This window comes from Mchenga conophoros, linkage group LG6, assembly GCF_057382185.1.
Source record: "Mchenga conophoros isolate Kocher_MC1m ecotype Shallow Benthic linkage group LG6, M_conophoros_male_GT1.1, whole genome shotgun sequence".
NCBI lineage: Eukaryota > Metazoa > Chordata > Actinopteri > Cichliformes > Cichlidae > Mchenga > Mchenga conophoros.
In genome coordinates this window covers 34055669-34197890 of record NC_140531.1, presented here as the reverse complement: position 1 = coordinate 34197890, position 142222 = coordinate 34055669, and the positions used below count along the sequence as shown (strand labels likewise).

The 142222-nt window shown below is 40.8% G+C and overlaps 8 protein-coding genes across 11 annotated transcripts; 6 read left to right on the top strand and 2 right to left on the bottom strand.

Annotated features, from left to right (window-relative positions):
- The first annotated feature begins 114 nt into the window (after positions 1-114).
- mafgb (MAF bZIP transcription factor Gb) lies at positions 115-26512 on the top strand. Of its 2 annotated transcripts, none has more exons than XM_085277657.1 (3): positions 115-386; positions 15587-15652; positions 18061-26512. In XM_085277657.1, exons 2-3 carry the CDS (start codon positions 15617-15619, stop codon positions 18538-18540), a joined length of 516 nt encoding a protein of 171 aa, XP_085133783.1. In that variant the 5' UTR covers positions 115-386; positions 15587-15616; the 3' UTR covers positions 18541-26512. The 2 variants fall into 2 exon arrangements, with proteins under 2 accessions (XP_085133783.1, XP_085133782.1); XM_085277656.1 differs by lacking the exon at positions 115-386 and adding an exon at positions 13109-15454.
- A 1191-nt stretch (positions 26513-27703) lies between these two features.
- Positions 27704-44619, top strand: cp110 (centriolar coiled-coil protein 110). 2 transcript variants are annotated; one of them, XM_085277653.1, is made up of 10 exons: positions 27706-28375; positions 28634-28753; positions 30076-32623; positions 33276-33403; positions 36433-36534; positions 37046-37156; positions 37984-38076; positions 38233-38349; positions 42095-42177; positions 42395-44619. In XM_085277653.1, exons 1-10 carry the CDS (start codon positions 28238-28240, stop codon positions 42552-42554), a joined length of 3600 nt encoding a protein of 1199 aa, XP_085133779.1. In that variant the 5' UTR covers positions 27706-28237; the 3' UTR covers positions 42555-44619. The 2 variants fall into 2 exon arrangements, with proteins under 2 accessions (XP_085133780.1, XP_085133779.1); XM_085277654.1 differs by lacking the exon at positions 36433-36534 and having other exon boundaries at positions 27704-28375.
- Positions 44620-44656: 37 nt separating this feature from the next.
- Positions 44657-52458, top strand: sirt7 (sirtuin 7). Its single transcript, XM_085277655.1, has 10 exons — positions 44657-44892; positions 44998-45135; positions 46412-46516; positions 46599-46669; positions 46765-46837; positions 47381-47479; positions 48368-48604; positions 50236-50316; positions 50428-50534; positions 50690-52458. The coding sequence occupies exons 1-10, from the start codon at positions 44788-44790 to the stop codon at positions 50889-50891; spliced, it is 1218 nt and encodes a 405-aa protein (XP_085133781.1). The 5' UTR covers positions 44657-44787; the 3' UTR covers positions 50892-52458.
- A 2959-nt stretch (positions 52459-55417) lies between these two features.
- Positions 55418-66828, top strand: pcyt2 (phosphate cytidylyltransferase 2, ethanolamine). Its single transcript, XM_085277652.1, has 12 exons — positions 55418-55717; positions 60028-60116; positions 61758-61919; positions 62597-62748; positions 62828-62869; positions 62987-63125; positions 63234-63316; positions 63908-63985; positions 64376-64441; positions 64680-64745; positions 65986-66074; positions 66171-66828. The coding sequence occupies exons 1-12, from the start codon at positions 55593-55595 to the stop codon at positions 66286-66288; spliced, it is 1209 nt and encodes a 402-aa protein (XP_085133778.1). The 5' UTR covers positions 55418-55592; the 3' UTR covers positions 66289-66828.
- A 4332-nt stretch (positions 66829-71160) lies between these two features.
- gnav1 (guanine nucleotide binding protein (G protein) alpha v1) lies at positions 71161-106497 on the top strand. Its single transcript, XM_085277649.1, has 9 exons — positions 71161-71954; positions 72173-72264; positions 82614-82706; positions 83204-83364; positions 85370-85498; positions 98536-98665; positions 98862-98933; positions 102082-102169; positions 105055-106497. Exons 1-9 carry the CDS (start codon positions 71825-71827, stop codon positions 105243-105245), a joined length of 1086 nt encoding a protein of 361 aa, XP_085133775.1. The 5' UTR covers positions 71161-71824; the 3' UTR covers positions 105246-106497.
- Positions 106452-107917, bottom strand: npb (neuropeptide B). Its single transcript, XM_085277650.1, has 2 exons — positions 107506-107917; positions 106452-107005 (listed from the first exon to the last, which is right to left on the bottom strand). The coding sequence occupies exons 1-2, from the start codon at positions 107767-107769 to the stop codon at positions 106877-106879; spliced, it is 393 nt and encodes a 130-aa protein (XP_085133776.1). The 5' UTR covers positions 107770-107917; the 3' UTR covers positions 106452-106876.
- A 4614-nt stretch (positions 107918-112531) lies between these two features.
- On the bottom strand, positions 112532-120999 carry sgsh (N-sulfoglucosamine sulfohydrolase (sulfamidase)). Its single transcript, XM_085277648.1, has 9 exons — positions 120769-120999; positions 118897-119057; positions 118713-118818; positions 118262-118638; positions 116382-116463; positions 116102-116305; positions 115354-115520; positions 114633-114850; positions 112532-112863 (listed from the first exon to the last, which is right to left on the bottom strand). The coding sequence occupies exons 1-9, from the start codon at positions 120851-120853 to the stop codon at positions 112680-112682; spliced, it is 1584 nt and encodes a 527-aa protein (XP_085133774.1). The 5' UTR covers positions 120854-120999; the 3' UTR covers positions 112532-112679.
- A 12-nt stretch (positions 121000-121011) lies between these two features.
- On the top strand, positions 121012-132176 carry slc26a11 (solute carrier family 26 member 11). Of its 2 annotated transcripts, XR_014892782.1 has the most exons (16): positions 121012-121150; positions 121699-121821; positions 121952-122204; positions 122348-122540; positions 123329-123414; positions 125222-125438; positions 125532-125710; positions 125853-125925; positions 126506-126617; positions 126697-126752; positions 127118-127258; positions 127588-127715; positions 128671-128770; positions 128845-128978; positions 129080-131970; positions 132049-132165. XR_014892782.1 is itself a non-coding variant. In XM_085277647.1 (15 exons), the coding sequence occupies exons 3-15, from the start codon at positions 122001-122003 to the stop codon at positions 129185-129187; spliced, it is 1731 nt and encodes a 576-aa protein (XP_085133773.1). In that variant the 5' UTR covers positions 121012-121150; positions 121699-121821; positions 121952-122000; the 3' UTR covers positions 129188-132176. The 2 variants fall into 2 exon arrangements, 1 of the variants encoding a protein (XP_085133773.1); XM_085277647.1 differs by having other exon boundaries at positions 129080-132176.
- Positions 132177-142222: the final 10046 nt, after the last annotated feature.

Genomic DNA, 142222 nt, shown 5'->3' with positions numbered 1-142222 from the left:
TCGCCGCTCTTTGTCCTATTGTTGGATCAGAGGTTCAAATGTTAGCTCTAAGTATAGAGATGTGCACAGCTGTCGTGTCACGCTTTCCACCCTGCCTGTTGTTAAAGCACACAGTAGTAGTGTCTCGTGTCTCTTTAAAAGCGGGTTGCGTAGATCCTTCATGAATGAAGCCACGTGATCCAAACATCATTTGACGTCTGGCGCCTCCGACCATAGACTAAAACAAGCGGGGAAGGAGTGGATATATCTGGAGACCTGCGAGAGAAGGCGTGAGCGGAAAAACATTTCTCCAACTGTCTGTCTTCTCCACACCGGGTCGACGAACCGTCGGCGGACGTCAACCTTTCGAAGCTGCGGGTGGGCGAAAGGCGCCGGTTTGACTTCTGGTGAGTCAGCTTTGTCGAAATCAAAACTGAAATGTCTTCAGAAAGTGCTGAATGTAGAGGTGTTTTGCTGAGTGTGCACGGCCGCCGTCGCTGCCGCTCAGTGCGGGCGCACTGCCGCCTGTCCCGGTGTGCGCTGCCGCCGCCGTCGCCGCCGCTGCTGCTGTTGTTTAAAGGGCATTAGTCTGGCAGTGCTGAATCATCATCATCATCATCATCATCATCGAGGTCTTTGGTACATGCGCTACTGAAACGCGGTCGGTCGCTCTAGCTGCCACGCACTACCGACCAACCGGTGATTTCATAATAAGACAGACAAAGGGGGCAGGATGAGTGTGGCTGTCAGGCTGAAAAAGAAGTGTCGGAATTAGATGACCGCGCGGAGACGCGGCGGTGCCCGGGGATTCCCTTGTTTTGTGCCTGTTAAATTTCTAAATGTATAGTGTTTACTTAAAGCACCGAAACCCCCCTCGGTAACGGCACATAACCTCAGCTTTTTCTCTGGCTGTGCCTCGCATTTGGAGCGGCGGCAGCGGCGCTCACACAGACCGGACATATCCAGCTGCTGGTTCAGATGTGATATGACCGTTAGTCAGCTGTTTGTTAGCTATGTTGGGATTTAGGGCTCTCATATATGAGCGTCTCGTTTGCTCTCTGGTTGTTTAGCTGTAGGTGGAAATATAAAAATATGTAAAAAAAAATTCTTTCTGTTTTTTTTTTTTTTTAAACAAGGCAAAACACGGCTGGCTGTCATGCTGGAGCGTCGATAGCTGTCAGACGCCCAGCGGCTAGCTACAGAGAGAGAGAGAGTATTGTGGCCGAACTGCCCGAGTGACTGTTTTGACATTTGCTTTGTGTCAGCCGCTTCACACAGACAGCCGCTCGCTTCGCGTATCACTCAGCAACAGTGAGTATTTTTTGGCGTTTTAAGGACTTGTACTACCGGGTTTACTCTCATAGAGTCTACTCGGTTTTCCGGCCGCGGTGCTGCTGCTGCTGGTTCACCGGCTTGAGCTCGCGGCAGAGATGCTGATTCATCACAACGTTCGTATTTCTCAACGTTTGCGCGAGCAGAGCGGAGGCACGAGGGAGCCATGGCAACATGGCACCGGCGGCAGGCGGGCGGGCGGACAAAGGTCTGGCGTAGAGGGAAGGAAGGAGGTCTGTTCACGGCGGTGAAATTAGACCTGGTCACGGAGTCGGGGTCAAGGATAGGTGTTTTTAAAATGGTCCTAAATGTGTACATTTTTGTAGTATTCAGCAAACACTAGTTAATTTATGTGCACTGGAGCACGATGTTTGTTATCTAGTGGCTTAACCCCATGATGTTTGAATCCCCCAAGCCTTTGTTTAGGGTTTTTTTCTGATTGCCTAGACTTCGGATGTTTTAAAGCCAAAGTAATTTTAATTAAAATCACATTCTGATAAATTAGGCCACGATACTGACGGCCAGAAGCCATGTGAAGTCAGTGACATTCACCGTTTACGAGCGAAGAGGGGCGAAATAACGGTTAGCGACGTGAAATGGGCGGGTCTACCGTCGAACTTTTCTCAACTTCAACGGTATTTAACGAAGAAGCCACCAATGAGAGCGGAACATGCGGCTGATTGACATTAGAGAGTTACCTAGGTAACCGGAGCTTGGGTCCACTGCATACCAGGGTCAGATACAAAACGAGCGAATGGAGGCGGCTTCAGACCTTATAGAGTTAACCCCTCAACCTTTAGTTCACTTTTTAATAAAATAAATAAATACAGTCTGATTTTGCCAGATTAAAAACAAGAACCTCCTGTGTAAATATCATTAAAAATACAGACACAAATGAAGGCTGAGGGGAAGGACTGATTCCCATGGCGGTTAATGAACCCACACTGAGACGTGTGCTAAAAAAGGAAGCTATAATGCTGTGCAACAGAATTTCCTCTGATTGATCTCTTGCGGATGGGCCATTATCTTCTGCCTATGAGTGCTGCAACTCTTAAACACTGAAGAGTAATAGGGAAGCTCTGTGGGCACAAGAAAAACAGAAACTTCACCCCCCTAATGACTCCATATCAGCAGCTTTAGTTGGAGTCAGCACTCTGCAGAGTGTATCAAAAGTATGTAGTAAGCAAGTTGGCAAGTACTGTAATAGAGGGTCATAATGATGAAACAGTTGTATCAGTATTGGAGAGAAGAGCACCACCACCAACCCTCCCTCTTCACTGTCTTTCTTTCTCTCACACACACACACACACACACACACACACACACACACACACACACACACACACACACACACACAGATTTTTCCCATTTCCTTTTCTCATTGCATGTACGCACGCACACACACAACCTAGGGGCTAAGCTTTTTATACTTGGTATCAGTATTTAATCAGTGCTTGAAGTGCATTTCTCTGTCAAGTACTTTCCCATCCTTCCCTGGTGTTCGCGGTAATTGAACGCTGACCAATGCTTATGTGTGCAACTTTGCTGATGGTGGCAGAGCGGCGAGGCGCGCAGAGCAAAAGGGGGGGATGAAGGAAGAGGGAGGAAGAATGAGAGATGGGATTTGTGGAGAGATTGAGAACAAGGACCTTTTTGTCTTCAAGGCATTCCCCTGAAAATGCTGAGGCGAAGCAAATGCGCTCTCGCTTGACAGATGGCGTTTTCACTTGTTACTTACCACAGCTAGTTTCTTTGCCTTGTCGTGCGTGTGTGTGAGTGTGTGTATATACATGTGAGAGGTTGCAAAGAAAGCAGGAGATATAAAACACCTACAAGAAGCTAAGATCTTCCTGCTGTAGGGCTGTGTGTGTGTCTGTGCGTATGCCAAGCACCAAGGTTAAAAGCTGTGTGTGAGTTCCTGCCTGCACTGTTGAGGCGTAGAAAGGAGATGTAACAAAGGGAAGTGATTTTACTATCAGTTGGCCATTACAACATTTGGTGCATGGTGGTTGATTGCGTTCTATCTCTTCTTGTCTGTCTTGAAGCCTCGACGAGGAAGGAAGTATATGTGTGTTCATATACACTGTTTGATGCCCTACGTGTATGGTGGTCAAGGTGTTGAAGCATCATGCAGAGCAGTGATAGTCATAGTAAACAAAGGGCCTCACATGGAACATCTGAATGAAAATATCACGCACACATATTGCTGATGAATGTTAAAATCCATTAATTTGGGTAGATATAACAGATTGCCTGAATGTTTTAAATAATCCCAAAACAAGCCTGAGACAACTAGTTCACAACCCCCATGCTTTTATTTTGAAAGCCCAGTCACTACTAAGGTCATTCTGCAGTCCAGTTCAGAACAAGATCTAATGCAGCTGGGGACAGTAGCTCTTGTTCTACTCTGGAGATCCGCTGTTAGCTTGAGGGTCACTCATACTGAACCTGCAGCAGGTGGAGAACGGGTGCTGCTGTGCTCTAACTCACAGAGGCTGCAGAGCAGAACGAGGAGCACCAGCAGCAGTTGAAGTCAGGGTTCCCGTGTGCCTCCTTTCACGCAGTGTTTATTGATTTTTGGGTGGTTGTTTAGTTTTCTTTTAAGGTTGTAGGGAATCGAATTGAGGTGGCCGTTAGGCTCTGCTCATGTGTGATGTAGAGCCTCCTTTGGCTGTGTTTATAAGGAAGGATGATTTACTGAGCTACAACAGGAGTTGGGTATATTCAAGATGGTCAGCACAATCTATAGACAGAGGTTAAAGTGGAATTTGGCAGATGAAAAAGACTGCTTGAATTGCCCAGCACTATCAGCAACACATCGTATGTGGATCCAGTGAAAAAAATTCTAGAGAGACTCTGTGTATTTTCATATATATATTTATATATGTCCTTTAAATTTCCTTTCTGAGCATTTCTTAGCTTCGAAAAATAATCCCTCATCTTCACTGCCTGTCCTTTTTTTTTTTTTTTTTTTTTTTCCATCTGTGAGAGTGATGTTATCAAACTTTTGTGGAACTGATATTTTTTCCTAACTGATCAAATGTTCTGAGGCTGTTGCCAACAGCATGCCTCGGTTTTGTTACTAATGCTTAGAACACATATTTTATTTATTGGCTTAGAACTGTAAATCTAGTTTTTCCCTCTAAAATACATCAGCACCTATTAATTTGGTCTTAAACTGAATGTGGACACATTGATGTCAGTACCAAAAGGTTATTTTAGATCCATACCCAGTAACTGTGAACAAAGTCTGAGGACATGATGTTTAATGATGTTTTTGTTCTAAAGTAAAGAATTTTATCTTAAGGTTTTTTTTCATGATTTTTGTATCCATTCTTGCTCTGAGATTGCATTGAAAAAAGAGACTGCACAAAGGCAGCGTTTATTGCAGGGCTACAGCTCTGGATTGCATTAGATTGCACAGGTGTTTCTGATATTGTGTCCACCTCCTCTGTATGTGTGTCTGCGAGGAAGAACGCGGTGTTTGTGAACATAATTTCTAAGTAGTGTTTGCATGTTTATGGTCTTGTTTACTACTGGGAACCATTTCAGAAGTCTTGTTTTGCTTGCAGATTTCTAAAAGAGTGAGAGGGAAGTAAAATGCGATAAGTAAACACGGGAATAAAAGATTGAATTGCAGTGAGAGAGAGGAAGAGAGAAAAGGAAGCAGTGGGGCAGATCAATAGTTGAGTGTTTTTTCTCCACAGTAATGATGAAATATGGTGTAAGCAGATCTGGTGCATAATCATTGCTGTGCTCCACTGTTTTTTTTTTTTTCTTCAGTTTTCTTTTTTGCTTCGATGTGAGTGCGCAGCTTGTCCTTGTGTTATTCTGTCTCCGAGTCTGTGTGTGTGCGTTTAATGTACCCGCCCTCCACAAGTGCTTCGACTGCTTATTTCATAACCTCCCTGAGAACCAGAAAGTGTATGAAAATGAGACAAATCTCATTTCAGCATGTCAAAGGGATTTTTTTATTTTATTTTTTTTAATGGAAAAAAGTTGAAGTTCAGTTTAAGTTGTTGATCTAGATTTCGGTCCTGAATCGATTGTGTCGTGCATTTCAGTGATCGGTGAAGTGATATTGTAGTCTTTGAGTAAAGTTATCAAGTTTTTCCTTTGTGGGCCTTTGGGCTTATTTTGGAGCTTTTAGAGATGCCGCCAGTTAAAAAAAATAACACTCACACATTCATTCCATACCTCACCAGTGATGCAGCCATGAGATATTGTGATTGGCTTGTAGCGGCGAAGATGCAAGGCCCTGGTAACAGAAGTATCCGCACCAGCGGTTGTCTACCAGTTGCATCATCTCTATGCCAACTTGCCGCATTTTTTAACTGCAGTGTGACGATCCCAGGATTGTGGTATGAATTTCTGAAGCTTTAAAACACACACAAACAGAGTGGATCAATGCCAAGGAGCAAAGAGAGGGAACAGAGATACGTGTGCGTTGAATGTGGCACCGGCTTTGCTATCACCTGTGGCATTAAATTATTTCCAAGCAACAATGGTCCTCCGGTGTCTCGACTGAGTTTTCATTTCCCCTCCTCATATTGAAGGCTGGCTTGCAAAGTAAACATCAGACCTATTCTCAAACAAAACAAGTGCATGTTTTAGATCTAATCACCTTCAGAGTGAGCAAATGTAGCTGATGAGGAATTAGCGTTTAGGGCCTGCTGAAGCTATGGAACCTTTGTTTCATTGTATTTTCTGCATCTTTTTTTCGTCTTATAGTCATGAAAAAAAGAAAAAAAATATTATATATATATATATATATATATATATATATATATATATATATATATATATATATATATATATATATATATATATATATATATATATATTTTGTTATTAATTCCTTCTCAATCTGTTTGACCTTTTTGTAGAAGCAGCTGACTGCACCTAATGATTATTTTCACCACCAAGTAATGTTACTGCAGTAATCTGTAATTTCTTGTCTGAGCTGTGGTAATGATTTTTCCACAGTCCAAGGTGACATCTTCAAATGCTTTGTTTGTTAGACAGTCCATAACAGATATTAAAGTTAGTTCCACTAATTGCCCTTTTGGAAATGGGCTTTTTGTCTGTGACTGTCAGATAAATACAAAATAAAAGAGTAGAAAAATCTACTTAAAACTCACTGTTTAGAGTAATCTGAAGTCTGAGCTTTTGGCTCACAGGCTCAAAGAGGCTGTTACTCAGTGCCTGTACAAATATTTTGTATTTATAATGTCATATATACACAAAGAAAAAGTATAATGGGTCCAGTTTTAGCCTGGGAAAAGCTGGAAGATCAGGCTTTTTAAATCAGGAAGTTGTTTCAGCACTATTCACTTCACAATTCTTGGCATTTAATCGTGTTTCTTTAAAGTAGTAGAATTGTTTATGGTTTTTACAAGTGAAGTTTTGTTAGTCATGTGTTGTTTTAAACTGCTGCGTTTAGCAGGAGGATAAATATCCGATTGAAGGGAAGCAGGCAGCACTGCTTCGGTAAAATGTCCACATACTCTGCCCCTCTGTGCGCATTTAAATATATCGTAATACCCATCATACCATCTTAAAGGAAAACCTTAAAATAGTCACGGAGAATGTCGCAGTGCAAAAGAGACCACTGCCCCCGAGTGCACCTCTGTAAACCACAAACATGTCTCCTCCTCCCTGTGGTAAAGGTTTTCTGATGATACTTTCCCATTAATGTGACTGATAATGATGAATGCCTCCCCACAGAGTCGCGCCGTGCTTACTTTGCTCTTGGACTCGAACTTTCTCTTTGTCTCGAGTTTGTATTGCTGACCTGGGATGCACGGCGTCTGGGTGAAATAAACTTATAGTGTCGTTTAACTTATCCCTGTCTCCCTCGCAGCTCTGTTTGTATGCACACACACACACACACACACACACACACACACACACACACACACACACACACACACACACACACACACACACACAGAAATGACTTAACCTGCGCTACATGCTTTCTCTCTTCAAAAAAAAAAAGCACTTATGAAAAAAAGGCGCCAGAGCTCAATTGCCTGACAGTGCAGGTTTTTTTTTGCTTGTGTTGGGAAATTTGTCATCACACTCCGACTTACTACCTGGAATGGGAAAAACGTGTCGACGCCAGGACTTTTTCTCGCCTTTAATAACACACTTGTCTCACAAACACAGACACACACGCACACGCACGCTGCCCCTTTTTAACTCTCAGTAAACTGTGAAAGTGATTCCATATATGTTTATGAGGGGCTAGAACATCAATGTCAAAGTGATTTTAATTACTAATAATGACTTAATTTGTATAACACTTTTTAATACACACAGTGCTTTAAAAAGAGAAATGCGTAAAAAGTGTGCATATGCCAACAAACAGTACATACAAACACACATTCACTGGCAGGGTCCACATCCTCAATTAGATTTGAAAACATGTTTTGTAAGAGAATTGCAGGTTCAATAAGAATAGTTGTTTAGGCTGTGTTTTGAAGAGGACCTCAGTGGAAACTCAAGCTCCCAGGTGAGGCAGATCCACGTGTGCTAAGGAGGGGTATGTGAGATGAGAAAGTGGATGAGGGTGGGGCACGAACTACTCCTGGCATTCAGAAAATGATCTTGAATTCAAGAATGGTTACATACAGGCAATGGTGTGAACCACAGCAGAAAAGTAAGGGCAAAATTTAAACTAACCTATGGAAATTAGTTGTGTTAACAACTCTGCCTCCAGCACCAGCTTAAAAAAACCAGAGAGCTGAAGGAAACGTACATTTTTTTTTTGAACGCCAGCAGTTGTGACGTTACTTTCGATGTACGGTGTCATACGCTCATGTCACAATGCTTCTTTTTTTTTTTTTTTTTTCAAAAGTTGGAGTAACTACAATTTTTTTCTGACTCTGGTGGGCTGAGTTGAACCATTTTGCAGACCGGTTATGGCCCCCAGGCCACATGTTTGACACCCTTGGTCTAGACTCCTCTTCTCCATGACTTTTCCTGTGTTTTCTCCATCTCCTCATTCTGTCTGTGTTATCATGCTTATTTCACGCTCTGCATAACCTCCAGTTAATAGCTTCCTTTCCTAAAACACACACGCGCACACACACTCTCAAACACACATAGCCCATACTAGTGACTTCTCTCCTTGTCACTCCTCAGCTCCTCAGACCCAAGGTCCTGTATCGCTGCTCCTCCCTTTTCTCTACACACAGGTTGCCATTATCTCTGATCTGATTCCTAATTCTCAATCAGACTCCACACAGAGCTCATCGTTAATTATTTACCGACTCCCTCACCATCTTCGGCCCACACGGGATCAATGAGAGCTACTCGCTCTGTTTTTTAACAAACCCAAGGTGGACTGCTGCCAGGAGCTGAGTTTTGTAGCTGTCTGAGGTTTCAATTCACTCTCCCTACGTTTTGCTTCCTTTATGTCTTTCTGTCATGTCCTCTCTACGACCTACTGTGCGCGTCTACTGCTTCACTCAGCTGCCATCCTTTGTGTTTCCCCCCCGCTATTGCTTAGAGAAATGCCTGAAGGAGAAGACGCAGTTAAAGCAGTTGTTATTGTCGGATTATTCAATAAACGCAGCAATGCCACTGCATCACAAATGACTTGTGACTCTTACAATCTATTCTTGATCATTGGCTATATATGCTCACTTGTTTATGTGCGCAAACACCCACTTGTCGCAGCCCCCGGGTCATTTTTGGAGCGCCTAATCTGGCCATTTATTTTCCACTGTGTGTGTCTGCAGCAGGCCACCGGCTCTTAAATAGCAAGTCTCTTTCTAAGAAATTCCTCTCTGTGTGGCAGTAGAGGCCGGGGCAAAAGGTTCTCGCAAACAAGATTAATTAGAGCTCTGTCTGAAGCCAGCCGCACAAAGAGAGTTCATCATCCTGTTTGTCTGCGAGAGAAAGCAGTCTATGTCTCATCATGCTGTGTCCTTTGTTCTTTTTAATCTATCTTTATTAGCCCCATGATCACATCCTGCTGCACTATTACCCTGGTTTTCATCCTGGGTGCAAGACAGAATGATAAAAAATAAAAGTCAATGGCAAAACTAAAATTAGGAAGCTTGATTACCAGCAAGTAAGAAGATCTTACGTGTAATGTCATGGCATAAAAGAAAATCATTGCAAATGCATTGAGGTGATTTAAAGGTGACTACTGGGAGGCTGACCTCCTCAGGCAGGTTGTTCCAGTGCAGAGGGGTCCTGATGCCAAAAGCACAGTCACCTTTAAGCAGTGATTATATTCTGCTGCAGCGTGGGCAGCTGGAGACACTACGGTTGACTTGTAACTCATTTCATAGTTCTTTGAAGCCAACTACACATGCATAGTTGGTGCAATGTCAAGTCAAATCTCTGCAGACGAGTCTGCATAGTCATGCAAATCGGACAGACATGTGGAAGTACACTAAAAACCTTATCCTGACAAAATACACATCGCCTGGACCCTAATAGCCTAATGAATGTGAAAATTGTAAAACGCCTGTTCATGTGGTTAAGCGACCCTAGCCCCCTTGAAAAGGTAGGCCTGAGACAGCGCATGACTATCTCAATAAAAATCTCTTTAACTTACTAACAAATACTTTGACACTATGAAACTGTTTCCGCAATGAATCCACAAAATGCATAAAATTATTAAAAAATTATGAAGCTCTGCAAGACTGATGTCGGAAATGTGTGTCGAAGGAGAGCAAAAACGTGCCTCTTCCCAGTAGATCATGCAGTCATGAGTAAAGCCAGGAAAGTTGGACCCAGTAATCTAATAGTTCACATCGAATGTGAAGTGAAGTTTTGCCTAGCATCACGGCAGCAACCTGGTTGAGCTTTGGTCATACGCGGATCGTTCTCTAAATGTTATAACTGTGCGCTGTCACCAGGGGGCGCTGTCAAAAACGACCTGCCTGTAAGTTATTCTCGTTCTTTATTGTGATGTTGTTGGTTATTCAGCTTAGCTCCTTCTATTTAACAGAGAGAAGTTAAAAGAAACAAAGAACTTCTCTGTAGTGAAGTGAAACTGAGTGTTAAAAACAACAGTATTTTCTATGCTTCTATCTTTGTTTTGAACTCTGCTGCCACTTCCTTTTCTGTTCAAGTAAACTTTTCAACCAGTCCACAGTCTACCTTTGCATAGCATCATTGCCGTCAGATGTGCTGTTGAATACGTAGGTTGCTTGCATGCTTATAATACTTCACTATGCATAGCCAATGGAAACACAGTGTTATGAATACAGTCAACTGGAAAAATGATAAATATTTGCCTCTAGCAGGCAACCGGATAAGGAGGAATCAAGGCTCATACAGGGATCAACGTGTCTCTTATGCAGATTGGGGAACAAAAGAAAAAGGCCTGAATGAAGGAGGATATGTCAGGTTACTTTTCTCCCAATCAAGAATGTTTAATTTCATTTTGCTGTAATCAATAAAAAGGGTAGTATAAAATTATTCTTGAACCCACAAGGACATCCAGAGGGCGGTTAACTTCTATCATCGCCACTTTTGTTGTGGAAATTTTTTTGTTGAGAAAGACGGTCAGCCGACAGATAGTTGTCGCTGAAATGTTTGCCTGGGGAGTTGCAATATGAGCCTTGGGGAAAATAAATGCTTGAATTTTTTTTTTTTTTTTTCCCCAAGTCTGAGTGTGGATGTATTGGTTTTATTATTAATAGCTCTTATTTGCAAGACTATCCCCCTGTCCCTTCTGTGGGATTTGATTTGTCAACAGGAAGAGATGTGAAGTCTTTTCTTTATTTTGTGTGTTAAAGAAGGTTGAGGGGAGAGGGAGGTGGTCAGCAGTGGTTTCATTGCATTGGATCAGCTTCAGAACTTTTCTAATTGGAGGTTTTAGTTGTGGTCGTTGCTGAGTTCAGGGTTTTTGGGGGGGCTTTATCCCCCTACTCGTCCTCCTCCTCTCTCTCCCCCACTCTCTGTACTCCACAGCTAAGCTCTTACAAATGTGTTGAGGATGCATTTTCACCGAAATGCTTTCCCACCCCCCCTTCCTCCTCTGTCCTTCTCCTCCTCCTGCTCCTCCCTATTCGCTTGCTTCTCTTTTTCTTCTCTTCTTTCTCCCTTGTCATTTGCACCCCCCCCCCCCCCCCCCTCGTCTCCTCACACCCTGTCCTCTCTCCATACTCAGCATTTTTCTCGGCTGTGGGTGTGATGTCTCTGTGTAACGCTAATCAGCTCTGGAGACGTCAGCATTCTTTCAGTCCTCCTTCACCACCAGCGCCCCTCTCCTCTTCCTCCTCCTCTTCTTTTCTGTCTTCACCTTGCTATCTTTTTTCTCCCTCCTGACTTTCTCATCTTTTTTTTTTTTTGCCTTCCAACCATATTCTACTCATCTTCACCACTTCTCAGCTCTTCTGCCATCCCTGTCCTCACATCCCATCCTCCGTGTTTGTGTGTGTTGTCTCTCTGCTGTAACCGTAAGCAGCTCTGCTCTTGAGTCGTCAGCGTTCTTTCAGTTGCTCCATAAAAATACAGCCTGCCACAGCAAAAAAAAAAAAAAAAAAAGCTCTGTTGTAGCAACAGTGGCTGTGGCATTGACCACACCGCAGCGATCACCTAACAAGCATGATGGGAAGGACACCTCTGGCCCTTTGTGTTTGTGTGTCCACCCAAGATGAATGGCGATGCCTTTGCTCAGCAGATGATCCTCAACCTGGGTGACTTACAGATGCCCCAAAAAGACACAGTTTGTTGCAGTTTTATCCTCTGGTCTTAGTCAGTTTTTTGAAATTTGTTGTTGTTGTCTAACCATGATGGATTAGGACATACAGGTTTTTGTTTTGTGTTGCTTCTGTAAAGGTGACACAAGGTAACGCAGACTCTGATTTACCTGTTTGCAGATAAATTATGCTTATGTATGCAGTTACCCTCAAAGAGCCAATTAATTAATGCTGAGCGCTGCACCCAAAATTTTTATCACTGTTTTTTTCTAGTGGTTTTGCAGTTTTACACACTTTTTTTTCCAGGTGTAAACAGAATGTTAAAACAAACAAACAAACAAACAAACAAAAAAAACATTAAAAAAAGTAAAGTGATGAAGTTCTGGGGGTTTATACTGTGTCTTTTGACACTGCTTGTAATTCCTCAGTGTTTGGTTACGGTTTATAAATCTGATTACATTCGGTGGTGTTGTGATAGAGCAGAATGATTCAAGAATAGACCTGGCACCTTTTTGGAAATTAATTGGCATTTATAAAGTGGAAAACTGATTTATAAATGTCTATGAGCCACAAATTTATAGCCAACACAGGATCACCAGTTAACCTAACTGCTTTGAATTGTGGGAGGATGCCAGTACACTCCACACAGAAACACTCCAGCTGCCCTAAAGATTCAAACAAGGAACCTTCTTACTGTGACTTGATGGTGCTAACCACTGCACCACCATGCCAACCTTTTATGTTGCGTATATAAACATCTAAAGTGCCTTTTAAAGTGCTTTTAATTACGACGTTAAATGTGGTATCAAACCTCTGCAGTATGCGAGTACGACATTGTTTAAAACACTTGTGTACTCGCAGTCAACCATTTTGCATGTGTGTTTTATTGTGCCCCGCTGGCATAGCAGCAGGGTAGTGTGTGTGTGTGTGTGTGTGTGTGTGTGTGTGTGTGTGTGTGTGTGTGTGTGTGTGTGTGTGTGTGTGTTTGGCAGCATGCTTTTTGTTTCTATGTAGATGGAGGATGGGGGGGTTTGGGCACAAGGGAAATAAACCAGTGCCTGTCAGGGAAACAGCCCCCTTTATGCCCCCTCTGTTTGCATCAACCCAACCCCCAGCAGCTAACCTCAGTCTTCATGTCTTTGATTCATCTTTTGTGCGAGCGTGCAGCTCAGCTGTGGGAGGCTGCATCCTAAAAAAACAGAAGAGTGCAGCGGCACATTCAGCTCTCAAGAAGAAGCTCTTTAATAAAAGATTGTGTTTAACTGACTGATCGTAACTCATTAAGAAGAACCTTAAGTGCTGAAGTCAAATGCTTTAAATGAAGCTGTGCCATTTCTCCATCGGATTAAGCCTCGCATGTTATTGCGCGTTTTTTGTTGTTGTTGTTTTTCACTCTTCACCACTTCCTTGAGTTTTAAACTGTTTTTTTGTTTTTTTTTAACTTGCTGTGCATTTGACATGTTTTTTTGTGTGTGTGTGCATGCATAATTATTTGTATGTTTTTCTTTGATCTGCAGCTATTTATATCTGTAGGATTTGTGGCAGTGCATGCACAAACACTGAAGCCCCCTCACAAACAGACAGGCAGGCAGTGATGCGTTGTGAGGGAGGCTCACTAACACATTTGGTGTCTTTTGATAGAAAAAATGGAAAGAGTCGTGTTGCCCGGTATCATTTAAATGTCATCACACCTAAGAAAGGTGTGATAACGCCTTCGTAGAAATTAGTCCAGTGAGAAAAGTTTCCACCTGACCCCCTCAGAATAGCTTTATTATAATGAAATGATGCAAACCACCATACTGTGAAACTGTTACGTTTGAGTTACAGGCCCTCAGAGTGCATAGGGGTGGATCTAAAGCTGTTTTGTTTTCCAGCATATTTGAGCCCTCATAACTAAGAGTACATGAAATAACCACATAAGACAGGACTGAAAAACACATTTAAGCGTTGTTGAAAACTGCAACCAAATCCATTTTATAACCACTCCAAATGATTCTAGTCTAAATGAAAACATTTTTTTCTATAACTTTAAGCATCAATAGCAGGGGATATATCATAGACCCTGGATCTTTGATCTGTTTTCTGATAATTCACTGGAGAAAACCTCTTCAAAAAGTACATCTTAGGGTAAACTTTCAACTTATAACACCATATGATGGGATAGGTGGCTGGTCAAAATATGAAAGGTCTCCTTTGTTACAAGGCTAATCTTTTATCTTGGATTCTTTCTGAGTCATCCAGGGTACCAGTTCTTGTTTCTGTTATTCTACGTTGTCTTCTTCTTTCGGCTGCTCTCCTACATCATAGACCTAAAATTCCAACTTCTACAACAACGACTTCTGAGGTAAATGAAAGGCAGCATTCATCTGTGATATATCCCGTGACAATAATGCTCAACGTTAATAAAGAAACCTTTCTGGATTGTGACACTTTGAGGTTTGTTAGATTTTTTTTTTTTGTGTGTGTGTGTGTGTGTGTGTGTGTGTGTGTGTGCGTGTGTGTGATTTGGGGGCTTTAAGACTGATGTAAATTTTTACATCGTCCATTGCTTTGTAAGGTCCCCTTGTGAGGCTTTAATCTGAGAATTATTGCCATTGCTGTCTCTGTTTTTAAAATGGATATGATGACTTCGGGCTTGATTTGACTCTGAATCTGAGGGATGCTGCATGCTCATTGGCTAATGACTCGTGATTGACAACCATATCTTGTATTGTCCTCCCCTTAAAGGGAAGAAGGGAAGAACAAAAAGTCAAGAGAGGAGAGCAGAAATTTGTGTTGCAGGAGAGAAGGGAGGGAGTGAGATCCGGAATCTGCTGCGTCGTCATGACTGGTCTCATGATGATCGCTCAGCACCAGCTACAATAGCCGCCCTTTATGAACACACACAAACACACAGGTCACCAAACAAAGATTCTCATTGAGAGCTTGCGGAGATGCTCATCATGGAGCCGTGCGCTCTAAGGGCTGATCTCATCCTTTGCGTTTCCACGCTCGGTCTTTGTTGACTTCTGATTCACACATTTGTATCTCCATTCTTTTTTGTCTCGTTTCCACTTTGGTGCAAAGGCATCAATGATTTCATTTTTATCCCCAGTAGGTGTAGGTCTATATCTGTTTTCTGCTCATCTTTGGTACGGAGAATGTGTGTGTGCGTGCGTGTGTGTGTGTGTGTGCGTGTGTGTTTGTGTGGACGTTCTAACAGTTGGTTTTCCCCTGGAGTCCTTCCCACAGTTTTTACCACTTCCTCTTCACTCACACTCATTTCATTCCTATTGGCAGAAAGCCAGCCAATAAGAGCGCAACAACACAAAGGTAGTGGGCAATGTCAGTGTAACCACAAGGAAACAGGAAGTCAGGAAAATTCTAAGAAAAGTTTCTGTCACTTTCACTCATACAATCTCACCCCGATACAACAGTGGAACATGCTCCCACAACATAGTAGATATAGATTTACCATGTCTCCACTCCTCTTGGTAGGTATTGGTTTGCAATTTTTTTTTAATTGACTGTTAGAAGAGAGGGTGTCCTTAAACACAGTTTATTTTAATGTTTTTTTTCTGTGATGTTTCTCTGCTTATGTTTTGTGCTCTCCTGCATCTCCACAGGTTCATTCAGAAGAGCAAGGCTCTTGTGGCATGACGACGACTAACAAAGGAAATAAAGCCTTGAAGGTAAGCAGGTGCATGTTTCAATTTTATTTTAGTTATACAGGGTAAGCTGTTGGGTAAGTTAAAAACCCTACAATATTCTAGAGAAATGAAACAATCAGATGGTCCACTAACAGCAGGAACTTTGGGAAGAGAAAACTTTTAACGGGAGACCTCTAGCAGAACCAGGCCCAGAAAGGAGTAGACATCTGCCCTTAAAGGTCGGAGAATGAGCGGAAAGAGAAGAGAAAAAAGAAAAGGACACAGAGCCCATAACAACATACGGGAAAAACACAAAGTAGTAGATTAAAGATAATGATATGCAGCAGTGGCATATAAATGCATGGCAGTGGGAAGAAGTGCTCAGGTCACGGGAAGTCCCCAGCAGCCTGAACCTATGACGGCATAACTAAGGGATGCTGATACACCAGTAAATACTCATTTCATATTTATTCACAATGCCATTTATATTGTAAGGGAAAAACCCCAAGATATTAGAGAGACAATCCCATATGAGGTGGTGATGGCAGAGAGGAAGAACGACTTTTAACAGGAAGTTGACTGTGGCAGAACAAAGCTCAAGGAGGGGCCGTTATCTGCTGAGATTGGGTGAGGGGAAGCAGAGAAAAAAGGAAAGCATCAAAATCAATACCCCTATGCCTAATGGACAATTTTGTCTTCTTATGCTTCTCCTTTAGTGATTACCTACCCCAAACTCAGTACAGTTTGAGGTCAAAGATCAAATGAGAAAAGAAAACTTTCTCAGAGGACCGCAGAATTTAAAAAATGCCCATCTGAAGCCAAAATGATGCTAGAAGGAAGGCACACCTCTGGGCTTTTTGAAATGCCTCTGGGCAGTCATTTTAAAGGATTATGTAAATGAACTTGAATTTAAATAAGCAGATGGGAAGGTGAGGAGGGAAAAGAAGAGACAAAAAGAGAGCGCAGAGATATCACAGACAAGGAGAACAAAACACAAACTACAGAGTAGAGAAGAAAAACATCATTCACATGTTGTAGCGGGATAAACACACGAGGCATGAAAAACATGCTCAATGCTGGGAAGTCCCCCCAGCAGCCTGACTCTCACGGCATAACTAAGGGATGGTTCAGGATCACCTGATCCAGTCCTGGGATCTGGGAGCTGGTTACATGGGAGAGGGACCTCCTATACTACTTCTAAAAACTCTTCTTTGAATTTATCCAAAATAAAATGACTAAAACCATTAAACACAACCTGTGACAAAATAATTAAACATCTAAATGTAATTGAATAAGGAGCTTGAAAAGAAACACACACGTGTGGTATTCATATCTGGTGGGGACATCGAATTGACATAATGCTTTCCCTAGCCTCTCACCCTAACCCTAACCATCAAAAATGAGTCCCTAACCCTTACTAATCCTTACTAGCTCTCACTAAAAAACATTTTGAGTCTCAAAAATGCCTTCAAACTTATGGGGACCAGGATTCTGGTCCCCATAAGGGCTGCTGGTATAGTGAACTTCTCATTTTTGGTCCCCACAAAGATAGGAATACATAGTCTCTCTCACACACACACGAAGTTCTCTGCTGCTTGTCCAGGACGTGGTGCAGAGGGTGATCTGGGTCCATTTATGTCTGTTGCCATTCACCACAGTCATCTGCTGACCTTTGCATCAGCTGATGGAGGAATCCAAACTGTGATGATTAAATCAAAGTTTAACTCTGAATTCTTGCAGTAATGAAGGGGTTTTTGTTTTTTTGTTTATTAAATCTTTCCAGTGCTACATGTACTCATTTGTGTTTTTGTACTAGAAATATTTTCCCGTTTTAAAGCATGACAAAGTCTACATTTGCAGGCTTGAGGGTTTGGTGGTGGAGGGAATGACTTCGCCTCTTAACTGAGGCCTGAGTCATCATATGTGGTAACCCTAACCCAGTAGTTTGGAGAAAGCAAAACAGTGCATGGTAGGATGATTATTTTCTTTGTTCCCTGATTGTCAACACTTAGGATAACAATTTAATAAAAAACTCCAAGGGCCAGAGTTTGTTGGGGTTAAGCTTGGGTTCTTCAGGATTTAGAAATCGGTAAACCACAAACCACTGTTTGAAATGTGGATGGTTAAATCATGTCACAGATTTAACACGTGAATTATTTTCAATATGTTGTTAACCAAGCCACCTTTAATGGTAATTAAGTTTAGAGAAAGGTCATGGTTTGGCTTAAAGCACAACAGCTGCCACTTCTTCTAAATCTCGGTTTTCTGGGTTGGCAGGGTGACACGTGGCCACTGGAGAGTCTGATACAGGTCTGAATGTTCAGGCCACATAAACATTTCCTGGCAGTAACAGATAATATGAGGTCTTAAAGGTGTCAGGCGGGGCTTTTTACAGTCAACTCATTGCTGCTTTCTCTCTCTCACTTCTCTCTTTTTCCTGTGTCCTGCAGGTGAAGCGTGAGCCGGGCGAGAATGGCACCAGCCTCACAGACGAGGAGCTGGTGACCATGTCGGTGCGGGAGCTGAACCAGCACCTCCGAGGGCTCACCAAAGAAGAGATCCTGCAACTGAAACAGCGGCGGCGCACCCTGAAGAATCGTGGCTACGCCGCCAGCTGCCGGGTGAAGCGTGTCACCCAGAAGGAGGAGTTGGAGAAGCAGAAGGCTCAGCTGCAGCAGGAGGTGGACAAACTGGCCAATGAGAATGCTTCGATGCGCGTTGAGCTGGACGCTCTGAGGTCTAAGTACGAGGCGTTACAGACCTTCGCCAGGACTGTGGCACGAAGCCCCACTGTCGGGGTCGGGGTCAGGGCTGGAGGGGGAGGGGGAGGGGTGGCGTCATCGGTCATCGGTCCGCTCATCCCAGGGAAGGTGGCGACGGCGACGAGCGTGATTACAATAGTGAAGTCAAAAACAGACGCACGGTCTTGAGGGAAGGGAAGGGAGATGAAGGTGCATCAGGATGGAGCTTAGCTGCATCTGAGTCAATCTTCCCCTCTGCCGGACTCCTCCTCCATCTGCACTGACAGACAAACAGCCGGGCGGCCTCGCTTGCATCGTCACGGCACGCTCCTGTCACGTTATCACTTCTGATCAGTGCAGATGAAGGAAAGGATGGAAGCGGAGGAGAACTCTTGTACCAATGCAGGACAAATACACAGGGTTCCTATGGGCACTGAAGACCCGGAAATCCCAAATAATATGAAAACTGTCTTATTCCTGATCAAGAAAATAATCTGACATTTGTAAATACTCACAATGAGAAAATTCCAACAGTTTTTATTTGGTTTTCGGTGCTCAGTGCTGGTGAATCTCTTTTTAAGTACATAATAACCATGTCACGAATTTGCACACAGATTTGAAGAGGTGCCTGATCGAAATAAAATGTATAAAATTGAAATTTGGTACATCATCAAACAATCCTAAACACACATGAGAATCAGAGCATTTATTCTTGATTAGTTCTATGGAAATCATTGAATTTAATGTGACCTGCTGATTTGAGTGGCTGCAGAGAGGCCCCATCTTGTTCCACCTAGCCAAGAACTTTTTTCAGAAAAGTACTATAGAAGATATATATATTATACAATGGTGGTAACTGTATTTCTACTGTTTTGTACTGTGTTGTCATTCACATGAGGTCCAAGGTGTATTCTCTGTGTGTGAATTGTTATATATCAGGAATTCTGTGAAATTCTGTGGCGCGTGTTCGTTTTGGTATTGCTATATTTGGGTAGCTGTATTTTTACTTTGTTTTTCTTATGGTCTTTTTACTTTCAAGTCACACTCTCGCGTTCTCTTACCTACTCTTTTCTCTGTCCTTCGATTTTTCAACTCCAACTGGCTTCCATTATTACATGCAGTACTTCCTGAATTTTATGAAAGGAGGAGGGGAAAAGGAGGCAATTAATATTTACCAAAACATATTATAGGAAAAGGAGATGACGTTATTTAATTCGCTGACCTTATTTTAGTGTGGGAATTTTCAGGGAAATGGTCATATGAAGATAAAAGCCTCTTTGAGTTTTGCTTCAAAGTTGATTATTCAAGACATTTGGAAGGGCAAGTGCCTTTTCCTCCTAGTGATATGCATAGAGAAGAAGTCAAAAGGATAACTGATGAACAAATAATATGATAACTTGTGGAAGGATGGTGGAGATTCAGTGTAGATGTGTTGCGTATGCTTGTGCTTTATAGCATAAACTGACCAATCAGGAGTCAGCTAGTGACAGCATTGAACTCTTCCCGTACACTGTTATTTAAGCTGTGTAATAGCACGTAAGGACGATGATGATTATTAACAGTTATGTACCTTGGCAAGTCATTTGTTTAAAGTGGACCTATTCTGCTCGTTTGCATCTCTATATTTTTATTCTTGGACTCTAGAGAAGCTTTGCATAAGTCTCAGTGCAAAATGATCCCTATTTATTCAACACTAGTCTTTGATGCAGCCCTTCAGGTCATTTCTGTGTCTGACATGAGCTGCTTTAGCTCTTCACCCTTTTAAGGCAACCTTCTGGTAAGCAGAAGGATTGACAATGAGTTGAGAACATTCAAAACATGGTTTCATAGAGTGGCTTTGCATGATTCAGAGTTGAAATGATGCTTGTTTATCTGATACTGGTCCTTTATGCAGCCCTTCAGTTCAGTTATAGCTCCATTCCCTTTTCATTTAGGCTGTATTCTGATTGGCTGCTAATCCTAAATAGAAGATCTTTGTCTGTACTCACAGTCCAAACTATGTCCCTGAAATTACCAGGGGAATCTGCTCTCACTGACATCATACTGGGCCAGAAGTAGAAAAACAGTCTAAAGCTGAGCCTTCTCGTCTGTGCGTTTCACTCACAGGTTTTTTTTTTTTTCTATTTGTTATTTGTCCATGATAATGTATACATATGTAGAAAGAAAGGAAAAGCACAATAGGTCCTCTTTAAGTGAAAAGAAAAAGGGAGATTAGCAACAAAAAAAAAAAGAGCCTGAATTTTATTCTTGCTTTTTTTTTTTTTTTTTTTTTTTTTTTTTTGGTCTTGTTTTGGGTTTTTTTTTGCATAAAATACATTTGTCTGTTATAAACAAAGTCTGCTGTAGGTTACAACACCTGCAGGAAAACCTTTGCCTCATATCAGAGCAATTTGGGTTGCACTTTTCTTTTCTTGTTTTTACCCGCAAAACTTACAACTGCAAACTGCAACTGTGATTTCTGACAGTGCAGTCAGCGGGCATGGGTGACAAACATTTCTCTGAATTTCACATATTTCACGCGGGCTTTACCATAAAAAGTAGTCTTACGTGGTGTTCTATACTTAAAGAATCTTTGTCTATGTATGGTGGAGTCTGGATTTTTATAAAGACAATTATCTTTGCATCGTTTGTAATGACATGTATAAAAAAACAAAACAAAAAAAAGGTATAACAAAATCTGTTTGATATACAGTATCTCTCTATTTTGCAATTGTACCAAAAGTGGCTTAACTACTGAATAGCTTTGTTTTTTCTCTAGCTACTAGGCACGTGTGTGTAGCCGTGAACTAGTGTGTGGTGTGCTGTGTAGGTATGTGACGAGGTAATATAACGTTCCCTATTTCATGGATATGACTTTGATACGTGTTTGATTTCAGGCTGAAGCGGGTGATGACACAGTGAGTAACTGCACTCTTTCTCAAATCGTAAAGTCTTTGTCCTCCCCGGCCCTCATCGTTCAGCTCCAGCCCTGCAGACGTGTTAGATCATTTGCTAAACTGCACTTTGGCAGAGTTCACGTTTGTGACGTATTTCTGAGCAGGCCTCCATGTCTTTATTTTTGGTCTGTGCAGCCTGTTGCAGATAAAGTGACCAACGAGATGAGGAAGTTTTATGGTTAACCTCACACACTGCGTTGTGTTGTGTATTCAGGTCATCAGGCAAAGTAGCAAATATGTGAAACTCTGCTGAAGGCCTTTGTGGCTACATCACACCCACTCCTTCAATAACTTATTTTTATAGTGTGTGATTTAAAAAAAATGTTGTTTTTGTTTTTTTTGCTTCTGTATTTTACACGGTTATGTGTATTTAACATCGTTCCAGTTGTATTTGTTTTTTGTTTGTTTTTTTAACTGTTCTTGAAGTGTCAGGGAAGTGAAATAACAATTGTTATATGGTGTTTTATGAAGTGAAAAAAAAACTATTCTGCTATTTAATGGTTTGTCTGTCAAAGAGTGAGGTTTACCTTTGAGTACAATTGCCTCAAATATTTTTTAACCTGATTTTAAAGCTGAAAGAGAAGCAATTTACACAGATGAAAACATACATGCAGCCTTTTACCTGAACCGCTACTTCTCCACTGTGAAGAAAAATGGGTTAGCTCGCCTACTGCTGTGCAGTTACTATGATAAGTAAGGAGTGTCTTCATCTGTACAGAAATAGAAGTCAAACTGGTGAACAGTGAAAAAGGCGCAGGAGGATAAATGGGTTTGTGATTGAAAATATTTTTTCTCCGTAGTCTTTGAACGGATAAACGTTCACACGTTCAGTCAGGCGTGAAACCAGAGAGCTTCAGATGTCAAATGAAAATCACTTATCACACCTAATGGTATTGAGCAACAAGCAAATTTCAGTATCTCATACAGTGTATTAACGTGTTTTCTCCATATTAAAGAAAACGCCCTGTTTTGTACGTCCTGAATGCCGTTATCTGAGTTTTAAAAATGTATTCTGTCCCTCTCCATCAGTCTGCTGCTTCCTGCCTGTCTCACTGATGTTTTTCACTGGCCAGCTGTGCGTGCATGCGTGTGTGTGTTTCTGTCTAGCTATCTTTGTGAGGACCGAAATCTGCATTCTACTATACTTGTGAGAACCAACAGTCACTTGTGAGGACACACACCAAATTTGAAGGCCTTTTTGAGGCTCAAAATGTGGTTTTAGTGTCAGGGTTACAACTAGGTTATGGTTAGGTGTAGAGAAAGTTTGGGGCTGCTGGATCATCCAGACTCTCCTTTAAAGTTCCTGTTAAGCTTTTCTGCTCCTCTTCTCCTTCCTCCGACGGTCATCTTTGGCGTTGTACTGTAGTCGAGCCCTTCTGACTAATTGATCCATGTATTAAGCTATTGTGGAGATATTCAGCTTTTGAGCTAACAGAAAGAGTGGTATCTATTAAAATATCAGCTAAAAACATGATATTAAAATCAAAAAGGTAGACAGGTCCCACTAACCCTTCAACATTATGCACTCCACACTGTATATAAATGCCACTTGTTTTGCACATATTCAACTCTGTATATTTTATATATTTTATTATTATTATTATTATTATTATTATTTTATTTTATTTTTTTACTATTTAATTTGTAAAAATGTGTACACACACACACACACACACACACACACACACACACACACACACACACACACACACGTAGGAAAATATTTAGTATACACATCCAGAAATGCATACACTATTATATATTGTACATATATTTATTAGTTTCAGGTTGGCCATTCTTGTATTTTGCTCGTTTGTGTTGTTGTGTTTGCACATCTCTGTTGCTTGTGGGGCTCGCACACAAGAATTTCACTCGCATGTGCTGTGCCAGTGTGCCTGCACATGTGATGTGACAATAAAAAGTGATTTGATTTGATTTGGAGTGGATTTAGCCTCCACAGAACACTGAGTCTTTTAGTTTTTGTGCTTTATTTTGTGCTGTTAAATCAATTGTGAGGTCATTCACTTTTTAGTATTTATCAATATCCACACAATTTTCTGTTAGTTTTATAAGTAACACTTTATTTACACACTCTATAATATACATGCAGTCTCAGTGGAAGGGGAACCTGTCTAAACTATCCGATATCAATATAATATTTTTTTATATAATTATTTTAATATTTTGACTAAAAAAATAATTATAAACCTTATTTCTTACACTAATAGAACCTTGTTGTTTTTTTTTTGTTTGGTTTTTTTGTTTGGTTTTTTTAGGGTTAGGCATTTATTTTTAATGGTTAGGGTAAGGGGCTAAGGAGACCATTATGTCAATGAAGGTCCTCACTAAGATAGCTGAATGGGCTTGTGTGTGTTTGTGTGAGACATCATATAAAACAAGAGGAAACTCAACTTGTGTTGAGACTGTAAGTTATGTCAAATTGTACAATTACGTGTGCTGCTTCTCTGTGTTTTTATGCTCCTCTGGTTTCTAAAAAGAAAAACGAAAAAAAGAGAGAAGCATTCTGTGTAAACATTAATGTGTCAACATGTGGCTGCTGTTAAATAGACACATCTAATTATGCAAACTGGCAAAATCCAAACTCCTGCCTCACAGGAGCACTGACGCTATCGTAGTCGTTTGTCAAGTTGTCTGTTTTCCTGACTGTACAGTGTGATGTGACGAGGTTAAAGAGCTAATGTGCGGTGTTTAGCTTCTTCTTCTTCTTCTTCTTCTTTTTTTTAAATATACCTGATAAAGTAAAATGTCAGCTTGCCTCTGTTTAAATCTGGCATATGTGGTGTGGCTTACCCACTTTCACTTAGCAGTTAACTGTGAAAACACAAAGTCTTCAAATTTATTTATTTAGGATTTTTTTTTTTTTTTTTTTTTTTTTTTTTTTTTACAGGGATGCACCATTTTTATTGGCAGATATTGGCTTCAACTCCCATCAGTTTATTCAGCAAATAAGACGGCATTCAAAAACTGCAGCAACTGATGTTTGTTTGTTGTGCTCCATCAGTTTGGTGTCCATTTCTAGCTCAGAATGGGTCTCTCACATCCAGTCAGGTGCATGTGTCTGGACGACACTTAGAATACAATATTTTGTTTTCTGAAACTAATGATGGCTTCCTTCGCTTAGATTGACACGTCTGTTGACCCTCATATTTAGATTTCAAGAGAACAGCAACCAAATGCAAATGCAACAAAACCACTTCAGACCTCAATGAGGCTTCATTACGAAAGAACTGGCCTCACCTGGCCATAAAACTGTTCCTCGGTCGATAACAGTATTGGCCTGTTATTTTTGGCCATTTGATAAACAAAAGTATACTGTGTGTTTTAGTAACTCAAACCCCCACTTTAGATGAGTAACGGACTTGTAAGCAGTTTATCTCTTATGTCATATGAAAAAGGTTGAAGTCTTTTACATCTGATATTCAGATATTTGTATTTGTAGAGAATCCACGTCAACATTTGTTTTAAATTTTGTGTTGTTAATAAAAATATAAAGGACAGTAACTACAATGAGAGACAAACAAAAAAGAGAGTGAGAGGACTACAGAGTGTAGTAGCGATGCAGTAATACAGTCACTACAAAAAAAACAAAGCAAGATTTAATTAAATTCCACAAAGAACATCCAACTCCTCTCAGGCTTGTAGAACTGCAGCGACTTGTTCCTTTGATAAGTCCATAAAGTCCTCAAACCGCTTCACCTTACCGCAACAGGTTGTTGTTTCGAGTTTGTTAAAATGATTTCATTTGACTGTGCAATTATTTCAGAAGCAAAATTGTTTCAGAAACCTAATCTTAACCCTAGCTGAGTCACCAGTGAGGTTAAACATTGTTATCTGCTTAAAATTTCACAATTGGTGCATTCTTGTGTTTTTATTTATTTAATTTTTTTAATCCGTTTCTAACCGAGAATGATGCAGCCGTCATGCAAGGCCTCCTGCTGACCTGTAGAGTTCTTATTTTTGTCTTCCACATTTAAACTTCTTGTGGCATTTCCAGTGAGAAACCATGTGCCACATCTCTAAACAAACAAAAGGTTAAACATTACACAAGTTTAATCCAGACTATCACTCTGCAGACACGGTCAGCTGACACCTCAGACCTCCTGTGATTGTCAAGACATGCTGACCTTATTTTCTGCCACCCCTGCAGGGGTCGAACCCTCGTCATAATGAAGCTTTTCATCACAAACCCTAAAACAACCACTCAGACTACATCTATAAATATTTTACAGAGACAGAAAAGGAGTGGTGGAGATGCATCTGATAAAGCTCTTAACCATTTACCACTCTACTTATTCTCTCCTGCTTTAGTTAACTCAGCAGCCTACCAAGCCCTTCTTCAAAACCCACACTTCTTCCAGAAGATGCAAATCATTAACTCCTTATCTTGCTGCTTGGCCAATCGGTATGCAGGCATCCAGTGATTTTCCTGTGTAGTGAGTCACGCCACTGGACTCTAAAAGCCCTTTCACCCACCGCTGATCCTGATCGATAGGAGTAAATGAACCAAGGATTCCTTTGATCATTTTGTTTGGTGTTTGCATCAATAGTGATGTTTGTTTTTTGCATCCCAGGTTCATACCCAGCCTGCATCAAATGTACAAATAAAAAAAAAATCGTACAGAGTTCAGGTATCAGCACATTTAAATTAGTATTTATTTATTTTTTATTGTAGCAGTGTCCCCGTCAAATTTGACTCTTGATGCGAGCATTCAGCCAGGTTCACCATGGGATTTTTTTTTTTTTTTTTTGTGTGTGTTTCTAAATCTTACACATGGAAACGCAGTATAAATAATGGTCCGTTTAAAGCCTTTGAAAAGTAGTGAGTTTGTGTGAATATGGTGTAACCTAATCAGAAAAGCCCTTGTAATAGGAAATTCTGTGTTTTGTAATATTTCTGTAAGGGATGTAATAAATTATTCGATGGCAGTACTTTCTATGGGAAACTACTTAAAATGTGACAGTCTTTGTTAGTATTTATCTTCCAATTTAAATTATTGTCTTTTTTTTCTCTCTCGCTCCTTTTTTTTTTTTTTTTTTGGCAATTTGTAGATAGTGACGATGACAAGGTATGGGTAATCACGAAATTAACTGTTTCATCATCGGTCCGATGCATTGTTTAATTTATTGATGTATATAGTGTACGTTTGTTGATAAACAGCTTACTTTATTTTGTATATGACCAATAAACATGTTTTAAAATGGAACTGTCTACGTGTTAGTCATTCATGAATCTTTAGTATTATTAGCATTTTTAAGCAAATATAGTGCATTTATTATATAAAAACAGTGCGTACAATGTCATCAATTATGTTGAATATTGTTGCATTATTCTGTTGCAATAACTGCATTGATTAGTGAAGACAGTTATGTACAGGGTTTAATGAGATCAAGCAAGCTTCCTAGGCAAAGCCTTTTGTAGTACTGAAAAAATACAGTATAATCAATTAAATTAAAGTTTATACAAAAAATAGTCCATATATGGAAATGCATAAATATATAAAAGCATTTATGACATGTGTAACTATTTGCTGTACAGCAAATGAAGCAAAAAAAGGAAGCAAAAAGTTTCATTTTTCACACTGTCTGTCTGTGTAAATGGGTCATGGTCGGGAATGGAATAATGAAGGAACAGCCCACACCTGGTCATGAAACTGCGCAACATTCAACTGTCCCATTACTTTTGAGCCTCTGTAAATGGATCACTGTACAAAAAATGTAAACTTTAGTATCTAAAATAGAGAACCTGTTAACCTTCATACACCCAAGCTGTGTACTTGATTACTTTAAGATTATTTTACACTAGAACCATAACAAATATTTATTCTTTACTTGTTCTTAAACCATTGAGCACCACTGATATACAGGAAAACTATTACACACACAAAATAACACTCAGTTAGTTTAACAGAACACACAGCTTTAATTATAGTCCATCCTTACACACTTGTTAATGCGATACTGCTGCTGCAGGTGTTTTGCTTTCAGTCTGCTGCTCTGCTGCCAGTAAACCAGTACCTGTGTCTGTTTGGTCACATGCTGCTGACACTGCTCCCCCCCCCAGGTGAACACCTGGATTGATATGGGTGAATTGCGGGGTTGATAACCACCTTCATGTTACAACTTAGCCTTATAGGTGCTGTTGGCTTAAGTAAAGCCAGATAAGGAAAACATAAACTTGCTTTTTGGGACAGGGCCCTGGAAGAACAACAACAAGCAAATTTAGATTTTTAAATTCTTTGGATTCTAATTTTAATCGTAAAAATATTTAACCAGTAAATAAATAAATAAATGCGAGCGTTGTATTCCCTTAATTCTCTTCCGTCTGACACCAAAGTATCTCCATACTTTTCTGCATGTTTTTCTTTGGTCAGTCAGGCCTGTAGGGGGCAGTATCACGTTAGTCTGAGTTCAGTGAAAAGTAATTTCTTCTCATTATTTTTTAAGTATTAAATCCACTTCTTATACTTTGTCCGACGTAACGTTGTAGCGGTTTTCTTCCTTTCCCGTGAAATGCTTTTATGTTGTAAAGGGGGTGTTTGTTGAACCCTGGTGTGAATCCACTCCGGGTTTTCGGCGCTCTGTAACCGTCACTGTCGTTCTTTACCCGGTTGTTGCCCCGGAGGAGAGGCGGTAAAAATGTAAACATTGATTCCCCCCAGTGGACCTGACCAGACTGTCTTTTGTGTTGCTTATAAGAGGACCAACAGTATAGCTGTAGCGTCTACCTTTGCTGAGTTTAACCCAGTGTCTTCTTTTTTTTTTTTTAAGTTTATGCGTCTACTTTTAAACGGTAACAAAAAGCAGCCAAAGCTAGCGTTATGTTAGCTAAGCTAGCTAGCAAACTAGCGTTAGCAAACAATAACTTGGTAGTAATTTTTTAGCCGTTAAACTGCCCAAAGTTACTCTCTACTGTGTTCCGATGAAGAGTAATGGAGGAATACGAAGAGTTTGTGCAGCATCTTCTTCCTCAGCTCAGGAGAAGAGAAGAGAAAGAGGAGGAAAACCACAGACCCTCATCTGCATCCTCTGTCATCCGCTTCTATGGACGATCCATCCTCCCTCCTCTGGTGCTGGATAAGTTTACGGCTGTCATCATGGTTGATCATTTTAGCAAAAGGCTGAACTTATTTTTTTTTATAGATAGATGCACTCTTAGTTTGAAGGAAAATGACGCATATTAATTCAGTCACTGAGACATGCTGCCTATCTCCCTTTAATGTAAATTATAGGCATCCATTAATAATAATGATAAAACAGAAGCAGACTTGTTTGAAATGAAACAGTATTAATTCCAGATAACTCATGTCTGTTTTGTGATGACACAGCTCTCAGAGAAACAGAGAGAGGAGATGCGTCGACTCAGAGACGAAGCTGCTGCCCACACAGTTCAGTTCAGAGATGATCCCCGGATGGCCTACATCCAGACGATTCTGCACAGCGTTCAGGTAATTTAAGCTTTGTTTTGTTTGTAACCTATGCTGTTGGCTCCTTGTGTGAGAGCAGCTTCAGTTGAGAATGACAGAGTCCGGGCACAAAATACGGAAGGAATATTGTAATCTTTAGTTTTCTTTTATAGGGAGAGAGACGTCTAATGTATAATAGTACATCACCATCACAGTTTGCACATATGATTTGTGGACTCAAATGCAACAATACAGTTTAATATGACAGAAGTAAATCTATAGCGCTTTCAGGTGCTGTATGGCCAGCTGTGCCATTTAACGTGAGTAATTACATGAAATAATTAAAAAACAAATTCTGCTTGAATCTGGACTATCCACCTCCCAAGAGGGTGGTCACTTTATATAAATTTGTCCAATACAGATGGACTCAAATATTGCAATTAATCAAGTATTCTTTGGCTGATAGCCTGCGCCGATACAAATAAGGTTATGCATTTACCCAATGGACCATTGATGCAGTAAAACAGTTGCTTCAGCCATCATGAAATGTCACTATACTGGCTCACAGGGTGGGCAATTAATTGGAATTAATGTAAGTTTTGGCTTTGGCTCTTGGAAGTTGTGCAAAAACTATCATTTTTATATTCAAACACAAGACAAATCTCTTATTTGTTTTGTGTTTTAAATCAGTTGCACACCTTTCATTTAAATCTTTTTAAGCCCCTCCTTAAAAACCCAAATCACTCAAAGTTCAGCTTGAGTCAAGAACACAGAAAACATTTGAGAACCTTTTGGTAGCAAGGTCTGTCTGCTGCATTGCCCGTCTGTCACTGAGGGACTCCTACCTGGTTTGCTTTTAGTAGTGCATGACCGAGTTGAATATTAGGCTTTGCCTGTCCATCTCTCTTCCTGTTGATACTTTGCTGGTCTTCCAAGGAAGTCTGCTGCCACCTGGGCCGTTTTTAAGCTTCCATCTGCCAGTATGGACATTTTGCAGTGGAAGCTGTGGTATATATGTACATGGCCCTTGGCAGATGGACTTTATGGTCCAAAACACCCACTACTCTGGGCCTAGCTCTACCAGACAACACACTGTACTCCACGTTGTACACCCCGCTTTTTAATTATTTATTTATTTGTTTGTATGTTGAAATTATTTTTAAAGTTCCAGGGTAATCCCCTGTAAAAAGATGTATTGAAAGTTCATTATATGCATAAGTGTTGAAAATTAAAATTACCAACTAAAATAGCTGTAATTATGTTTTTTGGCATAATCAGCGTTTGGCATTGTTGTATTGAACAGGGAAAAGCACATTTTTTAAAATCTCATTGCATTATTTTTGTTTCTGCTCATGTTTTTCCAGCTGAGGAAGACACCAACACTCGAGGAGTTGCTTCAAGAGTCAGAAATTATCACACAATCTTCATATTTCCGTAAAACCACTGGTGGACTGGTGTGTCCGGATGATTTTTTTGCGGGAAGCAGTGATAATGTTTCGCTCCCAGCTGCAGCGAAAGGAAAAGTTGGTGTTTGTCTTCCTCCACTGACATCGACGACATATAGTCCCTTTTTCGCCTCTAACGTGACACCTCAGGAAAATTACCAGGAAGGATGCCTTACTGACCAAGTTAACAGCCAACAAGGATCACAGCCAAATTTTTTACATAGTGCAAGCTGCCAGTCGCTCTCCTCAGGTTATGTCACCAACGAGAATGTAGAAAACTGTACTGCTATCCCTGAAAGGATTAATGCAGAAAACGAGAGCAATGTCTCAGACTACTCAGAAGGATTTTATAACACAGTGGGCTTTTTTCTTCACAACACCTCAAATACAATCGCCAAGATGCCAGATATTATCAGCCACCCTCCCATAGATGGAGAGGAATTAGAGAGGAGTGGGCGGGAGTCATCTTTTTGTGATAACTTAACAGAGTTGAGAGAAATTTGTTGCATGTCATTTGAGGAGGATTCACTCTTGTGTAATCCTTTACCAACAGAAAAATCTAAAAATGGTCAACTGGACAGTGTGATGCGTGATGATAACGATCCCTTTAGTTCAGTGCATGACCCTGACAAAGATGCACATTTAGACAAAAATGAGGACTCAGTTGCTTTTTTGGAAAAAAGCAGCTTTTCAGATAATCCAACACACACACAAAGCACTCGTCACCGTCTTACAACAGAACTGTGTGTTCAGCGTAGTCCCAGAGAGACTGAACTAGAGGACAACCAGGTAGATGAAGCAGACTCAAAGCTGTCTGAGGAGCCTTATCGTCTGAGCCTCCAGGCCTTGCTGAAGAAATCTCAGGAGTATCGACGGCGCCAGCGGATGCTTAGGAACCAAGCCAAAAACACTAAAATCCAAGAGAGAACCCAAGAACAGCCAAGAGCAAAGGCAGAGGAGCAGAGCAGCTCTGATAAGGAGAATGATGAGATCCCTTACAAGGACACTGTGACTGCAGAGGGGAAGAAGACTAAAGACAAGAGAAGTACTTTTATCTCGTCAGTGGAAACTTCGTTAAAGAAATCCTATGAGAATGAGCGGATGATTGAAAGTGAACTCTCTGGGAAAAATATGACACATTTAACAGGAGATGGAGATAATAAGGAAATGACTAGTGTTGATGAAGAAACAATCATCATAAGTAATAGGCTGAACAGTTCACAGGAGGTCTTAATAAAGCCAAAACAATTCAGTGCCTTCATCCAGCAACAGCCATTAGAAACTTCCCTTGTTAAAGATCCTCCAGCTTTTTTTAAAGGAGCAGGGAAATATCGCACAGTCCCAGCCCCTAGCTTCTGCAGGAGCCCTGTTCACTACAAAAGAAAAAGTGGACAAAAGGTTGATGTGGAGGAGACCTCAAAGGGGAAACTTGAGGTTGGTACTGGTTTGAAAGACCATCACAATTCTGAAGAAGTTAATCCAGGTCATCAAAACAGTCCTATAGTGGGTCCTCCCGGAGTGAATCTCACAGTTGAAGGGGAAGTAACAAGCATTTTAACTGAGAGTTCACAGCACATGGATCAGTTGGAGTCAGACCTGTCCAGTCTTAAGGTTCTGATCACAGATCTTGAGTCAACGGTGAAAGAAAACTTGAAAGAAGACAGTCACAGCCAAGCTGAGAGCAGCCTGCAAAGTGAGTTAAGTTTTAAGGGTATGACAAATGAGCAAATAAAAAGTGATTATTGGGAGGACAAGCAGAGAGCTCATGGTGATAATAGCAGTGATGCAGAGTACAAGAAGTGGTCGAGCAGACAGTTATATAACAATTACAGAAACATGCATGGAGACTTAGTTCCGGAAGCGACTGTCAGTGACACAGATGATGTTCCCCTCACAGTTAAGGAGAACGGGGATGAGCTCTGTGATTTTAGCGAGCGCAAATTGATCAAAACCTTATCTGCAGAGAGAGAAAGTTGGAAAAAAGTGAGCAGAGAAGCACTAACCGGGAGTTCTGCACAGCCTGGAGATTGCGGAAAGCAGCAGCCACCTGGTAAATGCATCCTTTCTGTGGCTCAGCAGATGCGCATTCCCGATGTTTTCCGAAATGTTCCATCTGATCCTCCTTTTCGGAGTTACATCTCAGTGCCTTCAGATAACAGTAAACACCTTGTTGAAAGAAGGAAAGAATTGGCCCTAGAAGGTCACAACTCCACCCACTCACCATCTCTAAATCAGTCATATGATGTGGACACACCGTCTGGCCTGTGGTTCACTGAAAGATCAGGGTCACAAGGTCATCCTGAGCAAGAAAAGCATCTGACCCCACAGAGTGGCAGTGACGGTCAGGGAGGGGTGTCCAAGGTCAAACGGAGACTGCTAATGCACACGATGGAGGAGACACTGGAAGGGAGTGCCAATACCAGTGGGGGAGTGGACTCTGTCAGACCCAACTCCAGCACACCCAGAGGTAAGACGAGAAGAGGAAGTGTTGTTTAAATAACCATGTTAGTTATTAGATATTTATTCTCAGTGACATCATACAGAGCCAAGAGTAGAACAAACTGCCTGAAACACAGTGTTTAGAACAGTTTGAGGCCTGACAGTTTATACATGCACCAAAAATAGCCGACGTCTTTGTGTTGTTTTGTCTTGAGTTGGAGACTCTTGATGTTTAATACAGGAGGGGATAGTGCATCACGTGGAAATGATGAGGTGTTGTGTAAAAAAAACTCTTTGATCGAGTGGTGACACCTTTCTTTCCATCGTGCCTCGGGTGCCTCAACACTATAAATGGTTAGGTGTGCTGGTAATGTTACAGCTCACCCAGACACTGACAGACACCTCGCCCATAATGATGTCTTTAGATTTTGGTTTAAGTGTAATATATGACAGAAAATAAAGGTAAAGAAAAAAGATAGCAGCTCTTCTTTAATCTTTGTGCCACAAAAAGGGGAAAAGGAGAAAATATTTAGACTCAACCCCAGACTCTACATCATTAGAAAGCTAATTTTTCAAATCTTATAAAGTATAGTAACAGTTGTGCAAATGACCTGTAGGCAAATGTAGTGGGCCAACAGTGAATTTCATATGTGACCACATGTTGTGTTTCCTGTCTGTAGCTGCAGGGCAGTGGTGTGAAGGTCTCGGCAGTCAGAGGGATAAGCGAGAGCAGCTGAAAGAGATACACGCTGCTCAGGTCAGAGCGCTGCAAGAGGAGCACAGGAGACAGCAGGAGGAGCTACTACAGGTGAGACTTATTTTATTATTTATTGTATTGTACTATACATATTACTGCTATTTTGTTATTGGATTCATATATTTCCTTTAGATGATAGATCTGAAACATTTTTTTAAAAGTGTGGAAATAGACAAATGTGAAGCAAAGAAAAAGAGTGGCAGAAGGTTTATTTGAGAGTCCAGCTATGTACAAATTACTCTGTATATTTCAGGTATTTTCTTCCCAAACTCGTTTGTTTAATACTTGCTGCACCTCTGATGGTTTGTTGCCAATTTGGATCAAAATCTCCTGATAAAGTTTTAACTAATGGTACAGTGTAAGCACACATAACCCAAAGACTTTAGACTGATGTAAACACCCATTTTTCTGCTCTGTATGATGTCACTAAGAGTGGATATCCCTAATAGGGTAACCTCCTATTCAAACCTTTTGAGAATGAGGGGCAGCCAATCAGAAGAAAGTTGGCTTAAGTCATCTTGGTGGAGAGAGAGGATGCTCTGAGGGGCTACCCCATGGCCCAGTATAAAACAAATAAGGATTATTTTGAATTGTGACTCATACAAAAGTATTTTAGCAGAGTCCAAGAATAAATCTATAGAACTGACAATGAGAATAATCGGGCACTTTAATAACGATGATAATTATTTGCATATGTTTAGTTGGTAATACCAGCTCATCGTTATCGTCTTAGTGAGGAGTGTTTGATGTACAGAAAAAAAATATCAAATTAACCAATAGTGCTAAAAAAGTAATGTTTTTAGATCTCAGGAAGTGCTATGGTTAGAAAAAGTTTAGGGACCACTGCTGCAGCTAATGGATTTAATCAGAACAGCTTTAAAATATCATGCATACAGAGCTGACATCAAACATGTCGCCCAAGGTGTTTGCAGTTAAATAAAAAGAGTGTTTATACTTTATTTATTTTTTTATGGTAATTTCACTCTACATCTCACTGAGATTTATTTATTCACAAAAGATCTCAGAATATTAAGTGCTAGATGATATCGATGATAATTACTTACAGTAAGTCACACAATAACAAACCAAAAATGCTAATAAAAAATAAAGAATGATAACAAAGAATTGAATTAAATGGGAAAAAAATACAGGTGTAGGCTTATTACACCTGTCCTGTTTATTTATTAATTATTATTAATAATTTGTTCAATATGAGTTGTAAGTTGGATAGCTTGATGTAAAATAGATTGAAATAGATTGAAGACTTGAAATGTTATCCAGAAACTGCTGTATGCGCAGAAATATTGCATTTTATATGCTGAAAAACATTTTTATACTTTTCTTTAGTCTGTTGCTAAAAATATTCACATGCACAAAGAAAGTTGAGAAGAAATACAGCATTTACTCATATCTGAGTGGCATCTATTAATATTTTAGCAGTTCTTTTAGCTTCTTTTTTTTTACACAGAGTATTCAATCATGAGTTTAAATAAATAGGCCACAGATTAGAAAAGGAATTTAAACAGTTTGCTTCTGTTAATAGATTTCTTCAACAATGATAGAGAAGCGGTATAGAGCACTGTCAGGGTCATTCTGTCATTGTTTTATTTGATGCAATCTAAAGCTGTTTGTCAAGTTACATCAAGAAAATGGAAAAAATAATCTGAAATTATATATTCCTGAGACCCCCGAACAAGTGATCATTTATTCTAAGTCTAAATATGGTAAAAACGCAGTCAGTGATATTACCTCCCTCCCATTGGTCTGCTTCTTGCATTAGATTGCATCACGTATTGCTGTACAGATCTAGCACTGCGTAATTCCAGTACAGCAACCATAATTCACTCCGCCAAGGTTTCCGACTTCACCCAAAGTCACCTATGAGAAATAAAAACTGAGCTCCAGTTTTAATCTTTTAAAGACGAGGAAAACAGGCGTTGTGAGTTTCTAGCCAATTTACTGAGCGGTAATACAATACTGACCATAAATGTTTCTTTGAAACTAGAAGCAGGCATTTGAAAAAGACTTTGGCATTGTTCCACATGTGACCATGTGCACACAAACGCACACACACACACACACTGTCTCACCCTACCTGTTAGAGTGAGCTTTTGGAGACCCAGGTCGTGGGCTGACTACAGACGTTTGCTCATTACAAGAGACCTTCAGACTCTCCCCAGTAAAAAAAAAAAAAAAAAAAAGGGTTTCTACCATAAATGTTTCATTACATCCCTAAGAGGCGAGCTGGCACGGTCGCCTCTTTCTGTGTGTGTGTGTGTGTGTGTGTGTGTGTGTGTGTGTGTGTGTGTGTGTGTGTGTGTGTGTGTGTGTGTGTGTGTGTGTGTGTGCGCGCACATGCAAGACTTCAAGGACGCCTGCTGTTCTCTGGCAACCGGTTCCTGTTTCTTCAGCTTGTGTCTGTGTTTGTTCTTGGCCCGTGTCCTTGCCCTGTTAATCACAGGCTCTGTTTAATTTATGTATCCTTAACAACAATATAATTAACATAAGCTGTTTCATAAAAAGACTTCTTTTTGACTCCCCTCCGTCCTTCCATCATCTGCGCTGTGATGAGAGCGAGCTGTCTGCTGGACTCTCTGGTAGTGGGTGGAGGGGATCGAGGGAATTGACACAGAAAAGGAAAGGATAATTTGTTTAATTCATGAGCGTCTGTGGTTAAGTGCCAGATCGTCCCGCTGAGTGCCACCGCTAATGGTCCCTTTGCCTTCTCCTCCCTCCTTTTTTTTTTTTTTACCTCCTCTCTCCTCTGATCCCACTTTTTGTTTTGTTTTATACCTCCACCAACATTGTTTTTACTCTCTGGCTGTATTAATTTCCTCCATCTCTCTCGTCTCATCATCCTGGTCATCCCTCTGCTCTGCTGCTCATCTCATCCCTCTTACCTCTGTGCCCCATCTCTCCCCCTTCTGTCTCTTCGTCTCTACCCTCAATTAATTTCTTTCTCCTGCCTCATTTGCTGTCCTTTCCAATTCAATATTTTCCAACCTTGCCTGCTCCCAAATGTGCACTCACATACACATGAACTTTTCCTCTTATTCCGTATGTGTCTCTCTGTCTCTCAGGCGCTGGCAGTCCGTTATCGTATCCTTCAGAGCGTGTCCTTCCCCTGCTCCATGTCAGGCTCACGTCTTGGGGACACGTTGACCTTTTCTACCCTCTCTCAGGTATTACCATAATATTTGTCCACTCATGTGGGTGATGCAGAAAGCTTGCCCTGCTCACCCTTTTATCTGAAGGATTTTTAGTCATCACCAGTTGGCTGACACGCTCATGTAAAACACACTCCACCCCCCACATGTCTTAATCCTCATCAGCATCCCTTTTTATCTGTTATTGTGCTTTTATATGTCTCCCCGCACAGCAGTTCAGCTTCAGTAGAAGTACATTTGTTCAACAAACATGTCTTTTTAATGCAACCGCTCTTGAATCAACAAGTGAGTGATGGCACATCAGCTGCTTATTATTCTGCTTATTATTCTCTATTATAATGATGAGCCACGAGTCCACTTGCGTTGATGCACTAAACAGATGCCAACCAAAAGACCTTGAGAAGCTGCGTGGGAAATTAATTGGTTGTCACTGATGGAATTAGCATTCTCCTCTCTCCTCCCCTCTGGTTCTCATTATTCACCCCTCTCTCATCACTCGTTTTCCCTTCTTTCTCCTCTTCCTCAGCCTTCCAGCTCGCAGCACTACCGCCCCCTGCTGGCAGCGGCTGTGAAGGGTTTTCTAACTCGCAGGTTGCTGAGGACGGAGAGAGTGACACAGCTGGTGCGCACCGTCAGGGTGAGTGGAGACAGCAGCGACACGTCTGTTTCTTGCAGCACATGCTCTTATTGTCATTAAATGAGCTCTGCTTGTGTGCAGATGTGTACAGCTGTGCCTAATTTAATTTATTAGGATACCCTTTAGCTACAGCCATGCAGCTGCGATCCTTCCTGGAGTCCTTGACAGTGCAGCATACAGTCTAAAACAGAGACTTCCTCAATCAGGGGTCGCGTTAAACAAATATTTTCCATCACTTATGAGGTTTTTGCGTTCGTTTGTTTTTTAATAGTGACAGATGAATCTGATCATCTGGACAGGCTAAAACACTGGTAGTGGGTTAAGCATAAGATTAACCAACACACATGAACACAGTGTTGCTGGCAACATCTTGTCTTTTATACCATAACAAAACGCAACCACCAGAAGTCCAGTCACAGCCACTGGATGCCTTTGAAAAGTGTGAATGTTGCAGTGAAGTCTTCAATGTCTTACATTTGTTTGTAAAAACAACCCTCAAATGGACTGAGGGATTATTATACCATCCATGTTTGATATTTGAATAGAAGAAAAAAAAATTGGGGGTATCTTCAGCAGCTGAAGCAACTGTGTTCTTAATTTTGGTGAAATTTAAATTTTTACTAAATAACATGTAAACCAGCAGGTGCTGGCAGCGTTTTTTGTTTTTGTTTTTTGTACTTTAATTTAATCGTAAATCCATGAATATTTTAAATATCTATTTGACAGATTTCACCATTCAGTTTGTCTCTGTGTAAACATAATATTCATGATAAATATAACTAAATAATAGCGCAATCTTTGCTGTGTGTGTGCTTTTGCTCATTTAGGACACACAGCAGTTCCTGCAGGCCCTCCGGCAGCAGAGCACTCAGCTCTGCAACAAACAGGACCTCTTACTGGAGGAGAGAGTCACACTGCAGGTATAAATGTTGTAAACACATCTGTTAACCTCTCTGCTCTCCTGCACACCGTCAACTCAACAATTACTCGCTCCATTAGCAGTTACCACAACAGTTACTGTGACTGCACGCATTCATTGAAGCCATCGTCTGCTCTGTAATTGTTTGCTCCTCCAGCTGCGCGCTGCACTTTATGAGGTCTACGACATATTCTTCAACCTGTCAGCCAGAGAGCGAATGCAGCTGATCAGCTGGGACAGAGAGCTCGCCAAGGAGAGAGAGCTCAGACGACAGGTAACCTTTTCAGGAGATCATAGGCTGTGTTTACACATGTGGTCAGTAGTCAGGTTTTCTTCTGGTTCTCCAGTCAAGTGACTGTAAAGTGACCCTGGAGTATTTTAATGGCAGTCTTAATAAGAAAATTCACATTCTCTAAGTACTGTGGAAAAGTGCTTCAGTGCTTCCTTTATTACCACCTGTATTACTTCCTTTTGCAGAGGCTACACAGAATCTTTTGTAAGAGGAAAAGAGATAATGCACTCCCACAATTCACAGAAACACCAAAGAAACAGTCAGCATGACTGAGAAGTGATGCAGGTCATTTAAATGTTAATGAACAGTATGTTTTCCATTTTGTGGCATAACCTTTATTATGGTTGAACCTCTAAACTAAAAGGTGAACTCTGAATATACTACATTGCAATAGTAAAACTGAATGATATGATGTTGTTACATTGTTTGACAGACTTCGTGTGTGTGTGTGTGTGTGTGTGTGTGTGTGTGTGTGTGTGTGTGTGTGTGTGTGTGTGTGTGTGTGTATTTATATATGTGCACAAAATCATGAATTCATTTTAGTGCAGTCAGAGAAAGCTTTTAACAAAATGAACACTGGATCATCTCTCCAGCAGGAAGAGAAAATATGAGTGGATGGGATGAGCAGCTAATCATATTTCACTTTATGTTCTCTATTCCTTTGACTTAACCAAAGTGTCCTTCATAACAGGTGATTAACCTTATGTTTAACTCCTGACATGCACAGGATATGCATATAGTTAGCTGTAACTTGTTACAATACAATACTACCCATGTTCCGGTGTACCACACCTGAAGACTCATTAATTCATAAGACTGTGTGTTCATGTGACAGCAAGTCAAAAGGTTAAAGTAAGAAAGACTCATACTGTTTTGTTTTTGTTTTTTCCTCACTTTCACTATAAAATTAGGGCTCATGAGGATGTAAGAGTACACCAGCTGGGTCAAAAGACACATCACACAAATGCAGTTGTGGTTAGAAGTTTGTATACACTCACTGTCGGCATGAATGTCACAGAAATTTTGGTCTTTGTTTATTTTTAACTTCATTTTTCAGGGTGGAGTGGTACATCGTACAGCATATACATCACACATCTTTAATGACTTTTAAAAAGTCCAAAGATTTAATTTATTTTGGGTTTTCTGCAACCCACACAGAGTCAAGTATACATACAAGCTCAAATATATCCATGCACCCCCACTAATAGTTGGTTAAATTTCTTGCAGCAAGTTCGACCTTGGCCAGATCCTTTTTGTAGCCATTAACGAGCTTCTGGCACAGTTCTGGCTGGATATTTGGCCACTCTAGATCCAACTGTATGGAGCCCCAGAGCATGATGATGCCACCACCATGCTTGACAGCTGGGCTAGTGTTCTTACATTTGAAAGTCTCCCCTTTTTCCTCCAAACATACCTCTTGTCATGTTGGGCACAGGACTGAACCTCTGCCTCATCTAACCAGGAAACTGTTCCCCAGAAGGCAGTCGGCTTGTCCATGTGGTTAGCTGCATATTTCAGTGAAGCTGGAGGTGTCAGTTTTGGGTCAAAGACTTCTTTCTCTGCACCCTTTCAGTCCATTTTGAGTTTCAACTCATTTCACGGTGGATACTGATGCTGATGTTCCAGCAGTTTCCAGTTCATGGCAGTTTTGAGCCTTGGTGGTCCCTGTGTTGTTCCTGAACATCCAAACCAATTTCCTCTCATCTGAGCGTGACAGTTTGGGTCTTCTTTCAGACCCTGGCAAAGTGGTGACTAGGGCAGGGCAATATGGCCAAAAATATTTATCACAATATATATTTGAAAATGTGCGATAACGATATAACTGAGGATATAATTGACACAAAACAAAATACTTTACAACTCCACAACTTTATTAGTGCAAAAAAAACCCATCAATGTATTTTCACTTAAACAAGCAGCTGTTTTTTATGTGCATTAAAGTTATATAAAAATTTAACAGTGCAAATGCAAATTCCTTGCTGACAGTTTAACCAAAAGGCATTTCCAATGGAAATTGGCCAACATATCCTCAGCATAACCATGTAGAATATCCACAAAACTTAAAAAGAGGTTATACACACACAATACGGTAATATTATGTTGAAGCACAGTACGTATTACTCCGCGAGGCTCCCGACTACGGTAGCCGTAATGCTCTGACATCAAGCAGTGCGGCTTTGTAGCTTCCGAAAGTCGTACTAAAACATTTTTTGACAAATTTCTGAGCACCGTGTACCACATAAAATCAGTTCGAAGTCAGTAAGCACAACCAGAATTCATACATAAGGCACACAGGATTATAAGGGGCACTGTCAATTTTTCAGAAAATCAAAGGATTGATTTTAAGTGTGCCGTATTTTCCGAAAAACACGGTAATAACGACGGCCCGCTAGCATGCTCTACCAAAAAATGTGCTCTGGTGTGTATCTGACAGAAGAAAGCCAAACCAGTTCCACACCACTGAAGTTGCATTTTTACAAACCAATTCTGGTTCATCCGTTTCATTCAACGATCTGCTTTCGCCCTTCTCATTCTCTGTCGCCGCTATGCTTTTTCCGCCATGTGCGTATGGGGGGGGCACTGTGCATGCGTATTTTACCCATATTATATCATGATATTTCATTTTCTTATCGTTGCCCAACATTATAACTGTATTACCATGAATGTTATGATATGGCCCAGCCCTAGTGGTGACACATAAAAATAATGTGAACTTTGATGCAGTTGTTTGAACTGGTGATGTTGGAATCTCTTTAGAAATGACTCCAAGAGACCTTCCTAACTCTGGTAAATCCACAATTCTCCTTCTTAGATCTTCACTGAGTTCCTTGGACTTTCACATTGTTCTAATTATTGATCAATCCGTTGAGTGCCATCAAACAAGTTCTTCTAATGCTGGCAAAGAGAAACTATCAGCTCTAGTTTGTGATCTGAGTTTCTAGGCTGAGAAGCAGAAATTCTAATATTCCATCAACAGTGTATAAATTTGCTTTTGATACTGGTGGCATACATGCCAACCCTCCCGATTTTTCTGGGAGAATCCCGAATTTCAGTGCCCCTCCCAAAAATCTCCCAGAGCCACCATTCTCCCGATTTTCCACCCGGACAACAAAATTGAAAAACCCCAGATTGGGCCGGTCAATTCCAGTTTCCAACAATGGCTTCTACTACTGCAGCTACTTAGTTTTAATATTACTCTTATTACTCATTCTGGGTCGCAAAATAAACTTTTCGAAAATTTACGCCAGCGTCCGGTTATATTTTAGATAACAAGGAGCAGACAGCAGAGTTTCACTCCACCGAGAGAGCTCGTGACGTAATTCTGAAGGCTAGACTGTCCAATTTCACAGTCGCTCATTTCCGGTCTAGCCGGCTTTCTGTAGTGCGCGAAGGCCGGGTCCTCAGGTGGACGCAGCCTCTGAATTTGGACAGCCCCGCTGTTTCCGGCTGGACAGTATTAACAGTGACATTTAACTTATTTTATCCAATAAATAAACATTGTAAAATTCTAATTTTCTGTATATATATGTATATGTATACCACTCCCCCACCCAACATCCCTTTTGAATGTCTCCCTAATTCTGAGGTCTCAAGGTTGGCAAGTATGACTGGTGGCTGCTGCAGAGACTATGTTCTAAATATTGTGCATTTTTACGTGTGTGTGTGTGTGTGTGTGTGTGTGTGTGTGTGTGTGCGCGCGCACGCGCGCGCGCGCTTGTGTGTTTAGGGTTCACAGACTGGCCGCCCCAGAGGAAAGAGCTTTCTGTCAGCTGCAACACAGAAGTCGCTGGAGAGGAAAAGAGGAATGATGTGAGTTTTTCCTGCATCGTTGCTGTTTTTCTGTTTTCTTCACAAACCAAACCCAGTCATTACAAGTAACATAAGAACCACTGGAGTGGCTTTTTATTGCAAGGTAAAAATGCAGCAGTTCCTTTAATTTTGTGATGAATTGAAAATCCTGCACCACAGAAAGAAAAAACTTTCTTCTTCATTTCTTTGTCAGCTCTAAAACTTGTCTTTGTTTCAGGATCCAAAGAAAGGCTGCAGGAAGGCACCGCGGGGTTATGACGAGGACAGCACAAAAGTCTGGATTCTCTGCTGAGCCCCTGCCAGAAACCAAACGAGGACATTTCAGAGCAAATCCTCAGAGGGTCCCCAAGAGCGCTTCCTCCTCTAGACCCCAATGACACCTTCCTAATTGGCCCCAGTGAGAACTCCTAACGAGCCCTCTAGTGATTACATGAATAGAGTATTACTAATCATTTGAGAGTTTCCAAATCCAAAAACCAAATTTGATTCAAATGGATGACTAATGCATATCATTGTATTTCATCTCGGGGGCTTTGAGAACATTTTTGACACCATGGTGTCTACAGAGAAGCGGCTATGTCACGTCTGCTTCCGGCATTTTTTAATTTATTTATTTATTTAATTTTTTTTGCCATCTTCAGATTATTCATGTTGAAGATATTTGTGCGAAAATGTTGAGTTGACAGAAAAAATCGTTTGGCAGCAACTTTAAAGGGTTGTTCACAGCACCTGAAAGATTTATAGACTCGCAGCAGACGTTCTGACAGCTACAGTGAACAGTATTGATCATCTCTCTGTTCCTTTGGGTACTAGAGGAAGACAGCAGTTCATAAATTTGGGGTCAAATATTAGATTTGTGTTGGGAACAAATACTCTTTAGTAGGTTGTGCATTGTAGTCTTCAGATAGGCAATCGCTTTGTTTAAAGGTGACCAATTGTGCTTATTTCCAGCCTAATATTTTTATTCATGAACTCCACTAGAGTGGCTTTGCATGATTCACAGGTAGCAGATATCCTTATTTGTCTTTTGCTGAGGCTTGGTGCAGCTCCTCAGTCCATCCATTGTCTGAAATAAGATACTTTAGCTCCTCTTTTGTTAACTTTGTGACCACTTTGACTGAAATTTCAGGACCACAGATCCTGAAACATATTCTTAAAGTGTGACTGCTGTCACATGCCTTAAAGTTGGCGATCTAATAGATACACAGCAGCTTGTTTCACGTTTGCTGACATTGGCAGCTCTTTTCCTGCATAAGCTTTATAAACATCTATGAAACAGAATAAAATATACTTCAATCTTACTCTCAGATTTGAAACATAGCTTGGAGTTTTGTTCTGCTTATTTCCAGTTCCTTTTTTTGTTGTTTGACTCTACCAGCATGGCTTTGCATGATTAACAGTTAAAGGTTTTCCTTATTATCTGATACTACATCTTGGCGTAGCACCTCGCTCTCGTTCACTAGCTAAAATGAGCTGTTTTAGTCAACTTTCTCCTGATTGGCTGCCCCTCATAAAACAGGTTTCAAGCAGAAAGTGGGTGGGGCTTCTGTGAGAAGACCATATTAGGGATATTACCATTCTTTTAAAGCCAAGCGTAGATAAAACAGTTAGAGCAGTGTGAAGCCTTAACTTTTGTCTGTGCCAAAGTATTTATGACAGAAAACGAGAAAAATTATAATAGATCCACTTGATGATGTTAGGAAGTAAACATGTGGTAGATAAGCTTTTTCAGAGCAGACACTTTGGAAAAGCACCCTTGTATGTGCTGTGCTATATGGCTCAGTGTTACATTTAATGGGAAATAAGCATTGCTTGTGTTTTTCCTGCTGCTGTTATAAATCTTTGTCTTTTGTGGAAAAAACAGTATTTCCCCTTTTCCACAAAGACAATGCTGGTGCCCAGTGTAGTGCAGACTAGTCCCAAGTGACAAAAGCTGAGGCCAGCACTACGCTTCAGAGATCCCAGGCACGGTGTTTTAGGCCCTCAGGTCAGTGACCATGAGAAGGACTATCACAACAACCAGCAGGCAGTCGTCAGATTCTCTCTGTCATCATTTTTCTTCCCACAGTATTTCTTAACTTCTCGCAACTCAGCATAATCGCCACTAAAACCAGTTGAGAGGTGGGCCGGTTCTCTGGAAGCTCTCTGTGTGGGTGGAAAAGAGGTGCATTAGGACACCCAGCTGAAACACACCTGTTCGTTCATCCCCTTTGTGATTCGCCACCTCTTGTATTCACACATATTAAACCCTGCTTGTGTGATATGAGTAGTATTTTGTTCGTCTTCATATCAATGGCTGATACTTGAAGTGTTACTCTTCGTGTTGCCTTAAATATTTGTAGCTAAAACCTTTTGCAAATTTTGTATTGTTGTGGATTTTTGATTTGTTTTAAATGTTATTTATTTGTTCGTGTTTGATAATAATAAACTTATTTACACTGAGTTGTTGATGTGAGGTGTGAAATTGAGGGAAAGTACAGACTCCCACCGGCAGGGGGCGGTGTTCCCGGCTCCCGCCCGGTTTCTTTTTTAACTTCCGCTTCCGGTTGTATCTGGTGCTATGAGCTTTGTTTTGAATAAACGTCTTCTCGTCAGCTGATTGAAAACAGGATGGCGGAAGAGCAGGACGCCGGTGTTTCTTCTCGGACTCAAAGGAAAGCTTTGAGTAAGGCTAAAATACTACAGCGGGAGAGCGAGAGGGAGGTCTTCAGACTGGTGAGAGGGGGAAAACATGCACATTTACAGCTAGCAGGCTAGACTAGCTCATGTTTGCTGTGTCCATTGTGAGGCTTACCCGGTCCCTCTGTCCTCCTCCCGCAGGTCGGGCGGGTCCTGAAAAAACCGGAGTCTCAGCGGTCAGAGGAGGAGGCCGCTGCTCTGCTGCTGCACAGAGACACTGTGGAGGAGCTCTGCAAGAGACAAGTCCGCAGAAATGTGCTCAAGAGGAAGCAGGAAGAGGTGAGACTCCGGCCCAGAGAGGCTGGCCTGCTAAGGTTGGTTTGTCAGCTAGTGGGACAACTTCAGAACAGACGTGGAGGCAGCAGGTTTCTGGGTTGATTGTGTGAAGACTCAGAGAGGTTGAATGGTAGTCGCTCTTTGTGCACAAACTGTAGTAAATACAAAAGGACTAAAACCATTCTGGTAAATGCACTGGTACTCATATAGTGCTGTTCTGCTCTAAGTGGGCACTAAAAGCTTCATTTGCCCAATCACACACATTAATTTCTTACACCTAAGCACCTTTTTACACTTTTCACACATACACTCACACTCTGATGGATGCAGCAGGCCCAATTCGAGCTTCAGTACCCATGGATAAGTCAAAATGCAGACTGGAGGAGCCAGAGATTGAACCATTGGCCTCCTGAGCTACCACTCGGGTCCTCATGGACTGCTCATGGAGGAGCAGTATGAGGGCTCAACATCTACCCATGTGTGCGTGTGTTAACTCAATAAGAGTTAACACACGCACACATACACCCAGAAGCAGTATCTCTCAAAGAGCCCAGAAAAAATGTTAGCAGCTATTTTTGTTGGTTTGTAATCCTAGACGTAGCCAAAGTATGAACTGAGGAGCTGCACCAAACGTGGTTTAACTCTTTCCCCCCTAAAGACGACATTTGACAAGATCCTCTGTACCCTTAATGACATGTATTGACACCGCAGTACCAATATACTCTGGTTTGAGTTTGACAACCACTAGAATAGTTTATGAAGGTCAGCTGCATAGGTAGAGTCCACCCTCACCCATTTCTGATGAAAACCCAGTCATTTTGTTCTATAAGCAGGTCTGAAATATGGTAAAAACCACTTCGTTCAGAAAAGAGCTTCAAGGGTTATTCCTAGTAGGCTAAAGCAAGGTAGAAGGTAGAAAACTTCCTCTCTTAGAAGTATTTGTGGTGATTAAAAAAAGTTTCATTAAAGATCATGGTTGGGTGAAAGAGTCCTCCTGCTGTTGTGACGGCGTCTAGCTCTCTCTGCTGTGAGAGGGCAGCGAGGCTTCAGAGTGAAACGTACAGTAGTTTACTGCATGATTTTAAAAAATAAAACTGCTTCTTTTGCTTGGACTTCCTCCCTTCAGTGATCATTTTACATTATTTTGTCATGGTTTAAAAAAATCAGATGCAAACCATCGTCACCGTCACTCCCTGACCCACTCTCCAGGCAAACAGTCTATTTCTGATTATTTTTGAAGCTCTAATGGTCTTCAGTACAGCTCTGATGTCTTTTTCAGGTATTTGATGGTGTTGATGAGCTGAAAAATAAAGTCAGGCAGCTCACTGTGGCAGTCAAACAAGCCAGTCACCTGGTGGTTTACACCGGAGCCGGTATCAGCACGGTATCTTAAACTCTTCCTCTTCATTTTCGCCTTACTTTTCTTTTTTAAACTTTCACAAAACTGACGTCGTCTGTAATTTCAGGCAGCTTCTATCCCTGACTACAGGGGCCCTAACGGGGTATGGACGCAGCTACAGAAGGGTCGGGCCATTAGGTGAGATACAGAGTCTTTACTGTGGTATGAAATATATGTATTACTCTCCCCTAGTGTGTTCTGTTTGATTTATCTCTGCGTTTCTTTACAAACAGCTCGTCAGACCTGAGTAAAGCGGAGCCGACGCTCACGCACATGTGCATTAAGATGCTTCATAAGGAAAAGCTGGTATGTCACACCAAAGTCCAAAACCATATTTGAATTTCCATTTAAATGAGTGATTAGAGATTTGTAACTTCAGTTTCAATGGTTACTGCGACATAAAAACAGCATCTAAAGACTCATCCGTTAAATCCAATAATTTAAAAAAAAAAAAAAAAAGCTTCAAGTTAAAAACGTTATTTACTTTTTCCAGTTATTCTGACTTATTCCAGTCATTCCGACAGAAGCTTCAAAATAACTTCCAGGATGTTCCAAAAATGACAACTTATTCTAGAAGGATTTTAATAAGGTTAGCCAAGAAAAACAATAGCTACATTTACCAGAATTTTACTATGATAACAAGCAGATGTGACACACACACCTGAAACATAATTGGCTATTTGTGTTTCCTGGTCTGGCATTGATAAGGACAGGACAGCGTCCATCTTTAGCGTTACAGAATATTACCTCAGTTTACCCAGGTGCTGCGTCTCCTCCTTGTAGCATCTCTGCTCGCATCACATTTAAAGGCAGTGCTTCATGTTCTGTCTTTGTTTGCTCTGTGTAAAGGTTAAGCACGTTGTGTCTCAGAACTGCGATGGACTCCACCTGCGTAGCGGTCTGCCCAGACACGCCCTCTCTGAACTCCATGGAAACATGTTTATTGAGGTAAGAACCACGCATCCTCAGTTCTTAGACTTTGTAGAAAGCCTGGAAAGAATTTGCTGAGATGTTTCTAAAAACAGCATCTAAGCCTAATCCCCTACAGATCCAGACGTGTTTGTTTCGCATCAAAAAATATTTCTCAGGTGCATCACGTCTTAAAAGCGCTGGAGGTTAATCTTGCCTTTCAAGAGCCATCACACACGCTGCTTAAATTGCTGCTCGACTCTCCACATAGGCCCGTTTAATGTCATTTGTGTGCTCCCATCACTGGCTGCCTCGTCATTTAGTGTCTGTGCAGTCCTGACCAAATATTTTTATGCAAATGGCAGGGATTTGCATGAGAATATTACAAGAGCTCAGGCTAAGTGATTAACTGTTAGAGGTGATCCAGACATTAAGTAAATATGTTTTTTAAAAGGATTGCAGACCAATGTGAGAGGGGCCAAAATTGCTGTGAGATGTCATTGTGATGTTATTGAGAAAGATATGACAAACTAATCCCGATCCAGATATCTTTCCTGGATGCAGGGATTTGATTCATTCATGGTGTGGAGGGAATTTTCAGCCTCAGGCAAAGTTATGCAGTCTCTGACTGCTCTTATCCTTTAAAATTTCCAGGCTTGGGATTAGTAAAGGTCTCTGAATTGAGTAATTGAATAAAGAAATTTGAAATGTAGAAGTGAATTGCATCAGCAGTGTAAAGCATGCATGGATGAGTGAACACTAAAAGTTGAAAGAGTAGAAGAAGCCCTAACATTAGATGTGTGTGCAGCAGGATTAAATGTAAAACATGAATTGATAAACATTACAATACATTTCTTACTGGCCTCAAACTCTTTATTCAGAGAGTTTAAACTGCTCTGAAACGCTGGGTTTCCCTTCTGTCGGTAGGTGTGCACGTCCTGCTCCCCGGTCAGGGAGTACGTGCGTTTATTTGATGTGACCGAGCGGACGTCGCTACACCGCCATGGGACGGGACGGAAGTGCAGCCACTGTGGCGCCGAACTGAGAGACACCATAGTGCACTTCGGGGAACGTGGGACCCTCGAGCAGCCTCTCAACTGGAGGGGAGCAACAGAAGCTGCCAAGATGGCGGATGTTATACTCTGTTTAGGCTCCAGTCTGAAGGTAGGATTTATAAAGCTGTCGGAGTCTGTAAATGTAATCTGGGTTAGGTTGCATACACTGTACAGTTTTATACCAGTTAAACAGCATGTGCCCTCAAGAACAGACATCGAGTTTGCGTAAAACTGAGCAGTCCAAACAAGATTTGAGCCCACAGTAAAGTGACGATAAACCCTAAGGCCTGATTTGGACTTCTGCAGGGAATCTTTGAAGAGCCTGCGACGTAACCTACGTATGCTGTGCCAGCCCAATAGAAACAAATGAAATGCTGGGTCTATTTTCCCTACTGGGTCTCCACTTTTTGTTGTGGTTAGTTTTTGCTAGACCACATACAAAAACTGTGGTGAGAAAAGAGGGATTGATGGTAGTGAACAGATCACAGTAGTTGCGAGCTGCATTGTTACATTTCTAGAGAGCTGCATCGTCAGGTTACACTGTAGAGTTTCACGGGGGTTTGCGGTAATGGTAAAATGGTTCGTATATAGCGCTTTTCTACTCTAGCACAGTACTCAAAGTGCTTTACACAACTTGTCTCATTTAGCCATTCACACCCATTCGCACAAGCACTTTTGTCTAAGCTTTTTCTCTGTAAGTGCTTTCTGTCTAACATTCACACACATTCATACTCTGATGGATGCCTCTTGCCAAACGATACTTGGCATGCAGACTAGAGCAGAGCTGCGGTGTAGATTTCCCCAGTAACTCAGTCATGTGCACCTTTAGTGTCTCCTGGTTATTAATGATCCTGGAGCATTCAAAAGGTCACAGCCTCTGTTATTATTCAGTTAGTAGTTTTTTTAAAATCATATTATGATGCAAAGAAGGGTTCCCACACTCCCACACAACTTAAATCTGGGACTCTCCACCATTTGACCCTAGAACTGAAGAAGCTTCTCGGATTAGAGGTGAAATGTCTTCCAGCAACTTAAAGAAGTCCAGACGCTTTTCTTTCCAAGCTCCTTAGACAAAGGGTTCCCCTTGTCCTGCCAACTCAGTTTTCTTTTATTTCACTTGCAGGGATTTTTTTTTTTTTTTACTTTATCCAACAGCTCTCATTAGCAGTTGTATTTCAGGTAAATGCAGAGAAAAAGTATGAAGAACTTATCAGTTACTACTGCGAGTTAATTTATAACTACATTTGAGTTGTAATAATGGCAATATTGACTTCATTTTTAACAACACAGTACTTTAATTGTACTGTTTACATGGACAGCTAACTCCTCCTGGTTCTGGTTTTCATGCAGTAGACCAGTATATAAGTTAAAGTTTACCTTAAACCTTATAATATAGTCTAAATATATGTACAATATAAAAAAAAAACCAAATATTTTTTGATGTATTTCCATTTGTGAAGAGGGAAAAACCCATTTATTCATTTTACTGTGTGTTACGTTCCCCTGAAAGGGGTCTAGGTGATGAGGGGGAAGTAACAAAATGTGTCCGGGTCAGAAAAAGGAGACGGAGGCAAAATGGTTAAATTAAAGAGTTTTTGCAGAGGGACGTAACACTGTGTGAAAGAAGCAGAAATCAAGTAGTAGGACAGTTAAATTCCAGCTATATGGCTTTATTAACTTTTTAAAGGAACCTCTATTTTGACGAGTGGTTTCCCTTTGTACTGCCTCTTGCTCTTTCAGGTGCTGAAGAAATACACTTCTCTGTGGTGCATGAACAGACCAGCAAGCAAAAGGCCCAAACTCTACATTGTCAACCTTCAGGTACATTTAATTTTTTTCAGTATAGGTGAAAAACATGCAGATAAATAGATGAGATGTGGGTAAAGTTCTGAATGCTCAGTGGTTCATTATGCACTGGCGTTTTTGTTTTAGTGGACACCAAAAGATGATCTGGCTGTGCTGAAAATTCACGGCAAGTGTGACGATGTCATGAGACTCCTCATGGAGGAGCTGAACCTTCAGATTCCTGCATATAACAGGTAGGATGATAACGCCCATCAAACACAGATGATGTAAATAATATTGGCTTATTGATATAAAATCTGTCATTCAGAGACAGATGGAAAATTACAAAGAAAACAATTTAGCCGAATTGTTCACTGCCCTGAGTTCTCCTCATTGTTTTTTTTATCAGGGCAGACGATCCCATCTTCACTCTGGCTACACCTCTGCAGCTTGAAGAGGTGCAAAGCCACTCTCGTGAGGTCGTAGCGCCTCGCAATGATCAAAATGACTGCTCAGATGACCCCGAGGAGCAGAAACCCACATCTGTGCAGGGCGGCTGGTTCGGACGAGGGTACGGCAAAGGAAGGCAGAAGAAGAAAAAAGTTGCGTGACTGACAGGACATTGTGAACTTTTTGGTCACTGCCAGCAGTTTATCCCATCAAGAGATTCAAGTTTCAGTCCTGTGATGATGGAAAGTTGGACTTGAAGCTTCTGGGGTGTTGTTTTGTAGGATTGTTTCCTTGCCATTAGGAAAATGGCACACTGCACTGAACTGTCGTGTTGTACAGCGTACACTTTAGAGTGATACCTGGGTTCAGAGCAGGGTTTTGTTAAGCAGCTGCAGTTTGTTATGTTTTTGTGTTCATGGCAGCTAAGCCAGCTGGGTTAGACGGAGCCAAATTTTAGCTCAGTGTGGCTAGGATGTTTTTTTTTCTTTTCTTTTTTTTTTTTCTTTTACAAAAACTGACAAGAAAGGTCTTAAAACGTGTCAGAAAATGAGGTCCTGTAGGGGTTTGGTTTGTTTTTTTTGTGAATGGATCACTTTTGACACCATTTCAGGTGTTTTAACCAGACTGGTAACGGGTGCTTCTTAGAGCCTGATTGATATCACCAATATCAGTATCTGCATTTCCCACAAACACAGCCAGCTGATCTGAGTAAAGGTGGGGGGTAAACAAGTAATTCATGGCTTACTGGAACAAAACAGAATTATTTTTAAATATTATCCTAGTAAGTCTTCATAAAAAATGACAAATGTTAGAAAAGTCTTTGTTTTATGTGTCTGAAAGGGGAAATAATATCACCAAATATTGGTGTAGCTCGTATTCCTGCATCGGTTGGGCTCTACAGTGTCTAATTTACGCTCTGCTGGTGTAGTATGACCATGATGTATTAAAACATGGATATCTGAGGGTAGAGTACTTCATAAATACTGTATCATCAGAAGAACATGAGTGGCAGATAACAACAGCAGCTTAAGCAAAAGTCCATTTTGAATTATGCTTTTCTATCTTTTACACATGTACTGATTATAGTAGAATATATTTTTGTAGTGTTTGTTTTTCATATGTTCAAGACTTCCCTTTTTTTAAAAACATGGCATCTTTGTGTTGATGTTTATTTTGAAGGTTTATGTTGGCCGTACTTAATTATTGTGTGCTGCCCTTGACTCTGCTGTAATCCTTCCTCAGGTATGCAGGCTGGTTAGTACAGCCGCTACTGTATTACATTTGTTTACGTTTAAACTTTAGTGTGATATATTTTTTTTTTATTAATAAAAAAAATGATTTTTGTTTACAGCATAGGAAGGTAAGCTGAGTTTTGAGTTAAATTACTGTTTGCTTAAGTGATTGGAAACAGCAGCCAGAGTCATTGTATCTGTTATTTTATCTCAGGAAGAACCTTTAGTGTCAACAGTCTCATCATGTCTGGTATAGTGTTACACATTATTAAAAAAAAGTGCAGGCTGTCTTTGATAAGCTAGTGTCGGCATTCCTAAAACTCAAACCAGTGCTAAACCTGAATGTGAAGCCTCGTTGGTTTTTGCTGTATTTCTTTTCTCTCACACGCAAAGATGTATTTGTGAGAAAATAAATCATGATGCAATGAATTTTCTTTCTGCTACCATTTGTTTGATAAAAATAAAGAAACCATATCTGATTTGGTGCTCTAACTTATCCTATTGCCTTTGTAGGTTGTGTATAATTCTATACAAAATAGGAAATGGGTGCAAACAGAAATGAAAATGCTGTATCTAATCCAAAAACAGTTTGTACAACTCTAATGAGCTTGAAAGTCAATATTTAGTAGGATTACTTTTAGTCTTCAGCACAGCCTGAACTCTCTAAGCAAATGCTGATGTGAAGTGGTGTATGACTAATATCTTTATCCCAGTAAAATATGTTTCATGGCGATTTTGGGCAAAATTTTTCTTCCCCCAAAATACTGCTTCAATAACATTGAGGTGCAGGAGGCCAATCCATTCATCGCTGTCAAACACACTGTCAGCAAAAGTGCTCCTGGATAGGAAAACTGTACCTCTCTCCTGAGCTCCTCTGAACATACTGCTGATTGGTTAAATAAAAACAATCGTATTTGGACTCATCACTTCATCAGACCTGTTGCCACTGAAAACCAGCTTTTTCTCCATGTTTCACTTCCTTAAAATGGCTTCTTAATACAATCCCACTTCCACTGAGACCATTTCCACTGATCAATGGACATGAGTACCATTCACAGAGAGTTGGGGAATGGCTGCAATTGTAAGATGGCGAAAGATGTACCCTTAGTCCCCCTCCTCGATACAGAGATGGTCTTTCCCTTTTCACGTAAATGGACTCCTTGAGTCTGCCCTCAAACCAGCTTTCCTCCCTGTCCAGGATGTTTACATCCTCATCATTGAAAGTGTCCACTGGCCTGTAGGTGTAAATAGACTGCGTCCTGGCCTGACAAGGTGGCTCTTCTGTGTTGTGCCATCCGCTTCGCCAGAGGTCAGGGCCGTGCAGACAGGTTTAAAGGGGCGGGTGCTCAAAGTTAAAAAGGGGCACATTGAACCAGGCTGAATAACAACAACACACATTCATCAAGAATCTAATATGGGAAGGGCAGGGCTGTGTTGATCTGAGACTGTAGACATTAAAAAGTCCATAGGAGAGATGGTAGCTGATTAAACAAGTGTCATGAGATAATAACAAAATGCAAAGATTGGTGACAGCGCTTGGAACCATAAGGCAACAAAAAACTGTGAGAAATAATTTAGGCTCTGCCTGTGAATCACTCTTTGCTTCTCTTCTTCCTTCCATCCCATCATTTCATATATCACTCTCCACTTGCTATGTGGGAACAAGGCACAACTTGCTATTGCAATAAACTATAATCTAATTATCCACACCTAACAACTCTTCCACTTAATCTATAATAAAATGATGACAGAAAAATGTTATAGCACTGCCTTTAGTAGCCTCACACAGCTCCTGCTGTTTCCTCCTCATGTCCTTACCAGGCATGTCTGGACAATATTATATCATGAGTAATATATTTTTTTTAAATCCATCTAAATAAAACACACACATGCACGCACACACAGTGACATTTTAGACCTTCTTCAGAATACTGTATATACTATGGGCATCATGGTGCTGATCCAGAATCCTTACATATTTATTACTAGAGCTACAATAATAAAGCAATGAGGAGGGGGAAGTAATAAATATGAAATAATGTATTTATGATGATTCCATTTGTTTCACTATCCACTCTGTGCAGGGGCAAAGCTTATTACATCTTTAAACTGTAGAGATACAATAATTTTACTGCTGTAAAATCCAAATTTTGTCTTATTTAAAATATAAATCTGATATAATCTGCTTCTTAATGTATGTTCTTTAAAATACAGCTTGTGTTTTTTAATATATTATAATTATAATAATTATTATGTGGACATGCATATTAGATCGTTTTTTAGTGAAATATAATCCCCCCAGAAAGGCAGGAAAAGCCCGGAAACTTACTTTAAAACTAAATATGTTTCTAAATACTTTAAAACTAAATATGTTCCCTAAAACGGTGACAGAGCTACAGACCCATGACTGCCAGGTAGCCAGCAGCTATGACCAGCACTACTTGTGCAGTTAATAAAAGGACAGGTAATGTTTGTCGTGCTGTTGCACACACGCACGCTCGTTTGTTTCAGTTCGTCAGTTGCCACAAGACAGCTTACCAATGTGTACGTAATAAGCTAATACTCCTGGGTGCTATACACTACAGTGTACGCTGTACACCTACTTACTGGTTTTGTCGCATCAGTCTGTGTCTCTGAGTTAACTTGTGTTTCTCCTACAGCTCCAGACCGCTAAAAATGCGCGTGCTCTTTGTGAGCTCTTTCCCGGCTCGTAACCAGCGCGTTCTGCCGTCAAGGGCGATCATTGGTTAAATGTGATCATGTGACTGATGCAAGCCAGATCCTTTTATTTAGCAAAACTGTGATTAATAGTTAAATATTATTGTTGAGGGGCACAGACAGGACTCCGCACGCACACACACATAAAAAAAAAATAATAATTTTTTTTTTTAAAAAGTTGCCTCAACAAAAGGGCACTTTGGGCACCCATCAGGAAAGGGGCGGGTGCTCAAGCCCCTCTAGCCCCCCCCCCCCCCCCCCCCCCGCACGTGCCTGCCAGAGGTTGTTGATCAATGGTCATGAGAATTTGCATAATTATAATGAAGGAACTGACCTCCCAGCCCATTGTTCCTTCAGTGGGCTGGTTTCAGTCATTATGCAAATGTTGTGTTTATAAGGTTGGGGAAACTTGCAGTCAGAAGAAGTCACTTGGATGAGTGACGAAACGTTTCTCCCACTAAAAACGCTACGTCCAGATGAACAGAATCAACTTTTGGAGATTTACTTACCTGGATGATTGAACACGCATCAAGACATTACACTGTAAATCTTAAAGCTATAAAAAGCAGTAACGTACACAGTGAATGTTTACATGTTGATTAAATGTGTATTATCACTTATCTAGCGTGGGCGCCCTTGGCTTCTCACACAGCGGTACTTGTTACTGCCGAGGGCACAAAGTTACGCTGAACATGTGATCTGGCGCAATCTGCACGTCAGCGGTTCGATGTGACGTGGTGCTAGAGGCGTTGCCCGGGGCACCCGGTTCAGTGTAAGTCTGAGTTAGAAAACAGGAGGCGCACAGGAGGATTTCATTTGAAGTGTTCTTTAACGATCCAGATACTCCTAAACTTAGGTCTCCTCTCGTTTTTACTTGTTTGGCGCTGCGCTGTTTCCCCTGAGCCCACAGAGATGATCAGAAACGGTCACCACGCTACTAGCGAGCCTCGTGAAGAAGCCGACTGCACGAAACCGGGATCCTCGGCGTGCAGCCCAGAGAAAAGGAAGCGGGTGGTCCGGTTGTGGTGTGATGGCTGGTGAGTGTGTGTACCCGCTTCCAGTTCTTATTATTAGTGTCGACTTATTAAACTCTTCTCCATAGTTTATTGGTCTGATACGCTATTGTTATGCAATCAACAGCAGGGGAACAGGAGGTTTAGCATGCTATTGCTAACTAGCCGCTTGGCAGTTGGTAACTGAGCACCGGGGCTTATCTGTTACTACGATAACCAGCTTAAATAGCGTATTACGTATAGCCAACGCTACATGATGAAATGCGCAGTGTTTAAACTGCGCTAGAAGTTCAACAGAGGTGAATGCTGTGTTGTCAATAATGTTATTAAGCGTTTATTAAGGACCCCGTGTTTCACTGATAAGCTTGAGTTGTGGGGAGCTCCGTTCAGAAAGCTGGGCGTTGTTCCTGAGCGGATCATCACGTTAGACCTCTGAGCCCACCGTTTTTCTTCTCCGGTGATCACACACATGCAGAATAGCTATTAATCATTATGGAGATGTGGACTGTGCTGTAAAATGAAAAGTAGCCTCGATACTTAAAATATCTAACCTTTAAAAAAATAATAATTAGCAATATTGTGTTTAATTTAATGTCGTTTCCGTCCTGTTGCTCTCCTCTGCTCGGGCGGCATTTTTCGGTGTCTGTCTTCCTCATGACACACATTCCTTGGTAAGTTTGGAGCTCGAGCTGCGTTTAAGTTCAGAGAAAAAGTACTTGTTTATATATGGAAGTATAGGTAAGGTTTACAAGAACAACACACGCAGTTTAAACACATACATTTGTTGTACCCCAGTAAAAAAGCCGATTAATGAATAATTAAAAGCACTGAGAGCCTGTACGAAAGTTAAAAATGTTTCGCCCGGCTTGAAACCCGAAAATCTTCTTCCTTGAATGACATCTGTGGTGAACATACTATACTGGTGTTGACTTGTGATAGTTACTAAAAGGTAATGACAGGATATCTTCCAGATGACGACGGTGGTTTTGTTTGATTGTTAATATTTAAACGCAAGCAATTTATGATGATGTTAAACCTGCTTATTTGGCCCACCTGTAGTATATTCACTGCCCACACTTTGGTAATAACTGCACTAGCACTAGTGACTTCTCAGCTTTTGGGATCGATAAAGCATCCATCCCATCTGTCTGTCTATCCTTCCTTCCAATGTCTGGTTTTGGGTCATGGGGGAAGCAGCAGTCTAAGCAGAGATGTTCAGACCTCTCTCTCCCTGTCCACCTCCTCCAGCTCATCTGGGGACAACCCGATGCACTACTGAGTCACCTGAGCGACATAATCTCTCCAGTGTGTCCCGAGACTGAGCTGGAGCTTTCCTTAGGCACGATATGCCCAGAGTACCCTGGATGTGTCTGGAAAGAACCACCTCAAGTCCTTTCACTGTGGATGATAAATACTAATAAATAAGTATATCTTAGCTTTTCTTAAATATGTAATGACTTAATTTACAAAAGTAATTTACAACAAACCTAAACAAACAAAATATTTTAAATGAGTGCAATTATATATAGATCAATAGTATAAAATACAATGATAAAATAAATATCTTAATAAGATAAAAACTCCAGCAAAGCAAAATAAAAACATTAACCTGCATAGCAAGTGTCACATTATTTTTAAAGCGGCTCAGTGTAACAGTGTAAAGTATAGTGACAGAGGAAGCTTGAATTAAAATGTTAAAAGTAGCAAACAGACGATTCTCTGCTCCACAGATGTGTTGCATTGTACAGAGATGCTGCACGAGGCGTGAAAGGTTTCCTGCATCTGTCCTTCTTGCAGCAGATCTGAATCTGTCTTAGAAAAAGTTTCTTCGCTGCCTTTCCAACAGTTTGTCATCACAGCTTCATTTGTGTCCAGTTTTCTGCCAGTCACAGAGTCATAAAGTCCAGGGCTATAAATAAAATAACTGGCTTTACCATTAGAGTAAACAGGTGCCACATTCATGATCGAAACATACTGGTGCACACTTTCCTTACAGAAAATGTATGTAAACCTACGCCCATTTAATAAACTCTGCCTGGACAGAAGTGAAACTGATTATTTAAAGGTCAGAGGAACCTCAGACACAACACCTGTGAGTTGTGTTGCCTGCGCGGATGTTAAAATATCTCTTTTTTTTTTCTTTTTTTTCACTGCTGTCCCAGTGAGCATTAGTCATCCTTCTTTTACACGTGCACCTTTATCCCATTAGGAATCCCGTCACGAGCACCTGCAGGTCTGACAGAACTGTTTGTTTATTTTCTGATTCGATCAACTGAGTAACGCCGAGTGCTGCTTTGAACGTATATTTACTCAGGGACACGTAGTTCTTTACGCTGCCTGTCTTGCTGACGGCAACAGACGGGACTTACTTCTAAAACAAACAAGCGTATATCTGTCATTGTTGTGATTTTAAACTCTTCTGCCACAAGCGCATGCTGTGGGGAAAATGCCTGGACCCTTGCTGCGGCTGGACAGAGAGCTGAGTCCTCATTTGTGATGTGTAAATTCTCTCCTGGATTCACTCAGGCAGTCAGTCATGTGGTGGTTATAAATATCTAGTGTACACTTTGTTCGCTGTATTGCAGAAGAGGCGTGTTGGAGTGGTGTGCAGGGCCTGTGGATGTCCTGAGACACAGAAATTATGCAATGACAGGTGAAATATGAGCGTATAGGAGCTCGGGATTCAAATGTTGGCCATGTGCGTTGGCCTCGTGACGGACGGGCGGCCCGACCAGGGTTTACCCTGTCCTCTCACCTGATGACAGCTGGGGGGAGGCTCAGATTCAGTTGTCATTAAGTAAAAATGTTAGTTTCAATGGAAGCTGAAGAAGCATGCTGAGTAGCTTTTCCTTACAGTCGGTATTTTCATGTTAAAATGATAAAATGGCAACAGAAGTTCTTCATAAACTGTGTACTTTTAGTACCTTTAGTCTTAGTTTTTAACTTTTAATCTCAGTCTGTACCTTAATGACGAGTTTTGACACCTCAGTATATATCAGTAAAGCTGTGGTTTGGTGATCATTAGAATAGTTTCTCGGGTTTTTCAGATGGTAGCTCCATAGACACCCTCTGATTCCACATTCACAGTCAGTTTGTTCCATAAGCAGGTCAAAAATATGACATACAAAAGAGCTTCAAGGGTTACTCAAAGTATGCTTCTAAGGTGCAAAGAGTTAAAGGTGAAGCAAAGTGCTCTGTTGAAAGCGCTTCCATTCACCCGGAGTTTGTTTGCCACATTTAGGGCAAAACTGAATTAATAAGCAGCTGAAATGAAAGATCTCTGTGTGAAGACACTTTGTTCAGTTTGCCAGAAACTGTCAAATGGATAAATCTGTCAAATTTCTTGTAAACTTCGTAAAAAAGTTGACAGCAACCACCCACCTCTTCTTTTTTTTCCCCCAGCAGTGATACCTGCAGCACGTAGGACTTTATTTTAAAGCTTTAATGGCCCTTTTTTGCCATTTTAGTTTATTAATAAAAGGGGGAGGAAGATCATAGATGGATGTAGTGAAGGAAGACATGCTAGGGTTGATGTGACTGAGGAGGATGCTGGGATAGGGTGAGATGGGGGCAAATGGACCACTTTGGAAAGATGAAATCTTTTTTTTTGTGGGCCAGTTCAAGGTCATAAGTGGCGTTTTGGGGAATATTGGAGTTCTAAAAAATTTTCAGCAGAGGATGAAAGAGTGACCTGGTTTGATCTGCAGGGCAGCGGACCCCCAACCTTTTTTGCGCCATGTACCGGTTTATGTCCAACAATATTTTCGCGGACCGGCCTTTAAGGTGTTGCCATGTTTGCTTTACAAACATAGTTATCGACTCTTTGTTTCACAATCAGGTTATGCCTTTCACTATCAGCAGAGACTTTGACTATGGTGCAAGAGAGAAAGAGTGCTCACATTTCCTTCCTATTTAAAAGGCAAGTCTACAGAACATTAACTGCACAAGTTGCCAAATAGTAGAAAGCAAATAAACACTGGAATATCGTAGACTTTGTGTCCGTCTAACCTTTCTCCCAGTAACCTTTAGCATTTTTGCTCACCACGACTGTCCGTCAGTTTGTTTTTAGATGGATATAGGCCATGTGATTTAAAGACACTGTCTGGCCCCTGCTGTGCAAGGTCACCAAAATAAAAAAAAGACACGACAAGGTCGTGAAAGGTTGTTTTACAAGACAGTGATGCTGTGAGCCTGCAGGGCTTCAGACGAAAAGCCTAAAGCTGCAGGGTGCTGGTTACCAAGGCCACACTTGTGTTTTTATTCATTTGTTTGAGCCCTTAATGTATCCATTGTTTTCCACTGTGATGACGTGTCGCCTCTTTCCATCTCCACAGTTATGACATGGTGCACTACGGTCACTCAAACCAGCTGCGGCAGGCCAAAGCCATGGGAGATTACCTCATAGTGGGCGTCCACACAGATGGTAAGACCACAAGTACAGACCCTTTCTTAACCCTGATACAGTGATTAAATATTAATTCCTGACTAAACGGTCGGTCATTCAATGGAAAAATTGTCATTCACTCAGCTGTGTCATGGTTTGAATTTCTCAAATCTCATTTGATGTTATTATAATAATTTTTAAAAAAAGCAGAAGGAACCATGGCTGTAGGATGAGCCTGGTATCAAAATGTATGTCAAAATTATATTACATGCTATTTATATATGTTATTTTGACCAGCCACCTATCCCACACGGTCATATGACCCTTCAAACGTAAAAGGCACTTAAAAAAAAAAAAATTGGATCTGGCAGTGAATTACCTGAAAACAGATCAAACATATGCCATGTCTCATGATAGTGATGCTCAAAGTTGATCACAGACATCATTTTTAACAAAAACAAGATTTTAGCTTTAGCTTATGACAGTTCGAGCCGGTGAAAAGGTATTTGAGCTTAAATATGTTTTCCAAGCCCGGAAATCTGATCCGGATAGCTCCGCTGTTTCAGAAGTTATAAGGGATCTAAATGCTGGAAAAATAAGGCAGTTTTAAAGACTGTATAACTCGAATGATATTTGTATTTCAGTGCTTTGCTTAATAGCTGATTCTGAGGGCGTCAGGCGGGGCTGATTTTCTATGGAAAGACTTTAGTCTGTTCAGTCACATCCAGTAACACTTTATCTGTCACGGTCTGGCTGGCAGACCGTGGGGATGTGGGGAAAGGAGGACCCAAAACGCAGACTCTGCGATGCAAACAGTGCTCTTTATTTACAGTGAAAAGGCTGTAAATACAATAACTCCCCGTTGCTCCCTCGAACCCCGTGTGCGTGCTTCCCTCCGATATCTGTGCTCGTGCTCCCCGCTGTTGTGTTTCCGCACCCCCGTGCGTGCTGCCTCTCCGGACCACTCCTCCTCCTGTAGGAAAACCAGAGACGCAGCCGTCAACACTAACCCTCGGCGGGCATATACGAACAACACAGACATATGCTGACACACTAACTTGGTACGATAACTCAATGATCCCGCGCCGGTGGGAGCTCCAACACTCTCCTAAGTAGCTCCCCCGACGAGCCCTGATCACCAACAGGTGTGGCAGGAACTTCAGGTGTGGCCAGTCCTTCGCAGGGCCACACCCATCAGGCCTGCAGGTGGCTGGGCTCCATCCTCCAGCCACACCCGCAGACATACACACGTATACACCCACACCCTGCCTATACATACGAGTGGGACACAGACTAACACAGCATTGTGGAGAAAACACACATCACCAAATAATAATAATACTAACAACAATAACAACAGTCAAAACTGGTCACGGACCCCCGAGTCCTCCAGAGCCGGGTCCGTGACATTATCTCTAAATTATAATCAATAAAGTTTTATGGTAGAAGTAAATAAAGATGTTGCTCAATGATTAAACACGGAGCTAACCTTTGTCAGATTTTTCCTGCTTTAGCTGTGAACATCAGAGGCAGACCTTTGATTATAATCAGCTGTTTAATGTGGATGTTTAAGATTTCCTTACTGGAAATGTGTTGGTTGAAATAAAATATAAATGTAACTACATTTATATCTACATTTTTCATTAATAACCATTTCTTTACCTAAAACCCAATTTAAAGCTGAGATCTCCAAGCACAAGGGCCCTCCAGTCTTCACTCAGGAAGAGCGCTACAAGATGGTGCGTGCAATCAAGTGGGTGGATGAGATAGTGGAAGGAGCACCATACGTCACCACCCTGGAGACGTTGGACAAATATAACTGTGACTTCTGCGTTCATGGAGGTGAGTCCGTTTGAATCTCACAGCCTAAAACGTTTGTTGTTACACATTGTCGCTGTGAAAGAATCCTCCCGAGTGACTGGGTTGTGCAGTGCAGGGTTAAGGCACTCGTGAAATCAGAGCTACACCATCTTTTATGTGCCATCTCCACCAGTTTGCTGATGTAGAGGCTGCAGGGTGTCCTTAATGTGCTCCCTGCTTAATCTTTAGGTTGTCTTGCTGGTTTTGTCCATTTTTATCTCAAACAAATATGAGAACTGCTGGACTTTCACACGTCCACATATATCGTTAGCTGATTGCTAATGAACTTACGATGGACAGTTGTAAATTTTAACATTTAGGGGGGTTGGGAAGCGCATCTGTAGCCGGTTCGATCCCCGTACTCTCTGTCCCGGTCGTTGTGTCCTTGGGCAAGACACTTCACCTACCGCCTACTGGTGTTGGCCAGAGGGGCCGATGGCGCGATATGGCAGCCTTGCTTCTGTCAGTCTGCCCCAGGGCAGCTGTGGCTACAACCGTAGCTGCCTCCACCAGTGTGTGAATGTGAGAGTGAATGAATAGTGGCATTGTAAAGCGCTTTGGGTGCCTTGAAAAGCGCTATATAAATCCAATCCATTATATCACTCAACCAGAGTACATGATGTGGGCAGGCTTCAGGATGTGATGTTTATGTTTCCCAGATGACATCACGCTGACGGTAGACGGCAAGGACACATATGAAGAGGTCAAGCGAGCAGGCCGTTACCGGGAATGTAAGCGCACTCAGGGCGTCTCCACCACTGACCTGGTGGGTCGTATGCTTCTCATGACCAAAGCCCACCACAGCAACATAGTGAGTTTACGTGGTTCTCTTTGGCGTGTGGATAGCTGTTGTTTATTTTATTGTCAGCCTAATCTTTTCCTCTCTGCAGGATAACCCAGATTATCAGCAGCATACGGACAACTTTGGAAAGGTAATTGTCATTTACTTTTAGTTTCAAGGGTTTGTGATATTTGCTAGTCTTTGCTCATCATCCCGACGATAGGAATGTGTCAGAGGCGTTCAGTGCTGTTTATATGTCACCTTTAAGGGTCCTAAAGGCCACAGTCCCTGGACAGGAGTTTCTCAGTTCCTGCAGACGTCCCAGAAAATTATCCAGTTTGCCTCAGGAAAGGAGCCTCAGCCCGGAGACACCATCATCTATGTGGCTGGAGCGTTTGACCTCTTCCGTATCCTTATCACATGAAAAAAAAACAACAGAGCTGAGTTATGAACAAAGAGATTTCTGTGGTGAACATGTTGTTGTAGCTGTTTCCTTGACGACAGCATCTCTGCAGACATCGGCCATGTTGACTTCTTAGAGATGGTATATAAACAGGCGGAGCGGCCGTATGTCATCGTAGGTCTACACTTCGACCAGGTACATCTCAAGATTGAAAAATCTATTCCCCCCTGCTGCGTCAGCAGCTTTCAGGAGAAACATTTGGAACAAGTTAAATTAACAGAAGCTCACAATTAAATAGAAATAATGGAAACTAAAGTCCTTAATGACTCTAGTCAAACTTTTGGGGAGAATTGAACGTGAAAATGAGCCTTGTAACTGCTGGCTGAGTCAGTTATATTAATAAGGGTTCTTATTTAAGACCAGGATTGACTAAAGTGCATTTTGATCCATCTGCTCATTTTCAGATGGCCACTCTTCCCAACATTTCATCCAATTTTGAAGAAATTGTGCTCCTATAAATAAATTGAATCGTGTTTTGCTGTGTAAATTTCACATCTTATTATCTCTATTAGAACTTTTGACCTCTATTTTTTTTTCTTTTTTTGTTTTGTTTTGTTGATTTTTGTTGATCAAACTCGGGAACAGCAGTCAGCTCTTTTCATTGTCACATTTAGAGGAAGCATAAGAAATAAGAAAGCAGTTTTGCTACTGTCACATCCGTATCTGAGATAAATATTTGAAAAGGAAGAGCATCGAGGTAATCACTGATCTCGTCCTGTTCTTCAGGAAGTGAATCGCTACAAGGGGAAGAACTATCCGATCATGAACATCCACGAGAGGACCCTGAGCGTCCTCGCCTGCCGGGTGAGTTCGCATAAGAGAAATGTTCATAACAGCGAGATGTTTTTTGTGCCCCGCATAATCACACACTGAACTTGGCTAAGCGCCATTCATTCCTCCTGATCAGCTATCAGTCAGGAACAATAAGTCTCTGTGCCTCTTCTGCATCATGTGTTGGTGTTACCTACGAGAGTGTTACACAGTCTATAAAAGCATTAAGTCGCTCTGCTCTGTCATCAGTTTTTACCAGAGGTTGTTCACTGAGCTGTAGAAGCATACTGACCTTTGAGGTCTCCTGTAAAAGGTTTTTGGTTAAACTGTGATGTGTAAGCAGAAATGCACAGATGTGATACTGCCATTATAAGGTTAATCATTTAATAACTTTTCCTCTCACTGGTCTCTGTGTGTCTGCAGTATGTGTCAGAGGTGGTGATTGGTGCTCCCTATGCAGTAGGCAAAGACCTGCTGGATCATTTTAAGGTGAGTTGTAAATGTGTGGCGCCCCCTGGTGGTATGAGATGTGTTAAACATGCTGAAGTGGTTAACCATTATCATTTCAAAAATGTGTATAGAAATCGGTTTGATAGCCTTGTATGTGATCACTGAGTTTCAGATAAATCTGATTTATATAGGAGCTGTTTATATACAAAAAAATAAGGAGATAAAAGGATGTTTCTGTATTTTGTCATGGTTTAATCGAGTGTGTTTGAATGTGCAGGTGGACCTAGTGTGTCATGGGAAGACTGAGGTACTTCCAGACAAGGATGGGGTGGATCCCTACGCTGTGAGTACACTGTTAATAAACACTGTGAAGATATTGTGTCACAGATGCACAAGGATTCACTGACGATCCAGTTAAGTCCTTTTTTAAAGTGGTTTGGCGATAGCAGGCAGGCAGCCTGATGGGAAGTACTTTAGTTAAATCCAGAGTCTCCACAAAGCCTCCATCCCTTACGATTATTCTTTTTTCCTTTCTCACATTTTCTGGACAAGCACTCGTGGCAACGGACAAAAAAACAATAAAACAGAGAAAGAAATAGTTTGAGGTTAGTCAGAGATAATCCTTGACCAATGTGGGCAGTGAGTATATCGCAGAGATGAGCAGCACAAATTCCTCTGAGAGGGCGTCTCAGCTCTCCCTTCGAGACAGGCTGAGGAGCTGAGTCACTCAGGAGGGACTCAGTAGAGCTGCTACCCCTCAACACTAAAAAGAGCTGTCATGGTTCAGACATCTGACCAGTAAGTGCTGGATACCTCTTAGGTGAGACGTTTTGGGAAAGGCCACACCCAGAACATGATGGAGAGATTATGTCTCTCAGCTGAATTGGGAACACCTTTGTTCTCCCTGGAGAGCTGGAGGAAGCAGCCAGGGAGAGGAAGGTCTTAGCATTTCTGCTTAGACTGCTGCTGCCCAAATCCATTTAAGCAGGAGAAAGGGATTTGATCCATCCATTAGGAGTTATGTGCTCAAAGCTAAGATGAGCATAAAAATCACTTTGTCTTGATCTGTTTTCACACGTGTACTACAGCCCTGGACTTTTACAGAGGTCACCAAACAAAAGGTGCATGTGGAAATGCAAATATCAGACGCAGCCAGGTCAGACATTGAATGGACTTTAACCTTTGCAGCTATGAGCAAATACCACAGCAATTTGTGCAGTAGATTCCAGGCTTGTGAGTGTCATGTGCAGTGCACACCCTGCACAGGCAGCTGCCTCATCTAAACCAAACACTTTTCTCATAAATCAATCTAAAGCTGGCTATTTCCTGCTGTGTACTACATGTTAAGGAAGGACAACTTTGGAAAAATATCCTGATCTGATTCACTTCTTCAAAGTTTATCTATTCAAGACTTTTCATGGTCCTGAATCAAATCATGAGTCCGCCACAATCGTTAGATTCGATGAATGATAGGTGCTTCACTTTGGATTTAAACCATTAACCCATCTGGCCTGAAGTGGCAGTATGGAGCAAAATATCTGCTAGTTGCTTTATTCTGATCAGTTATGTTTTTGCCCCCTCAGGAACCAAAGAAGAGGGGGGTATTCAGGGCTATTGATAGTGGGAACAATCTCACTACTGATGACATCGTCCAAAGGATCATTGAAAACAGGTCGGGGACTCGTCGCTTCTCTGGGTCTTCATTTTCTGTATTTATAAATCTGTATCTTCATCCTTTGATTACTAATCGGTCTTTTCTTGTTAACAGGCTGCAGTTTGAAGCCAGGAACCAGAAGAAAGAGGCCAAGGAGATGGCAGTGATTGAAGCAATGAAGAAAAGAGAGCAGAAGCAGCAGGGCGAAGCTCCAGCTCAGACTGCTCACTAATAAAACGGCAAGCACGGCCCCAGAGTCTGTTTTACTCGTCCACGGACTCTCAGGTTTAAGAGCATGGACCCGGACAGAGTCCATACAGTCCTCAGCTGGGCCTGGCTATTCGGTTTCTCTGCTAGTCCACTGAGTGCAAAATCCTGCTTTGAATATTTTGGTGAATCAGCGTGCTTATCAGTATGGACTGCTCCAGCCTAAAGGGTTTAGGATAGATCCAAAAAGTCCAAAAACCCACTAAGACCTTAATCTGCAGCATCCCTTTACTCTTCCTCCACAGAAAACGTTTATTTTCTGTTGTGCACTGTTTTTGTCCATGAAGTCACACACTACATGTCCCCGTATAGGTGTAGAAATGGTATGTTAATTTTGTAAGTATCCTTAACTTATTGACACAGTGTTGATGTCATTGTCGGTTATGTTTTTAGATTTTTAACCAGCTTAGTTTTAACGATCATTCTTAAAATTATCATCAGCACGGTTGAATGTACTTTGTTTTTAAGTAATTTTCATCCATTTAATTTGTAGATCTCACTTTTTTTTTAAAAATCAGTCCTAAAAATATATCTTTTAAACGATCTGTGAGTGGTCGAATAGTTTTAACTACCTGAATTTGCACCAAGTGTGTGTGTGTGTGTCTGCGCGTGCGTGTGTCTGTGTGTGTGTGTATGTGTGTGTGTGTGTGTGTGTGTGTGAGTGTGCATTGAATGAGGTCACTGAAGGTGTGTTTGGTCTATACTAGAATAGTGCCTCAAAAGCTATAACTAATGTAAGGGCTGTTAATTGTCTCATTGTCTGATTCCACAAACTACAGCATATCTGCAGCTACTCCTGTTTCTGTTTATAAGGAATGTGTTGGAGAAGATGGGATTTTTTTTGTTTCCCTACTTCAGGAGACAATCCAAGAAGTCATGTGAACATAAAGTCCGTTGCTTTTCCTGTCTTTGTATGGGGAGCATTAAAGGTGAATTGTTACAATTATTCACAATCTTTCAATCATTGTCTCAGTTAAAATATTTGCTTTATTTAATAAATAACAATGTGGCAAAAGCGTGGTTTTTAATTTCATTTTATTAAGTTTTATTAAATAGTGCCTGCTGATTTAAAATACAAAGAAACACACAAAAAAAAACGGTCCTTAACCACTCGTTTCAAGATGCTTTACACAATGCAGATACTGAAAAAGACGTAATTCTATGGAAAAAACAAACAAACAATGCAGTGATTTGCAAATTTCATAAAATCACAATAGAAAACGTTAAATGTTTAAACTGAGAAACACAATTTTAAGAAAAAATATTTTCACACATTTCTTCCCATGATTCTCCAAAATCTTGATTTGGTGAAAGATCTGGACTGTAGGCAGCGACTGGACTCTTCTACTGGGAGGCCTTGCTGTTGTCATGAATGTATTTTAGCGTTGTTGCTGAAATGTGAACGACCTTCCTTAAAAAAGGCGACCGGATGAGGGCATATGTTGCTCTAAAACTTGTGTATCCCTTTCAGCACTGATGTCTTTCCAGAAGTAAAAGCTGCCAATTCTATAGACATTAATCATAGTTTTCTCAGGTTCGGTCTGGGCCTGTTAGATCCAATGAAAGGAAATCTTATTGCATGAGCTTAATTTTTTTGTGATAATTATATGCTTTTAACTTTGTGGGAATACGTTGTGGAAACCCCTTTTTCTGTTGCAGCATGACTATGCCCCACTGCACAAAGCAGGGATCATAAAAGCAGGGCTGAATGAGCTTGGTGGAACTTGATTGGCCTGCATAGAGCCCTGACCTCAGCTCTATCACACACCTCTGGGATGAACTAGAACAGAGATGTCTGACCTTACACATCCTCTTCTGGATGAATATGCAAAGCTTTCCACAGACATAATCTGAAATTATGTGGAAAGCCTTCCCAGAAGAGTGGAAACTGTCACAGCTGTAAACACAGGACTGATTTAGAATGGGATGTTATAAAAGCTCCTGTAGGTGGCCGTCTGTCTTTATCGCTAATCATACTATGAACACATTAAGATATGATGGGGCCTGAACATTCACGCCTTTGTATCTATGATGAAGGATTTTAAATCCAATTCTGGATTTAAAGTTGAGTGAAGAGACATATGAGCTCTGTGGTGTTTTGGATTAACTAAAGGCTTTTCAGGGAGCTTTTGGGACAGTCTAACGATAGTGAATTATGATAGTCCTGCCTCAAAGCAACAAATACATGAACTACTTTTTCAAGTTCACCCTGAAAGAGGATGTTTCTAATTTTAGCCATGTTGCACAGATGAAAGAAAGCAGCCCTACTTGTGCATTTGATGTCTGTATTACCGCTGCCACATAATGTGTGCTGCCTGATGACAGAGCGTGGTCAGCACATAGTCACGGTTCACTGAGGCGGTGAAATGAGGCCACAGCCACTCAGAAACAAATAACTCACATGGTTACCATCCAGCCACCCTCAGATCTGACCAAAGACTGCAAACCTTCACATAAAAAACAGTAAATCTTTAATCAGCAATCCTCAGTGTTCCCGAGGAGTTTGGGCATCACTCTGGACATCACACATAGAAGCTCTGTTTGATCTAACTTTCAGAGCTCTGTACGGATGCTGAAGGTTTGAAAACACATGGACTTTATTCCACATGTTGAGTTATTGAGGCACTCAACCAAGAGGAGATACACTTGGTTTGTGGAAATAATGCCAGTGGCTTTTCATCCAGAAAACATCTCACAAATTAGACATTCTGGAGGAAATTGTTTTTATGCTTTAAGAGTGATACAAATAACATAAAATAATACTTACAATAAAGGAAACACATAAAAGAAATCAGACTAATCAATATTTTAGTGTCTTTCAGTCACTAGGCTCACTTCAGGCTCTGACTTACCTTCATTCGGCTTTTGATACTTTCCAACTAGCACCCTTTAATCACAGACTTGATTTAAATGCAGAAAAGAATTATTGTATAAGTATAATTATGGTTTTCTCCACACTGACCATCCTGCAATTAAAACTTTAAATGGCATCAGCCTTATTCCTGCTGAGTCCAACAAAAACATGGAGCTTTGTATTAGTTCAGTCAGGCCGTGAAGTCGGTGCCAGCCCACATCAGTCAGTGGCTCAGCTGACACCTTTCTACACATCTCACTGGCAAATCTGAATTAGGGTGTGCTATTTAGCTTGTTTCTTGAACATGGTTACGGTGTATCTGCGAGCCACTTTGCAACCCACACTTCCATTTCCTCCTTTCATGGCTGTATCTGCCTGAATCAGTGTTCTGCACTGGCTCTCGCTGTGGCTTCCCATGCCAAATATGAATCACTGCAGACACACATAGCAATCTTTTGTCTATAGCGGCCCTGGCTAAAGCAGGAATTTAGCTCAAGAGCTACAACAGCAGACTTTCATTTGAGATTTATATCCAACATCTGGCTGAGAAAGTTAAAAATTAAACTTCTTGGATTGAATAAAAGGATGTCTGTCTTCTCCAACCTTTTAAGGTATTGTTAAGTCAGCCGTCATGTCTCTCCTCAACTATGAAGATATTCTGTATGGTCATGCAGCCTAAACAAGACTCCAGCACCCAACCCCTCCATGCCATAGTCCAATTTATAAAGATCTGCTGTTTATCATGAAAGCTGTCATTTAAGCCTTCCAGTAAACCAGTAAATATACATTTACTGTTGTGAAACAGGACTCCATCATTCCTTTAGAGAGTTTAAAACTATTATGGAATCCTGTGATCTTTGTAATAATGTATTGTTTATACTGTTTTTCTTTTCAGGTATAAGTAGGGTGACTATATCCCAACAAACTAAATGTGGGGCAAGCACTGTGTTTGTGTGAGACAAGATGGGACACGTCGACACTCCTAAGAGATATGAAATAAAAATTCAGAATGTGTGAATTTTATTTCACAGTTATTTCCTCTGCTCTTCTGCCTGGTAGCAGGCTTCTTTTTAGCTTTCAGTTTGGAGGTATCCATAAATTGGCATACCTTTTTTATTTTAACAATATCTGCTCATTTTAGCAGTTTTTTTTTATCCAACTATGACCCATATACCGTGTCACTACACACTGCATTTTCCTCCTATGCAAAATTTAAAAGTGACTCAAGCAAGAAAAGGAGAAAAAAAACTCTCAGCATATGTCATTACTTTTTCATTTGTGTGAGCTTTCATTATATTCAGCAATAACAATATGTTTTATTCAGCTCTGCAGAGGTTTTGACTTTTTGGTCCCTTTAACTTTCCCTGATGATGAGTACGCCATTAGACAGGCTGACCTTCTTCTGACTTGAATAAAAAGCCTTTCTTTCATATGCAGTGAGTAAAAGCCAGGCGTGAGGAATGTGCGTGTCCTGCAGAATCAGTCGAAAATGTGCAACATTGACTCAAAATGTGGGACAGATAGAAAAAGACTCAATGTTGCACAGTCTCTCACAAAGAGGGATATTTGATCAGCCTAGGTACAAGTTGTCTCAATGAGATCGTCTGATCAAATGAAATTTGAACTAATATAAAGGCAAAGTACTCAATTAAAATGTCTTCATATTGAACAGCTAAGTTTTTTTTAATGGAAAATAATAATTTTAAATTCATACAAAGGCTTTTTCATTTAGAAACCACTCGTTATTTCTAAATGCTCCAAACACTGATATGAAATAGTTCGCATTTCACAGTAGAAGTGTTTTTATGGTTACAAACACCCTTTTGTTTTGTTGCACAACCTGTTAAACCACGTATCTGTTTCTCTCTTTTAGGAGGCGGATTTTGACGAGCTCATAAACTGTAAATCCCAGCATGCCTTTGCACAACCTAACATGATAACTGAATATACCTGAAACGTCCTACCTGTGCGTCATCGTGACGTTACGCAAGTCGATTGTGTTTTTGTAGGCTACAATTAAAGTAAGTGTTAACAGCTGAAAAGTAAAGAGAAATTAGGTCTATAATGTAGTAAGTGGAGTTTTTTAATTACGTCACGCCTATTTTATTTTTCATGAACAGGTGAAATACACAGAGTAACAGCAGCACTTTAGCACGTCGCTTCGCAGGAAGTCCAAAGGATTTCCATCTGGGTTGCGGGCAGCAGGGGGCGGAGGTAGTGTTTTTCTTTTTTTGGATGAGTTGGGGTCTTTGCCAAGGCGGCAGGACAGAGTTTGAACTGCTGCGGCGGAAAGCGGCCGAGCAGATTTGCGGTTTCTCTCTTTTTGTTTTTTAACGCCCAGGACAGGCGCTGAAACCTGACGCTAACTGGGGGGAAAGCGCTTGTGGCTGTGCGTAAAATCAGTTTTGTCTCGAAAGTTTGAAATAACTCTTGGAAGTTTGAAGAAGGTTGTTTTGGCAATGGCCTGGACTTTTTTCTTTGCCGAGGTAACTCCTCTTTTCGCTCTGCCGGTTTAGTTTTGGAGTAGAGGCAGAGCCCGAACTCGGAATATGCAGCTTGTAGAAAGAAAGTCGGACTGATCCCAGGTTGGATTGCCCTGCTTTTGTTTTCTCTCTGGCCGGGCTCGTGGAGGAGATGCGCGCTCAGGATGGGACTGTGCCTCGGTACCGAAGTTACAGAAGAGCAGAAGAAGGCGAGGATACACAGCGCCAAGATAGACAGAGAACTTTACGAATCTGCCAAGCGGGAGATGAACGTGGTTAAAATACTCATTCTTGGTGAGACTGACAGCTTTAAATGAACCCAGCTGTTGATGATTTTAGTTTAAAATAACTCAGATATTCCATGTAAACTTTAATTTTTGAAGCACAAATCCTACTTTGACACCACACTTTGATTTTATAGATAACTTTTACAAATAAAGCCCGATCACAGTTGAACACACAGTAAAACAAGTTTTAAAACACTTTTTTAACCATCTCACGTTCTCCTACAGGTGCAGCAGAGAGCGGCAAAAGCACTTTGGTGAAACAGATGAAAATCATCCACAGTAATGGCTTCACCAAGCAAGAGCTGTGCACCTTCAAGGTGAGAAACACTCTCACGCTCACCCTGCCTGTGTTTTTATCAGTTTATTAGCATATAGTGCTTCCACTAAGCTCTTGTAGAGAATCTAAACAAATGCATGACTTCAAAAGATCAGTATCACGTGTGGGGTTAGAGCACGGGTGTCATCTATAAGGCCCGAGGACCAGAACCTGGAACGGCAAAAACTCAAATCCGGCCTGCTGGACAGTTTTGCAAACATGATAGAGGGCATAAAATGTAAGTTTTACAGCTTTTCCTGCTGATAAAGACCTCTCCAGTGATTCATACCACAGCACAGACGTTAAGTAAAAGAGAAATGATTAAATGGCAGAAAAGTTCCCTTTTTTCACTTTCTACTATAGAAATCTTGGTTAAAAAAATTTCATCAATCATAAAAAACTTTGCTTATACACACAGGCCACTGTGGGCAGTGAGCTACCAAAAACGTTTCTGTAATTTTATGCATTTATCATCTAGAAAAAATGAGATGTACTTTCATATTATTTAATTAATTTATTAAAAAAGCCATTGCTCTTCCTTATTCTATATTAAAATATCTCAGGAATTAAGTATGTAGTTAAACATCTTTGCAATGACAAAAGGGGGAGTTTCATTCGTCCAGCTCACTTAAGATGAAAGTGGTCTGTATGTGGCCCTCAATGTAAAATGAGTTTTTCATCCCTGATTTGGAGTCTAGTTTCCTTTCAGGTAATAACATGACTTCGACAAAGAGCTGAGATTATGCTGCAGACACAGGAATGCATTTCAGTTTTTTTTTTTTTTTTTAAATGATTAGAGAAGAGATAGAGATGAGATGGAAAATGAAAGCAAAGCCTGGTTTTCCTGCAGGGGGGGAGATATCTCATGATACCCAGGATCAGGCACAAGTTGGTATGCAGTGATTTGGCTCACATCTGCTCTTCCTTCTGTTTGTGTGAGAGTGACTGAAAGCCAAATTCCTCTGTTGTACTAGAGGTTGGGATGGGGAGGGGAGAATGGAAACGGTTCAACACACACACACAGTTTTTTCTCCCATTAGCTTGTTTTTAATGAGGGCTTATCCTCTTTGACCTCTTCTCTTATTGTTTTTCCTGATTTTTACTTTGCTGTACTTTGCCCTTCTCATTCTCTTGCTTCTCCTTGCTGTGTTTAATGATGTGATGACAGGAAGGGTCTTCATCATGCTTCAGTTACCTGTTCTGTCTCCCAGCAATAACAGTCCTGTCAGTGGAAAAGTCTGACAGTCAAACCTCTTTTTAGATTGTGAAACAGACCACGAAGCTGAAAAGAAAGTTAGGAGGCTGGAGTTTTTCTTGAACCAGTGCTGACTATAGTATTCATTTAAAATAAGTTAACCGGATGTCTGGATAGAAGTGTGTGTGTGTGTGTGTGTGTGTGCACGCATGTGTTGGAGAGGGGAGGGGCGTCCCCTTGATTTGCAATAACTTCGGGAGCAGTTAATTGGCCAGGATCAGCTACTGTCCACTAATGCTTTATGGCCACAGACTGTATATAAAAGATGGACATGGCTAGGGTTTTTGGGGGGGTTTTTTGGGCTCAGAAGTGACCGTGTCTTAGCTATAGAGAAATGTGTCTTCATGCTAGCTTGTAAACTTGCTTTGTAATGCTGTAAAGTTGGGGATTTTTAATGTGGGAGTCTTTGTTTTGGGAATTTACCTCAAGTGGCCACTTGAGGAAATGCAGTTTTTTGGGTTTTTTAAATTTTACTTTTATCAAAACACAGAAAGGAGAAGAGAGTCAAGAAACTGAGTGTGAGTCTGCAGAGGTACTGTCTGCCTGACAGGGCTTTGTATGTTCACACAGACAGAATACCAACAGTACAGTTGGTTTAATGTAGGTATACATTAATGAGGCTAATCCATATACTATGCTTCATTCAATTTTTTTTATTTTGGCAGGTACAATCCTCCATACATCATTTTTTGTTTCATAAATACATATTTGATTTCAGCGTTACTTTGCATACATGCTTCAACACATTTTGAGTTCCAGTTGCACCTCTCTTTTGTCATTGCCGGTGTCAGTTGGGTTTGGTTTTGTTCTCAGGTGACGCCCTTATTTTAAAGTGGAAAAATGACACCAACCCACAATCCTGCTCTTCCGCCCCCCTCCCTTCCCCTGTCGTCCCAGCCTCCCACAGCAAACAAAAACACGCCCTCTTCTCTCTCACACACATGCACAAAAATACACAGATGAGCTCATCGCTCTTTCACCTATTGTTTCACATGTGTTTGTGTTTATCTCTGACACATTGCCCTCTTTTTGGAATAAGAGTCCGTGCTTCCATCAGTACAGTAGTAAACACCTCAACCCTGCCTTGACCTGAACAGATTATCCCTGCTCCACTTTGTTTTTTCTCTGATGAAATATCATCTGAAGCAAAAGCCAGAAAGGCATTAAGAAAACATTCCTACATTTCTCTGCGTGGCTCTTAGGTTTGGGTTGTGTTAGGACCATGACAGGACAGCCTGTTTAGAAGTAATAAGTGGAGGAAAGGTAGGACGTGGGCTCCTCTTTGTTTCATCCCTCTTTTATTTGCAGCCCAAGGCCGTGGTGTGGTTTTTACTTTGGACATGCCGACGGGCAGACATTTTTTCCTTTTGTTCCCTTCCAGTGCACACAGCTCTGTTTTTCTGTGTGTGTGTGTGTGTGTGTGTGGGTGCACTGTTGATGTAGTAGTTTTTATCAACTGAATTCGTATTTTTGAGCCTGTAATCTCGTCTGTTGACTCAGGTGTTTCACTAAGAACCTTTGTCAAGGACAAGTTGCTGGAGAAATGCAATAAATCTTTGAGCTTTTTCCTCAAATGTGACTACAAAGCCTGCAAGCAGACTCATGCTACACTCTTATACTTAGTTACTCATTGTTAAAAGAAAAGTTGGTAGTTAATGATTAAATATCAGGCCGCTGCCAGTTAAGTCACATTCTTTGTCGTGGTTTGCTCTGACACGAGACATGTGCTAATGGCTGTTAATTTTCTGTGCTCAGTGAGCTGATCCAAACGCCGAGCTGGACCAGGACAATAGTTCAGTGTAACTGGACGGATTTAGCGATTATGTTGTTGTAATGGGACTCATAATGTCTTTGCTGACGCACAGTGCAACACAAAGTTTCCGTAATACTTTGAACTGCTGAATCTAGCTGGAAACAGAGGTTCAAAAGGTGTAACAGGCTCTGTGGATTTCTATCTGGTGGACTTCCTTTCAAAAGGACACACAGACACACACACTGGTAAAAACAAGGTGTCACTTTACTCCTTGAGAGGTGAGGTAAAGCTGATAATGAGTTCAGATTACCATACAGTGACTCCTGTAGGCTGCAGGGTATGTGCTCTGTACTGATTGGTCAAATGCTCTGAAATGGTTAACAGTTATCACTTGAAAAGACAATGAGATATAGTGATATCTGCACACAAAGCACAGATGTCTCCAAAGGTGTTCATCACCATTGCTGGTGAAGCATCTCTGTATATTGGCATGATCAAAGAGAGATGCAGATAATGCATGAAAACAAGTTACCAGAGGCAAATCTGCAGATGCCTGCAAAATGGTGAAATTTGCTTTTAGGAGGAAGCCACCGCCTGGATTTAACCAAGCAAATGGGGATGAGCCTTGAACTGTATAAAAACTTTAGTCACTGGTATGTTTAAGTTGGTGACAGGTTATTTAACCCAAACTGGTGCAGTGAGTGGCTTCTCATTTCCTAAACTAAAGACAATATGTAGGAAGATGAAAAAAGAGCTTCTCTCTTTCAGAAGGGTTAAATAATTGGCATCAAGCAAAGAACTGTGGAAGTGACTCAAAATTCTTTATTGGGTTAACATCTGTCCCTCCATCCATCCATCCATCCATGTATGTCATGGGGCAGCAGTCTGAGCAGAGAACACTCAACATTTGTGAAAAGCTACTTTTACCCTTTTGAAAAATGTCATTTATGGTCTGTTTGGCCTGTGAACATTGATGGGTTTTCACCTACAAAATCCCTCCTTAGCTTTTCTTCCAAAATCCCAACTGCATGTTATTAGTCTTGGATAATCTATGTGCTCATCGAATGCTGATTGGTTGACGAGTGGAGCAAGATATGGAACTAAATGGGAGAAGTGTGAAAAAAGAATCATCAAAGATAAACAACACAGCATGAAAAGCAGAAGCGGCGAATACTTTTGTTTTTTAAACACCTGGTTTCACTTCAGCTTGCTGATGGACCAACAGCAGCACAGGCACGAGTAGCCCACATAATACAGTATCACATAATTTCTACACTGCCTCTGTCAACAACAAATACTCTCCGCAGATAGACGGGCGGTCCGTGGGTGCCTTAGCGCTACCTGTGCTCAAGCATAAAGCAACCAAAATAGTGACTTCATGGAGCACGAGAGGTTGTTTTCACACATGGATTGGTCACCACAGAGCCCAGACCCCACTGAGAATCTTTGGGTTGGAAAAGACTTTACACAGTGGACTGACTCCCATCATCAATACAAGAGTCTCGGTGAAAAAATTGTGCAACTTTGGGTGGAACTAAATGCTGTCACATTGCACAAGTTCACTTAAAGGATGCCACAGTGAGCATCCTGCTACTCTTCTTCTCCTCTGTAAGTGCTAAACTAGAATAAGCTGAGTCAGGGAGGACGAACTGGGAAACAATTGATAAAGACAACAAAGGTGGAGAGGGGGAAGTGAGGAAGCACAACTGAATCACTACCCTGAGACGAGCTGTAAAGATAGAAGCATGAACTGTGACGCCTCTATAGTAAATGCTTCCATTGTCTTTATGAAGCTTTGATCACTTTAATTCAACTTGAAATATGAGAGTTCACCTTCCTCACTAAGCTGCATGTGTGTGTACTCCTGAACTTCTAAAAATATATCGATTGTGTTGCATTTTCTTGCTTTTCAAACTAAGAGCACTGATTTTTGGAGTCCTGCATTATTTGCATTCATGTTTACTTGCTAGCGGCTCTTTTTCTCTGCATCTGCTTATTTCAGTTCATTCATTTAGCTCCAGCTTCTTCAAAGTGAGTGCCAGTCGGTGCAGATCAGTCACAGGTGTTTGATTTGGTTTGTTAGGCTGGTGCAGAGAGAGAGTGTGTAGGTGCTGCTCACTGAATCGAGAAGTATTTCAAACTCAGATCTGAATAAACATTTTTCAAATTTTTTTGTGAAAGTCCACAAAACATAAAAGCACAATTCGCACAAACATAACTGTATTTCTTGTATCTTTATGACCACATGTGTTGTGCAACTGTTTTTATTCTGAAAGCGTCTACACACCCACACACATGCTTTCACTTACGCTACCTGGTTAAACCCAATCCTTGCTGGAGTCACTTGTGAGGTCAGATGCGAGAGTAAAGGCATGTTATCGATGAACAGATTCAATCTGTTTTTGCTGTTTTTTAAATCTAAACAATTTAAATAATTTAAAACAAAATGAAACTTTGTCTGTCTTTTAACCAGTGACCCTGGTAAAAAATCTGGTGAAAATCATCAAATACAAGTATAAGCAATATGTCTGAGAGCTTTTTAAAGCCAATTATCTGCCAGACTTGTGACTTCCATTTGTTTTTGTGGCCTTGATCCGTTACTTTGATGAAGCCCACAATGCTGAAACAATAACCTGTTTGTTCTCATGGGAAAGTAAACTAGTGTAACTGAGATTTGTGAACTATTTCCCTGAAGTTTCCTATTAGTGCTACATTTTACCTTTGAGCTACTCCATCTCCGAGAACCTGAGAACTCTGCTTCAGCTCAGTTTCAGCCCGGAGCAAACACAAAGTCCTCATTGCTACTTTGTGTATGTTGCAAAATGCTGAAAGTGGTAAACATTGAAGATGATCTCCAGCTTCGCGACAATAAATATACCTGTGAAAAATTTGAAAATGCCAATAAAGACATCTATTGTCTAAAGGAAGACACGCAGTGCTGTGAAAATTATTTGCCCCGTCCTGATTTCTTGTTTTCTCGCATACTTGTTACATATTTAAACATTTCTCCTATTCTGACACTGCCTACCTTTCCTAATAGCTTACAGCTTTATACCCCTCGTCACACATTGACTTCTACTGCCGATCAGTCCTCTGAATCTCCCTTCCCCTCAGCTTTTCTTTTAGCCTCTTCATGTTAGCTTCAATCATTAACATCGTCCTTTTATCAACAGTTCTGGTTGTTATCTTTAATCATTTATATTTATGTTTTAATTTAAATTTTTTTTTTTTTTTTTTTAACTATGTCCTTTGTTGTGTTTTAATTATCCCAGTTATTTTACTGATTGTCATGCAACACTTTGCTCAATGTTTGTTGTGCTTAAATCTACCTACACTGCTGTGAAAAATTATTGGCGTCTTTGCTGATTTCTTATGTTTTGCTAATTTGTCGTACATATAGATACTAGCGTAAATGGGCTATAAGTGGGCCCCGGACCATCACACTACTGCCACCATATTTGGCTGTTGGTGTGATTTTCTTTTTATGAAATGCTGTTAGTTTTATGTCAGATACAATAGGATCCAAATTTTCCAAAAATTTCAGCTTTTTGGGGAAATATTCATTAGTCCACAGAATATGTCCACAAAAGGTTTTGTGAACCATCAGGATGTTTTCTGTGAGATGAGACTTTGTCCTTTTTCGAGCTCTCCCATTGATGCCATTTTTGCCCTGTCACTTTCTTATTGTCGAAACATTTATCCTGACTTTAACTGAGGAAAGTCAAGCCTGCAGTTCTTTAGATCCCAGACTGACTTCTTGAGTTTCTTTAGATACATGATGTTTTTCTTTTTAAGATATTTGAGCCTACTTCACTTTATCAGACAGGTTATATTTAAGTGATTTCTTGATCCACATGTCTGGTGACAAACATTACTTTTATTTATTATTAAAAAAACATTTTAATGGGCACTTTTGGCTGCTCCCTTGTCACAAGTGGTTGCCACAACTGGTACCGACTGGGTTAGGAATGCTATTTGGTGTGTCTCTAGTTGGAATTGAACCGGTGACCTTTCACTTGGCAAGTGAATGCAAAGTGTGAATCTTTGCCTTTTAATAAGCATTAGTAACCTCGATATTTACCCGCACGTCCAGTTTTCAGTCTAAACTAAAGATAATCCGGCTCCTTTGTCATCTTTCCAATAGGGACACAAGGATGTTGTACCAATGGGACAACCAGTTCTTTTTCTTCCTTTTACAGATTTAACAAAGAATCTTGGTGAGTTTTTAAGATTTCTTGTGTAACCATGCCGTATTACACGTCACTGTAACTGCCTGGTCAAAACAACCCCTCGACTCCGGTTATGGAATATCGCAGATGAAGGCTGGTTGTCTTCTTGTTGTTTGCTTGTGTGCAGCTGTTATCTGTATCTGGATAGAAACAGAAGATGTGCTGTTGTTGTCATTTGAAGATTTTATCGCTTGAAGCTTTGCAAGCGCCCTTGTACCATACAGGCCGTAGAAAAAGGTCATGGTTTGGCTTAAAATACAACAGCTGCCACTTCTTTTAAAGCTCAGTTTTCTTGGTTGCCAGGGTTACACATCTCCACTGAAGGGTCTGAATAACATACGTCCTGCAGTTTAATGTCCGTAAACGTAAACAAATGGATTTCTTTTTTTTGTGAATATTTCAGATTTTGCTCTGACACAGGGTTGAATACACAGGCCACAGAAAAGTTGTTTGGCAATAACGGATAACTGAGGTTTCTCGTGTGACATCATGTGGAGTTGCTCAAGAGTTGTCTATCATATTGGAAGTGATGCAAGCGCTCGTTGCTACAGAAAAACATGTATTTCCTGACTGGTTGGCAGTGGTTTCTGGAGGCTGCTGGCTCCTGCTGGGTGAAATGGTTGCATCAAAGGTGATTGCTTTGGTTACTAGCAGATTGCCACAGCTGCCTGTAGTTTTTTATGTGCAAATACTTTGTAACTACTAGCCAAGCTTGGAAATGGAGAAGAGTTGTGCTCTTTGGAATATTTGAAATATTTTGGCTGCAGGGCAGAGGCACAACTTTCACTTTGAAGTCGAACTGTCTCCATTTCTCGTTTGCGTTCACGCTTTTCACAGTTTCACTAGAGCTCGGAAAGAAGCTGGACAGTGTTTGCAGACGAGTCTTTCACTTCCACTACAGCAATATGCCAGCGACCAAAGCAATCCCATAGTGGTTTTTACCAGCTGGCAGGGGGAATAGTGGTTGCTGTGACTGACCGGTCTCTAGGCTTGTGTGACTTGAGCCTACATTGTTATCACAGTTGTCACACCTCCAAAATAGGTAACCACTTAATATCACATAGTTAGTGGTCTCGTGTCTGTAAAACCTCAGTCTCTTAAAGTGCACATGTATCCATATAGAGGGCACATATAGACACTATTTGTACACTACTCTGCCCAGTGCAGGCGTGAATTTCCACTTCGAATGACCCCCATGAGCCAATGAATCTCGAAAGACTCATAAATATTAAAATTATAGTAATTATTGGAAATATAATCAAGTTTATATAAACTCTGTTAAACCTTTTGAGCTTTGGACAAACAACAGCATGCTGTCTATTGTGCCATACAGGTTTGAAATCAGAAGTGACTGCAGATGAAGTATATATTAACATATAAACATGTGATGTTGTTTTAATTGAAATTTCTTCTTCATAAACATTTCTTTTCTGAATAATATAAGCTGTGTATAATTCAAATCAGCTGCCACTCTCGGTCTTCTCCGACATCTCTGACATGCTGACATATCTGCAGCCAACAGCTGTTGATCAGCAGGGCGTTGGGAAACTGTTTCCTATATTACGTTTGTGCACAGCATGCACACAAAGGTCTGTGTATTAAAACACTGCTTCGCAGCACTGCCGCTGGTCGAAAAATACAACAGAAAGAAAAATGTAAATATGTGAAGTCGTTCATCTGTCTGAAACAAGTTTCCTTCTGATTGGCTTCCTCATAAAAAACAAGTTTTAACACAAGTGGATTGGGCTGTTGTGCTTAAAGCCAGAGTGTTGTCCCTGAGATGACCATACATAATAAGCACTCTCAGTGATATCATGCAGACTGAAGACTAGAAAAAAAAGATGTGAAACTTGAGTGTGTAGTGCAGTCTCACAGAGATTGTTTGCATACATGCTGATGTCATTATGTGGAGGTTTGAGCATCAACCGTTAGAACAGTTTCTGTAAAAGAAATAAGGACTAGCATGTTTTCCTCCATTTTCACTAAGTGACCTAACAAATCTGAGCAGCTCCAGGCGGATATCTTTTTTTTTTTTCCTATATTATTTGTTGCACATCTCAAATCTCGTCCCTTTACCGGAAGCATTCTGATTTTTAGTGAAGTTCACGGTCATAAAGCAGGAAAAACTGAACACATTATTTGGTTTTTAAGACTCAAAGTGACAAAGTTATTGTGATATTAAGTTGTATATCTCTGAGTGACTTTTATTGTGAGTCAGAGGGAGATGAAACACAAAGCAACTTATTTGTGATGCAAGTCAATGCAGGGCTGTTTGCTCAGCTCTTCTGGTGAGGTGAAGCCTTGTCACCTCTCTCACACACACACACACACACACACACACACACACACACACACACACACACACACACACACACACACACACACACACACACACAGAGGAGAGCAACCAGACTGTGGTAGAATTGTGATGGAATGTGAAGCTTATCTTTAGTTGGTAGCAGATAGACAGAGACAAAAACTCATACACACACACACACACACAACCTGAGTTAGTTCAAATCTCCAGGTGTGTAAGCATGAATACAGATTTTTGAAATTAGTTTAATTTGAGTTGTTCAGGTGTATTTAGGATCTTATGCATCACATTCTTTCTATGTTAGAGGACTGGACATGCTTTGGTGGGCTAGTAGTAGTAGATTTATTTATATAGCAGACAGCACAATCACTTAATCAAGAGGATACAACCAAAACAAGTTTATAACATTCAGTAGAATCAGAGGAGAATCATCTAAATGTCCAACAGATGGGGATCCCAGCCACACTCAGATACACTGACTGGACTCAACTAAGTTCCAAGTACCAAGTCAGGAAGGACATGAGTCAGGTCTCAGAGGTCCACAAACCTGAACTGGCAAAGTATACTATCAGGGGTTAACCACTCAGGGGCAGTGTTTGCCAGGGTTGTAACATGAGGAAAACTGGGTGGTTTTCCCTGGTGGGTAGCAGCTGCTTTTTGCAAATGAAGATGTGATCAGGAGCTCTGATTGGTGAAAGTCAGTTACAATACAAGATCAGAGAAGAAGCTTCAAACAGCTCGATAGTGCCTTTTATCCTGTGGTTGAACTTGACCTCTGCTCTGTGCTCTTTGGCAGCCGGCAGTGCTCGATAACCTCCTGACCTCCATGAAATTTGTCCTCCATGGCATGGGCACCCTCCGCATCAACCTGGCTAACAACAGAAACAAGGTACTCATGTTCGACTTCTCTCACCTTCAATTTTGGTCTTTTTATTTTCTGTCGTTGTCATCCTGCTCCTGCCCTCTTAGAGTTTTGTGCTTCTTGTGTCTCTGCACGTCACCTGGATCACCATTAGAGGGCAGCATCTTAGCACTATAGCTACACAGCTTTCATTGAAGGAGAGCATAAAGTTAGGCCACTGGTGGGTGGTTTGCTTGTGAGGTTTAATTTAATTTGAACTTTACTGTCAAAGTTATCAGAGTGCATGTGTTTTCCACCTACACAGCACATCCTGCTGGGCAATGATGACCAAAGTATTTCCTCTATTAGATGTCATCAGAATGTGTGTGTGAGCATCTCTTTGTGTATGTGTTTGTGTGATTAACAAGTCTGGATGTGGAGACAGACTCATAAACTTTTCTATCATTTAGGCTTCCTTCTATCTGACCAATCGCTCCTCCCTGATCATTAATCTGAATTTCTGTCTCCCTGTTGTCTTCTGGCAGGTTCACGCCCATTCCGTGCTGTCGTGTGGGCGTTGTTTTGACGAAGACCAGGTGCTCTTTCCTTTCCTGAGCCATGCTCTGTCCTGCCTGTGGGCCGACCAGGGAGTGAGGGCCGCGGCCGCCCGGGGATACGAGTACGAGCTCAATGACTCGGCGCTGTAGTGAGTACTCCTCGAGAACAGACTCACGCTGTGCTGAAGAGATGCAGGGGACTAATTAGCTGGACTTAGCAGCTGATGCTGAGCCATCTGCTTACTGTCACTGGGAGTTAATGTCTGGAGAAAGGAAGAAAGTAAACAGTGCAGGAAGATAGACCACAGTTTGGAATCACATATACTTCCACAACTGTTGTATATCTTAAAATAAAAGCCATTAAATACATACATAAACCAGATATTATTTTAGTTTTGGATGCGTGTATGAAGGAGGAAAGGCATTTTTAAAATTATCAGTATAGGGAAAAAATTGTGATTAGACACAAAAGTGATGACACCATAGTGAAAGCAAAGAATTGAGGCTGAAGCCTGAAACTAAGAAAGTAGAGTGTGTGAAACAGAAATAAGACAGAGCGCTGACCCACCAGGAGGCCGTCCGGTCTCATCCTCCGCCCCTGTGAGAGGCCTCGCTTTGGGGTTATCTACACCGACAGGACTCTTGGTTCCTACTGAGAACCACCATGCATCACCTTCTTGCAAACACACATGCACACACACACTGTGCTTCTATAGTACTTATGAGGACTCTTATTGACACAATGCATATATTACTCTTTGATCTTAATTTGTGTTTTCTTAAACACAAATTAAGATGTTTGTTGTCTGCTGTCATTTGTTGTGATTGGATTCACCAAGTTTGCTGTTGAAAACTGGATATGCAGAAACTTGAAAATGAGGACAAACTAAAGACGAACACAAAGAGTGTGCACTGACGATAAACATGATATTTAAAAATGAAAACACAGGTTGCTACAGTGGGCAGCTCGGCACCAGGTGCCCTTCCTGACGCAACCACAAATGGATTCAATTGCAATAATACCACACACAACACATCTTATAATTGAATTTGACTGATGCCATTACTGTTGTTATGATTACTATTGTTAAGTCAAACCATGTAAAAATACTGCTGGTCTGTCGATTCAATCAAAGCCCTTTCACTGATTTCCAATAAAAAGGCTTGTTAGACGTTTCAGGTGTTTCCAACTGTTAACTGTGATAAACTGGCAACAGTTGCAAATCTCTTGCCATCTGTTAACTGCTTGTACGGAGAGTCCAGCCAGAATGTCAGAAATTTAAAACAGAAATCCCTCCACAAATGGTGACGAAATTTCTGCAGGATGGCGAATTAACCGGAAAATAATATAGTTTCTCAGCAACTTCGCTTTTGCATTTGAATAAAACCAGAACGCAAACAGCTGGCGAGCAGCTGAGTCGAGTCATCGTCTGCAAAAAGATGCTTTGCAGATCACTTGCAGTGCAAAAATCTGCATTATATACAGTATTTTGAGGAATTGCAAACAGATTTTTATTTTTTTTTTTAAATTGCTGGCTTTGTAAAATAACGACTAAAGCTCAAAGTGGTCCTCACAACAACAGAAGTACCAAACAGGCTCTTGCATGTTGTTTGCCCTGTGTAACATTTTTTATTTTTTTATTTATTTTTTTTTTAGCAGCAGGATGTGTGTCACTGTCCAAGAAACGAATTCAGGATGACGGGTAGAGAATGTCACAGTCAGTTCACATAGGTGGAGATGCCATCGTGTGAATGTGTGTGTAAAAAGATCACATTTTACTGAAGGCACACACACACACACGATACAGTTGATTACACTAGCTGTGTAAATAGCTAATCTGTGTTTAGAAGCTGTGCCTCAGTGTGTTATTATGGTAAACCACAGTGTGAATATTCATCGTGATCAACCGCTGCGGCCCCTGGGGCTTCAGCCTTATCGCTGCACACCCAACACACGCACTCAGCCACACCAAACACACAATGTGTTAGCCTCCACTCCCGTAAGTGATACCTGATTTTTCTTTTGATCTCAAGTTTGTTTTCAAGTTATTAATTTCCCTGCCGCTCTCTTTCTTCTTCCCCTTGTTTCTCCTGGCTCTTTAACCTTTTTGCACCCTTCCCTCTGTCTTCTTCTCCTTCCTCCTCCTTTCCCAGTTTCTTTGAGAACATGAGCCGCATCATGTCTCCTGAGTACGTGCCCACAGAGACAGACGTCCTTCGAGTACGACTGAGGACGACAGGCGTGATAGAGACCCAGTTCAAAGTCAACCACCTTATTTTCAGGTAGTCACTTTTCTTTTTTTATTAAGGTGAAGGATGATTCTGCATACAAGAACCGAGTCACTCAGAGCTGCTGTTGTCAGGTCTGCTCTTGACTTCTGCAGGGAGCGCCTGTCGTACCGACTTACTTCACTTCTTTAGCTGCGACTGTCTTATCTCAGTCTACAGCCATATGATAGTCCTGAGATATAAGATGGAGATGGGCGGCTTCATTCAATACGTCAATACGACACCTATCAGTTGGCTTTATGCTCATCTACAAACACACACACACATACGCAGAAGCATCAGTGGCTCGGTCTTATCAGTGGAGCAGCAGAGGGCAGGTATCTGAGCTCAGGAGACTGCTGTCAGATGACCATATTCATCTCTGATCAATGGGCCGTTGTCACATAATACCACCTTCTTTATCATCTTCCTATGGCTGAACTCATTTCCTGAAGCCACTGACGGTCACGACAGAGCAATAGGTACTAATGAACTTGATTTTCTCTGCAGTGTGACTAATGCAGAATAAATGTCACTAAAGGAAAAAATAGTCATTTTTATTTCATATCGATGCAGTTTTATTAAATATTCAACGCCTTACTTAAACGGTGCTTCATTTGATTAGTGACACATTTTTTTAAATATTTATTATCAGATTTTTTGATAAATACTCTTTTACATTTGTCGTATGACTGTTACACGCTCTGCAGCCCCAACTGTCCTTCCAGTTGAAGTCCAAGAACCTTTGGTGTGTAAATAAATTGGGTAGCACCAGTTTTTGGTTGCACTCATCATGCTGTCATGGCTGTTTTTGTTTCTTAGATTATAAGTAGTGCTGTCCCCGTTAATCTCGTAAAAATGACGTTAACGCCATAACCGCATTAACGCAGCAAATCTCTATAAGCGACTTAATGCGGGTGTGGCTGGACGGCGCTAACGTGTTAACGAGCTAGCCGTGCTAACACGTTAGCACTGTGCAGCCCCATGAACACATTAACTCACTAACAGAGATTTGAGGCATTAATGCGGTTATGGTGTTAACGTCATTTTAACGAGATTAACGCTGACAGCACTAATTATAAGAAATTTAAAGTAAAACCAATATTTCCAAAAATTCTTGTGTCCGTCTGTGCTACATAAATGGGGGTTTGTCCGGGATCCTTTGGGCTAGATGGCTGTGCTGTCCTTATATTGAAGCATATCTTTTTTAGTATTTTTTTCTTTGCTGATTTAGGTCATCGTGCTTGTTGGTTATTCTGGGTGGGAATCTGCCACGTTCCTGGAACAGTACTGCAGATGGGCGTGGTTGGTTATGCTATTTTGAAAAGTGTTTGGTTATAGCCTTGTGTGAACATGGCTGTGTTCATCTACATTACTGTTTATTGGTGACTTTTGAATAATGATGCAGTTCTTTTGTAGTGTGACTTTTAGAGTTGCGGCCCACTTTTGTTGAATAACTTGTAAATGTGGTTAACTGAAAAAAAGTAACTTTGTGTTCCTTTGCCACACTGTGGGTGTGGGTGTGACTCTTTATTTGCAGATGGACACTTGCATTTATCTTGCTGAATTTTATGGCTGTGGAAACTTGTAGTCATATCAGACCACTTGTTTTGTGGGGACAAGTGATCACTTCTTGTTGGGATTATTTGTTACTGTTTTTGGTTGATGTTTTGTTGTAACTTAAATAAGACTTGTAGTCTGTAGCTGTTCTCCTGGTGAAACCTTTATGAGCAGAGGTGTTACATCAGGCTATAACCCAGACTGTCCTTATACAGGTAGCACAAGAGACTTTGGGTGTTGACTGGGTTTAATTGCTAATTATTTAAAGATGATGAGGTGTGGATAAAGGAATTCCCGAGGTTGGCTTGGAAGTGACGCCATTTTTTTGCTAATCCTTACTTCCCTAGCTGTTGTTTTCAGCTTAGATTTTTTTTTAAGTAATTTAAAGAAAAAACAGAGCAAAACTTTCTTGAGCAAATGCACCTGTGTTTGGGTATTTTAAGTTAAGCAGTAAAATGCTGAAAGTCTCGTACAGGTGGCAGACAAAACACAAATACTTTTGGAGGAAGTTTAGGTTTCAGTTCAAGTGAAAGCATCAAAGTACTTTATAATTCATCTGAAGTGCTGCCAGGAGTTTAAAGTTGAGTAAAAATGTGAGCTGAACTGTATGTGATTGATATGAACCGTCACTTTTAAGTGCTTTTACTGGCAAAACAAGTTGAATTGTTGGCTGAAATCTAAACACCTGAATCAGTAAACGTACAGCAGTACGTTTGGGAGTGAGAAGAGTTAGGGCCGATGGAATGAAATGCAGCATAGAATTAGAAAATTATATGTCAATTAAATCTGCCAGAGCATTCGCTGCGAGTTGTATTGATCGTCTTTGACAGTTTTCATTTCCTGCTGTTAAAATGAAATGTTCAGCTTTTTATGTTTTCTTTTTGAGAAGAGATAAAAATATAAAATGTTTATATGTAAAACACACACACACACACACACACACACACACACACACACATGCACATACAGTCTCTTACTCTGTCTGTGTTTGGGTGCGTTAATCTGGGACAGATCAGATGTTATTCAGTGATGGATGATAATGTATGACATTTGAAGGATTTTCAGGTTGTAGTTAAAGTACAGTCTAAAGTTACAGGTACATAAGAAACTGACTGACCTGCCTATAAGGTGTAATTATATTCACTGCAAATAAAAGATGGATGTAGTCACCTAGAATGTCATTCATTGGGTTGCAGACAGTGTTTTTTGAAGTGATTTCAGCCTTTTAGCCATCAAGATTTAGTGTTTTTGTTTTTGTTTTTTTTTAACCTCCTAAGACCCGCACTCTTCCACAGTATGCATTTTTAATTTCTCTTTGATATTTGGGCATATTGGGGCATATTGGGGCCCAATGAACAACAAATAATTACCAGATTTTTTTTTTTTAACCTTATTTTTGTTTTTAAGAAAAATAAGAGCCACATATGACGATATTCGTTTAAAAGTTTGATAGAACAGTAGCAGTATAATGTCCTCGTAAAGCAAAATTGAGTATTCTGGTCTAAATAACCCAAAATGTGATGTCCACATATGTGGACGCCAGGTCCTAGGAGGTTAAATAACATTTTTAATCAGAGAGGTGGAATGCAGGCCTGAAGAAAGCTCACCAGGTGGTCGGTCCCATGTCATGTTAATTTTGTCATCAGTCTAACATTTGTCCCTAAAGTGGCCCCGCCCTTAACCCTTGCATACCTTAAAATCTTAATATTACTGAAAGCCAGTCTGTTAAATAAGAATGCGTCCCCTGCATAAATGTAATTGAAAGAGAAAATTATTTGCAAAGACCAAAAAAGATATTTTTATGTCAGGCCGTAAACAAGTTTACTTCTGTGTTTTACTTCTGAATTAAACAGCCTCTAGTGGTTGCTCCAGGAACTGCAGTTTTTATACCTATGTAGTGACTTTATTTTTCACTCTACTGGAGATTTCAAGTTGGGTGACATAGGTCAGCAGTCTGCAGCCCCCAGGCCATGTAAGTCTTTTGGTAACAGGCCACGAGAGTTGAGGCTTGGGGCGTGAAATTAATGGTTTTCAGGGTTTTTTATCGTTAACTCGGTTGACTCTGGGTCTTTTCCTGTGTTGTAGTTGTGTCTTATTTTGAAAGAAATATTTACCTGTTACCATAGTGACCAGAGAGCATTAAGGGGCAGAGAGGAGGATGTTACTCTCAATGTTGTTGGCGCATTTCAGGAGGACGCTATTAATAAAGTTACACAGTTAATTCACATTTCTTATTATATTTACAAAATACCACAGGTTTTGTCGTATCATTTTATTTTGTTGTATTTATCCGCGACACCTTAAAGGCCAGTCCTTGAAAAAATTGACGGACATAAACCGGTCCGTGATGCAAAAAAGGTTGGTGACTGCTGTAGGTGTTTTTCCTGAAAATTAATCTGTCTTTAAATAATATCCCCAATAGCCGCTAATTTTACTTTACTTTTAGAGGTAATATCTAGTATGATTCTGGTCTGTATATTAAATCCTGCTGTTTGTGTAGCTAAAAATCATGTAAATCTCAAATCAGGCAATGAATGTTAAATTGATGTTGTGTCTGTTGTCATGTCCAGGCCGTTATGGAGATAGCAAAGCTAACACAGTTTTTTCTTATGTAAAATTTACCATCAAAGTCATTTTCTTGTAGAAATGAATGAAACATAATCCTGACTTGGTGGGAAAAAAATGTCAGTTGGGATGAAATGATTTACTCCAGAGCAGTAAGTTTTTATTGAACTTTAGCAACTGACCTCTACAGACCATAAAATTTAATAGTTGGTTTTGCGGTTCCATTTACCGGTGTGACTTTTATGGTACGGGCAACACAGTTCGCATTCTTTCTGTGTGTGTGGGTTTGTGTCTGTCATCATATTCCAGAAAATCAGATTATTTTCCACCTCTTTGTCAGTAATATCCACCAAAGGAGCGCTCCCTCCCCCTTTTTCCCACCACAATATCAACCTGTCCTTCATCTCAGTTCGACGTTACATCTCATATGGAATTATAATAATAAAACACATTACCCTCAGCGCTTCATACGATCTCTGTTTAGCATATAAACATTGTAGAGAAAGTCAGTTTGTCAGCACACAGCTGCCATCTGGGATATTGGCGTGACATTTAAATGCTTCTACTATGTCTCTGGATGCTGCAGACGTGACATGTTTGACTTGATTTGACAAAAGTAAGTTGTGGTTTGTTTTTTTTGTTTTTTGTTTTTTTTTTAACTCAGGAAACATTTCACTGCATTGAGATCCTTTGATCGTGCCCGAATCTTTTGTTCTGTGGTGATAAATGCTACCTTTCCCTCACAGTCTTATTAATTGCGTCATTTAGTTGCTCAGTTTCTGCTTTTTTAAAAAAAAAAAAAAAATCTGTCTGGGCCTTTTTTTTTTTTTTTTTTTTTTTGTGAAACACTAAGAAGCTGACGTCACCACCAAGTGACGGTGTCAGATCAGAGCTGGGGGAGCGGAGTCCCAGGTGGTGCTGCAGGAAGGAGCCCAGCATCTCACGCAGCCTCTTTCTAATCTGAATTCTGGAGAAGATAAATAATTGGCTTTAGTTAATTGACACTCTGCACCATTAGTGTGTGTGGATTTCCTTCTGTGACTTGAAAAGATTAAACCCAGAGGGTTGATGAAGAGCTTAGCATAAGTTAATGTAATTATTTCATACTTGGCCATAAAATGGGTATTACAGGGATTTGGAGAAGTAGATGGTAGGGGAGAAAGGGTGAGTTTTTGCTTTCAGACATAGGAAGTGTGCAGTTTTTTGTTTTTTGTTTTTTTTTTTTTTTTAACCTACTGTTAAACAAAGACTTTTGATTTCACATTTAAAATATTACTTCCCAGCATTTGTGTTAGTAACCTGCTGATATTTCAGAAAGTGTGGTGTTATTACAGAGGCGAGTTTTTGGTGTTGTTTTGTCGCCATTCGGGCCGCACTCAGAGCTAACACAATGCGAAACCGTCTCCCTCTCTTCAATGATTGTCTCGCTTGTTCGTTCATAAGGTTTCTCATCAGTGGCCACATCTGCGCCCTGTACTCCTTCCCTCTATTATTTAAGAATCACTTTAGGTCTCACTGTAAGTGCTATTAGGCCTGTGTCTGTTTTCATTCTGACTCATTTAGTGCATTTTATAAGGTACTAAATCATCAGATTTTAAGTCACAAATTAAAGTTTAAAAATGAAGCTTCTATGAGTTTACAAAAACAGTTTAAAGTATATGAGTAATATGAGGTAAAGCACAGACTTTTAGGTTTATTTGAGTGCTATTTCGATCCAGATTGGAGGAAAGATTTAGGAATTACAGGGTTTTTAGGCTATTACTTTATTATTTATTCATCTGTTGTGTAGAAAAAAAGATTCCTAGTATAAACATTTTCTGTGTGAACACAACATATAGTTGAATGACCTCTCACAGCAAGTGAAAGAGAACAACATGCATTGGCCTTAAAAAATAGAAAGATTAGATCAGACCAGGGACCTCTGTCTTCAGAGCCACATGTGCTTCTTTGTTCATCTTTACTGGCTATAAAAGTCCTGTTACTTTTGCAGAACCTCACATGGATGTACAAATGGCTCATCTTTATAGTTCACATAGATTGGAACAAGAATTTAAGTGTTCAAGAATTTAATGTGATTTCATTACCAACACTACTGGCTTGCAGGTATACTTGATCCACTGGTGGATTTTGTTTTCTTTAACAGGATGATTTATATATGGAATAGGTTGTATCAGGATGAGACATTTATTATCCTAAAGTTTAGACATTGTTTTATAGCAGCAGATATTAAAAAAATTAAGTTGCACACCACAAACATGTAATAAATACCATTTTTTTAAAAAGCCCACTTTAGACTCATATGCTTTGGAGCTCCAGGTAGTATTTTCTTTCAAGAATTACATAAAAATAGCTTTCGGTTGCTTTGGTTTTTTTTGACCCCTGGAATAGCAGACGAGAAGGGATGGATGGATAGAGAGATGGACCTCTGAACTACAACAATAACAGCTTTCCCTAAACTGACTTCTTTGGACAGGAATCTAAGACCGGATATACCAGCATGACTGCTCACGATCCGAAGCACCTGTAAGACATTTTCGATGCTCTCATTGGGACTGGGTTACTGGTTTATTGATTATGTGACAGAAGCAGCTGGATAAATCCTGGAGTTTATAAAGCACGAAGGTGAAAATGTGGATTTGGGGTTATTGTACTTAAATAAAACTAAATGGAAAACTAAAAATAGACATGAAAAAGCAAAACTAACGAACTGACCTTTGTGAAAAGGAGCTACAGTACAATAAAAAAATATTGAGGAAATATCTTTAGTTTTAGTATCTGTTTGGTTTGATGAGGCAATAATGGGACTCTGGATGTCTACAAGAGTGAGTGCTCCGTTTTTATTGTAATACCTATCATGCCTCTGATATACCTCCCAAACAAAGACTGACACTAATTAAGACTAAACTAAAACAATTTCAAACAATAAGAAGTAAAGTGAAATAAGAAAACTCACTCTGGAAACTAAACTGAACTAAAAGGAAAAAGTCAGAATGAAAGAAAATTAAAATTAATTGTAAAATACAACAGTATAATAACATTTGCTTGGAATGGTGTGCAATGAGGCACTTTACTTATTTGGGAAAAGTAATCTTTTAACGGCATTTAGATTAACATTTGCATCTATGGTGGTGGCATACAAATCCAACATTTTTAAAAACTGTAGAAAGTATATTCAACCCATTTAAAAGTGAAAAATCGAATCAACCATAAAGTATTGTCAAATAAAAATACCATAATTTCTTACAGGTTTAACAAAAAGCTTCAGTTTTTGGGACATACCAAAGAATTTAGTATTTTAAATGAATCAGCAGGCCAGCTGAACATGGGGAAATCTGAAATCAATCTACAGGTAGATCTCCAATCCAACGTGCATAGAGTATAAACTTTTCAAAAGAAAAAAAATTAAATATATTGATGTTTCCAAATTTGCTTTCCAAACAAAATCACTTTTTCTGAGAAACTTAAATGCATTTTATGAGAATTTTGTGAAACCACTGATAGCAGTGTTCTACAAATTAATAGACCAATAAGAGCTTATTTCTGGTTTAGTACATATTCTGTGTGTCTGCTGGTAAATAAAAAAAAAAGTGTCTTTTAATCTAGTTTTATAATCGAGGACGAACCCTTTCAGGAGTTTTATTCTCGTCTTATGTTCTCGTTCAAAATTAAATTCTTCAGGCACTAAATCAGAAGTATAAAATCCTCCAAATCTGTCATTAGATCTTTTTGTACAGCTGTGTTTAATTTCTGCTTCACATTATCTTTGTTACAGGAGATTTACTGAAAACCAAAAACATTGTGGGGAATCGTCCATGTAGAAGTAAACGTGTAGTAAAATATTAATACATTAACCAGTGTGTAACATCAAACTTTGTTTTCTATATTATAGAGGCTCTGAATAATGAACATGACCAAATGTTCATTTTTTAAATAATTCAATATCTTTTACTGATCTCACACTACAGTGGTGTGCCGGAAGTCTGTACGAAAATAAGTCTGCCTGCCTTCCTCCACCCACACTTCCCACAGCTGTAGTTGACCTTATTGACCCACTTTTGTTTAGTTATTTCAAATCACATTTGACGGTCTTGATTTCTGAAAAAGCTGCAGAGCGCTAGATGAGTTTCTTTAATTAGTTGAAATATGTAACAGGAGACACCTGAGGCACACAGGATTACACTTTATTAAGTTGAAAATGTTCCAAGTGTGAGCTTTTGGTGTTCTTGGATTCAAAACAAATAATTCAAAAGAACAGTTTACCGTTTTATGAAATTTGCACGCTAACATTGCTAAGACTTTAATGAGAGGATTGAGACCGTGTGTGTGCGTGTGGGGCCAAACAGCAACTAGCTTATGTTAGTATAAAGACAGAATAGTTAATCTACTATGTAGAACAACTTTTAAAACTATATATTGTTTTAGAATTTTTATTAGTGTACAGATGTAATGAATAACAGTCAACCCCCTTTTATTACACCTGCTTTAATTTCCATTAATACAAATATCTGCTCGGCTCATTTAAGCATGTAGATGCAGCCAAAGTTCAAACTGAGCATCAGAATCTGGAAGAAAGGTGATTTAAGTGACTTTAAATGTGGCATGGTGGTTGGTGCCACACAGACTGGTGGGGTATTTCAGAAACTGCTGATCTGCTGGGATTTTCCCAAACAATCATCTCTATGGTTTACAGAGACAGTGGGGAAAAAATATCCAGTGATTTTCTCTTGGAGAAAAATCACATGTCAAAGTTTACCCATGTCTAAGGTGAGTGGGTAAACTGCCACAACCTGAAAGGAGAGTAACAGTAGCCACTTGTTAAAACCAAGCAATGCAGAAAAGCCAAAGTTCAAACAGTATGTCACCCTTTGAAGCAGGTGGGCTACAGCAGTAGCAGACCACACCTAACATGATAACACTTGTGAACAGCCCAGGCAAGAGGTGATGGTCTAACGGTGTCTTGTACATTTTCTTGGCGCATTTTGGGTCCTTTAGTACCAACTGAGCATCATTTTAACACTACAGCCCACCTGAATATTTTTTCTTACGTTTATAACCACAGTGCAACCGGATGCCAGTCTAATAGAGCATGTTTGGGGTAGAAGAAGAGATTCAGATCATGGATATGAAACAAATGCCATGAAGCACTGAGGCAGTTCAGAAGGAGAAGCCATCTTTTACATGTAAAACATGCAACTTGTATTACATACCTCAAAAACATATAATAAACTAACAGCACTGCACTTCTGTTGAATCCTTATTCAGACACTTTTGATTGTGTGTGTGTGTGTGTGTGTGTGTGTGTGTGTGTGTGTGTGTGTGTGTGTGTGTGTGTGTGTGTGTGTGTGTGTGTGTGTGTGTGTGTGTGTGTGCGCGCGCGCGCAGTCTCGCAATTTTACGCCCAGACACAGCCTAGTTAGCATACAGAGGTCCTGTTTGAACTTTGACCTCTCTGTGTAATAAGGTTCTGAGTCTTTTCCTGGATCATTAACATCAACTGCTCTGGTAATTACAATTACAACACTGCAGATGAGGGTGAACATCAAGGGGCAGAAGCAGGGGAGGGGTGAGAGGAGGGAAGGATGACATAAACAGAGATGTCTTATAGAAAGAAATGTGTTTCTTTATGCAGGCGAGGTCGGCGTTTGGATGCTGGGAGTTTCATCACTTTTCATTTTGAGAATATTACAAACGCAGTAGAGCCACGCAAGGAGCTTTCCATCAAACTAAATGCTACAGCATACACCGATGAGCCACGGCATTAAAAAATAATGGCAGCTGTCCTGATATTCACGTGGATGTACCACACACCTAAACACTGTTGCTGCCACTGCAACAGCCAAACAATGTACCTCATGGTACCCAAAGGTTTCGCTGCCAGTGTACTGGTTTTTATCAGCACAGGTGTCTGTGTCCTGATGGGTCAGAGCTGTTTTTACTGGCGCAAGGAGGACACACACAGTGTTAAGCAGATGGGTTTTAATGCTGTGGCTGACAGATGAATATTTCCCTGGTCCATTTAACTCAAATTGCACCCTCCAGCTTTTTATTGAGCACTGGTGCTGAAGGTGGTATGTCACGTAAAATTGATAAAACTTACTGAGAACCACTGATCTACTGAGAGGCTCTAATAGGCACATTTCAATGTGCAAACTTTTAGAGACCACCTGCCATAAAAAAACAAGAAAACAAACATGCAGAAATAGAAATGCATCAAAAACACATTTTATTTAGTATTTAGTTAGCAAGTAAATAACTGTAAGTTACATTCTTAATATAAGATGGATTATGGGCTTTATTTTATCATTTTTTTTATAAACAGTAAGTTCATGGATGACAACTATAATTGTATTTTAGCACTGTAAATATCATTTTAAGTAAAGCGCTTACAGATCTCGGTGGAGTAACTGTTACAGCAACATAATAAATGATAGAGGCTCTCAGTGACATCATCCAGAGCCCTGACTAGAGGAAAAAAATAATTTTGAGCAGTTTGAAGCCTGAGCGTTTTACTCAGAATATGTCAGTGATGTTGTTTTGGTTAAGCTGGGCTTTTGTGTATCTTGACAGATTTATTAGCTTATGGAAATGGCATTTAATTTTCCAGACAGATGAAGGGATTTTTCACCGCCTTTCCAAATATCTGAGTTTTATTTTGGATGCTTGCATTATTTTAGATTTTTCCAAAGTTATTAGCCCTGCTGAGGCTATAGTGTATTCTTTTTCCTGGATAACAGCCGACAGTCATTTGTTGTAGGTCTAACACACATCTCCTGAATAATCCCAGCACATTCTTCTTTGTCAGATCCCTCAAGCTCCTCTACATTTTATGGTCTTCTGGCATGGATCTTGGTCCTCAGTTCAGCCAACAGATTTTAAATGAGATTTCATTGCACAGTCCATTCCTGTGCAGGGTTCCAGTGATTGTCTTCTTTGAGACTACAATTCCTGTCTTGGTTAAATTATTCACTAGTATCTCTGCAGTTGTTCTGCGGTCTAGGCACACGTCTCACTCATTTCTTAATCTTTTGCTTCCTACCTCTGCCAGGCTTGTTCTATACTGTGTGGCTCTCTTGAAGTACTTGATGATACCTCTTGGTCTGGTTATTGACCCTTGGAAACGCTGTGATAACTCTGCTTTGTGAGCATCAACAATGTTTTTTCTCAAACTTTGGAAAAAAGTGAAAGTTCAAACCCTTGCTGAGGTTTTTGCGCTGTGTGTAAATTGGAAGATTACGCTCAGTTTTAACTTGATTTCACAAGCTTTAAGCACTAAAAGTGAAACGCATCATCACGCAGCAGTGGTTTGTGCTAGGGCTAATTAAAAATGTCAGGTTTTTTTTAGGGGGTTAAAAATCTGTTAAGTGCAAATAGAATATATTTTTGTTTCCTGAAGAAAACTAGCATGTTTAGAAATGCTATGCTGAAAATCCTTTGCTCTCTTTTTAGGGGCGCTAGCAATTTTGTCCTCATCCGTAATTTGGTTTATACTTCTGTTCAAGAACAAGTACCTGCCAAATCATGACTACCATAAACCTCTGCTGTGTTTTAATTTTAGCGCTAATGAGCAAATATTACATTTAACTGGCAAACCATCAACATGCTAGTAGTAGTAATTAGCTAAAAACGTCACTCTGCTGGAACGCAATCCACTGGATGCTAACTACATTCAATATAATTCGGAAACTAACAGTTAAACTCAGTATGTGTGCACATCAGAAATCCTACGTTATTACATTTATTTGTAATACAGGTGTCATTATGCACGTGGCTTATTAGTAGGTTTGTATAATGAACTTTAGCTTCAATGACAGCTCCTGTGTCTGGAAACAATTCCACTGAAAATTTCCAGCATAAATCTCATCTTTATGTTGCAGTCTTTCCTGTTTGTTTCCCGTGTGTGTCTGTGTCTCCACATGTTCATTTCCCCTCTTAATAAAGAGCTGCACTAACTCAACAGATGCTCAAAGGAAGGTGGCACATCTGGCTTTGAAAAATGGGTGAAGTGGCAGAAACTGATCTGTGGTGCTCTCTGTGTTCCTCGGCTCTTATTCCTGTTGTGTTTTTCTTTCTATCATCTTTCTGGAGAACATTGACCTTTACGCGTTTTGTGTGCCACGGTGTGATTGTCTCTGGAAAAACTGAAAAAGTAAGGGGGGGTCTGCAGAGACGTGCGGCACGAGGCTCCTTGTTTGTGTGTGTGTAAGTGTAAATAGCATTTTTCAAAAACATGACCTTATCCAAAACCAATACAATCTGTCATTGATGAGAGGCATCCTGAGGCACTTCAGCAGGCTTCATCATCCATATGGGAGGTCATGAACACGCTGACGGCACAATCTCAGATCATACACTTAATCGCAAACACAGACATGTGGTCTATAAATACTTGAATGAAAATGAGCAGGATTTCTATCGTTTTGGTAAAATGACAGACAAGAGATCTGGATTATAAATTTATGCTAACTATAATAATAATATGTTGCTTACAGTAAAGGTAATACAATGTTTGGGTGAATAATCACTGTTTGTAATGTGTGTTTAGCCCCTTGAGCACTCCTGATTAAGTGTGTTGATCTGCCGAATCAGAAGCACACACCTATAGTTTGTCATTATCTTCTATGTCATGATAGATTTTGTGAAAAATGTGTTCTACTGAAACAAAGACTTTTCAATGCAGATATTATGGCATGTTGTGAGACATCACAGGGTTAAGGTATGAATATTCTAAATTCCTTTTATTTTTCTCAAAAACAGTGAGGTGAAGGTGGTTCCTCATTACTGATAGTGACTTTCTGGGATCTCACAGAATGACGTGTGTTTATTATATTCATCAGCAAGTAACTACCAACCCAGTAGCGCTCCGGACTGCTGTGCATCTCTCTTTAGATGTTTAAACTGTCTCGTTCCCTCCTTTCGTCTGTGTGTAGGATGTACGATGTTGGAGGTCAAAGAACAGAGCGGAGGAAGTGGATTGGCTGTTTCGAGGACGTCAGGGCGGTGCTATTCGTGGTATCGCTCAGCGGATACGACATGACCCTGGTGGAAGAGCCTTCTGTGGTACAGCATGCACAGAATCACTCATTCACAAATGTTTGTTTTGTTAAGTGACCGAACGTAGAAGTCTTTTTTTAATTTATTCATTTATTGATTTATTTTTTAGGTCAGACTACTATTAAAGACAGAGTTTAAAGTGAAAGTGTGTCTGCTGTTCTCTCTGCAGCTGTTTGATGGTTGTAATATCTTCTCTCTGCAGAATCGTCTTCAAGAGAGCATGAAGCTCTTCTCCTCCATCTGCAATAATATCTTCTTCCGCAGCACATCCATGGTGAGAAACTCATCTTTGACCTCAGGAGGGTAGATGTGAGTCCACAGAGCGTCATCATAGGAAGGAGACGTGTTTTATTCATAGACTGGCTTTATAATTGTTCACTTTTTTAAATCAGAAATATGTTGTGAAACTGCATAAGTGATGATTCTGTGCTTAAGTGGGCTAGTTTTATTCATTATCATCTTATCAGACTGGTAATTTGTACAAAACAAATTCAGTTCTCTCAACGAGGACTGACAGTAGCTCCCAACAGTTTTTGGCTTAAGGGGAAAAGTTGAAGGGATCACAAAAAATGATCGGATCCATCAGGAAAACGTAATGGCAATATCTGCTGAGATATTTCAGATATTTCGCTATTGGTGTTACATTTCAGTCTCATTTTATCAGGCAGCTGTGGCTCAGGTGCTAGAGAGCGTAAGCTACTATCCACATAAAGTAAGATGAAATACTTTATTTAGCCTAGAAGCTGGCAAATTACATGAAAAACAACTTTCCTCAATGAAACTGATATATTAACACAAGATAAAATGGATCAAAGAGGGAAAGAAATACACAAAAGAAGGGGCTCAGATGATTTTTTTTCTTTTTAAAGTGAAGTGCTCAATAGATCAAAATTTAATTGTAATACAATAAAGAGTTTAATAAGTAAAATCTGATGAATGAATGCAGATGTGATACTGTGATTCCCGTGGGAGTGGAAGCAGTGCTGAGCAAGTGGCTAGGAAGCTGTCTCATGTTACAGAAAAGGTTTCAACTAAGTCAAATCTTCAGCTGAATATTGATGAAGTTGATAACAACACACTTTGTAACAAAATACCAGCAGAGACCATTTCCAAACTTTTTTTTTTTTCATCATCATAAAATAGAAAACGTTGAAGTCAAATATTTATTATTTTATCTCCTTCACTTGGCTTTTCAAAACACAAAAGAAGACGTGCAAGTTATGAAAATATAACAAAGCTACTTTTCTGCAAGTTTGAAAGGAATTTGAAGGAAACAGCTGCTCGTGTTGCAACATTATAACCAATCCTTTAAAAATCAAGTCCTACATAGCAAACTGTTGCAGTTTCGTCTTTATAACACTCGTAGTCAATATAACATTTCAAGTTCTGGGAATTTACCTCTATATTCAGGTATGCATCTCATTTTAAAGACTGTTTTTTGTCCTAAAACATTTAAGGACAGAGCTCAGAGCAGCTCGAGGGGAGTCTAAAGCTCCTTCGAGAAGTTGTGCTTTCTCTCAATGCGCCACAAAAGAAAGTAGTAAACGTCCTGTGAACATGAATCTCTTAATAGTTGTTTAATGTTTAAGTTCCTTTTAAAGATTAATGCTATATAAGTTTGATGGTTCTTGATGGTTGTTATTTTTATCAGACTTGGGTTTGTTTTGTGATTCTATATCAGCTGCAGTGTTTCAGTTTGTTAGGCCGAGAATCTCAGTTACATTTTTATAGGTCTTGTTTGTTTTTTGTGCATTTTATTCCTGTTTGACTTGCTCGGGGACTGCAGATGGAAATTAGCTAGTGGCTAAATCTGATAAAATGCATCTCTTCTCTTGGGAGAGTGATGTTCTTGTACAAAGTCCCTGACAAATAAATACAAACAGAAAAAGATGTCCTTGAGTGTCTAATGTAATATACTCCTTCCTATCTTGTTAACCCTCCTGTAACACCATGTTGCTCCAAGACTTATGTTGGAAACCACTTTATTATATTTTTACAAGGTTACAGCGTAAAGCGATGGAAAGGAAAATGTTAAACATGTCTTTCTGTGAGACGGGAGAGAGACTTTGCCTTTGTTTTAAAGTCAAAAAACAAAAAGGACCCGTCCAGAAAAGGTGGGAACCTCGGTTCAGTTTGACAGCTCGGCTCAGGCGGGCGGAGCTCGCCGATGAATCGAGGAGAAATTAGTTAAATCTTTGTCGCTCTCCGATTGTTCCCTATGACACCACGAGACGAGCATAAAGCTAATGTGTCTGGTAAATGTTGTTTCCACACATGGATCGCTGTCTCTGCCTTTTGTCTCTCAGCGCGCTGTCACTTGCAATTAAACGGCGAGTTGTAATTAGGATGATCTTTGGCTCTCTGTTTTTCCATTCCCATTTCTGGTTGACGATCACAGTAAAACAACCGTGTAATGAACTTGTTTAGTTTATTCCACCTAACTTGAGTTTGCGGTCCACTTAGAATACAGTGATGCAAAGGCTGCGACCTCTTTTTAACACTTTTGATTAACCTTTGGAAAAAGGAAACTCCAATCTCTGAGAAAACAAAGGCCTTTTTTGCTTTATTTAACTTAAAGTTTTAAGTTGTGTGTGTATTATAGAAAATCTCTTCATGTGATTGTTTCTGTATTGCACCAAATCCTCTCCTAGTAGGTTATTCATTTTTACGCTATAAAAAAAACGTATTTAAGGCTTCATTAGAGCCAAATAGGCAATTAAGTATCTTTGTGTGACGTGTTTATGTGCAGGGTTGTGTGTGTGGACCTGCATGTTAACATGGCCAACAGGCTCATTAAACAAAAGTGTTTAATGATACCCTTTTTTTTTTATATGTGGGAGGGAAATTTGTAACCTCCACCTCAATTAACTTTTCACTTTGGCTGGTCAGTGATAATTGCACACCTAGGTGTCGCTCAATTTCTTGTTCATTGAAAATGTGCACAACCTTTCCCCTCTGTTGTTATTATTGGAAAAAACTAGTCCTTGTTTTTTTTTTTTTTGTGATCAGACAGGCCAGAAAGGGAAAACCTGGTCTGAGTTTTAATTGGTACACTACAAAGCCAAAAGTAGCGGTGTAGTTTAGTTGTAGTCAGGTTGAGGAAGTAAACAAAGAGACAGATTTACGAAAGGAGTCGCTGAGGTTGTGGAACTCGACTGCAGGAAAGTGCGCGACAGATTACTGAACACTGATGTGAGCGAAGCCATTGATCCACCATCAACACACGATGTTTGTGTCAACACAGCTATTGATTTTTGCATTTAATGTGAATATTTGTGATTTATTCGAGTGGATTTCATGTTTTTCCACAGTTACTGCAGAGTTTTAGTTGCAAACGTGATCTTTCACAGTTGTTCTTTCACACTGATTTTCCTCTTGTTATGAACTCCTTCTCTCAGCTCATTGTTTTTCTCTCTTTGCAGATTTTATTCATGAACAAGATAGACCTTTTTCAAGACAAGATCTTGCACTCTGGGCGACATCTGCGGTTGTATTTACCGCAATTTAAAGGTAGGATTGATATTCATTAGGAATGTTATTACCACGGTCAGCATAATAGCATGCAAAAGTCCATGGCTGTGTCCAGAATCACTCAGTAGACAGTAAGTTCACCATCTTGCAGTGCTGTCTGAAAGCACAGTGCATTTAGAGCTGCATAGAAAGTACTGCACAATTTACGGTAACTACCCAAACATTGAATACCATCATGAAAAACAGCAGATGCATCACAGCCTGAATTTGTCTTTAGATGCTCGCTATCATATGTGTTTATAATAAAAAATTAATGTTGGTATTTATCTGTTTGGCCAACACTGAGCTGCCAGGTTTTAGTGTTTAAAAATCATCAATACTATGTCAAAACTTTTTAAATTATCAAGAGTTAAATGAAGCTTACACGTTTTACAAATATAGATATTTGCTGTCATAAAAGCATAAATTTAGTCCAGCGTCACCTAGGGGATTTAAACGCGTACAATGAATGATGAGCTCTTAGCCTGCTGCAAACTGTGATATTTTGGGGGGATTTCTGCATCTGCTCAACATTTCACTTCTTGTGTCTCAGTGGGCTCAACAGGGGCCGTGTCCCCTCTGCTCGCATGCAAATGTCAATAAAAATGCTAAAACACTTGGGATTGGGGTCAGCCTGCAGAGCAAGAGTCTATTTCACACTGACCTCAGATGTGATGAGTAATACAGCAGCTCCCGGCATTTTTATGTGTGTAGGCTGTGTTTTTGTTTGCTTGGAGCTGACAGAAGTTGGATGGCTGGACTGTTGATTCATTATTTTCTAGTTTAGCTTCTCTGCTTGGTTAGTATCAGTCGTGGAAATGGACTAAGTGCATTTATTCAAGTGCTGTTATTAAGTCCAATTTTGAAGCAAGCTGCAGTGCACAGACACACAAATCTGCTAATTAGTGCTTAGTAACAGACTAATGAAACACTAGAATTTCACTTATTAAAACTGAAGCACAAACTTCAAGCTGTTATTTGTCAGATAATGCCATTTATTGCTTGAAAAAGTACCAACAGCACAAACACAGATGAGAGGTCCAGTTAGGTTAGTCAGATATGGTTGGGAGGAGGCTTGGTGGACAGCTGTCTGCTCCAGCTGCCCTGTGTGGGTACACCTGTCAATCAATGTGGCCACAACTTTAATTTAAAGCCTGTGACCACGTAGTTTTCTCTTGAATTAAGAAAATATCCAAACGGTACAGTTATTAAAAAAGATCTTTCTACTTCATCCCAGTATTTATTCTTATCTAGTATAAAATGTTACTACAACTTGCTTTTTATTCCTTTCCTCTCTCATAAATCATCTCACGACTTCTTTTATTTTTAGACCCTACTACAGAAGATTCACAGTTCAAAATAATCATTATTTATCATAAACGGCACCTTGGTTTGACCTCTGAATTCGTCCTCTGGCTGAAATAAACTCCTCTGTTTAACTCCTCTCCCTTTAAACCGCTTTTCCTCAGAAGTGCTGCGCCTCGCAAACAAAAGGTTTGAACATCAAGCAGGTGGAGCTGCTCTGATATCCGCTCTGTCACATCACAGAGAACAAAAAAACTGAAAAGCAAACCGTTTAAAACAGAGTGTTCAAAGCAGTCTGAACATTCTGCCTCACAGGGATTACTCATGTATGCCTAAATTTAATGATTTAAAAATGCTGGTCGTGATTAAAATGAGATTAAAATAAACATTCACCATTTCAAATCATGACCACTGGCATTACAGTGGAACAGTAATGACAGAAAATAAGGAAAAGTATAATATAACATCTTGTGCAAATTTATAATTTGGCTAAAAAATGGAGATAAACCTAAAAAAAACTTTGGGATTCACCAAATCTACAACCTGATCATTTTTAATATGAATGAATGCACTGGGCAGCTCAGCAACAGCAAAAACATTTGAATGATAGTAAAGTGCACGATGACGGGAGTATTTCCATGGTTAAGAAAATTAACTTTCACACATCTTACCAAGTCATTTACTAATCAGGTTGGTGGTTCGATCCACTTAACCTTCAGTCACTCGCTGCTCCAACCTGGATGCCAAAATATGTTCACTGGAATGTAAATGCTAGATAGAAAACACTGATATGAACGGGTGAATAACACGTTTTATAAAACTCAAGTAGAGTAAAAAAAGTGCTATATAAGAACCTGTCCATCTATTTAAGAAAGCCTCACAAAAGAAACTGAAGGTGGCTGCATCAAAGGTCTAACAGAGCATCTCAAGGTAGGAAATGCAGCATCTGGTGATGTCCATGGGTCGTGACCTCGTTCAGACATTTATTTTTTTTGTCTTAAAATGGAAAAACTAGTCCTTATATTTCAAATCGTGTTAGTTTGTCCAATTAATTATGAACCTCTGACTGTGAGGGACTGAGTATAAACATGGTTGTAACAAAACTAAAGCTGAAAGTTTGCACTTTATTATTTGATTTAAAATTCACTGTGGAGGTGGAGGTGCAAAACTACAAATACGATGTCTTTGTCCAACAAATTTATGGACCAAACTGTAAATAACCCACAAGCAGCTAAGGCAGTAAAATGATGCTTACACACCGCATCAGTTTTAATTCAAATCAAGTGGCAGAAAATGTGCTTAAATATCTGCACCTCAAACTTTTTTGCCTTTTTATTACATAATTTGCAATTGTTTTGTCTTATGTCCACTTTCTTGTCAGTGAAAACTTGAATAGTAAAGCTGTTTTTGTAATAGAAAAGTAGAAACTTCCACTGCCTCAGTGGGCCGGTTGCCACTGGTGTCACATCTCCTCCTAAATGCAAATACAGAATTCAGAATTTCATTCTTTTCAACATTAACTAAGCAACTCTGGGAGTTTTTGCAAACACATCTGATCTCTCCCCCTTCATCTTCGTCAGGTGCAGACTGTGACGTGGATTCGGCCGCCCGCTTCATCGCCGTCACCTTCATCTCACTAAACAAAACGCCCAGCAAACTCATCTACCACCACTTCACTACGGCCACCGACACCTCCAACATCCAGATTGTCTTCCAGGTGGTTATGGAGACAATAATCAAAGAGAACCTGGAGGCTGTGTCGCTCCTGTGACTGCGTGAGGACTTTGTCACATTTTAAATACTGAAATATGGAGATCATGTCACGCAAACATGATTCCTGATCTCCCTAATGTGAGGAGAACCCCAGGAGCTCTGCTGCTCCTCTTCGATTTCATGATCACATGTGGCTTCTAAAAACTGTTTCAAAGCAGATTGAAGTGGAGGACCACTCGGTTCATGCTTTGCTCGTGTTGGTCCCCGAAATGTTGACTTTTGAAACCTTTAATTGAAAGTAAAAGGCATTAATGTTTTATACTGTAGATTTATATGAAGTCAAACTATGAAAAGTGACACTGATTTTTATGTTTGAAGACTGGATATAGATACATGTGGCATTTATTTGTGTCCTCCTCTGTGAACGTGGGGCCAGCATGGAGCGTGGGTGAGGGTTTGTTCAGTAACTTTGGTGGCGCAGTATTCCATCATGTGTTTCCTGCTCATCCATCACTTTGTCTCTGCTGTGCGTCATGCCTGGTTTTTTTTTTTTTTTAAATGAGGTCTTAATCACTTTAAAAACACACCAGAGTGTGTTGACTTGACATCCTGAGCTAAAAACACCCACATCCGTGCACAGCCCCTCTGTCTTCTGATTCCTACCAGTCACACTGATATGGGGAAACTTATTAGAATTTAAAAAGTGAAACGTCTGACTTGTTAATTTCCTTCCCATCACCAATGACAATTATTGTTCCAGTATTACACACAAACCCCGTTTTTGTGTTTTTCAGCCAGGATGAAACCACCTATATGTGATTTGTTTGCAATTAGCTGAGCTGGAGTTTGTTTCCAGGGCTCCCCTGTGCTACTGACTCCAGTAATAAACAAGATATGGTAATGACTGATGCAGTGTGATTATGGATACTAAAAAAGAAAAACAGTGAGGAAAAACACCCCCAAGTGCCTGATGAAGTTGTTTTACTGTGCTGTAATATAAATGCTTCATACACATGTATGAAATGTGTTTTTCATTCTTTGTTTCTTCTTTCTGAATTATTTTTTATGTTTACAGTTCATTAAGTGTTACGTCCTGAGACTTACTTTATGGGTTGTACTGAATCTGGAGTAGAGAATAAATGTTATGCTGCAAACTCAACGGAACTCATGCAAATGGATAAGATTCAAATAATCCCGTGCTGGACCACTTATGTGTCCCCTGTGCAGTTGAAGATTTAAAGACACAGTTAGACCACACAGCAGGTTACCAGTGTTTGTTCATTTTAATAGATAAAATAAATAAAAGTACTTTACAGTAAATCTGCTCTGCAGTCGACTTCTCGTATATTTAATACAGTTTGGCAACACAGGTAAATGTCAGGGTTCAAACACTAAAGATGAGAAATAATTTGGGAAGAAAACGGCTTGAGCGAACATCTCTCACATCGATGTTTTTCTTGTTTTTTCTTTTACACTCATGTCTACGCAACAAAAGCAAAACTGAACAATGTTGAGGGGTTTAAATAAGAGAACATTCAGAGTCTGCAGCGGTCCGTCTTTGACAATTTGTGGGTCTTTCCCGGGAGTCGCCACCTAACCCTCACACTCATGCATCCTCGTTACTTTTCTTTTTTCCGGTTTCCACAGCAGTGCTCCCGGGATTCTGCGGAGGACGAGTCCAGTCGGGACTCACGCGGACAGGCAGTCCAGGGAGTCCAGAGTGAGGAAGACGTCCGCCTTGCACTGGAAGGTGCCCGTCCCGTCCCGCATCAGCTCGCAGCTCTTCAGGTTTGGGGAGATGTCCTTCACGCAGATGGCCTGAATGAGGCGAAAATGACAGATGAGAGAATTTAAAGGCAAAAGACGATTCCTGTTTAACCAGCCTGAAAACCTACATTTCACTGATTTACACCGATTACATAAAATCATGCAGACTAAAATAATTAATCCTGGAGTTAGGGATGTAATCAGTTTAGATTTAGTTAAATATGCGATAGCAGTTTTATTAAAGCTGACCTTCAGCGCCCAATCATTTGATTTTTTTCTGTTTTCTTTGTTTGTTTGTTTTTGTCTTTATGATATTAAAAAAAAAACAAATAAATCAGGAGTATTAATTCAATCTCATCCTGATTTTTTTTTTTTAATTTATTTTATTTTTAAGATGTCAAACTTTCAGCACTAATTAATCGCCAGTGTGCGAGCTGAATGGAAAGCAAACTTTACGCGCATACCTTCTTCGTTTTACTCTGAATGGTCATGTTTTAAAGCGCTTCCTAACAAGAATAGCGTTTGTAGTATGTTCTTTTTTTGGCACTCACCATGCTTTTGAGGATGGAGATCTGCCTGGAACTCTCCGGGATTACGTTGTTACCGACTGTCTCTCCGCTCTCCATCAGCGTCTCCTCGGATTCGGATCTCCGGACGTACGGTGACCTCCTGATACCGGACAGCAAACCTGAGGCGCGACCAACCGAGTAGTAACTGGGACCGGTGGTCTGCTTGTACCAGGCTTCAACTGAATAGCAGGAGATGAGCAGAGACACTCCAACGCACACCACAGCAAACCTGGCTGATTTCTCCATGTCTGGAACCGTCTTGGCACGTTTTACGCAGGACTTTTCTCGTCAGCGGTGCGTTTGTTTTGCTTGGTGTTCAGGAAACTTTCTGCTGCTTATATAGGCTGACTGGGCGACGTTATCGTGACCCAGGTCGTTCGTCAAATCAGAGCCATGAGGTGGGCGGATGATGATCCATCTTCAAAAGGAGAAAAAAACATCCGAATTGATCTGCTCTTGATGGCTTATTGGCGCCACTGGAATGTGTTTGTGTATGTGGTAAGTGATAGAGGGTCATAGGACGTCAGCAAATCTCTGACCCTTGAAGAGGTCAGAGCGAAATTGATTAACATCAGTCGACCATGACAGACACTGAAGTCAAAACACAATAGACACCGGATACCGACAAATTAAAGGAAGACACCTTGTATTTCACTGATTCATTCCTAAAAGAACTCTACTTGAGCGACAGGTGGTTTTCTTTTTTCCCCTTTCCAAAAGATATTTCCGGATTTGTCGTTTTGTTGATGGTTGTTGAGATGCTGATTAAGAAGTTGGTTGAAAATCCCTCAAATGTTCAGTTAGAATCAAAATTGGCAGGCGATACGGTCTCTCAATCACACCACCACACAGTACTGACCCACACATATGGTTCTTACACACACACTGGACTTTCTGGACATTGTTTTTGCACACATTGTTTTTTTTGCACAACACTGGTCACTATATTCTTCATTTCCGGTTAATACTTGTACAGCTGCTGTTATTGTGTATATATTTATTTATATTTCTTCATACATTCTTATATAGTTCTATATTGTGTATTTTGTTGTACAGTTATTTTATTTTCAACTTTAATTTATATATTTTATCTTATTCTCCCAGTTAAATTTACCCTTCATTCTAATTTGTGTTGTACAGTTATTTCATTTTTAACCTTAATTTATATTTTATTCCTTCTTAGTTAAATTTACCCTTTTTAATTTTTCATATTTATTTCCTATCTTATTCATAGCCTTTTCCTTTTTTGTTTTCTTTAGGTCACGAGCAGTTGTCCAAGCATTTCACTACATATCGTACTGTGTATGACTGTGTACGTGACAAATAAAATTTGAATTTGAATTTGAAAATTGGTAAGTGTGAAGGTCTCAGCATATGATTCACATCATTCTCATTTGGATGAGGAGCTTTGTCATCTTGGAAGAAGCAGTCATCTAAGGGAATAAGTGGAGTGAAACCATGCCAGCAAAATGCCGCCCACAGAATTACTGAATAACCTCACTTGAGGGGTAAAGGGTTCCAATTTTTCCTTCAATAAATCACCCAGTAATAGCTTATGAGACCGTGTGTGTGTGTCCTAACTGCACGTATTTATTAAATCTCAATGTAAAATAATCAGACTGACCAATTTTCAGAATTTCTTGGTTGAGTTTTCACATCAGTGAAAAGTTACGATTCATTACTTCATTCACAGAAATCAGCTCGATCAAGCAAAATCAGAGCAAAGGGCTTCAAAATCTTGAATTGAAGTAAAGGCAGATGGATCAGGAATGACAAGATGAGCCGATCGATGTAGGAAGCTGTTAAAACTCGTTCACCCAAGGATTTAACGAACCAGTCTGACTTCAAAGTGGAGCTCAGAGGAAAAACGGTCCTATTTCAACAGAACCCATTTCGAGATTGATCCGCTGACATCACCAGTCATGCGTCATTTTTAATGGTCAAATGCAGACCTTATTATCTCCCCAGAGAATTCACTTCGATCATACTCACTGCCGTGTATATACCCCCCGACGCTAATGCTAGGTTGGCCATGAAAGAACTTTCTGCAGCCAAACACCAGAATAAACACCCCGAGGCTGCTTTTATTGTTGCTGGCGACTTCAACCACACCAACTTAAAGACAGTCCTCCCCAGATTCCACCAACATGTCTCCTGCCACACCAGAGGAGACAAGACTTTAGACCATGTGTATTCCAACCTGGCTGGAGCCTACAAAGCAACACCCCTCCCCCACATTGGACAATCGGACCATCTCTCCCTGTTCCTCACACCTCGGTATTCACCACTCATCCAACGTGTGAAACCTGCTGTGAGGACAATTAAAGTGTGGCCAGAGGGGACAGACGCAGTGCTCCAGGACAGATTTAAAAACACAGACTGGAATATGTTCACCCACACAGACCTGGACCAGTACGCCTCATCTGTACTGGATTACATCTCCAAAACCACAGACAGTGTCACCACCCAGAAACGGATCACCATGTACCCCAACCAGAAGCCTTGGATGAACCGGGATGTTCGTCTCCTCCTGAAGGCCCGCAACACTGCCTTTAGGTCAGGAGATGCACACGCCTACAGTACAGCCAGGGCTAATCTAAAGAAGGGCATCAAAAAAGCCAAACACCATTACAAAAAGAAGGTAGAAGAACACTTCTCCAACTCCAACCCCCGACGCATGTGGCAAGGACTCCAGACCATCACAGACTACAGGACCACCAAACCCTCCCCCGCATCCTCTGATGTCTCCTTCCTCAACGAGCTCAACAACTTTTATGCTCGTTTTGAGCGAGGGAACCCCACAACCACAACCAAAGCAGACATGACGCCAGACCACCAACCTATGACTCTCTCCCCCACCGATGTAGGAGCGGTGCTGAGCAGGATCAATGTCCACAAGGCTGCAGGCCCTGATGGCATCCCCGGGCGTGTTCTCAGAGCGTGTTCTGGGGAGCTTGCAGGAGTGCTCACAGACATATTCAATCTGTCCTTGGCCCACGCTGTGGTACCGGCCTGCTTCAAATCCACCTCCATCGTCCCGATACCCAAAAACTCCAACCCATCTTGCCTCAATGATTACCGCCCAGTAGCACTCACCCCCATCATCACTAAGTGCTTAGAGCGACTGGTCCTAGCACACTTCAAATCCTGTCTCCCCCCCACCCTGGACCCCCACCAATTCGCATACCGCCGGAACAGGAGCACAGAGGATGCAGTCTCCATCGCAATGCACTCTGTCCTCTCACACCTGGACAACAACAACACCTACGCCAGAATGCTGTTTATAGACTTCAGTTCAGCATTCAATACAATCCACCCCTCACAACTCATCAGGAAACTGACAGACCTGGGTATCAGTTCCCTCATCTGCAAATGGTTACTGGACTTCCTGACCAACCGCCCCCAACATGTCCGGCTGGATAACCGCTGCTCATCTACCATCACAATGAACACCGGTGTACCACAAGGCTGTGTGATGAGCCCTTTCCTCTACTCCCTCTTCACCCACGACTGCAGACCTGCTGATGGTTCCAACACCATCATTAAGTTTGCAGATGACACCACGGTGATTGGCCTCATCAGTGACAACGATGAGGCCGCCTACAGGGAGGAGGTGGATCGTCTGGCTGAGTGGTGCGACAGAAACAACCTGCTGCTTAACACCGAGAAGACCAAGGAGCTCATCGTGGACTACAGGAGGAATGCTGACCCACATCCACCCATCCACATTAAGGGGACGGCTGTGGAGCGTGTGAGCAGCTTCAAGTTCCTGGGAGTCCACATCTCCGAGGATCTCACCTGGACGACCAACTGCTCCAAGCTGGTCAAGAAGGCTCACCAGCGCCTCTTCTTCTTGAGGACTCTGAGGAAGAACCACCTGTCCTCAGACATCCTGGTGAACTTCTATCGCTGCACCATCGAGAGCATCCTGACCAACTGTATAACAGTCTGGTACGGGAACTGCTCTGCCTCGGACCGGAAGGCGTTGCAGAGGGTCGTGAAAACTGCCCAGCGCATCGCTGGAGCACCACTTCCTGGCATAAAAGACATCTACAGGAAGCGGTGTCTGAAAAGGGCTGGGAAAATCATCAAAGACCCCAGTCACCCATCACATGGACTCTTCACCCTCCTGCCCTCTGGGAGGCGCCACAGGAGCCTCCGGACTAAGACCACCAGGTACCGGAACAGCTTCTTCCCCCACAGCTGTCAGACTCCTGAACTCTGCCTCCTGACATCTGACCCACGTTAAACTCATGGACTGAACATACACACACCCACAATGGACAACTGTACCCTCAAACACAATAATAACATGGACTGAACCACCACTCACAACCACTAGCACTTTATATAGCCTCTGTAGAAACTATCTACACCCTCACTTATCTTAACTGCACTACTGTATAGCTCTGTGTAAATAATCATTCTGTACATTCGATAATTTTTAATCCTACAACTGTTTACAACTTGCATAGTTCCCATTTCTGTATAGCTGTATATCCCAGATTCTGTAAAGTTATTTATATTCATATCCTGTACATAGCTTGTACTCACTACAGCCTGTACATACTTATAGTTATAGAATATTCACAACATACTTCATACCGTGTACATTATAACATACCATAATAGACCCATTTCTGTAATATACTCACATATCTATATTATTGCTAATATATATTGTAATATATCTATATCACTAAAGCACTTCTGGATGGATGCAAACTGCATTTCGTTGCCCTGTACCTGTGCATGTGCAATGTCAATAAAGTTGAATTCTATTCTATTCTATTCTATGAACTCCACCACGTCTTCAGTTACCAGATCAATCTATCAACAATAACAAAAACAGTTAAATGGTGTCTAAATATGTTGCCTTTCTATAACTCAGGGTTATCGTGAGAGTCTGGATGAAAATGGTGAAAATGAACCTTAAATGTACAGAGACGGAGAAAAACGATGAGCGATTAAATTATGCAGTAAAATAAAGCGGACGGTACAAATTAAAGCAACTAAAATTGTTTATTTTAAGCATTAAAAGCATCACTCACATACAAAATTAGAAATTAAAATAAACATATTGTATTTTACAAAGTAAATGTCCTCATCCATAGAGCTTTATCAGTCAAGATGACTGAAGGTACCATTAGGGTCCCTCATAGTCCATTGTAAAGTGGTCTGCAGTGCGGCTCCAGTTTGTCCTCCAGGACATAGTCTGGTCCACAGACCCAGGGGTCGCCAGTCTTCCACTGCCACTTCTGCAGATCCTGCTTCAGGCTCTCCAGCACGCCGCTGTAGGACGGGTCTAACACCAGGTTCTTCGTTTCCAGTGGGTCTGTCCTGCGTTAGCGATGCAATTATTAATATTTAAACATTTTAGAAAGACTGAGCTCATAAGCCACAATTACTCACTGCAAATCCCTCCATCTAATGCAAAAATAATGAGTTATATTTACTAAAATGACTATAGACTATAGCAACTATAGCTTCTGTTAGTTTTATTAAAATTATTAATTTTTCAGGGAAATATGTTGGCGTTAAACTGTTGAACCGTTCAGGGTTTAACATGAATCTCACCCCATGACACATGTGATAGGCTACAGCTTCTCCACAACCCTAAACCCAGTAAGAGAATGGTTGCTTTGCCTCCATTTCTAGTGAAAATAATAAGCATTTTATTGGCTAACATAATATCTGACCAGTGTTTTTTCCCCACACATTACATTTAAACGTACTAAACATAGCCTATGAATGAAACCAACTTTTACCTCTTAAAAGCTTAATATTACCATCAAATACTTTTTTAAAGTGCACTACATACCTATGTTTAAATAAGGCGTTTGTTGGTATATTATTAATTAATTAAAACCTTCAGGTCAACAGTCATTAGCACAGCAGGAAAGAGGAGTAAGAAATGAATGGTGAAATAAATTATGACAAGTAATAATCCGTTAAAATGTTCTTATACAAGTGTATGCCTTCATTATAGTGTGTTATAAGTCATTCATTAAATGTTTTTATACTGTGCATTCAATCAGGTTGTTGAAAATCAGTTTTAAATTAAGCTAAACATGGTTTTCAACGCCAATCTGTGGTGTAGTTTTAGTTTTAGACTATCAATAGTGTTCATTATTGGAGAAAAAAGAAACTTGATTACGTTTGTGCTCGTTCACTCTTCAGCTAACAGTCACCTTCATCCGTTGTTATGAATGTCATCTTTAAAAAAGCTTTACACTCTAAGAAACTGAGGGAACAGTCTGTTAACGGTCTGATATAAGATGTGAACGATGTGTCTGCAGATGTGGTGGACTCAACTAGTGAACCATCTACGTTTTTTACTCACAACTGATTAACCTCAGTGTAAAAGTCACAGCAAAGACAGTGCTGCTGATTTTTAGTGTGAAAGACGGCACAGCTCGTTATCAACATCCTCCTCAGTTTTTCACTTGTTACTGCTGCAGTGAAAAATGACGGACACACAAACCGTGAAATAAAAAGCTTTAAATGGAAACAGCCTGCTATTTATGTGTCGCATTTTTTTTAGTGACCGATCAAAGTGCTTCAAAAGACGAGTTGCATTTGACCAGTACATGTTTCTTCTGTACTCTAAGCACTTTATCCTTCTCACATCCACAGCAGATTGAGAATCACCAATTAACCTAACATGCATGTTTCTTTCTGTGTTGTTGAATATGTGGGTGGGGGGCAGGAGATTCATGCCAGGAATCTTTACCATCAAATGCAACAGTGTTTGAAGAAAAAAAAAAAAAGAAAAAAGTTTTAAATACTGATAGATCACCAAAAAAAAATCTGAACAATCATGGCAAATAAAATTTGCTCAACACGTGATTCTTGTTCTGTTTTTGACCTCTGCTCTTTGTTTTCTGAGACAGAGTTGTTATCGCTAAATCAGCTGTTTTAGGTTTATCTCACTGGAATCGGTGGATGCCCCTGTCATCCACTGATCAAGGTCAAGTATTGTGATCCACTTTTCCATGAGGACCTTTTAACTCCCGTCCTTTGCAGGGACTGATACTTATCAGGAATAAGGTTGTGTTTGCTTCTCTGGATCAGCTCTAACAAAGCGAGCGACAGCAGCTGTTACAGACCTGGTGTCGTACAGCTCCCAGCGAGCTCTGTAGTAGTACTGCTCCAGCCTTTTAAACCAGTGTGTCGGCTGACTCAGCGTGGTGCGGTTCAGCAGGTCCTGAAAGGTGGGCGACACGTACAGATCTTGATCGATAGGGAAGGGCATACGGTAGTGCAGGTTGTGCAGAAGGTGGTACGGCCCCTGGTGAATAGAGCGAATCGGGTAGTACATGGTGACCTGAAATCACAGCAAAAGTTTTAGTTAAAGACATTTTATTCTCTCATTAAAGTGTTGCTGTCATGTTTTTCTTGATTTTCTGTCTTATTAATACTTTTGCAACAGCGAATTTAAAATAAAGATGTCAGTGTACGTGCAATTAATCCTTCTGAGCCAAAAGCTGCACACTGCTCTAAGCACTTGGTTTTAGACTTTTGTTCCCTACTCTTGGCTCAGTGTGAGTCCAGTCAAAGCAGATATTCTTATATGGTTGTGTCAGGCTTACAACTCTAGCTGTAACCACAGCAGCCCACTGCTGTTCAAACTTTTAGCTTGTAAGGGGCAGCCAATCAGAAAAAGGTTGGCTTCAAGTAAGAGGAGCGAAAATAGCTCATCATTAGTTTAGATAAGGGAATATTTTAAACTGAGACTCAAGCAAGGCTACCACAGTAGAGTCCAAAATAAAAATTTAGAGTTAGAAATAAAAATGATTCATCAAGCTAAAGTGGTGGTGATGTCCTGACCTCATGCAGGGACTGGCTGGAGTAGACAGTGTGCCAGCTGGTGGGCTCAGTTACCAAAGCAGGGAGTAACGAGCGGCCAGTGAGGTGGACCTGGGAGGCAGGGGTGCCAGGTAGGCTGTAGGATGGGTAAGGAACAGAGAACCAGTCGAGGATGGTGGGAGTGATGTCTGTAAAAATAAAAAGGAAAAGAAAAGATAGTAAAAACAAACAAAAAACTGACAAATGTTCAACTTAAGTTACTAATAATTAAAGGAATTCTTAAAAAGGCACACAGACCAAAATATAAGACCCCTTAGCTTTAAATAGTACATTTTAAACTAAGGGATACCCTCATATTTATACAACACCGTCAAAAGAAAGAAAAAGAAAGCCACATATCTCTGTATTTTTGTTAGTATTTGTTGATAGGTTGAGAAAATACTTCTACCCCTACTTGTACAGTCTATTACTCTATTATTTTTCCTTCTATCAATATTTCATGCTCTGTTGTTAAGTCTCCATCTAGTGTCTGCTTCAGATCAACACACCGACTCTTCTGCTCTGTCACTCTTTACTGGATCGTAATTATTAGAACTTTTTTATTGTTTGTTATTCACAATCCAGAAAGGTTTAGGAATGAGTGGCATCAGTATTTAACTTTAACCTGCAGCTCACTCTGTGCTCATAATGGATAGCTGCTTAATTTTAAGGCCTAAAATACTGAGAAAAGGTCCATTTGCATCGTTCCTTGTATCTTCAATTTTCTTACCCAGCAGGCTGACGTAGGCCTCGCTGGTGTCTCCCCATCGCTCCCTGTGCTCCGGAGAGGACACCAGCATCGGCTCTGCCGTTCCAGAGTGATACAGGTTGGTTCTGCCATTCGGGAAGGGGATCCCGTTGTCTGAGCTGTAGATTATCAGAGTGTCGTTCTCATAACCAGCTTCTCTGAGCTCCTGAAGAACTAAACCGATACCTGCAGGGGATATGCACAGCATCGTAGTTTAGTGTTTTACAACCTTCTTTTTCTATGTTATAAAACCGTTACGCACCCTGATCCAGCCGGCTCACTGTGGTGTACAGTGCAGCCAAGTCAGCTCGTGATGCAGGTGTATCCGGCACAAAAGGAGGAACCTGAAGTGCAGAAGATGAGGAAATTCTGCATTATCATGTGTTAAAGTTCTGTAGCTTTAATTCAACCATAATGTAATGTGAAAAGTTTAAAAAAAAAAAAAAAAAAAAAAAAGAGTAAAGACTAAGACAAACTGGGAAATAAGAAAAAGCTGTGGAAAATTTGGGCATTTGAAAATTTCTGTTAATTTCAACTGCAGCCTGTGCAGGCTGTAATGCAAAGCAGCAATGAGCTCAAGACCAAATCTTAAATGCTTTATCTGGTGTTTGGTCAAATATGAAGTCCGTGATAAAACCATCATCGATGAGTACTCCGTTTAGAATTTATTGTTAGGCGAGTACGTCATGAATGAACCCACATTTATTAACATTAATGCACTCCCAAAGCACGTAACTGTAACTACAGCTAATTCTGACATTTAAACAGACTTTTGACTTGGTGTGAAAAATATGACATCTGGCCAAAACAGTCCTAACTTTTATACAACTTAATCAGTCAGATGGTTTAAACCAGCGGTCTCCAACCTTTTTTGCGCCACGGACCGGTTTATGCCCGACAATATTTTCACGGAACGGCCTTTAAGGTGTCATGGATAAATACAACAAAATAAAACTAGTACCGGTACCGAGAAAAAGAAATTTTATTCATAACACACGTGAAAAGACCCAGGAAAACAGAGTAAACGATAAAAACGATAACAAAATAATGCGGAAGACCGATAAAAACCCTGAAAACTATACATTTCACACCTGAGCCTCAACTCTCGCGGCCTCAACTCTGGGGACCGCTGGTTTAAACCGTTCTCAGAAAAACCTGAGTATATGTTTTGTTTAATTTCATTTATTTATTGTCTTTAGTTTCCTGTAACAAATGATTTGACTCACTCATTTCGTTTGAATGAGCAGTTTTGCAGAAATCTGCACAGCCACATTTTAGGCACAATCCCAGAAACAAAAACACACTACTACAATAAACAGTTTTGTAATAATTAAAGAAACACTTTAACCAGAGTATAGCATCAAGCCAACCTCTGGGATATTGATCTGGAGCCCTACAGCAGGCCACTGGTGTGAATGTCTCAAACTTCATGACGGTGCACTGAGGGCTTAGTGTACTCTAGTTGGTCCTGTGCTCACTGCCCGGCACCATAGAGCCTGACTGTCATTTACTATAAAATGCCAAAATTTGTAAGTCCACCACTGTCACCCTGTACTTTTCATTAATGAGAGCAGGCTCATCCTGAGCACATGTGACAGACAAGAATGGGTTTGGACAAGTTGGAGAATAATGCTGCCTGTAATGTTGTTCAGCATGACCAGTTTGGTGATGGTTCTGTGATGGTCTGGGGAAGCATATCCATGCAGGCTAGGCAACGGCACACACAGTACAATGGCACAGTGGTTCCTGGGTTCCTCCAGTTGCACGACAAAGCCTGGCTTCATGTGGCGAGAGTATGCATGCACTTCCTGGAGGATGAAGTAACTGATACCACCGACTGGGCCCCTAAATCCAATAGAACAACTCTGGTATGTTATGTTTCAGGCTATCTGATGCTGCCAGGTTGAACCTCAGACTACCTAGGAGCTCAGTGATGTCCGGGTCCAGATCTGGAGATCAGGAAATTCCTAATGATACCATCTACCATCTCAGTAGGAGCATGCATACAACAATGTCAGCTGCTGCAATGAAATTTCAGCAAAATGGACTAGCCTGCTTTCATTTTTATAGCCTTTTTCTTTTTAAAACAGTTAAATAATGACATAAAACAGGTATTAAAGCAGAAACTGGGATTTCTCTGACCTTTACTTGGTCTGGCGTGTAATACTGTGGTGTCCAGTCACCGATTCTACCCATCCCCTTTTCACCATTCCCAAACTTCTCACAGAAGGCTCCGTATTGGGGCTGCGAGTGTCCACATCGATGAGTATCATGGAAGGCAACATAAAGGAAAAATGGCCTGTCTTCATTCTTTATATTCTCCCGGTTACTTTTTTCTGCTTTTTTCCCGTTCTTTTGTTGAAAGGCTTCCTCTTTGTGAGTCTGGAAAAACTTGCGGACCAGGAGTTTAATGCGAGTGATGTTCCTCCCCACCTGGAGGACAGAGCTGTTTTCCTCTGTGTAGGCAAAGTCAAAGGGGTAAACAGATCCAGGGCCAACGTGCTTCTTTCCAATTATACCTGTGAAGAAACAATCAGTGAGTTCAAAAAGTAAAAAATAAGAACGATTTTTTTATAGACATTTTGTTATCTACCTGTGTGTACGTTGGTTTGTTTGAGAAGCAGCGGCAGACTTTGTACTTCATCAAAAGAATTAAAGTGATGAACTCCTTGATGAAGTCCATAAATGCCATTCTGATGCTGGAAACCACAAGAGAAACACACCTCAATAATTCACCTCGCTTTAATGAGTGGCATTTACAGGTGTGTGTGTCTCACCTGTGGCAGGCCGGTGAGGATGGCGGAGCGGCTGGGTGAGCAGCTGCTGACAGATGTGAAGGCGTTCTTGAACACCACGCTGTGCTGAGCCAGAGAGCGCAGGTGAGGCGTGTGGACCACAGAGTTGTTATAAACCTCTGTCTCGAAACCTGCATCATCAGCTGTGAGGAGAAAAAGACAGAAACTGATGCGGGGGCTCAAACAAAATGCCCATAACTCACTTTTAATAATCTCTAAAATCTTTGTCATCTACATACTGCTTTGCAAAGTCAGTAGAGTAATGAAACCTGGCTTTGAGTCACAATTCCAGTTCTTCTCAGAAGTACAGGATGGGTTTAAGGTTGGGGTTCAGTGCAGAGGATTTAAGTAGGAAAAGTGTTTCTTGGTGGATCAGGCTTCATGTAAAGAGACACTGACATTTTTCTTTTTCCCCGAGTATAGTTTTCATTTTTTTTCCAATTGTTTGGCATTTTCTGACAGATCATTTTAGATTAGTTTTACTTTAAACATATTTCTTTATAGAATATTTGTACGATAATAAAATCTACTTGCATGAAGGTTAAAACGGCTCAAGACTGTAACATACAAACCGACTTCTGCCTCATATTTAGTTTGTATTTAGTCAACTTAATTATTTTATGTTATGGAGAGAGGTTCTACTAATAAACAAAATAAAAGCAACTGCCTAAAACAGTTATAACCTCCATCATGCACTTTCAGTACTGTGCAAATCTCATGCCTCTACTTATTTGTATATACAGAGTTTATACAATCCAAAAAGTCAGCAATATGTCTGTGAAGGTTCTCAGTCATCCAGGTCATTGTAGTCAAAGGAGCTTGCAAAGAAAAGTGTCTGGACTTCTTTCAGTTACTTGAAGACGTTTCACCTCTCATCCGAGAAGCTTCTTCAGTTCTAAGGTCAAATGTCTGGGACTATTATCTGGGACTCTCCACCATTTGACCTTAGAACTGAAGAAGCTTCTCGGATGAGAGGTGAAACGTCTTCAAGTAACTGAAAGAAGTCCAGACACTTTTCTTTGCAAGCTCCTTTGAATCCAAAACGTCAGTATTTGGTATGACTATCTTATTTCTTCAACACAGCCTGAACTGTCTTGGGCAAGCTTTCTTGTAATTTTTTTTGAGCAGTCTTCAGGAATCATTCTCCAGGCTTGAAGGACATTCAAAGCTGTTCTTTTGCACTGTTCCCTTTCACTATAATGATAAAGTCTCTGGGGAGGCCGATCCATGACTGATGGTACTCCAGTATGTGTTTTTCTATCCAGGCATGCTTTCACTGCATTGTCGGTGCATTTGAGATCATTTGATCATCCTGAAAAATTAAAGCTGTTTTTAGTAAGACGCTTTCTGCATCCATCTCAGTGTCCATCAGTTTTTATGATCCCCAACTGCAGCTCCAAACCATGACAGAGCCTGCACTGTTACAGATAGCTGTAGACACTCGCTGTTGTACCTCTCTCCTGATCTTCTCTGTAAATACTAACAATGATTTGAACCAACAATCTCAAATTTGGATTTGAGACTGTTACTGCTGATTTTCAGTTCAATTCTTGTGTAATTTGGTGTACTTAAGCCTTTTCCCCATGTAGCTTTCATTAATCATTAATGCTGTAGATATTTTTTTTAAGCCTGGCACTTTTAAGTGGATTGAAAATGAGTGAACAAGCAGTCAATGTCCAATGAAAAACTTCGGGAACTATTGAATCTCTGTTATATAACGAATTAAAGGGTGGCTCGAGATTTTTGCAGATAATTGTAATGGCAACAGGAGGGTGTATTTCAGCATTTTAAATTTCCAGCCAGATAACAGAAATGATTTATAGTTTCTCCAGGAGCACAAAAACGTGAACTCACCAATTATTAGAAGCACATTTCTTGTTTTGGACTCTCCGATGCAACATGATGCTAAAAAAATAATAAAAACAACCCGAGGGAGCATGCTGGCCTCTTCCTCTATTTCTCCACAGAAAAATAAACTTTAAATATGAAAACAAAACTCGCTAAAGTTAGCACTTAAAAGCATTGTTGGAACGACGTGAAATATGCTTCCTCAAACAACTCAAACCCCGCCCACTGGGAGTCACATGACACAAGTCACGTGAGGAGAAAAAAAACAGGAAACGACTTATCTCGCGCCTAGTCAGCGAAATGTTTTTGGAGAAGTGGGTTTAGCAAAAGGAACAGTAGAGAAGGACGTGAAAAATCACAGCCCAGCCAAGAGAAAGCATCACGCTGTGTAAGAATTTATGTTTTATTCAACTCTATTCTATTTTATTTACTCTTTTCTACTTTATTTTGGTCTGTTCTTGTCTATTTTAGTCTATTTTGGTTCAGTTCGGTTAAACACTGCGGAGTTATTTTATATTATATTGTCAAATTTCTATTTTATTCTGTTTTGTTTCATTTCTGTAGTATACGAATTCAGTCTCTTCTGTGCATTCTTCTCTCTTGCACTCAAACACATCACTGTTTTTAGTGTATTATCATTCTTTTTTGATAATTACAAGGTTGTTATAGTCTGGGTAACATAGACTCATAATCAGACACAGTGGGAGATAAAGTATCAGTCTGAGGTCAAGTTCACGTAAGACTGTGGACCTATCTGTTGGACTTTTCTGATGAGGGAGTTTATAGTTTGAAGGTAAAGGTGACTTCATGAAAAAAAAAAAGTCCTGACTGTTCAGATACCGGTATGCAAAGCACCCAGCTGTCATATGATCGCCATATAATTGTAAATGACACACAGTGAGCTTGTGAATGGTTCTTTTTTTGTGTGGCACGCAGATCACAGCATGCACCTGAAGATAAGTCCTCGGCTTGAAGAAATGCAAACAAACAGGTTGACAGCTGCTTGCATGAGCAGCATCTTTGTGGCGTTTTCCTGAATGCTGCATATCTCAGCAGGAGGTAGGAAATAAAAGGAAAAAACAGAAACTTGGGCAGCACCCAGCAAAGCTGATGATATTTAAAGCTGAGGGGAGAACTCATGCTTTGTGTGTGGCTGTTGTTTTGTTCATTTTACTTTTTTCTGCTACAGATGTCTCTTTGCTGAATTCCTCTCCCGCCGGTCTTTACCTCTAAGTGTGATGCAGCGGCGTCTGATGAGAAGACAGTCAGCCCGGTGCTGCTGTTCCTACAGCACCCTGAAGGCCTGGTTGCCCATCCTCTCATGGCTGCCAAAGTACAACCTGAAATGGCTAAAGATGGACGTCCTTGCTGGTCTCACTGTTGGATTGACGACTGTACCACAAGCGCTGGCTTATGCTGAAGTGGCCGGCCTTCCTGTGCAGGCGAGTCTTAGGCTTTCCATTAGGGTTCACCTCCCTCTGGATAACTAATTTGGCTTTCCTCTTTTCCTGAGACATGAGCTTTAAGATGAAAAAATAATTAGCTGCATAATTAGTTCAGACTTTATTTTATTTTCTGTCCACAGTTCGGACTCTACTCGGCCTTCATGGGGGGGTTCATTTACACCTTTCTGGGAACCTCCAAGGATGTGACCCTGGGCCCCACGGCCATCATGTCCCTCTTGTGCTCCTCTGTGGTGGGAGGGCAGCCTCACCGAGCCGTGCTGCTCAGCCTCCTCTGTGGACTCATCCAAGCTGTGATGGCGTTACTGAGATTAGGTGAAATGAGTGCTCCCGAGGTCATGTGGAAAGCTTGTGATTTCAGTTTTGGGCTTTTCCTGAAAAACTTGTGAACCACTGACAGCAAAACAAAATATTTTTTCACAGTAACACACATTGTTGTGTGAGTCTGAGAGCACTGGTAGTTTATCACATCCTCCAGTATGTAAAATTTAAGGTGAAGTCCAAAAGTAAAAACAACATCACAAAAATCAAGTAACTATCATGTAGGAACTTAAATTTTAGAGGTAGACAGTCTACTATAAAATCTGTGGCTCTTAAATAGTCATGTGGTCATCCATTTTATTAGCCACATATCTAGTTCAGGGTCGTAGGGAGCTGGAGCCCCCTCACTGCTTTCATATGGTGTGACGCAGGATACACCCTGGACAGGGATGGCACACAGAGATAGCCATTCATGCTCACATTAACATCTAGGTTAGAATTGCCATCACCCGACCAAGCATGTCTTTGGACTGTGGGAGGAAGCTAGAGTACCTGGAACAAACTCCACAGGCACAAGGAGAACATGAAACCTTGTCTCATGTTCTCCTTGGACAGGACCCAATCCAAACTTAATTGTGCTGCGGGTTATTTTTAAATGACTTACTAGTCTTGTGTCATTTTACGGTAAAATGTCAATGAATGGGCAGCCTACGAACATAAGCTCCTTATCAAATGAGAATTTATATTTTTTCCTTAAAGAGTTACTGTAATATTTGAAATCTGGAAGGTTTAATAATGTCTTGGTTCTGTAAATCATCCACTGCTTTGCTTCTCTTCTGCAGGTTTCCTTCTGGACTTCATCTCTTTTCCTGTAATAAAAGGCTTCACATGTGCTGCTGCAGTAACCATTGGATTTGGCCAAGTCAAAGTAAGAGTGAAAACATGCACACACAGCAAAAACTAACACACATACATAGAGTTATCTCAGCATATACAACACATCGAACTGTATGCCTCAGTAGGAAAAAAGTCTTTAAAAGAATGAAAAGATAAAAAGTGAGTCTTTATTAAAACAAAGCAGAAAGGAAAATATTATATAAATAAACACGCCAGGATGGAAATGAGACCGGAGAAAACAGGAAGGCATAACAGATGACACAACAAAGAGCAAGGGCCAAACTGGGGGTATAACTGCACCAAGGCAGATTAGGGGAACGTGGAACAGCTGGGGCAAATAAACACAGGTGTAAATAATCGACACAATGAGGCAGGGGGAGAAAGTAAGACTAAACACAATGTAAAGGAGACAAAATGGTAGCAAAATAAAACGGGAAGAGAGGCACAATAACTAAACTGCAGACAGAACTAGCCTAAACGTAGGGGAACTGGCATAGAAGGAAAAGGTAGGAAACAGTAATTTGAACTAAATGCTCAAGACTGAAATGCTAAGGGAGTACACAAAGGTGAAAGTCTAAACCAAAACCAGCAAACTAAAGATAATGAAAAATAAACAGAACTTGAAAAGACCAAAAAACACAAAACGCTGGGTAAAAGACCCAGAATCATGACAGAAGAAGTGCTGAAAAATACGCTGAGAAGCACACAGAATTAAAAAATAATCTCTAGAATGATCAAAACTAGCTTATTGGCATCTAAGAAAATAGAAAAGTCACCAGAAAGCACCACAATAATGATTTGAGCATTGGGTCGACCAGTGGTTAGTACTGTTGCCTTTAAGCTAAAAGGTTGTGTGTTTGAATCCACCTGCTGGGTCCTTTCTGTGTGGAGTTTGCATGTTCTCCTTCTGCCTACAAAACTCCTTATTGCTTTTTTTTTTTTTTTTTTTTTTTTTTACCAGCACAGGCTCTGATGTACATTCCCGCTCTGCTTCAGTCAGGTTCTTGTACTTCTCTGCGGTTTAGTCTCTTAATAAAACACTTAAACACAGCAGTCTGCTCTCTACAAACTAAGCACATGGCTTTACCTCTGACTTTAGTAAATAAATATTTGAAAAGTCTGTCTTAAAACTCTATATTCTGCATCAGTGTTTCTTTATTAATTAATGCAAGTTGAAATCTCTTTGCTTGCACACGCATACATAATATACAATAAAATTAATAGTTGCCTTCAAAAAAAAAAAAAAGGAAAAAAGTTGTGGTGTGGTTTCCCACAAAAATCACACCTATCAATTTCCCATTGACCTCATGCAGACAGGTCAAAGATGTGACCGGTGAGCACTATAATCTGTGTTGAGCTTTTACTGGTGGATTTGCATCATTGTTGGTGAACTGATTAACAATAAATGGTAAATGGCCTGTATTTGTATAGCGCTTTATTAGTCCCTAAGGACCCCAAAGCGCTTTACACATCCAGTCATCCACCCATTCACACACTGGTGATGGCAAGTTACATTGTAGCCACAGCCACCCTGGGGCGCACTGACAGAGGCAAGGCTGCCAGACACTGGCGCCACCAGTAGGCAACAGGTGAAGTGTCTTGCCCAAAGACACAACGACCAAGACTGTCCGAGCCAGGGCTCGAACTGGCAACCTTCCGATTACAAGGCGACCTCCCAACTCTTGAGCCACAATCGCACACGCGAATGTTTAGGTTATACTCAAAAATGCATTTTGATTGCTCTGAGTGCTTAAACTCCAAAGAGAGAACTGCTCTTGCCCTCTCATTTTTTCCGTTCATAATGTCAGTGGTTTTACCCGCTCTTCCTTTTTTTCTAGAATATTCTGGGAATCCAGGGTGTCCCTCAGCAGTTTTTCCTGGAGGTTTACTACACCTTCCACAAGATTCCCGAGGCCAGGATCGGTGATGTGGTTCTTGGTCTGATTTGTCTCACTCTGCTGGTCACGTTGATGTTCATGAAGTCGAGTCTAACCTCTGACAGTGACTCCACCTGCTCCATGTATGCCAGGAAAGTAGTGTGGGCTGTAGCTACCAGTGAGTACCTTTGTGTTTGAGTACACGTGTCTCTCTTTTACAAAAAAAAAATTCTGTTCATTACATTTTTATTGTATTTCTTTATATCATCAGTGCGTAACGCTGCAGTGGTCATCGCTGCATCCCTCATAGCATTTTCCTGGGAGGTGTATGGTAATCATATCTTCACGATCACTGGAAAAACTACCCGCGGACTGCCACCATTCAGGCCTCCACCCACCTCTGACACTACAGCTAACGGCACCGTCGTTTCCTTTGGAGAGATTGTGAAAGTAAGGAGGAAACCGCCAGTAACCCGATGAAGACACTGGATCTTTTTGATAAATGATTGAGCTGAAAGTTTCACTTCCAGAATCCCTCTGCTCTCAGAAAGAGCTGCTGACTGTCTCGTTTTCCTCTCTGTGTGTTTTAAAGGACTTTGGAGGAGGGCTAGCGGTGATCCCCTTCATGGGCCTGTTGGAGAGCATTGCTATTGCGAAAGCATTTGGTAAGTAATGTTAGTCACTGGTTTCAGAGGATAATCATAATGATGCTGGTAATTCCTTGACGTTTCCACTTTTTCAATGAGATGTCTTCAGACAGAATTAAACGATAGACATAAAATATGGTACAGATATTCACATTTCTTACCAGAATAATAATAAAAATAAGTATCTCCAAAACTAATAGCTGACAGTCCCATAATTTAACATGTTAAACTAACACTGTAAACATATAAAACTCCAATAGCAATCTTAATATTTATCATGTATTTAGCTTGTAAGTGCAACCTGGCTGTCAATTTAAGGCTTCATCATGAAGATGAAATTAATAAAGATCAATACTTTATACATTTTTAAAAACAAAACATGTTTCAAAAGCATTTTTCTACTCATTAAATAGTTATTAGAGAGACTTAGACTTAGAGCTTTTTATTGTCATTGTGCGGTTTCTTGCACAGCGAAATTGGGTAGCTGAACCACAAAGGTGCTAAAGAAAGAAGATTAGATATTAGATAATAAAGGCAGCTAAAGAATGTTTTTCCTCATCACACTGGTGGCTGATTTTAACTTAATGTTTCTCCTCAGCCAGTCAGAACGACTACAGGATCGATGCCAACCAGGAGCTGCTGGCAATCGGAGTGACCAACATCATGGGCTCCTTTGTGTCAGCCTACCCTGTCACAGGCAGCTTTGGGAGGTTTGTGTGTCTGTGTGTGTTATTTTCATAGTTATAATAACAGTTATGTTTATACTGACATGTTTTCTTTCACATCCAGGACAGCTGTGAACTCCCAGACTGGAGTTTGCACTCCAGCTGGAGGGGTTGTCACCAGTAAGTTGTGACACTTTCAGCTTTTACGTTTTCCTCTTCTGCCCCCTTGTGGCCATTTATGTTGTCATACAGCAAATTATCCTCACTTCACATTTCTTTAGTTTCTTTTTTCGTTATTGGTGAAATTAAAAGGCTTATCGTGCAGGTTGGAGACACTGCAAGAACAATGTTTGTACAAGAATTCAAAAGTTTATCTTTCAGTCTGTCATAGCATCCTTCTTATTTAAAAAATTTGCACCTTGAAGTCAAAACCAAAATAACAATCACATATTTTTTTGCTATTTTGGTGCAAATAAATATCATATTTTATGTTGTTTATACTGTTTTTAAATGTTTCATGATTTTCTTTCTCTTTATTGTTGCAGGTGTAATAGTGTTGCTCTCCTTGGCCTTCCTCATGCCGGCCTTTTATTACATCCCCAAAGCTTCTCTAGCTGCTGTCATCATCTGTGCAGTAGCTCCCATGGTGGATTACCGTGTGGTGGCTAAGATGTGGAGGATACGAAGTGAGTTTCATCTTGCTATTGTAATTAGTCAAGTCACTTTTATTTATGTAAGATATTTAAATTTAAAACAGAGTTTACCCAAAGTTCTTTGTATTCGACTATACAGAGTAGCCAAAATATATAAAAAGGATGTGGGAAAAAATGATTGAACTGAATTCAATTTGTCAACTGTTGTAAACTTTATATGGGAGGGAGAATTCTGGAGTCTGGAGCCAGACTCAGTCACCGTCTCAGTACCCCATTTTTAGGCAAGAACATAATATGTAACATGTGTAACGTCTAGTATCGATGGCACTTAAACGTTAATGATGATGATTTATCCCCCATAGAGCTGGACCTTCTCCCCTTTTTTGTGACGTTCCTGATGAGTTTCTGGGCGGTGCAGTACGGCATCGTAGGAGGTATAGCTGTGTCTGGAGCCCTGCTGCTCTACAGTATGGCCAGACCCCAGATAGAGGTGCGTTATCTTTTTATGTCTGTGTGCAAGCAGTGTATGAAACTAGTCATGTGAAGTGAGTTTGTTTGGCTCAATATCACGGGTAAAGGGTTAAAGTGGTTCACAAGCATAAAACAGGAGAAAAAAACAATTAAGAAGGTCACAAATATTAAGTCATGAAATGGTCTTAAAAGTCATAAAATACTAATCCGTAAAGTACTAAAAATGTAAAAAAAATACATGAAAAGAGAAAGAGGGGAGGGAGAGATGAAGGACGCAAAAGAGGATAATGATTAAGGATGATTTGACCGTGAAAATGTCTTAAAAGCTTAAAAGCTAAGATTTTTTTTTTGTTAGTATTTGCCTGGGTTAAACATTTGCTTTTTGTAGGTATGTGAATCAAAGCTGGAGCCATCCTTATCCACCCAGAGAAAAGTCATCATAGAGTTAAATTGTGATGTTTTGCTGCTTCTTCCTGTCACACCAGTGTGTGATGACTGGCCCAGCTTCCAGCAGCTAAACTCTCTCAGACTGCATCTTATATCAGGACCAAACTAGAACCCAGATGCAGGAGACACTGTGTTGTTTCGTAGTGGGGTATTCACCATTTCAGTTTATTTTAGAGCCAGTTACAGTGGTGGGAAAAAGTGTAAATACAAAATGCAGAATGTCCGACCGTCTGTTCATGACCTCTGCTGAAGCGCACTTGGGTTCTGCAGCAGGACAAAAGACACCAGCGAGTCCACCTCTGAGAGGCTTAAGAAAAACAAAATCTGGAACTGGAATGTCAACAGAACTTTGAGACTTTGTATGAACTTCTTAAATCTTGCCCTGCCAATACTTAATAATGAATAAGCAAAAAATAAAAGTAGTAAAAACTAAAACTAAACATTTTTCATAACTTTGATGAGGACACATTTGAAATATGTGGTATCAAACAAGACTAATGCTGTAATATTGCATATCTGCATTGCAGGTGACTGATCACGGCGTGTTGGTGATGGAGTTGAGCAGTGGCCTCAGTTTTCCTGCTACCGAGTATCTCAGCCACATCATACACACTCGGGCTCTGCAGGGTAATGAAATGCTTGATAGTCTGCGTGGGCACATTTCAGTGTTTCCTGCTGTTTACTTGCTCGTCTTTCCCCAGTGTCTCCACCACGGTCTGTGGTGCTGGACTGCTCTCACGTCAGCGTCATCGATTACACAGTGATCAGTGAGCTCAGGGACCTGCTGAGGCAGTTCAAACTCCGAGAAGTGCATCTGATTTTTGCCGGATTGCAGGTACACACCCTTCAGTCCTTAAAAACCTTTAATCCTTACTGAATGAGTTCATACTCATCATCTTTTGCTTTCCCCTGCCTGTGTCTTCCTCCCTCCTTCAGCCCTCTATTCTGAAGGTTCTCCTGGCAGCTGATCTGGAGGGCTTCAGGCACAATCACAGTGTAGACGAGGCACTGCAGATGGAGTCAAGGAACCTTCTTGATGACTAACACAAAAACTATCCAGTTACAGCCTGGAGAGGAGAGATGCCCCTAATCTGGAATTATAAGGCTCTTAAGACCTCAAAAAAATCTATAAACTACCTCCAGCGAGTAATTTCTCTGCAGTTTGCAGCGACTGCCACTGACCAAGTGAAGAAATAAGGAAATCTGTTAAGTTTACAAACACTGTCCACTGCACAACAACTTTGGAGCACAAGTTTAATATAATGTCTGTAAATGTAAATAATATAATCTATTAATATCTGGACTGTGTAAGTAATAGTGGATATATGTGGTATAATTTTGCTAATAGATGTCTGTGTGGTGTTTTAAGGTTGAAAGTCCAGAGTGGGACCAAATATGTTCTTAAAAATAAGAAGTTACTGATTAATGAACTGAGCAAAGTCAGGCTAACACAAGTGCCATCTATCGTTTTATTTATTCATATGTGTAAAATGTACTGTAAGGCAGTAGTCTCTTATTTTATGTTGACAAAGAAATGCTTCTAGGTGGGAAAAAGACAAAACTTTTCTCTTTATAAATAAATTATTCCAGTGTTGCGAGAGACCTGGTGCACACAGCCTCCCAGCCAATGACAGCTGGGACAGGATCTCTAGTTCAGTCGTTAAAAAAATGTTGAAGATGAGTGAATTATATTTTTAACCCAAATCATCACATTTATACAAAGATTTTTCCTGAATAAATCATTACAAGTTATTTGTGTTTCTATGTACATGAAGAATTTTCTTTTCATTTATCATTTATTCTTCTATTTAATGATCATTAGTTATCATCACTTGTCATGGGCATGATCCTTGGGATCACCATGCAACCGTGCTGCAACTGAAAAGCTGGTTCAGGGTTCTTTTCCATTTCTATTAGTTTTATTTTTGCTAGTTTTCCTTCCAGTTTGCTGCCACATCTTTTCATAGTCTGTTCATAACTCTCCCCAGAATGCAGTCGTTTAAAAAAAAAAGTACGCCATCTTTCTGTTCTAGTTTTACACATCAGGACACAAGTTAAAAAGTCATCTAGTCTTCACCAGATTTTGAAATAATTTAAATAAAACCTCAGATGAAAAAGCAACACATGACATGTTACACTGTGTTATTATCTCTTTGACAAAAACTAAACCAAAATGCAAGCATTGTGTAAAAAAAAAAAAAAAAAAAGTGCACTCTATGATGCAGTAGGTTTTAAAACTACTTTTAACAGGAATAGCTCAAGTAGTAAGAACAACAATTAAGAAGTAATTGTAATTTTTTCACCGTTTGGACTGTTTTTTTAAACGAGTCAAAACATTTTTGAGGTATTTCAAGCAGATTTTAAAGCACTTCACAGCAAAGAGTCTGCACTTTGAGAGTTTTTAATGATATCTTACTAACTGCTGACTCTGGGAATTCTGTCTTATTTGTGCTTTTGGATCTCACAGCAGCTTTTGATACAGTAGATCACAACATTTTAATTTCCCACCTAGAACATCATGTCGGAATTAGAGGCACTGCCTTGGAGTGGTTCAAGTCATACCTGTCTGACAGAAGTTTCTTTGTCTCACTTGGGAAATTTTATTCATTCGCCGCCCCCCTCCCATGTGGTGTACCTCAAGGATCCATCCTCGGGCCCCTTCTTCTTTTTTTTCTTCTTTTTTTTTAGCATTTATTTACTTCCCCTTGGCCATATTATTAAAAAAAATATAGAGTCTCATTTCATTTTTATGCAGACGACTGTCAAATTTATCTACCCCTGAAACACAATGACCCTAACCCCCTCAGGCCTATTTAAGAATGTCTTAAGGATATCAGAGCATGGCTGGCTCTGAATTTTTAAAATTTTAATGAAAAGAAGACTGGGGTCATTATATTTGGGCCGAGTGGCCCTGGTGTCCCACCATCTGACTTGGGTCCTCTCACATCCTGTGTCAAACCAATTGTCACCAACCTTGGAATAAAAATCGACACAGCTCTTAAAATGGATAAACAGGTAAATACAGCGGTGAGCTTTTTTTCGGCTGAGGCAGCTCTCTAAAGTCAAACCTTTTTTTCTTTTTGTGACTTGGAGAGAGTTTTACATGCATTTGTGACCACTCGCCGTGATTATTGTAATGGACTTTATGTTGGTATTGATCCGGCCTCACTAACATGCCTGCAAATGGTCCAGAACGCTGCTGCTCGCCTGCTGACAGAGACACGCAAACGTGAGCACATTACCCCAGTTCTTTGCTCTTTACACTGGTTGCCTGTCCATTTTAGAATTAATTTTAAAATCTTATTGTTTGCTTTTAAAGTTTTAAATGGCCTGGCTCCTTCTTATCTGTCAGACCTTCTACACCGATACCACGAAGGTCTCTCAGATCAACTGACCAGTCACTCCTTGCTGTCCTCATGTCGAGACTGAAACACCGGGGGGACTGAGCGTTCGCTGTTGTGGCCCACAAATATGGAATAAGCTGACCCTCCATATTAGGCTGGCCCCAACACTTGAAATGTTCAAATCATTTTAAAAACACACCTTTTTTCCCAAGGCTTTTTAGGAATAGTACCAGAGTGTCACGGTCCCTGTGTCTCTCTGGCTGGCTCACGCTGGCTACACGTTTTGTTGTTGTTCTTTTTTGTTTTTGTTTTCTTTGTCTCTCCTCCTCCTCTCTGCCTGGGTGGAGCTCGTTACGGGCTCTCGCTCTTGGCCCACGCACCTGTGTGATTGTCTCCACCTGCTGCTGAGCTGGCTGATTTCCCCAGTTGCTATTTAAGGCAGTGGCACAGAGCAGCTCACCGCTGGAACGTTGAGCCTCTTGAGTTCGTGCTCTCGGCATTATCAAAGAAATCCCCTGTGTGTATTTTGCTGTGGAACTAACGTTGAAATTCTGTGTGTAGATATCCATCTTCTGGACCAAATCACGGGACCTGCCCGGGTGTGGCAGCGTGTGTGGAGTTTTGGAGCGAGTGCGGCTGAAGAGGAGTGCGTGTGTGCGGAGGAGCTGTATGGATTCCCCCCCCCCCCCCCCCCCCCTTCCCTCCCTGGAATAAATAAATATATATATATATATATATATATATATATATATATATATAGCACTGAGGTGATCCCTGTTGTAAATAAATAATCTCCTTTTGTTCTCAAAGAAAGAACTGTCTGCGCGTGAGTCCGTCCAGTAGCCATGACACAGAGTCAGCTTGTAGTCAGTAACTGGTCGCTCTTAATCTATTTGTTTTGTTAATTTTATTCATTGTATATTTTATTGTTTATTTTACTCATGTCTTAATATTTAAGATATACTGATTTTTTTTCTTTTCTTTTCTTTATATATATTTCTTTGTCTGTTTAATGTATTTTTTTAACTGTTATCTCTGGTTTTTTATTATTAGAAAGCACTTTGGTCAACTATGTTATTTTAAAGTGCTGTATGTGCTGTGTGAGGATTCTGGGGAGGAATCACCACTGGGACCACAGTGCCTGGGAATGTACATAGTAGTTGTTTCACTGTTAATAAAACTCACTGTTCATCTGCATCAGTCCTGCATTTGGGTCCTACTTTCCCGCAACACCACGGTCTGCCACCGCTGTCTGTGATACCACAACTGAGAATCCACTGCCTTCTGGTCGGTGCCTCAGGTCAGTCACACCTCCAGAGTCACAAACAGCTTCTATCAGAGATATTGACATAACAGTGACAACTTGAGTTGGCGGAATTATTTGGGCAGGTGTGGTGATTATTGATAGGAAAGAAGTGAGGTAATTACTATCAGAGAAATGGAACACCAGCCACACCCCTGGAAAAACACACACGCAAAGATAAGTTGTGAAATTCAGAATGTTAACCTACATTCGGAAGGTTAACACTCCAACAACACAAATGATAATCTTATCTTATGAACCTTTCTGGAAAAAGATGAGTCATACATGCCAAAATTCAGAATTCTGGGCTGTCTTAATAGTTCATGGACCCTATTCTCAATTCGTACCAGGGTAGCCGGCCTCTAGCAGGCTCGACTGCTCCTTACCTCTGGTCCTCTGGGACTCTCATCCTTTGGTCTCCCTGGTCTTGCTGCAGCTTCCCACCTTCATTCTCAAGTACATTGGTGACAAAGACACAAACATTCTCACACTAATTCTCTTTCTCTCACTCTATAAAAGAATTGTTAATTTATGCATCTGTGTATTTTCTAATTATTGTGTTTGTTTGTATGTTTTTTTTAACTATACCACATATAATGTAATAACTGAAATAATACAAATAGAAATGAATAAATAAACAGATAAAAGATTCACATGACCAAGAGGAGCCTATAGATATAGCTGTTCTTGCAAAAGTCAAATGTGTTTTAAAACCACAATGCTGAAACACTGGAAAAAAATATTTTTATTATGACACCTATTTTGCTTCAGTGACCAGAGCAGTCAACAAAAATCATGTAAAGATAGATCTATTAATGATGAAGATCAAAAGCAGCTCACTTTTTCTGTGGCCCCACAACAAGGATGACAGTTGTGATTCGTACCAGCCTGTCAGATCACAGAGAACCAACTGGCCGGATGTTGCCCACACTTTAGGCTACAAAGGTCAACTCTGCACTAAAATTTGAATTCTGGCAAAACAAATTTTCTGTTGTTGGACAACAAAGACAAAGAATCTTGAAACTTGATGTGGGTGTGAATCAAAAGTTTCAAAAGAGTATACGGACAACCTATTTCAAATTAGCACATTTTTAGAATATTTTCATCTTTTTTTATGCAAAAGTTTAAACATAAACAATGAGAGCTGTGAAATTTTAGCTTCATGTATCAAATACTTCTCAACCCAGTTTTTGTGTTTACGATTTTCTTAGTCTGCCAGTGTTTGTACTTCCTGTTTTACTTTGATAGTCTTCTGTTTAATGTGCATTATGTTCAGTTTTGCTTCCCCTGTCTTGTCAGTCAGATTAGTGTCAGCTGTGTTTCCACCTGTGGACGTTGTGCTTTTTGCACATTTTTCATCTGCTTTTAATTGTATTCAGCCCCATATTTTAGCAAGACATCTCACCAGTACACTTAATCTTAATTCTGGCTTGATTTCTTGGCTTACTGACTTTTAAACTGATAGACCTCAGAAAGTGAGAGTCAACAATATCTTATCAGATGTGCTTTTATCTTCCATCAGATCCTCTCAAAGTTGTGTCCTTTTACCACTTTTATTTGTTATTATACAATTAAATGTCAGAGCCTCTACCAGGGCAGAAATATAATCAAGTTTGCAGATGTGATTGTCTCTCTCAGGACGTTATCTAACTAATGAGACAGGGAAACAAAACAGAACATGCTGCACACAACCAGTGTTGGTCAAGTAACTAGTTACTAATGACTGATTACTTCTCCAAAAAAGTAATCCAGTTACTTTACTGATTGCTTATTTTCAAAAGTAATTCAAAAACATGATAAACCCGAGTACTTAATAATGCAATAGACCTTTCAGCCCAATTCTACATTTGTCAGTGGGGATACGGGGGTTTCTCTGTGAACTTCACATTCCCATGGTGGCTTGCTAGGTTCTTGCTCAGATTTGAAGTTTAATTTTTCACTGTAGAAAGACGTTTTCTTCCCAAGCAGAGTACAGCAGACTCTAATGTTTTTGTCACTTTTTACAGAATTAAACTTAAAGTAATGTAAGTATTTCCACGGTTTAAACGCTGCATGGTCGTACTCTCTGCTGCAATCCATATTATCCATTGTTGATCTACACACATCTGTTGCTGCCATGGACGACGCACACGCTTACGTCATTGTCATGAGACACTCTCACAAACAAAATCACGACGGTTTAGTAACGCGGTAACGCAGCATACTTACAGGAAAGTAACAGCAGTCTAATTACTTTTTTGCAATAATAATCCCTTACATTATTCATTACTTGAAAAAAGTAATTAGATTACAGTAAAGCTACCGCATTACTGCCCATCTCTGCACACAACACAAGTGACTATCAAAGTAAAACATGAAGCAAAACAAACACTGAGACACAGACTGACTAAACACAGGGAACAGAGGGAGTGAGGGAAACACGACCCGACTGCAGAACAGGTGAATAAACAAGACAGAGACAAAATTAGAATTACACAGAACAAGGTGGGAGTGCGAGGGACAGAACTTCCCAGGCATGATAGGCTACACAGAGACATGACTAGGGAACAGACAAATTAACACGGAGACAAGACTGACTTCAAAGAGAGATACTAACACAGGAAACCAGACACAAGAGAACGCAGAATGAGAACAGAACCGATCCCAGTTGCCTTAGTGTAAGAGGCTCATTCTATGAATTTTAAAGAAATTTCGTATGGCAACACTGATATTGCTTGATATTGCCAGCCAACTGCTACTCTATCTAATGATATCGGAGGTGATACAAGCATGTAGAGTCCACATTAGGTGATTTTTTTATATGTATATTTCAGCAGCATGGAAAACCAACTTCATGCATCAGAGGTAAAAACATTTCTGCAAAGGAGGCATATGTATTTTAGAATTTAAGACATCCTCTAACGTGACTTAATGAGACTGATCTGCAGGATGAGAAGAGGCACTAAACAGAGAAACGAGAAAGTCCCATGTCTCCAAGACATTAAGTTTCTGTGCTCTTAAAGACCTCTTATGTCAAACCTGTCAAGACCTGCATAAAAATTAAGAATAGCTGATTATCTGTGTTTTAGTAACTCTGAAAGACTGGCTGGACTGGCATTAAAAACAGATTGTCACTGAATATATTACTGAAATAATCAGTGTCAACATTTGTGCCAGTTTTGCAGTTTTAAAAAGAAAGACTGGAGTGGTGTGTTACAGGCACATGGTGTGAAAGAGAAAATTAAAGAAGAAAATGTATATGGCCTGACCTTTTAGCTTAAACAGGTTCAGTTATTAAATAAAATGTTACAGTAAAACAAGTCATGTAAAAGGAATCTATTAATGATAAAGCTCAAGATGATTATTGCAGTGTTACTCTCACATCTATGCTTTGTGATGTATAGTGCTTTATGTTTTGCTTTGGTCTCCACAGTCAATGTTAAATACATCCTGAGAGGAACACAAATATGTGCTTTCTTAATAACGTTCCTTCCTAAAGGGCTGAAAGTTTAGTTTCTATTTGGAACATCGTTGGTGCTCTTTGGTACTTACAGTCACAAAGTGCTGTAAAAATATTACTATCAAACTTTTCTTGTAATCGAACAAAGAAGAAGTCAATCATTAATCAAAAAGGGGAACAAGGAATTCTCTGAATAAATATTGTGTAATGGTGTTTATTCCACTAAGTAATGATAAGAAGTGACATGCCAGCATAATAAAAGTAAAATAAATTGAACTAGAAAATGAGAACGATCAGTCAAATAGAGGTTAAAGTGAGCCACTCCTGTTTTCAAAGAAGACAATTTGATTTATTGAAACCAATTTTTTAAAGCCAGTCGGATAAATATAGAGAACAACACACAAAAGAACAAACGTGATATACAGTGTGGTCTATCTGCTTTTTGAAAATGGCACCTTTTTTTTGTGGTATTTTCGCATCTGTAGAGATGATTTTAATGATAAACACAAAGATGTGATTGAAGCGCAGACTTTTAGCTTTAATTCAAGGAGTTCATCATATATCTACATATATGTGTATATATATATATATATATATATATATATATATACACACACAAGGCTAGACCCCTTTTGCTAAGCAAGCCTACCGTAGACATGAGCGAGACAGATAAATATGAAGGCATGCCAGCTCGGACATCGCCCGGATCAACAAGGTCCGCATCAGGTGTTGAGGAACAGGGCACCCTGACGAGAAGTGGGCTACTGGAACAAGAAGGCATCGGTGGGCAAGAGACGAAAACAGGGCGTTGCTGGAATGCTACTACGCAAGTAACCCTGGCGGAAGGGGCTACATGAATAGGATGAGGGACCTATGGATTCTTCGATACCCAACATCCACAATGACGGCGAAACAACTAGTAGCTCAGTGTTCCAACATTTGGAAGAAGGGACTGCTCTCACAGCTAGAGATTGACGAGGTACAACATAAATGCTATGGCAAGGGGGAGCCAGGACGCCAGGTCAGGGGGGAGATATCATTACCCCCACCCGAGATTGGGTACCAAGCCCCAAGTGCGATAGGAGAACGATCCTCAGAAGGTCTGCTAGATGATGTTAATGCAGCACTACGGATGATACCTACAGCCACGATTACCGACACTAACAAGCTGATCTACAATACAGCAGCAGTGATCAGTGAGATGCTTGGCTACAAGTTGAACAGCCACAAGGGGCAGTACCCTCCATGGAGAAGGAGGCTAGAGGCTAAGACCAAGGTAGCACGGAGGGAGGTTAGCCAACTATCGGAGTTGCAGAAAGGCGCGATGAGGAAGGTGCCTAAGAAGTACAGGAAGCTGTCCATACCTGAGGCCTTGGAAACTGCCAAGCAACGACTCACAGCCTTGGCCAGCCGTTCTCCACGGAACCAGCCAAGGTGTACTCTCACTGGCAGGGGAACAATATGAGAACAGCACCACCAAGGCTGGAGACGGAACAATACTGGAAGAGCATATGGGAGAAGGACGCAACCCATAACGGCAATGCTCAGTGGCTAGTGGATCTGAGGGCAGACCATAGCAACCTCCCTGAACAGGGTCCAGTAACCATCACAGTGGCAGATATCCAAGAAAGGGTCTCCAGTATGAAGAGTTGGACAGCACCAGGGCCCGACATGGTTCACGCCTACTGGCTGAAGAAGCTGACTGCACTCCACGAGCGCCTGGCAGCACAAATGAACCAGCTGCTAGTTGACGAGAGACACCCGGAATGGCTAACCGAAGTCAGTCCTGATCCTCAAGGACCCCCAGAAGGGACCGGTCCCCTCCATCTACCGACCAATAACCTGCCTCAGCACCACGTGGAAGCTCCTGTCAGGCATCATAGCGGCTAAGATGAACAGGCACATGGGTCAATACATGAGCGGGGCATAGAAAGGATACCAGAGGCGCAAAACACCAGCTACTGGCAGACCAAGCAGTCAGCCGAGACTGCAAGACCAGACTGACCAACCTGTGCACTGCCTGGATTGATTACAAGAAGGCCTATGACTCAATGCCCCACACCTGGATCCTGGAATGCCTAGAACTATATAAGATCAACAGGACCCTGAGAGCCTTCATCAGGAACTCAATGGGGATGTGGCAGACAACACTGGAGGCCAACCTCAAGCCCATAGCACAAGTCACCATCAAGTGCAGGATCTACCAAGGAGATGCTCTGTCCCCACTGCTGTTCTGCATAGTGAGATAATTGACAAGATTGGCTACGGATACCGACTACGGAATGGAGCAGTTGTCAGCCACCTCCTGTACATGGATGACATCAAGCTGTATGCCAAGAGTGAACGAGACATCAATTCACTGATCCACACCACCAGGATATACAAAAATGACATCGGAATGTCGTTCGGGCTGGAGAAGTGTAGTCGGATGATAACAAAGAGAGGAAAGGTAGTCAGAACAGAGGGGATCAAACTACCAGAAGGCAACATTGCAGACCTAGAGGACAGTTACAAGTACCTGGGGATCCCGCAGGCAAATGGGAACCATGAAGAGGCCGCTAGGAAAGCTGCAACCACCAAGTACCTGCAGAGGGTCAGGCAAGTCCTGAGGAGTCAGCTGAACGGTAAGAACAAGATCCGGGCTATCAACACCTACGCCCTGCCCGTGATCAGGTACCCTGCTGGGTAATAGGCTGGCCAAAGGAGGAGATAGAAGCCACTGACATAAAGACAAGAAAGCTCCTTACCATGCATGGAGGGTTTCACCCCAAGTCCAGCACCCTGAGGCTGTACGCTAAGCGGAAGGAAGGAGGCCGGAGACTGGTGAGTGTTAGCACCACAGTCCAGGATGAGACAAGGAACATCCACGAATACATCACAAAGATGGCCCCAACTGACAGCGTGCTCAGTGAATACCTCAGGCAGCAGAAACCCAAGAAAGTGGAGGAAGGCGAGGAACCATCATGGAAGGACAGGCCCCTGCACGGTATGTACCACCGACAGATAGAGGGGGTGGCTGATATCCAGAAATCCTACCAGTGGCTGGACAAAGCTGGACTGAAAGACAGCACGGAAGCACTAATCATGGCAGCACAGGAACAAGCACTAAGCACAAGATCCATTGAGGCTGGGGTCTATCACACCAGGCAAGACCCCAGGTGCAGGCTGTGTAAAGATGCCCCAGAGACAATCCAGCACATGACAGTAGGGTGCAAGATGCTAGCAGGCAAGGCATACATGGAACGCCATAACCAAGTGGCCGGCATAGTATCTGTGCCGAGTATAACCTGGAAGTCCCAAGGTCAAAATGGTAGATGCCCCCAAGGGTGATGGAGAATGACCGAGCTAAGATCCTGTGGGACTTCCAGATACAGACGGACAAAATGGTGGCGGCTAACCAACCGGACACAGTGGTGGTAGACAAACAGAAGAAGACGGCCGTAGTGATCGATGTAGCGGTTCCGAATGACAGCAACATCAGGAAGAAGGAACACGAGAAGCTGGAGAAATACCAAGGGCTCAGAGAAGAGCTCGAGAGGATGTGGAGGGTGAAGGTAACGGTGGTCCCCGTGGTAATCGGAGCACTAGGTGCGGTGACTCCCAAGCTAGGCGAGTGGCTCCAGCAGATCCCGGGAACAACATCGGAGATCTCTGTCCAGAAGAGCGCAGTCCTAGGAACAGCAAAGATACTGCGCAGGACCCTCAAGCTCCCAGGCCTCTGGTAGAGGACCCGAGCTTGAAGGATTGACCGCCCGCAGGGGCGAGTGGGGAATTTTTTGGCTCAGGGGGTTGGGAAGCGTATCTGTAACTGGAAGGTCGCCGGTTCAATCCCCGGGCTCTCTGTCCTGGTTGTTGCGTCCTTGGGCAAGACATTTCACCTACTGCCTACTGGTGTTGGCCAGAGGGGCCGATGGTGCGATATGGCAGCCTCGCTTCTGTCAGTCTGCCCCAGGGCAGCTGTGGCTGCAACCCATTACTATTATTCATTATATATATATATATATATATATATACATACACAGTGGGGCAAAAAAGTATTTAGTCAGCCACCGATTGTGCAAGTTCCCCCACCTAAAATGATGACAGAGGTCAGTAATTTGCACCAGAGGTACACTTCAACTGTGAGAGACAGAATGTGAAAAAAAAATCCATGAATCCACATGGTAGGATTTGTAAAGAATTTATTCGTAAATCAGGGTGGAAAATAAGTATTTGGTCAATAACAAAAATACAACTCAATACTTTGTAACATAACCTTTGTTGGCAATAACAGAGGTCAAACGTTTACTATAGGTCTTTACCAGGTTTGCACACACAGTAGCTGGTATTTTGGCCCATTCCTCCATGCAGATCTTCTCGAGAGCAGTGATGTTTTGGGGCTGTCGCCGAGCAACACGGACTTTCAACTCCCGCCACAGATTTTCTATGGGGTTGAGGTCTGGAGACTGGCTAGGCCACTCCAGGACTTTCAAATGCTTCTTACGGAGCCACTCCTTTGTTGCCCGGGCGGTGTGTTTTGGATCATTGTCATGTTGGAAGACCCAGCCTCGTTTCATCTTCAAAGTTCTCACTGATGGAAGGAGGTTTTGGCTCAAAATCTCACGATACATGGCCCCATTCATTCTGTCCTTAACACGGATCAGTCGTCCTGTCCCCTTGGCAGAAAAACAGCCCCATAGCATGATGTTTCCACCCCCATGCTTCACAGTAGGTATGGTGTTCTTGGGATGCAACTCAGTATTCTTCTTCCTCCAAACACGACGAGTTGAGTTTATACCAAAAAGTTCTACTTTGGTTTCATCTGACCACATGACATTCTCCCAATCCTCTGCTGTATCATCCATGTGCTCTCTGGCAAACTTCAGACGGGCCTGGACATGCACTGGCTTCAGCAGCGGAACACGTCTGGCACTGCGGGATTTGATTCCCTGCCGTTGTAGTGTGTTACTGATGGTGACCTTTGTTACTTTGGTCCCAGCTCTCTGCAGGTCATTCACCAGGTCCCCCCGTGTGGTTCTGGGATCTTTGCTCACCATTCTCATGATCATTTTGACCCCACGGGATGAGATCTTGCGTGGAGCCCCAGATCGAGGGAGATTATCAGTGGTCTTGTATGTCTTCCATTTTCTGATGATTGCTCCCACAGTTGATTTTTTCACACCAAGCTGCTTGCCTATTGTAGATTCACTCTTCCCAGTCTGGTGCAGGTCTACAATACTTTTCCTGGTGTCCTTCCAAAGCTCTTTGGTCTTGGCCATGGCGGAGTTTGGAGTCTGACTGTTTGAGGCTGTGGACAGGTGTCTTTTATACAGATGATGAGTTCAAACAGGTGCCATTCATACAGGTAACGAGTGGGGGACAGAAAAGCTTCTTACAGAAGACGTTACAGGTCTGTGAGAGCCAGAGATTTTCCTTGTTTGAGGTGACCAAATACTTATTTTCCACCCTGATTTACGAATAAATTCTTTACAAATCCTACCATGTGAATTCATGGATTTTTTTTTCACATTCTGTCTCTCACAGTTGAAGTGTACCTCTGGTGCAAATTACTGACCTCTGTCATCATTTTAAGTGGGGGAACTTGCACAATCGGTGGCTGACTAAATACTTTTTTGCCCCACTGTATATATATCAACAATCTGGTACATTCTGGTCAGCTTAGCAACATTAAAACGCCTGAAGGAGCTCAGAAGATGAAAAAGGATGATCACAGAATTCTTTCCTTGGTTAAGAAAAATAACTTCATAACATCTAACCATGTCAAGAACACGTTTGAGGAGGTAGGTGTGTGACTGTCAGTTTACAGTGAAGAGATGTCTTTAAGAATAATAGATGGATTATATGCATGGCTCTGTTCAGATAATAATAAGAAACTGCAAAAGCAACCCCCAAATTTCTCAGAACAAAGGAAAGGAATAATCAATGGCCACGTCAGTCAGACTGTTGAGCTGCCGATTTCAATCCAACAGAGCAACTTTTCAATACAAACCTGA

What these genes read in the sequence shown, in the direction of transcription:
- sgsh (XM_085277648.1), bottom strand. Translation starts at nt 120,853, where the DNA reads ATGCTCCCTCGGGTTGTTTTTATTATTTTTTTAGCATCATGTTGCATC. An exon ending in AAATGTGCTTCTAATAATTG is followed by an intron (nt 119,058 to 120,768) that starts GTGAGTTCACGT and finishes TTCTCCTCACAG; the next exon opens with CTGATGATGCAGGTTTCGAG. An exon ending in AGTGAGCCGGCTGGATCAGG is followed by an intron (nt 116,306 to 116,381) that starts GTGCGTAACGGT and finishes TATCCCCTGCAG; the next exon opens with GTATCGGTTTAGTTCTTCAG.
- sirt7 (XM_085277655.1), top strand. Translation starts at nt 44,788, where the DNA reads ATGGCGGAAGAGCAGGACGCCGGTGTTTCTTCTCGGACTCAAAGGAAA. An exon ending in TCAAGAGGAAGCAGGAAGAG is followed by an intron (nt 45,136 to 46,411) that starts GTGAGACTCCGG and finishes TGTCTTTTTCAG; the next exon opens with GTATTTGATGGTGTTGATGA. An exon ending in TCTACATTGTCAACCTTCAG is followed by an intron (nt 50,317 to 50,427) that starts GTACATTTAATT and finishes TTTTTGTTTTAG; the next exon opens with TGGACACCAAAAGATGATCT.
- slc26a11 (XM_085277647.1), top strand. Translation starts at nt 122,001, where the DNA reads ATGCAGCGGCGTCTGATGAGAAGACAGTCAGCCCGGTGCTGCTGTTCC. An exon ending in TGGCCAGACCCCAGATAGAG is followed by an intron (nt 127,716 to 128,670) that starts GTGCGTTATCTT and finishes TCTGCATTGCAG; the next exon opens with GTGACTGATCACGGCGTGTT. An exon ending in ACACACTCGGGCTCTGCAGG is followed by an intron (nt 128,771 to 128,844) that starts GTAATGAAATGC and finishes GTCTTTCCCCAG; the next exon opens with TGTCTCCACCACGGTCTGTG.
- npb (XM_085277650.1), bottom strand. Translation starts at nt 107,769, where the DNA reads ATGGAGAAATCAGCCAGGTTTGCTGTGGTGTGCGTTGGAGTGTCTCTG. An exon ending in TCTCCATCCTCAAAAGCATG is followed by an intron (nt 107,006 to 107,505) that starts GTGAGTGCCAAA and finishes CGCCTCATTCAG; the next exon opens with GCCATCTGCGTGAAGGACAT.
- gnav1 (XM_085277649.1), top strand. Translation starts at nt 71,825, where the DNA reads ATGGGACTGTGCCTCGGTACCGAAGTTACAGAAGAGCAGAAGAAGGCG. An exon ending in GGTTAAAATACTCATTCTTG is followed by an intron (nt 71,955 to 72,172) that starts GTGAGACTGACA and finishes GTTCTCCTACAG; the next exon opens with GTGCAGCAGAGAGCGGCAAA. An exon ending in GTCAACCACCTTATTTTCAG is followed by an intron (nt 85,499 to 98,535) that starts GTAGTCACTTTT and finishes GTCTGTGTGTAG; the next exon opens with GATGTACGATGTTGGAGGTC.
- mafgb (XM_085277656.1), top strand. Translation starts at nt 15,122, where the DNA reads ATGTGTGTGTGCGTGCGTGTGTGTGTGTGTGTGCGTGTGTGTTTGTGT. An exon ending in CCATGTCTCCACTCCTCTTG is followed by an intron (nt 15,455 to 15,586) that starts GTAGGTATTGGT and finishes GCATCTCCACAG; the next exon opens with GTTCATTCAGAAGAGCAAGG. An exon ending in AAGGAAATAAAGCCTTGAAG is followed by an intron (nt 15,653 to 18,060) that starts GTAAGCAGGTGC and finishes TGTGTCCTGCAG; the next exon opens with GTGAAGCGTGAGCCGGGCGA.
- pcyt2 (XM_085277652.1), top strand. Translation starts at nt 55,593, where the DNA reads ATGATCAGAAACGGTCACCACGCTACTAGCGAGCCTCGTGAAGAAGCC. An exon ending in AGTGGGCGTCCACACAGATG is followed by an intron (nt 60,117 to 61,757) that starts GTAAGACCACAA and finishes CCCAATTTAAAG; the next exon opens with CTGAGATCTCCAAGCACAAG. An exon ending in TGACTTCTGCGTTCATGGAG is followed by an intron (nt 61,920 to 62,596) that starts GTGAGTCCGTTT and finishes TATGTTTCCCAG; the next exon opens with ATGACATCACGCTGACGGTA.
- cp110 (XM_085277653.1), top strand. Translation starts at nt 28,238, where the DNA reads ATGGAGGAATACGAAGAGTTTGTGCAGCATCTTCTTCCTCAGCTCAGG. An exon ending in GATCCATCCTCCCTCCTCTG is followed by an intron (nt 28,376 to 28,633) that starts GTGCTGGATAAG and finishes GTGATGACACAG; the next exon opens with CTCTCAGAGAAACAGAGAGA. An exon ending in CGATTCTGCACAGCGTTCAG is followed by an intron (nt 28,754 to 30,075) that starts GTAATTTAAGCT and finishes ATGTTTTTCCAG; the next exon opens with CTGAGGAAGACACCAACACT.